The sequence below is a fragment of the Macaca mulatta genome, chromosome 8 (genome assembly GCF_049350105.2).
Source record: "Macaca mulatta isolate MMU2019108-1 chromosome 8, T2T-MMU8v2.0, whole genome shotgun sequence".
In the NCBI taxonomy this organism is placed as follows: domain Eukaryota; kingdom Metazoa; phylum Chordata; class Mammalia; order Primates; family Cercopithecidae; genus Macaca; species Macaca mulatta.
The window spans coordinates 24,656,223-24,780,650 of NC_133413.1; the positions used below are offsets into that span (position 1 = coordinate 24,656,223).

A 124,428-nucleotide genomic window follows, 5' to 3' on the forward strand; every position below is an offset into this window, starting at 1 on the left:
AAAGGAGGAGCTATCAAACCTATAGGACTCACAAAAAGGTAAACTAAGGTCCAGAAATCCACTCCAAGAAGCATAATGGCCAGTCTAGATTTTACACTAGATCACTCCTGCTTCGTGTGTTTCCTGGCTGGCCAGCCCTGGATGTCTGGCCACTGTGAGCCGATAGCTTTTCTGCTATTTGCTTTCTACCTGTGTGCAGGTGAGCAGAAGCAGGAACAAAGCCTCCTCCCATCAACCAGCAACCACCTGTACCTTACTTCTTCATGGCCTTCCCTCTCCCCAGTTCCACAGCCTCTAGCTCAGGTAGCCGGAATTAATTACCGGTGGGGTTGAAGCCATAGCTTGTTCCCTGGCTGTAGGCCAGGCTCTCAAGATATGCGTCAGAAAGGCCAGTGAGTGAAATTCCAAAGCAGTGTGAGTCACCAGGGGCTGAGAAGGATAGGTCAGGACAAAAAGAGCAGGAGGTGGACCAAAACAGTGCCCTGAGGGCCAGGGGCTGGGCCAGGCAACAAGAATGCTCAACTGGCCAAAGATGGGGAACAGGGCCTCCGGTCTAGGTGGTTTGTCTCTGGGCTCTGCACAGCCCTGGAGGGGAGAAAAAGCCTCTGGCCCAGGGTTTATCTCTGGGCTCTGCACAGCCCTGGAGGACGAGGGAACTAGCCAGCAGGTCGGTCCCCTGGTCACACCCCTGGATGCAGGAATCATCTCCCTCATCTGCCTTCCCATAAGCTGGCCTTTGGATCCCAGCCCTTAAAACCCTTGTGTTGTTTCTTCCTGCAGACCTGGTCCAGAACACTGCTTCAGGACAGGGAGTAGTGACAGGCCAGCGGAGCCCCAGAGGCAAGGCGGCAGGTAAGTCTATAATCCTTCAGCCCTTGCTCTGTGCCCAGGGTAAAGAGAGGAATCTCCAAGCCCTGGCTTCTCTAACCTGGCTTCACCTGGTCACTCACAGCACTGCACAATTTCCAGTTCTCAGGATCAGATTTCTTCTAAAGGAGGGGTGTGTGAAGGGAGCATGAGGGGTAGGTGCGATCAGCAGTCAAGCATCTTCCCCATCAAGGTGCGGCGGCCCCTGGACTGTGGCCCAGCAGCAACCTGTGGCAGCCAGATCTGGGGCAGGAGGTGGAGGGCAGGAGGCAGAGGGCATGACCGTCATGAGGGTGTCCAGGGGAAGTGTCCACAGTCGCCATGTGCCAGCAGCAGGCCTGGATGCCACTCTCTCCTTGTGACCCTGGCCAGGACCGAAGGGAAGGCCCCTGAGATCAAGTAGATGACACTGCACCCCACCCCCCAACAACCCATTGAATCCGATCCATCTAGACGGGCCACTGGCCAAGAGGAGCACAGGAACAGCTTGTGATAAAGGGCCACCTCGGCCTTCTTGCCCACTCTAGCTCCTGCCCCTCCCCAACTGAAGGCTGCTTTCCAGCACCTCTGTTGTCCTGTTGCTCCTTCCTCTCCTTTTTTTTTTTTTTTTTTTTTTTGAGATGGAGTCTCACTCTGTCACCCAGGCTGGAGAGCAATGGCATGATCTCGGCTCACTGCAACCTCCGCCTCCCGGGTTCAAGCGATTCTCCTGCCTCAGCCTCCCAAGTAGCTGGGATTATAGAGGCCCGCCACCATGCCCGGCTAATTTTTTTGTATTTTTAGTAGAGACAGGGTTTCACCATGTTGGCCAGGCTGGTTTCGAACTCCTGACCTCAAGTGACCTGCCCACATCAGCCTCCCAAAGTACTGGGATTATAGGCATGAGCCACCACACCTGACCCCCTTCCCTCTTTTCTTACTACTCACCACCATGTCCTGGGTAGCCCATTCACGGCTCCACCCCACTCTGGGAGCTCCCCATCTTTTAGGCAGCAGGATCCGTTTATCAAGAGAAACTGAGCAGCATCCCTAATCCTCGCCCTCTCTTGCCCTCAGCCCCCCAAATTTTGTTCCTTTCTGTAGCCACACTTGGCCAAGAGATCTCAAGATCTCTTACTGTAGAAATTCCTTCCAGGGCAACAGAGACCCCCAACCACTCCCCCACCCACAACCCAACCAGACTGCTGTCACTTCCTCGCAAAGCAGTAGCTGAATGTGTCACCCTAGCTTTTGGAAGGGTTAGGGCTGAGACAGATGCTAGCTAGGCTATGATAACTCAGACAAGGGGCTGAGGCTGAGAGATGGGCATCCCAGGCACCAACACAGGTGGAGAAGGGCACAGGCTCTGCAGAAGTGGCAGCTCGGCTGATTTGGGCCCTCTCACCTCACCATGTAAGGATCTTCTTGGCCTGGCTGTAAGTTAAAGAACTTTGTATCTTCTCCCTCTTCCCTGACCTCTAGGGCATATTTCTTCATCTGCAACGGCTAAGACCTGTCAGTTCCTCTGATGGCCATCTCTATCAATACATGCATACTTTCCTTCAATTGAGTTAAAAGTCACATGCCTTGAAGCAAGAAAACATTTCTACTTTCTCTTTTTTGAGACTGAGTCTTGTTGTGTCGCCCAGGCTGGAATGCAGTGGCACTATCTTGGCTCACTGCAGCCTCTGCCTCCTGAGTTCAAGCAGTTCTCCTGCCTCAGCCTCCCAAGTAGCTGGGATTACAGGTGCGTGCCACCATGCCCGGGTAATTGTTGTGTTTTTAGTAGAGACAGGCTTCATCATGTTGGCCAGGTTGGTCTTGAGTTCCTGACCTCAAGCAATCCACCAGCCTTGGTCTCCCAAGTGTTGAGATTAGAGGCATGAGCCATGCATCCGGCCACATTTCCACATTCTTAACTCCCTACTGGGCAAGGATTGTCCCCTGGGGTGCTTGTGGGTGGGGTAGGGCTCCAGGTCTAGTGTCAGCTGAGCCATTCCTGCCTCTCTGTTCTGTCTCCCTAATATGTCTTAGGCTAACATCACACAAGCAGAATTTCAGAATTTGAGGATCATTTAAGGAAACTGCCTAGGTTCAGGCAAGCAAAAGGAAACTGAAAGCCACAGGTAAAATCTGGCATCAGAACCATAGCACTGGGGCCTGACGCAACTGCCAACTAGCCGTGACTTTGCGTAGGCCTCGGTTTGCTCATCTGTAAGATAAAGAGGGTGATTTTGACATAAATTAAGAATAATGTGCTAGGGCACGAGGCCTCAGGGCTGTGCTGTGCGTCTGTCTCCCCGAGAGAATCTGAGCCAGCTGCCTGGTGAGAACCCCCACCCTGCCTGCTTGCTTTGCAGCCCTGGCAAGTCACATGCCCTCTCGGAGCTCCATTTCCTTCTCTGCCAAATGGGGATAAGAATAGTTCCTCCATCTCATAGGATTGTTTTGAAATTTAAATGAAGTAATACATGCAGCACAATCCCGGGCATGTAATAAACACTCAGTAAGTTATTATTAGTATTATTATTATTAAACGTAGGCTCATTGACGACATGATAGCATATCATCATTTTATCATCCTCACCATCTCTTGCACAGGGTGTGGCACTAGCAAGAGCTTAACATGCATTTGATAAATGAAAAAAAAGAAAGGATAAATGAAGGAAGGACAAAACAAGTCTCATATTTTTCAGAGAAAAGGGGGACCCAGGTTAAGCAAAGGGACTTGGGGTGCTGCACAGGTAGTTCAGGTGTATTCTGTTCCGGAAGGGCTGCTGGTGCCCCTGTGCCACCTTTGCCCTCCACACCCCCACCACCCCACCTTGCAGGCCCGCAGCTGGGAGGCAGCCTGCAGGCAGGACATCTTGGTTGGACCTTGGACTTGACACCTCCTAGCCCCCGGCTCCCTGGGCCTCAGTTCTGCATCTGTGAAGGGGTGGCCACTGTGAGGCTTTGCAGAGGTGGCAGTGCGTCAGTCCACTTAGGGAGACTCTCTTCTCCAGCCAGGCCTCCACCAGCAGCTCAGGCTCCGGGGCTCTCTGTTGGTGCCTCCCAGAAGGAGAAGGAAGAGAGGGTGGGTTGGGAGGAAGATTATGTGACCCAGAGTGAATGTTTCCAGGCATGTGGTAAGCCACAGACAACCAGAAGGTTGAGGCGTATATTTAGTGGCCTTTGAGGCACCCTGAACCGTGTGTCCAATGGGTGGTACCGCCCTGCTGCTCAGCCCAGGCCCCGCATCCCAGGCCATCTGGGGTCCAGCCTGTTCCACCGAAAGCTTCCAACTCAGCGCCGGCTTCTTGCCTCTCCAGTCCCTGCGTCGTCTGCCTATGGTCTGGCCTGCTTGCCTGCCTCCCCCGACCTCAATTCATCCCTTGCGGAGAGGTCAGAGACTGTGTGTGGGGGGGAATAGCCATGTCCTGTGGAGCAATGCTTTGGCTGTGACAAGTCAGAGTGGACTCTCGGTTTTCTCCACTCAAGCCCTTTCCTTCTTCTTAGCTTAAAAATTGTCACTCTGGGAGGGGGTGGGATTCCCCTGGGTGAGCTCAAAGGTAGCTGCTAAAACTTGGGCTGATGGGAGCCTGAGAGAGGGTTGTGGGTCCGGAGAAGGCCAAAGCAAAGCAGCTGCCCTGTGGGCTTCTCGTCACTGTCACCACCTCCGGAAACTTCTGGCCAGCTTTCCCTGCCCTCGTCCATCCAGGGCCCATCCAGGCTTGAATACTTCCCACCAGGGCCCCTGGGATCCTGGCCGTCCCAGCCTGCTAATTTGTAAGCCGTCCAAGCCAGGGCCACGTGCATTTATTTTTATAGAAATCTCTGCTCAGGAAGTGGGGAAAGGATAGGACAGATAAACAAAAGGGAGGAGAAGTGAGGAGGAAAGGAGGAGAAAAGAGGGACCTGTGGAGATGGGCTGGAGGGTCTTTGATGGTTGAATGAGTCTGGTGGAAAACACAGAGTCCTGGACAGTTGAGGGCATTCACTTCTCTCAGCTAGAAAAAGTCAGGGCCAGAGACTCCTCAGGTATCATCCAGGTCAATGACCCGTTTTCCTGAAGACCCTGTGGGGACAGGGACTCAGCTCCTGACTCCACTCCACGGCTTTTACACCATTCTCTGACTTGCATTGTCATTTGGGGGTCCATGTACCAAGAAGGCAGAGGGTAAGGGGGATGGCTGGGCAGGGTCCAGCCTGGAACTCTGCAAGAGGAGCTCAGAGAACCACAGCCCTTCCCAGATGGCCCCTGGCAATCCTCTAACCTGGGTCAAAAGCAGCTACAACCCTAAATTCCTGCCTAGTTACTGACATCCAGCAATGCCCAAGGGAAGGGTCAAAGTTCAGGATTAGTTGACCTTGATAAGAACGCTGACTTCCAAGTGTTTACTACACAGATTCCGCACCCCCAGTCAGACAGCCTAATTGCAACCAGCCTCATTGCAATGTGATCATGTTTTTAAGCAGCCTGTTCTGTTCCACGCACTCCTTTATCTGGAAGCAGTAAACAAGAATACACACGCTCAGTGGACCACCTCTGCAGGTCAACAAATAACTTTCTCATCCCTGACATCAACTGTTATCCCTGTGAGCAGAACCAACTATCAAAGGAGAGAGATGGGTCAGAGGAGAAGAGACAGGGGGCTCCTGGACACATACGTCCCCTGCCCCCTCTAAATACTGCAGCCACATGGAAACCCGTGGCGAACAGTTGGGGCTTTTTATAATCTTTATTTGTTAACAGTTCAGGCTATTTTTTTTTCCATGCTGCAAGAGATGCTAATGCCTCATGAAAAAGTTGTGAAAAAAAAAAAAAACAAGTTTATTTTGGGGTGATCAGCCTCCTCAGAGCTTCTCACTCGCAGCTCTGCAGGGCTTAAGGAATGAGGCCTGCCCTCTCTCCGGAGGTCTGCAGCTTGGCCAAGCAGAAGGATTCTTAGACCCGGAAGCCCTGGCTGTAGTTTGCATTTTTGTCTCCCTCTTGTACCTTCTCTGCCAAGAAAACAGGGTAGAAATCACAGGATCTAGCTTCTTTCTGTTGCAGGCCTGCCTGATGGTGGCTTCCAGGCCCTGCCCTGCGATATCACCATCCCAGGGGACTTGGAGTGGATCAACAATCATTGATATATATCATGCATTTCCTTTGTGTGCAGTGTTTCATGGTATTAAGGGTGGTACTTGGAGCTTTTGAAAGACAAAAACCAATGCCCCAATTTCTTTACTGAAGCCAGAGATGCTTCAGAGATGCAATAAATGTTTCATGGAGGCCTTGCACAGCCGTGACTTCCTGGGAGGCAGGGCCAGGGTAGGGAGGATTGGGGGAACGGGCACAGGGGTCTGTATGCCCACACTTCTGCCAGCAGGGACTAGGCATAGCCTGGCCAGACCGGACTGGAAGTGGATTCTTCAGGTCCTGCTTGGAGCAGCTCTGCCAGCTGCACGATGTGACTGTAGGATGGCTGCAAGAAGAGGCTGGCCAGCCGGGAGGACCCCACTGTCAGAACTCTGACTGGTGCTCCCTGTTCTGGGCTTCATTTTTCTGGGAGACCCACAGGCCACTAAAGCCATGGTGTGCATGGGATTTTTCCTCTTTTCTTTCTTTTTTTGAAGGGGGAATGGGTTCTTGCTCTGTCACCCAAGCTGCAGTATGGCGGTACGATCATAGTGCACTGCAGCCTTGAACTCCTGGGCTCAAGTGATCCTTCCGCCTCAGCCTCCAGAGTAGCTGGGACTACAGGTGTGCACCATGGCGTCCGGTTCTACATGGGAGTTTTTGACCTTGGGAGATTAGACCCTTACCCTCCATGCTGTCTGCCCTCCACACACGACCCAGATGGCAGAGACACAAATGGGAGGTGGCTCCCCCTTTACCCAGGGCATGGGGCTTAGGTCTGCGAGGGGGAGCAGGCAGAAGTGGAGAAGGAGTTAGAAGGGTCTCAGTGCTAGAAGGTACAGGAAGAAGGTCATGTAGCCACCCATGTCTTCAGGTAAGGGATAATGTGATCTCCCCAATGGGAGACCAGAGAGATTAAGGCTCCTGCCCAAAGTCACACAGACACTTCCAAGGTTGGCACCAAGTTCAATGGTTGCTCCTCCTCCTTGGTTTCTTTTCACTCCTGGGAGCTTCCTCTTCTCTTGGCTTCTCTGGCTTCCCTGCCCCTGAAGGGTCGTGGCAGAAGTGCCCCTCCATCCTCCCTGAACCATACAGTGCCAACAGCCTCCCGAGCTGTCTGCCTGGCATCTCTAATCTCTTCCTTGATCACTTCCAATCTCTCCTGAAATTCTAGACTTTTCTTTGGCTAAACTGGTCCCAAGACTGTGACTGACCATTTAAAGAAACTGAAGGTGGGGACGATTGCAGAATTAGATTCTCTTTCTGTCTCTTACCATGTGTTTAATCCTCACTCTCTCTCCAAAAAATACCTCCTCCTTCCATTCTCAGCCATGCTGGCCATCAGCTGGTCTTTTTCTGAGTCTCAATTTGGGTCAGGAGATGTTTCAATGAAAAGAATGACCAAGAAAATATAGACCTTCCATACTAGGCACCCACAGAGGATATCAGGGCCAGAATGAGTCTTGGAGGTCACCTGATCTGGCCCTCGTCCATGAGAAAGTGAGGCCCAGAGAGGGGAGGAAATTGTCCAGTGTCAAGCAGCTTCGTACAGGCAGAATCCAGGCCTCTGATGCACGACTGACTGCTCTTTTCCAAATCGCCAAACCAGCTCAGAATCCGCAAATGCCTGAGGCGCATGATGCACAAGGACCCCAGTTTTGGCCTCTCATCTAGTCCCTTGACTCCCTGGGATGACCTCGGTCTTGGCCCCCAGGCTGGGGTCTCACCCCCCGCTGGGCCCAGACAGCAGGGGCCGCTCTCTTGTCTTGAGCAGGGCCCTCTATCTGAGCTGAGCGACCTTGGAGTAATTCCCAGTGTGCTCATTCCCTTTCTCCCCTCTGTCTCCCCTGCCCCACCCCATCCACTCCTGTCCCTCACAACCAGGAGCCTGCAGGGAACATAGAGCAATGCAAGCCTGGAGAAAAGGCCCAGATGGCCCCCGGAAGACCCCTTCGGACAGCATGTGAGTAGATACTGTGTACTGTGCTCTCCCTTCCCAAACATTGATTCATCCATCGAGCATTTATTAAACATCTCCCAAATTGTTTATTGAAGCACTAGACTGCAGGCACTAGACTAGCATTAAAAAAATACCTTTTTTGGCCGGGCGCGGTGGCTCACGCCTGTAATCCCAGCACTTTGGGAGGCCGAGGCGGGCGGATCACAAGGTCAGGAGATCGAGACCATGGTGAAACCCCGTCTCTACTAAAAATACAAAAAATTAGCCGGGCGCGGTTGTGGGCGCCTGTAGTCCCAGCTACTCGGGAGGCTGAGGCAGGAGAATGGCGTGAACCGGGAGGCGGAGCTTGCAGTGAGCCGAGATCGCGCCACTGCACTCCAGCCTGGGCGACAGAGCGAGACTCCGTCTCAAAAAAAAAAAAAAAAAATACCTTTTTTTTTTTTTTTTTTTTGAGACAGAGTCTTACTCTTCACCCACTACACTGGAGTGCTGGAGTGCAGTGGCACGATCTCGGCTCACTACAACCTCTGCCTCCCAGGTTCAAGCGAGTCTCCTGCCTCAGCCTCCTGAGTAGCTGGGATTACAGGCACACGCCACCATGCCCAGCTAATTTTTGTATTTTTAGTAGAAAGAGGGTTTCATTTTGTTGGCCAGGCTGGTCTCAAACTCCTGACCTCAGGTGATCCACCTGCCTTGGCCTCCCAAAGTGCTGGAATTACAGCCGTGAGCCACCAGGCCAGGTTCAAAATACCTTTTTGAATAAGCATTATCCTTTTCAAAAAATTTTTAAAAAATTTAATAGAGACAGGATCTTATTATATTGCCCTGCTGGTCTCCAACTCCTGGGCTCAAGCTGTTCTCCCACCTCAGCCTCCCAAAGTGCTGAGATTACAGGCATGGGCCACCGCACTCGGCCTGAACAAGCATTATAGTGTTGCTTCCTGGCCTGTGAGCAGGAACCTTATCTGAGGAAAGAGAAACCTCCATCCTGGCTCTTAGGAAAGCTCCCCTGCCAGCCCCAGGGAGTTCTCAGTACGATCTAGGAGACAGAAAAACCCAATGATAGATTGGTGTGATTGATATTATTAGGGGAGCACAGGGGAAGAACAGGAAACTTACACTTTGTCAAGTGTAAGAAAGTATTCATGGAAGGCTTCCTGGAGGAAGTGATGTCTAGGCTGAGACTTGAAAGATGAGTACACATTTATCTGGTGAAAGGAGTAGAAACAGAAAGAGTGTTCAGGCTGAGGAAACTGCTTGTGCAAAGTCCCAGAAGCTTCCTGTATCTTTGTGGGGACCCGATGGTGTCCGTTAAGCCCCGGACAGGGAAGCCGAGAGACTCTAGGCTTTCCAGATTCAGTTCCTTCACCCTGCTAGGGCTCTGCATCTTGAAATGCCTCTACTTTTGCTCATGGCTGGTTCTGAACTTTGTCCCAGCTGCAGGGTAGAGACAACACATGCCCCAGCCTGCACATGGCAGGGGGTGGGGGGCGGAGCTCATGTCACAAGGCCCATGGGCTGGGCTCCGCAGAGGCTCTAGTGTTCCAAGACAGGGGTGCCATGAAAGCGTGGTTAGTACCCTGCAAAATGTTGAAGGGTAAAGCTGCCTGTGAAGCAAAGGGAAGGTGCAGGTTGGAGGAGGGGCTGAGCCAGGGGGTCTGCATTGGGCTGGCACTGGGGAGGGGCCTTCAGAGCCACAGGGAGAGCAACGCTGGTGGGACTGGCTGGGGAGCCTGCTGCGTGTGCGCTTTCCTAAGAGCCAGAATGGAGCTTTCTCTTTCCCCAAATAAGCCTCCTGTTCACAGGCAGGCATCTGCCCGGCTTCAGGAAAACAGCAGCCGCGTGACGGCCTGGAGGAGGGTGGTGTGGGGAGGCATGAAGGGGGTGCCTTCTGGGGACAGGTTCCAGGGGTTTATGTCACTGGGGAGGTGGGTCACAGAGGGATTTGGTGAGGGAAAAGATGCTGGGGTTGGGCAGGGGCAGGAGATTGTAGAATGGAACTTGACTCCATGCTGCCAGGAAGCCCTCGGGCTACAGCCACGTGGCTGGGCACGTGGCAGGACATTGCCAGACCCACCAGCAGAAGCAGGCTTGGGAAGCCAGGGATGGTGGGAATCAGTGCTCAGGCTCAACTGCTCCTTGGAATTACACCAGTGTTTCCAAGCTGCAGCAAATGGGCAGAGAGGGCTGGTGTGTGTGTGTGTGTGTGTGTGTGTGTGTGTGTGTGTGTGTGTCTGTGTATGTAACAGAATGGAGGAGGCAGAGAAAGAAAGGCCAGAAGCTTTTGTCTCCCACCCAGGCCTGCCTTGAGAAGTCACCTGAATCGAGGAAAATGGATTCCTCAGGGCCTTGGGTGGGAGGGCGCAGTGAGGAGAGTGGGAGGCTTCCTGTGCTGTGAGACGCTGCTGCCTGCTGGGTGCTAACAGCTGGGGACAGGGATGGGCATGAGAGGGCCCAACAGCTCCTTGCTTGCTGGTGGGGAAGCCTGGCCTCTGGGAATGGTCCTGTTTTCCAGGATTTGGCATTGGAGAGCTGGACAAAGATGAAGGGACATGGCAAATCCTTGGCTGGGGTGCCAGGGGCTGGAGGCTGTATTGAGTAGCAGGAGTGGAGGGCCCAGGGCAGTCCTGGCCAGGGCTGGCTGGGAAGAAGGCCTGGTTTTAGCCACAACTGGGGCACAGGCCGACGGCTGGAGCTTGCTGGTGGTCTGCCCCTTGCACAGCGGGGAAAACGCTGCCGTCTGTGAGTAGTGAACCGCGGGAGCTCCTCGCAGGCTGCTGGCCTGGAAGAGGTCTGCGGAGGTCACCAGACAGCCTAGGGTGGGACATGGATGGGGCGGCTTGACAGTGACAAGGGGCTGCAGAGGACGGGCTGGGGGGCACTGGTTGGAGGAGGTGGGGACTTGGAGGAACTCTGATGATAAGAGGGGACTGAGTGGGCCGCCAACCATGACAGCTGAGAGATGAAATGATGGGGAAGGACTTTGGTTTGAAGAAAGGCTGAAAGAGGGAACTGCGTGCAAAAAGCAGGGCTGGGAATTGAGGAAACCTCCCCAGCAAAGCTCCTGCCTCTGCCTGAAACAGTTCACTGAGTGTGAGCAGGGCGGGAGCTGTGGGGGTGCAATTTCATTTGACACCCACATTTTTGTCTAAGACCCTTCCCCCGCAATCAACACTACACCTTGGAATTCGCACAGTCCAGCCTGGTTGAGGCTTCCAGGCTGAGCAGGCTTTTTCTCCCAAGGCAGAAAGGGCATTGGCTCCAGCTTACAGGCTGAGCAGCCACCCTCTCCTGCTTCATGACTTTGGGTGGGAGGGAGTTCTGTCTTCCTACTCCTTGCTCCACCGGGGCTATGCCTCCTGCCAGGACAGGTGAAAGGTGATGTCAACTGACATCTGGCACTCAGCTGGTCTCTGGAGGTAGGTGGAGGGAAAAGGGTGTCTGTGAGAGAGACCCTGGCCTGCCGTGGGAACCATGCAGAGAGCTCATGTTACGATTTTCTCTGGCGCAGGGGCTCTCTTTGGCACACAGAAGATGCGGTAAGGCTCTTTAATGCCAAACATGTGGAGGAAGAACATATGTGAGCACGGTTTAGTTTCTCTCCTAAATATGTATTCAGATAAGTACTTTCTGGTTTATGGAGGGTGATTTCTAACCAGAAATGAGAAGCAAGTAGCCCTGTCAGTCGTTGTGAACCTCTTGGCTAGCTCTGGGTAGATGCAGAAAGGGGTGGAAGCAGCATCCTCCAACGATCGAGCACTTCCTGTACATTGACCAGGTAGGTAGGCACGTTGATCACAAACACCTTGATGGACAGCTTCCAAGTATATGTATTCACAGATGAGAAGCATGCTTCAGACAATACAAAATTCATTTTTAACCCGGCTTTCTTTTGGCAGTCAATTTCTCTTCCTAATCATATTTTGCATAAACTAATATTAGAGTGGATTTGCATTTTCAGAGCACAAGATGGAGGAGTGGTGGAGGCGGTTCAGGTAGGCGGCATGCCAGTCTGGGCTTCAAAAATTGTCCAGAGGTAACTGAGGAGTTGAATCAAACCAGACTGAGCTGACTACTGTAACACTAGCAGTCATGATCATCCTGGCTGGGTGCGGTGGCTCTCACCTGTAATCCCAGTACTTTGGGAGGTCAAGGCAGGCAGATCACCCGAGGTCAGAAGTTCGAGACCAGCCTGGCCAAGGTGGTGAAACCCCTTCTCTACTAAAAATACAAAAATTAGCCGGGCATGGTGGCATGCACCTGTAGTCCCAGCTACTTGGGAGGCTGAGGCAGAATTGTTTGAACCCAGGAGGTGGAGGTTGCAGTGAGCCGAGATTGCATCACTGCACTCCAGCCTGGGCAACAGGGGGAGACTCCAAAAAAAAAAAAAAAAAAAAAAAAAAAAAAAAAATTATCCTGATGAAACCAGCCTTGAATATGGAAAGTGTCTTCTAAGGACCACTCAGGTTATAGATGTTATACCTTAGAATCTCTCTATTTTACAGAGGGGTAAATTGAGGCAGAGAACCCAAAGAAGGCTTAGGGACGATTTTCTAGGCTACTGTCTTCATGGTGTTTCTTTCAGAGATCAGCAGCTATTACTGAACTCCAGGAGGCAACAGGAGGGAGGTGGGATGGAGGTGGGGACCCGCTGAAGAAGGCCTAGTTGGGAGACAGGTAAGGTGGTACAGGTACCCACCCCACAACTCATTAAGGGCCATGGAGGGAGGAAGGCTCTCAAATGCCACGAAAATTCCCAAGGCAGCAGAGGGCTCGTATGGAACGCCGGTTCTTCATTCCTACCCACCCCCTGACTGCCCCTACCGTCGCCTCCCCATGGGCAAGTGGTGAGGACCTGGGTTTACAACCACACGTTCTCTTCCAACTAGCATCCCTTCCAGGGCGCACTAGGATGCCTCTCAGAGGTTCTTCCCTGCCTCCCGAAGGAAAGGGGAAAACCCCGTGGGCGTCCGGGGAGATTTTGCGCCTAGCCAGGTGGAGGGACCTGCACCACCCAGACCAGCGAGCCGAGACCCTCCTCGCGGCGTCCCTGCAGGAGGGGCGGAGGAGCGCGGGCGGCGGGCGGGAGCGGTGCGGAGGGGCGGGGTGTGCGGAGCGGCGGGGTCTGCGGAGCGTCCAATCCCCTTCTTCTCCAGCCCGCCCCCTCCCCGCCCCCCGAACGCTTTCCACCAACCGCGCGCAGCAGTGGGCGGGGCCCGTCACGGCCGTCGTCTTGGGTACGATTTTTTCTCCCCCCTTTTTTACCCTCCCTTTTTTTTCTTTTTTTTTTCGCCTATCCTTTTTTTGTGAATGAAAAAAGGAGGTCGCGAACGGTCCCCGGGACTGCAGCGCCAGGCGTCTTCGCGGCAGCGCCTTCGCCGCGGGCCCGGGCGCGTAGCGGCGGCGGCCTCGCCCCTCTCCCGGCGCCCCTGCGCGCCGCCCGCAGCCTCCGCAGCCCGGCTCCGCGCGCCGCCGTGACATTGGGCGCCCGGGGCGCGGGGCGATGCTGATCCGGAAGGGGCAGCGGCTGCAGTGCAGCGCGCGCGTCCGCTCCTGGGCCCACGTCCGGCCTGGGCTGCCCTGCCGGAGTTTCTGAGCGGCCGCGAGCCGGCCGGGAGGCTGGAGCCCAGCAGCCCCGCGGCGGCGCCGGCGTCGTCCCAACTTGCAGGCGCGGAGGGACCCTCGACATTTCACTAAAATGAGCGTGCTCAGCAGGAAAAGATGTGTTCCTCACGCTAGAAGCCACCCCGTCACATGTAGTGGTGTAAGTAGATGGCTGCTCGCGGTTATGGCGGGGTGGCCAGCAGCCTTTGCAGACGCGCCGCGTCGCCCTCCCGGCCCTGCTGCGCCCCTCGCTATGTTTCCTGGGCCCCGCTCTTCCCTGGGCTCTGGCTCTGGCAACTGGGTTCAGAGAGGCTGAAGACTAATCCTTTCCGGTGTTTCTAGGGAAAGGAAGATGACTCGATTGCCTCGGCGTGTCGTGCCCCTCCCCCTTCTCGATGTTTAACAAATTTTAAATTTCTATTTTGTGTGTGTGCAGAGTAGCGTGTCAGAAAAAAAGAAACACGGTCCAGAGTGGTGGAAGTGATTCTGTTAAGAAAACAAAAACAAAACAACAGTGGAACTGGGGTGTTTTGCTGGCGGTTCTGGAGCTGGTTCTTTGAACTCAACTCCATTGCAGTCTATGTAACTGAGTTCTGTGAAACTACTGGGGAGATCCTTGGCGGTGTTTGGTGATGTGTCCACATTTCAGGTTTGAGGGGGCTTATCCTGTGTTTAGGCTTGTATTTCTTTAATATGACCATTCAGGGTCCCTTTGGGCCTTGCTTTCTGTTGGATCTGCACGGGGCTCCTTGCAATGCCAGCGACCCCCGTGGGAGCCTCCCCGAATTCGGAGTCCACTCTCTCTTTGTTCTTCTCCTTCCAATTTTCCCTTCCAATCCATCTCCCTTGATTTTACCTTCATTTTCAGGATTTTCCTCGCTTTCCCATTTTGCAAGATGATGTGGGATATTGGTTGCTAGGAGACAAGCCAGGCTCCCAGGGAGATTCTGTTGTTTCCTTGACAACCAGACTAGGGCAGCCACAGATGAACAAGCCTCCTATCAGCTGTGGGAGGGAAAGGGGCCCTTTCTGAGCTCTGCAAAGAGTGTGTGTAGGGGTGTGGGGGTGGGACTGGGAGTGCACGAGGTTTGTAGCTAATTTCAGCACACCTTGGGTTTTGGTTTGCACCAAGTACAAAGAGCTGGGAGAGCGGTGGGCAGGAGGCTGTTTTTGGAGAGGGGCACAGGCATCATGGAACAGGGATGGAAGGAACACATACCAGTGACTTTGCGATTGTCATGGAAGAGGAGTGAGTTGGGGGTTGTGATGCCCAGGGCCGGGTGGTGAGGAGGTCATAGTTTATGGAGGTTGATTGAGTGGGGATGAGGCAATTGAGGGAGAGTCTGGAGTCATGGAAGAAGAGAGAGCCGGAGGGAGAGGGGAAGTTGAGAAGCTCACTGAGTGGGCTGTATCACCATACATCAGCCATGATACAACATCAGCAACATCCTAGGGCAAAAATTGTATTACTCTTGGCACGCTCTCTCCAGGATAGGATCCTCATTTAAGACAGGCCTGATTAGACTAAGAGTTTTCCCAGCTGAATTGGGCTGGTCTGTATCTTAAAGAGAGATATAATTACACATATAGATATGCAATCTAGCATTATATAATACCACATTACATAAGAAGACAAACACCTCCTTTCAGCCCAGCCTCTCTTGGCACAAATTAACCACGGTTCAGGAGACTCTTCCAGTACCTTCATACCCATTTCCCAGAGTGGGAGACTGATATCCAGAAAAGTGAAGTGACTTGCCCCTTCCTAGATAGGACGGTGAACTTTGCCAGTCAGGCAGTTGGGACAGGGTAGACAGGGTGAGATGATACAAATGGAGAGGCAGCTGAAGGACAAGCTGGGGATGGCTGAAGGGGCTGGGGAATGGAGGGAAGGGGTGGCGCAGCTTGGGAAGCAACTCAGCAGGTCTGGTGTCTAAACTCATGGCACAGTATTTGTCAATTTCCACTTGTTGATTGGCTGACCCCTGCTTAACCCTAGAGGTGACATAGCACAAGGGGGGCACCAGTGTTTTCATCACAAAGTAGCTGAACTTGGCCCAGCACTGCTCTCCTGGTGTCTTGGCATTATTCTCATTGTCAAAGTGCTCCTGGATTTGAGAACTGACACCCCTCCATTATGCCTCCTCATTCTCCCGCTTCGGTCTACAGACCTATATGCTGCGAGAATCAAAACTTGAGAAAGAAGTTTTTTTGGCCCTTGGGTTTTAATCTTTATGCTCCAGCTGCACATATTTTATATTTGGGATTGTATCTGTTTTGGTATTCACTTGACAAAACAGAAACCACAGCCCAGGTGCCACCTCCTGGTGCCAGCACATCCCTCAACTTGAGACCAGGAACTGTGAAAGTGGGGTTCCCGGTCCTCAGCTCAGGAGAGAGAATTGGGAGGAGGAAGCCTGTGTTTAGAATAACAGTTCTCTGGGCCAGGTGTGGTGGCTCACGCCTGTAATCCCAGCACTTTGGGAGGCCAAGGCGGGCAGATCACTTATGGTCAGGAGTTCGAGACCAGCCTGGCTAACATAGTGAAACCCCATATCTACTAAAAATACAGAATTAGCCAGCATAGTGGCACACACCTGTAATCCCAGCTACTTGGGAAGCTGAGGCAGGAGAATCACTTGAACCCAGGAGGCGGAGGCTGCAGTGAGCCGAGATCGTGCCATTGCACTCCAGCCTGGGTGTCAAGAGCAAAACTCAGTCTCAAAACAAAAGCAAAAACAAAAGCAGTTCTCTGCTGAGGGAGGGTGAGGAGAGAGAGGGGATGATACAGTTTCCCTGGAGACCACGAGGGCACTGCATGGAGACCTCGTTGAAGGGTCCAGATCCTGTAACATTCCAAAAAGGAGGAGGAGGTTGTCTCATTGAGAAGTCCTTGCTGCACTTTTTGCTTAGGTTGCTGAGATGCATCCACTCGCGCGAATCCCAGTTGCTATCGTTACTTGGATATTTCGGTCTGCATCCCTGCATGCTGGCATCCAGTTACAGCCCGGCAGGAATGGAGCCTCCCTGTTGCTGTTGGTGGCCTGGCTCTGGGATGGATGGCTCAGCAGCCAGGGTGCCTGGGCAGCCTCCAGGACTCAGCTCAGCCTTCCTTGGCCTAGGAGGGATGCCTCCGGGCACTAAAGCCCCCCCAGACAACTTTCATACACACAGGGAATGTGAGTGGGGCGGGCAGATGATGCTGGCGAAACCAAGCTTCCTAGTAACGCCGGCCCTGCCCCTGCTCCCTGATCCCAGGAGGGTGGATGCCGAGGCCAGGGCCTCCTGGCGACAGATTTTTAAACACGAACATGACATTTGACTACAGAAGTGCTTTCTGTTTGTTCATTCAAGCCATCCCTCTCTGGGGGTGGAGAAGCCACTTCCTCTCTGCTCAACATCGAAGGCAACTGAAGCAAGAATTTGCCCAGAAATGTAGGCTCAAGTTTCTGATCCTTTGCTTCCTGGCAACCCCATCACCCATGGAGCCAGTTTAATGAATATCACCCAGGAGTGCCAGCTGCCTGGGATCGTCAGCCTGAGAATCGTCCTCCCTAGGAATGGGAAGGGTAGAAGAGGGTGGAGGTGGATCTCACTCTCTCTGAGGTTGGGGGCAGGGTGCCGGGAGGACAGCCCCACATCAGGGAAGTAGAGGCCCATTGGCCACTGACAGTACCATCACAGGCCTGTGGTTCCCCTCACCCCCATCTCAAAGCTGGACCCGTAGCTGAGCATGACACATGGGCAACAGGACAGACCCGTAGTAGAGAAAGGGAGGCCCCTGGGCTGGTCAGGCGCATCCAGGAACCTCCCCATCCCAGAGAGGCTGGGAGGAATTGCATCTCTATAAAGGGGGCTGGGGTCTGGGGTTGAAGGATGCACTTAGGCAGGCTAGGACTTGGAAATCCACCACCACCAGAGAGGGCGAGGCAAAGAGTGGAGGCCGGGAGAGCCGCTGCCCAGTTCTGACAAGTCCATTAAATTTTAAAGTGCTCTGCCCCCAGGCATGCTGGGAAGGGGTGGGGACCTGGCCGACTCTGCTTCTCTCAGCTGTTTGTTGTTCTGCTGCCACTGCCCTGCTGGGGAAGGAAAAGGAGAGCAGATGAGGAGTGAGCTGCCCTCTCTGGAGAGGGGACAGGGCAGGGCCTCGGCAGGCCCCACTGGTGATCTCGTGCAGGTCTCCTCCATCCAGACGCACAGCTGGAGGATGGCGGGAGCAGGAAGGGGACGGGTGGCCCATCTGGTGGCACTGCTCCTCTCAGCCTGAATGGGCTTCTGGCCTCTTGGACCCTCGCAGAGCTCTTGGCTCAGAACATTGCCTGCTCCTCCTTCCTCCTGTCAGCTCCGGGGCTTGCAGAGGGGCAGCCTGACTGAGGAGAGCTGCGGGTGCTGGCCCTGGCCCATGGCGAGCTGGCATGCCATGCCGTCCTGACTGCCTCCCTCCTCTCCCTCAGGTCCCGTTTAATGGATTCTGACATGGATTATGAAAGGCCAAACGTAGAGACCATCAAGTGCGTTGTGGTGGGGGACAACGCCGTGGGCAAGACTAGGCTCATCTGTGCCCGTGCTTGCAATGCCACCCTCACCCAGTACCAGCTGCTGGCCACGCATGTGCCCACAGTGTGGGCCATCGACCAATATCGTGTGTGCCAGGAGGTAAGGCTGCAGGGCTACCTGGCTGGGGATCCAAGCCATGAGTCTGGGCTTGGGGGCTTCCTGAGGCACAACTTGGTGTCTCCAGAGCTCACAGGAGCCCTGCAGGGGTGGGACAGGGTGGGGTAGGGGCAGCTGAAGAGGAAGGAGCCCCTGGAGAGAGGTTTGAGCCAAGCCTGCCCCAGGGGAGCGTCTCTGGCTGGTTGTGTTTTCAGGGACTGAACTGGTGCCTGGGACTCCAGCTTTGTGTGGGGTACTGCATTGTATGTAGTCACAGCCCTAAGTAATGGGGAGCACTGGGGGACTGGGGCTTGGAAGAGATACAAGCTGAGAGGAGCAAAGAAGCTGGCAGCTGATAGCGAAAGACCAGAGACTCACAAACATGCCATTTGCAGGGAAAATGAGGAACAAGGGTCAGCTCCCGAAGAGGCCCCTTCCACACCCATAGCCATCCCTTAGGGTCTCTTCCATCTGCTTAGGGTCTCTTCCACCCCCTTAGGGTCTCTTCCACCCCCTTAGGGTCTCTTCCACCCTCTTAGTGTCTCTTCTACCTGCTTAGGGTCTCTGCCACTCCTGGTCGGCTTGGAGGCCACCCTTGTCATTGATTCTATATAGATTTCATGTGGATGAAGGTTGTGCAGGATGCACAGTGGGTAATGCCAGCCCTGTCCCTCCCTCCCCGGTGCTGTCTGGAGCCTCCAGGTGTCAGCCGGCACCTATCCTGAGCTGGCACACGGAGGGCCCCAAAACTGCTGCCTTCGAGTCCCACTCTTCCTCCCCTGTCCCAGGTGCTGGAACGCTCCCGAGACGTGGTAGATGATGTCAGCGTCTCTCTGCGCCTCTGGGACACCTTTGGAGACCACCACAAAGACCGTCGCTTTGCTTATGGGAGGTAGGGAAGGCCTCTGGCCGCCTGCAGAGAACCAACGGGGTGGGTTTTTTCCTGCTTTTCCCAGGAACCAAGCACCTCTGAAATTTCAGCTGGCAAGAAGGAGTGGAGAAAACAGCTCTGGCAGAGCCTCGTGGGGGCTGGGGCAGCCTGGGGCAGGGAAGGGAGCCTGGGCCCGGGATCAGGAAGCCTGGATTGACTTCCAGCTCTGTGCCTAGTGGCTCTGAGATGATGTTTCTCAGTTGTGAAGTGGTAAAAATGGCCATTTCTAACTCACAAGATAGCTGTGAGGCCAAAACAAGTCTTGAGCTCTAAAATGCCACATCAATTGGAGGTATTGTTATTCTATGTTTTGTGTAAGAACACGTGAGCAGATACCTAAACCAGGTGTGGGAGTGTATGGGGCTGGGGTGGGGCAGATGTTCCAGGACCAGGTCAGCTACTGCTTGCTTCTCTGCTCGTAACCTTACTCTCCCACCCGCAGATCGGACGTGGTGGTTCTGTGCTTCTCCATTGCCAACCCCAATTCCCTCCACCATGTCAAGACCATGTGGTACCCAGAAATCAAGCACTTCTGCCCCCGAGCACCTGTCATCTTGGTGGGCTGCCAGTTGGACCTGCGCTACGCTGACCTGGAGGCTGTCAACAGGGCTAGGCGACCCTTGGCTAGGTAGGAGGTGCTGGTACCAACGAGACAAACAGGGATGGATACCTCACCATGGCTCCCTGCTCAGCCCCGGGGGAATTCCACTGAGCCTCATGTCTCTCCCTCCATTTGGAGCAAGCTTGCATCGGGAGTCAACAAGCATGCTCATTCATTCATTCATTCGTATACCTGTCGCACACCTCTGGTGTGGGCAGTGCTGTGTAAAACACCATGAAGAAAGACAAAGAGGAAGAGGTGATATTTGCATGAAAAAGTCCTATAATTTTGCTGAGGGATCCACTAAATATGTGAGCATGTTAAATATCCCTGTGAAGCATTGCCTGCTAATTGCCAGAGAGGCAGTGCTGTCACGGCTTTGCACTGGAGCGGTCACTGGGGCCTGGCATAGTAGGGAAAGCTTTCTGGAAGAAGGAGGGCTTGGGGTGGACCTTGAAGGAGCTTGATGGGATTTGGCCAGACAGAGCAGGGCAGGAGTGGGTGGGGACTGGCACCCAGACCCTGAGCAGAGTCCCTCCAGCCTGTGGAAGAACAGGCAGCTCCCTCCACCACCAACACAAGCTTGGTTTCCTTCTTGAACCCACCAGGCCCATCAAACCTAACGAAATCCTGCCCCCAGAGAAGGGTCGGGAGGTGGCCAAGGAGCTGGGCATCCCCTACTATGAGACTAGCGTGGTGGCCCAGTTCGGCATCAAGGACGTCTTTGACAACGCCATCCGAGCTGCACTCATCTCCCGCCGCCACCTGCAGTTCTGGAAGTCCCACCTCCGCAACGTGCAGCGGCCTTTGCTGCAGGCACCCTTCCTACCCCCCAAGCCACCGCCCCCCATCATCGTGGTGCCCGAGCCCCCCTCCAGCAGCGAGGAGTGCCCCGCCCACCTCCTGGAGGACCCGCTCTGCGCGGACGTCATCCTGGTGCTGCAGGAGCGGGTGCGCATCTTTGCCCACAAGATCTACCTCTCCACCTCTTCCTCCAAGTTCTATGACCTGTTCCTCATGGACCTGAGTGAGGGGGAGCTGGGGGGCCCCTCGGGGCCAGGGGGCGCCTGCCCAGAGGACCACCAGGGCCACCCTGATCAACACCACCACCATCACCACCACCACCATGGGCGAGACTTCCTGCTCCGAGCAGCCAGCTTTGACGTATGCGAGAGCGTGGATGAGGCTGGGGGCTCCGGTCCTGCTGGCCTCCGTGCTTCCACCAGCGACGGGATCTTACGGGGCAACGGAACAGGGTACCTGCCGGGCAGGGGTCGTGTGCTCTCTTCCTGGAGCCGAGCTTTTGTGAGCATCCAGGAAGAGATGGCAGAAGATCCTCTCACCTACAAATCCCGGCTAATGGTGGTGGTGAAGATGGACAACTCCATCCAGCCGGGGCCCTTCCGGGCGGTCCTCAAGTACCTGTACACGGGGGAGCTGGACGAGAACGAGCGTGACCTCATGCACATTGCCCACATTGCTGAGCTGCTCGAGGTCTTTGATCTCCGCATGATGGTGGCCAATATTCTCAACAATGAGGCCTTCATGAACCAGGAGATCACCAAGGCCTTCCATGTCCGTCGGACCAACCGGGTTAAGGAGTGTTTGGCAAAAGGCACCTTCTCAGGTATGAAACATGCTTGGAAGGCGAGGGGTTCTGCATTGGTGCTATTAGCATTGCCTGTCGGTCTTAGCTCCTGGTGTCCTGGAGCTGCGGCTGCCATGCTCTTGAAGCCTGGTTTTCCCCAGCTGGGAGCGGGGTTGTTACATGCCCCGAATCTTCTGGGTTCAGGAGGAGGCTCCGTGGCTCCCCTTGGGGCTCGTTCTCCCACCTTCTTTCATCGGTCCTCCTGTGATGCTTCTTCTGGACAGATGTGACCTTCATCCTGGATGATGGCACCATCAGCGCCCACAAGCCCCTATTGATTTCCAGCTGTGACTGGATGGCTGCCATGTTCGGGGGGCCATTTGTGGAGAGCTCCACCCGGGAGGTAAGGCTGAGGACACAAAGCCGGGAAGGAGGGAGTGAGACATTGGCACCCTTTACATCTGAGGCACTGCCATTCAGGGTACTTTCTTCATCACTGACTTTGTGCTAACCACAGGGTGATGGGCCCAAGAGAGGTTTATGAGGTGGTTCCTGGAGCTAAGGATTATGCAATACACCAGGAGAGGGAATTACACTAACACCTCAACGTGAGAGTTTAGAAAGCACTTTCAGTTCATCATCTCATTGAATTCACACGCAACTTACACATGTGCCACTCCTACCGTATACTTAGGAAAGGGAGCCCCTGAGAAGTTAAGTGACTTGTATGAAGTTGGAAGTAGAGTTAGGACTTGAACTCAGGACTTCCATTCCTTGGCTCTTTACGTTGTACCTTACTGCCTCCCTGACCCACCTGAAACAACTGGATCCATCACTGTTTTAAAAGGTAGGTTTTTTTATTATTGAGGTGTAGAGAGGCCCACAGATTGCGAGATGGCTGTCATTGATAAGACAACTTGTTACAGATCCCAAGAAGACGGGGCATGCCACACCACCATGGCTGGGGGTCACATGGGGAAGCTCTGGGGTCAATCAGGAGGCAGAGGGTTTCCATGGGAGGGAATGGGCGAGGCAGGTTGAGCAGGTTTAGGATTAGCTGGTTTGAATAATGTTAGCAGGCTCTGGGGCCTGGGGACTGTCTCTAGTTGTCTGTCACCTGGCTCTAGGGGGATTCGGGCAGGGGAATAGTGGCCTGGAGTGTGAGAGCCCATAGGGGAGGTGGTGGACTGTGGGCTCTGGATTGGTTGGTTTGCATATGAAAGGCATGCTTGCAGGCAACTCCTTCACTATCTCTAGGACCTGGCCAGCCCTGGGGAAGGCAGTCCCTACAGGGCCAGCAAGGCTTTAGTTGTCAAAGCATCAAAATTCAGAAAATAGGCCTAGGTGGTGGCTCACACCTGTAATCCCAGCACTTTGAGGGGCTGAGGTGGGAGGATTGCCTGAGCCCAGGAGTTTGAGACCTGCTTGGGAAACACAGATACCATCTCCACAAAAAAAAAAAAAAAAGAAAGAGAGAGAGAAAGAAAAGAAGGGAGGGAGGGAGGGAGGAAGGAAGGGAAGGAAAAGCATACTTAGCAGAACCACCTGCCCCTCTAATCAGTGCCCCTCCAGCTCTCATGATGCCACCACTTTCTCATGCACCTAGACTGGAAACTTAGGGTTAGAAGAAGCGTATCAATGTGTCCTTAGAAATATCTCTTAGGGCCGGGCGCGGTGGCTCAAGCCTGTAATCCCAGCACTTTGGGAGGCCGAGACGGGCGGATCACGAGGTCAGGAGATCGAGACCATCCTGGCTAACACCGTGAAACCCCGTCTCTACTAAAAATACAAAAAACTAGCCGGGCGAGGTGGCGGGCGCCTGTAGTCCCAGCTACTCCGGAGGCTGAGGCAGGAGAATGGCGTAAACCCGGGAGGCGGAGCTTGCAGTGAGCTGAGATCCGGCCACTGCACTCCAGCCCGGGCTACAGAGCAAGACTCCGTCTCAAAAAAAAAAAAAAAAAAAAAAAAAAGAAATATTCTCTTAGGTTTGGTCTCTTTTCCATTCCAAGCAGAGTAGCCTGGGCAGTAGCCCTTGGTGTGCTCTGAACTCCTGGACCTCAGTTGCCCATCACTGAGTGTTGAACCTTGTACTTAACGAGGTTCTACTTCTTGCAGGCGCGTGGAGTTCTGAACATCCACACAGTTTTCCCTGCTGCTCTGTAACTGCTTCTGAGCGCAGGGACTGGGTCTTTTTCCTTCTGCCAAAAACCCTGTCAGCGCCAGTCTCTTAGGAAGTGCTCACCAAATGCTTGAATGAAAAACAGAACCAAGCACGAGGCTGCATCACATCCTGTGATGTGGAATGTGCATTTTCTAAGATTTCTGGGAAGGAATTACTTAAGGAAGGCTAAGTGGAAGCGTTGGGAGTTGGTCTCTGAAGTGGGAGTAGGATTTGGATATACAAAATGTGAGACTAGGAGCTCTCACGGGCCCCAGGGGCCTGCCAGCCCCAGGCACTTCTCGGTACTATAGACGCCAGCTTTAAAGCTCTAGCCAGTTCCCAGCACAGCCTGGAGGGCCTGATGAGAAAGCAGTTTGTGTTGCAGCGCTGCTCTCAAGAGATCCTGGAGGCCCAAAGCAGCAGCTTTGCGCAGACAGAAAGAAGTCAGCTGCCATGGGCCTTACTTATTCTGTATCCCACTTCTGTTCCCTACAGGGATGGGAGGGGCTGGGGTGTAGGTTGAGGTGACCAGAAGGCCTCCTTCAAGCATCCCGCGATCGAGAGCGGCTTCCAGAGGGTGCCAGTGAGTAGTATCCAGGTCCCTTTGGAAGAATTTAGAAGCTGGACGCCATGGCTTGTGCCTATAGTCCCAGCCACTGAGGAGGCTGAAGCTGGAGGAATGCTTAAGACCAGGAAATAAAGACCAGCCTGGATGGCATAACAAGACCCTGTTGCTAAAAATAAACACATAAATGATAGTAGAGTCCTGTACTCTGGTGCTGTAAGCAAACTGGGGCTCGGCACAGGTTGTCGCTCTAGGGGCCAGGTGTTGGGGTGGTCTTAGCAGATACACACGCAGCACAGGGAAGGCCGCCTGTCTCAGGGAGCCCGGGTATGAGGCCAGAGCTCTTCGGTTTCTCAGGGCTGAGTTCCTCTTCTCCTAAGCAGGACCTCACTGCTATCCGCTCACTACTTCCTGCCCCAGGTGGTGTTTCCCTACACAAGCAAGAGCTGCATGCGGGCCGTGCTGGAATACCTCTACACGGGCATGTTCACCTCCAGCCCCGACCTGGATGACATGAAGCTCATCATCCTAGCCAACCGTCTCTGCCTGCCACACCTGGTTGCCCTCACAGGTAACTAAGCGGCGCGCTTGGGGACCTCCCCGCGGGAGAGGCCAGGGAAACCCCAAGGTGCGATGTTCTCCTCTTACCTCTCTCTTCCTGGGGGACAAGCCGATGTCCAAGGGACTAAGCATACATGAAACGGAATCTGTTGACGGGTACAGAGTTCTGGATGAGGACATAGAGTGAAGAAGGGTGTGTGCGGGGCCTGTTTGACGGGGTCACCTGAGAGGCTCTCTCCAAAGGCGATTTCAGCCCAACAAAATGGAACATAAGGCTGGGCACAGTGGCCCATGCCTGTAATCCCAGCGCTTTGGGAGGCCAAGGCGGTGGATCACTTGAGGCCAGGAGTTCAAGACCAGCCTAGCCAACATGGTGAAACCCCGTCTCTACTAAAAATATAAAAATTAGCCATGTTTGGTCGTGGGCACCTGTAATCCCAGCTACTTGGGAGGCTGAGGCAGGAGAATTGCTTGAACGTGGGAGGTGGAGGTTGCAGTGAGCCGAATTTGCGCCACTGCACTCCAGCCTGGGCGACAGAGCGAAACTGCATCTCAAAAACAAAAAGTGGACCATGACAGTGCTTTATGATCTTTGCTTGACTTCACTTGGACAAGCTTAAGAAGTCAAAAAAGAATAGAACACAATTCCCACATTTCTATCCTGTGGTTCTCCTCCTCCTTCCTTTCCTTTTATTTTCCTTCTTCTTCTTTTGCCTTTTTGCTTCTTCCCCTAACTTTGACATCACCTTCTCTTCCTCCTTCCAAAAACAGCACACAAACATCCCTGCCGCTCCTTAGTCCCTGCACGGATTGTGCGAGCTGGAGCTCAGCTTTTAGTGTGGACCAATCCCAGGGGCTCTCTGAGGTGGAGCAAGAACTGAGTCATGGGGGAAAGCCGGCAGCAGGCAGTCAGGGTCCAAGGAGCCAGGGAAGAGAAGTGGTACTCATGGGGTGAAGGGAGCCTGGGGCCAGAGACCCAGGCAGGCAGACAGCTCTTGTTCATGTTGGAGTTGGCATTTGAATTGGTGGTGGTGGTGGCATGGGTACCAGTGCTGGTGTTGATGCCGAGGTTAATATTCTTGCATAGGTTGGGGGGCAGAGAGCAGATCCTCACATACTGAGTTAAGGTTCAGGGAAGGACCCAGTGTCAGAGCTGCTGGGATCCAGGTAGATGATCAAGATCGGGGTTCAGATAGGAGGGAAAACAGCAATCCTGTAAGGAAAAATGAATGATGAGGTGGGGCTGGGTTATGGAAAGAAGGCAGAAATCGTTGATCAGAACCAGAATATTAAGAGCAGAGGCTGCAGAGGGAATCCAGGGGCCCCAGAAGGGGATAAAGGGGACTTTGGGGCAGATAGTAAGAGGCTTCTGAAGATCCCAGCTACAACGGTGTATCTTTTTCTGCTCTCCATGAAACAATGGTGTGATCTTCCCAGAGCACATAAAACTTCAAATTCCTAGATGGAATAATTCCACTTTTAAAAGACTGTCTCCAGAGAAATGACCCAAAGGGGAAAAACGCATAAAGTTATTTCTAGAGGTTCATTTCGTCATGGCAGGCAATTGAAGCAAGTCAGAGAAAAACCGTTGGTTAAGCACACACGGGCAGTTTTCACGTGGTGGTCATTAAAAATGTGAAACTGGACTGCTGCATGGAAAGGCTTATTGAAAATAATGTTAAGTAACTTTTCTTGAAATTATCGATACACACTAGGGAACATATACAAAAATGTTTATATCTGCTTTATTAAGGATCAGTAGAAGATGCCAAGTTTGATATAATTGGCGATGGTTTAAGTTTTGTGAGATATGCTTCCTGTGAGGCCATTAATTCCAGCTGAAAACTTTTATTCAGTAGAACACAAATACATAAAAGCACATTAAACATATGTTCAGGTTACTGAATTATTGTTGTTGTTATTTTTTTTTAGAGACAGGATCTTGCTCTGTCACCTAGACTGGAGTGCAGCGGCCTGATCATAGTTCACTGCAGCCTCAAATTCCTGGGCTCAAGCGATCTTCCCAACTCAGCTTCCCAAGTGGCTTGGACTATGGGCCTGCCTCATCACACCCAGCTAATTTTTAAATTTATTTTTATTTTTTATTTTTGACAGTCTCACTCTGTCGCCCAGGCTGGAGTGCATTGGTGTGATCCTGGCTCACTGCACCCCCTGCCTCCTGGGTTCAAGCGATTCTCCTGCCTCAGCCTCCTGAGTAGCTGGGACTACAGGCACACGCCACCACACCCAGCTCATTTTTGTAATTTGAGATGGGGTTTTGCCATGTTGGCCAGGCTGGTCTTGAACTCGTGACCTCAAATGATCCACCCGCCTTAGCCTCCCAAAGTGCTGGGATTACAGGCGTGAACCATGGCACCCGGCCTAATTTTTATATTTTTTGCAGAGATGAGGTCTCGCTGTGTTGCCTGAACTGGTCTTAAACTCTAGCCTCAAGTGATCCTCCCATCTCAGCTTCCCAAAGTGCTGTGATTGCAGGCGTGTGCCACCAAGCCTGGCCTAGTTTAATGAATTATTATAAAGCAAAATGCCTTTCTAATCATGACCTATGTCAGGAACTAGAATCTTGCCGGCCACCAGAAGTCCTCTGCCTCTCCCTCCTCTCTCACAGACCCCTCTCTCCTCCCTAAGAGGAAGCCCTTTGCCTAGTACTCCTTCTTTTTATGGTACTTTTTATGGGCATATTTCCTTACTTTCCTTTATAGTTTTATCATCCAAGTGTGTGTCATTAAACACTACAGTATGGTTTTTTACATTATTTTTTACTTTTTAAAATTATTTTTGGAGATGGAATCTTAACTGTCACCTGGGCTGGAGCATAGTGGCATGATCTTGGCTCACTGAAACTTTCACCTCCCAGGTTCAGGAGATTCTCATGCCCCAGTCGCCCGAGTAGCTGGGATTACAGGCACCTATCAACTTGTCCAGCTAATTTTTGTATTTTTAGTAGAGACGGGGTTTCACCATGTTGGCCAGGCTGGTCTCAAACTCCTGGCCTCAAGTGATCCACCCACCCTGGCCTCCCAAAGTGCTGGGAGTATAGGCGTGAGCCACCGTGCCTGGCCGGTTGTTTGTTTTTGAAGTATTATTATGATCTCTTAGATCTGAACATTCTTGATTGGTTTCAGTTAATTGCAGTTATCCTCACTGAGGCTCAAATCCTGCACTCTTTGGCTTGGCTCGAGTCTTACGAGCTTCCTCTCTATCTGGAATGATGGGATGTTCTAGGTTTCTCTTGAACATTCTGTGCCCTAGACCTGGAATCAGCCATTTCTCCAGGAAGTCCTGGTTTCTTGTGTTGGAAGTGGAACTGGTATTTGTGTGCACTAGGAATGCTCATTGTACTGGGAAGACTGTTGTTTCTAGGTCGTTTTTGTGGGCAGAGCGGGAAAATATATTGATCTTTTTAAAGATAAGATACCTCATGAGTTTATACTGATGCTTCTAATTAAAATTCAGAACCAAGAGTGTTTACTTCTTCAATATAAATGTTTTAACTTAAAATGCAAGGTTAGTACACAATTTGTTACAAAATGTAAATTAAAGCAAACAACTAAACTTAACTCCTAGTTCTAACTCACAGTTCTCAGCCTTTTTCTGTGATCAGCAGACATGAGGTTTCACACACTCTCCCTTTTGTATCAGAGGCTGGTTCTATTGGGAACTTTGACCCTACCTATATCAGATTATGTCGCAGGACATACGTAGTTTGAAAAATCCTCTTAAGATAATTCTAATGTCCTCCTACTCTTCCTACCCCACCCCGTCGAGGTCTTGCTCTCCTCCCTGGGGTCCCCCTGGTGGCAGCAGACTTCATAGCCTGGGGCCTTTTCGGGCCTGTGAGGAGCTTCCCGGGCCCTGGTTTTCCTTGCCCTGCAGTGAGCTGGGGGACATGGGGGGGCAGGGTGAGCGCGGGTCATGTGCTTCTTCAGCTGATTGGTGGCCGTGTGTGTCACAGAGCAGTACACAGTGACCGGGCTGATGGAAGCGACCCAGATGATGGTGGACATCGATGGGGACGTCCTTGTGTTCCTGGAACTGGCTCAGGTATCATGGCAGGGGAGGGAATCTACAACAGTCTCAATTCTACACTCTGCCTGCCCATTGGCTGTGAGTGGGAAGGGGTGGAAGGCAGTCTATGCGGGAGAACCTATCATCGGACTGGGCTCTTTGACTGTGCAGAGCCCATCTCCTCCTCCATGCCAGGAAGCAGCTGGGGAACTCCTGATGTACCCGGAGGGGAGCTGGCCAAGCGGGAAAGGAATGAGACTTTAGGCATCAGTAGGGCTGGAGAGGGAACCCCAGGCTCAGGCTTACACATGGTTGCTGCCTGCCTGAGGTCATTTAAGGGGCAGTGAGGACTCTCCATCTGAAATTAACTGCTCACTCCCTTAATCCCAAACAGACAAGCCAAATCTCCCACACTGGCCTTCACAGTGCCAGAAATTCAGCCACCAAAGATTAGCGTGTGGAGTGGAAGCATGGCTCACGCAGGGCTTGCAGACACCCCTGGGAAGGCAGCTCCCTCAGCTCATTGTCAGTGCCTTGGTACAGGCTGCCTTGGTCCTGGATGCGGAGGAGAGGGAAGTCACGTGGGGTGAGATCTGAGGAGGGCAGATGCAGTATGAAGCCACTACATAGGGCTCTGGAGTCTGCAGCGAGGATGCCGGGAGTGGGCAGAACAGAGGTGAGACGATGGTGGTGCTGGTGGTGGTGCCAAGGAGCCTGAGGCAGCATCATCCTTCTCAGTTTTGTGTGGCCTTGCCTCTGGCGCAGGCTCTCTAGGACTGCAGGGCCGCTGCCCGCCCTGCACCAGAGCTTCAGCTCTGAAGGCAGCTGGAGGTGTCTATGCAGACCCTCTCCCCTGGGGATTTCAGTACAGATGCTCTTCCCTTCTGTCCCCAGTTCCACTGTGCGTACCAGCTGGCCGACTGGTGTCTCCACCACATCTGCACCAACTACAACAACGTATGCCGCAAGTTCCCCCGAGACATGAAGGCCATGTCCCCAGGTGAGCATCGGGGCCAGCCCTGGCAGTACCTGCTGCCCTCCCCTTAGGGGTCCACAGCTCCCACGTAATCCCAGGGACCTGGAGGCTGCCAGTGATCCTTGACCTTGGGGCTGGGAGCAGCCTGCGAAGGAGCCTCCAGCCAAGCCAAGGGGCCCCAGGAAAAGCGCTGGCCTGGAGGCTCCGCACCCTGCCTCTCTGGCGTCTCATTCTCAGAGGTATGAAGAGGATACTGGACTAGAGTTGGTCGATTTCAGACTTTTCTGGACAGAATACCATAATAAGAAATACATTTCATCTTGTGACCCAGGCACATATAGGAAAACATATACATCTTTTTAATCATGCTCATGGCCCACTAAATTGATTGTACAACCCAGGAATGGGCACAGGCCACAGCTTGGACCACCCAGGTCTGGGCATCCTCCGAGGCCTCCTGTCTCTTCTTGATTAATTTCTTAGGCCCTAGAGCTCAACAGGAACTGCAGAGCCTCCAGAGAGAGGCATCCCTGGCCTCCCTGAGGGGCCTGCCACTCTTTCCATGGGGTCCTCTCTGGGCTCCCTCCGCACTGCCGTGACCCTCCTCCCTGTTCCATGTTTTTGCTGCATGCTGCCGAGTCTTCACCCCGATCTCTCCTTTTCACTACTACAACCCTTCAAAAAAAATTATTTATTGTTTTGAGACAGTCTAGCTCTGTTACTCAGGCTGGAGTACAGTGGCATAATCTCAGCTCACTGCAACCTCTGCCTCCTGGGTTCAGGCTATTCTCATGGCTCAGCCTCCCGAGTAGCTGGGATTACAGGCACCCACCACCACGCCCGGCTAATTTTTTGTATTTTAGTAGAGACGGGGTTTCACCATGGTGCCCAGGGTGGTCTCAAACTCCTGACCTCAGGCAATCCACCTGCCTCAGCTTCCCAAAGTGCTAGGATTATAGGCGTGAGCCACCACGCCCAGCCTAGCATTTTCTTTCTAGAGCAAAGGTCCAATAGCATCACTGCCTGGTTCCAGACCTTCCATTGAAACAGTAGTCTTCCACGGCCCCCCGTACCCGGCAGAATAAGGCGAGCCGTTCCTCTGATCTGCTGCTGTGTCCTGCTGTGCCCTGACTCCATATTCCCCCCCGAACCTCAGCTCTGGCCAGAAACTTCCACTCATCCCCTAACCATGCTGAGTATCTCCTGGCCGACATTCGCTTACCCCTTCTCCCTTATCCTTCACCTCTGTCCGTTTCATTCCCAATGCACAGGCAGCCCTTGTCTAGATCGCTCCCATCTTTGTAAAGGGACTCAGCTTCCCCAGTGCTGACTTTCAGACCTGCTTTTTGGGCACTTTGCTTGCCTCAGAGGCTCATGTGCCGTGGGCCATGGGAATGTGTTGGGGGCTGGGCTGGGGGCCTGCTGCAGGCCTTGTGGTGGGGTGGGACTGGTGTCCCACGCTCCTCTTGTCCCTCTGCCTCCTTTCTAACCAAGCTGCACTGTTCTTTGTTCCAGAAAACCAGGAGTATTTCGAGAAGCATCGGTGGCCACCTGTGTGGTACCTGAAGGAGGAAGATCATTACCAGCGGGCACGGAAGGAGCGTGAGAAGGAGGACTACCTCCACCTCAAGCGGCAGCCCAAGCGGCGTTGGCTCTTCTGGAACAGTCCGTCCTCCCCATCCTCCTCGGCAGCCTCCTCCTCGTCCCCGTCTTCCTCCTCGGCTGTGGTCTGAGATGCTGCCACCCTCTTCTGACCCTGCTGCTGTTGTCCCCATCCGCCCTCGCCCCTCTGCTCTTCCGCATCACCCCATCCACCTTACAGGGACCGGGGGCCCACGTGACCAGGACCCACAGGGTGCAGCTCTTCTTACCAGCCACCGTGGCTCAGCCAGAGAGGAGCCGGGCCCTGTGGAGCAGAACGGGAACCACCTGCAGAGGTTCCCAGACCCAAAGCAGGACAGGAGACAACTGCTTGGAGGAGCAAAGCGCTCTGGCATTTTATCTCTGGGTTTGAGAGCCCTAGAGTCAAAGGGAAAGCCTCCCAGCCTCGAGGGCTTCTCTGTGTGTCTTGGTTGCTGCTCTGGCCAGGGAGGCAGCCCCACCTCCCAGCAAGCAGAAGTGATCCTCGAGGCTCCTGGCCCTGTTGGCCATGTCTTTCCACCGATGGACTTGAGTGTTGCATTTGTTTTGTGGACATTTCCACACGAAGTCTACTCACATCCTTACTGGAGAAGTCAGGGTAGAAATTGAGCCTTCAGAGCCCAACTCAAGGCTTCTACATCCCGGGGTCCAGCTGCAAAAGGCCAGACATGGAAAGGCCTTCATCCTGCCAGCGTCCCTCTGTCCTGGGGGGCTGTGCTGGCACAGGCCTGAGAATGGGGACAGAGGTCATTCGGAGCTCCAGGCCTAGAAGCAGTGCCTCTTGGTGCAACAAGAAACTTCTCCCTCACCCCTCCTTTACCCTCAGATTTGGAGATGGGAACCAAGGAAAGCAGCTGGGACAGGTGGAGAAGGAAGTAGGAATGAGTGCACAGCGACCCCGTGTTCCTCAGGGCCCTCCCCTGCCTCTGGGTGGCACTGCTTTTTATAGGGTGGGGCAAAATTAGCAAAAAACAAAACCCAACAACAACTAAACTGAAACCGAAACAAAAAGTCACCAACAAACACTCTGTCCTCTATCCCTCCAAAGAATGAAAACCAGAAAAAGCCCCTGCCTAGCTCACATTTCTAGAAACAGAGGCCCCCATGATGAGGAGGTAAAGATTTAGGTTGCAGAATCGACTTCAATGCCTTTCAGGAAAGGACTCGGTACTTCTTTGACTGCGGAGGCCCTGACCCTGCCAGCTGGCTCCGAGGGCAGCACAGGGGCCTGGCCTCCAGAGGGCTGGTGATTGAGGGGCCGGGGCTGGCAGCAAAGAGGGGTTTGGTCTCCAGGCTCAAATGGCACCGGACTCTTGCTTTTGCCCATCTGGAGACTGCAGGCTCCCTTCCTTGCCTTCAGAGGATCACCCTACAGGGTGCTTATGGTGGGTATTTTTGGGGGGGCTGCAATAGGGGCCAAAGGTCAGGGGAAGGGGCACAGGCCTGTAGTGAAAGGACACCACCTTATTACTGCTGGGGTGGGATAACGGGAAGGAGAAGAGGGAGAATGGAGCAGGAGGAAAAGCAGGGTTGGTCTAGAGAGGAGGAGGGCGGGGCTGGAGGAATGTGGGGGATTGAAACTAGCTCCCAGCCCCCATGGGGCAAAAGCTGGGCCACAGTTGCCCCTTTCCGTTTTCTAAACCTGACTTAAATTTCACTACCCACACCCTTTTTAGGTGTAAAAGATGGAGTCCCACGGAGGAGGGGCAGAGCCAGGAGGCAGTGGGGCTGTGGGCTCGGAGCTCAGGAGTCGCCTCGCCTGAGAAAAATGTTCTAGCTGAGAGGGCCTGGCCCAGGGGTGGGCTCCAGCAAAACGCTGGTTAGGCCTGGTATAGAGCCGAAACAAAGGCAGCCAGCAGGACCTAGTGACCAGAGGTTAAATCCCCATCAAGAGAGAGCAGGCGGCTGGAGGACAAGCGGCTCTAACCCCATGGGGAGCCATGTTGTCCAGGCCCAGGCTCCTCCAGGACTGTGGCTGCCTCCCCTCCACGGGCCTCCAGGGCGGCTGGCTGGAAAGCCATGGGTGTGCTGCCCTCTACAGGCTGCTCGGCTTCCCTGCGGCTCAGCGCAGCCCAGGGCTCCAAGTGAGGCCCAAAAGCCCACGGGCAGGGCAGCGGGGACGGAAGTGGGAGCCTGGAGCACCTCCACCTCCCCTCTAAGGAAGGCGGACAGCGTTGGGGAACGCCTGGGCCTCCCAGAAGCTGTGGATGAGAGAGAGAATGGGTCCTCCAGGGCAAGGGGAACGGGAAATAGGTCTAGGTGCCTGCAGGGCTGAGCAACCTGGGTACCCTGGTGGGGGTGCAGGGAAGGCCGGGGCAGAGAAAATGAAGGTCGGCCCAGGGCTGTAGGAAGCCGTAGGAGAGTGACCACTGGACTCCCTGAGAAACAGGGCCGGCTCCCCAACTTAAGGGACCCACTGCCCCTTCCCCGAGAGCTGTCGGAACCAGATACAACCCGGCAGCCCAGAGAACCCTCCTGGGAGGCTGTGGGTAAACCAGGCCAGCACTGGTGTCCCTGTCCCCAGAGGGAGGAGCAGACAAGAGAGAGAGGGGAAGGAAGTATGAATCCCAGTCCCCAGGAACCTAGCTCTTTGAACTCCAGAGAATTCCTGGATGCAGGAAAACACCCCCAGCAGGCCAATCCTGAAAAGAGAGGGGAGGGAGGGAGGAAGGAGTCCCAGCAGGAGCACAGCCCTGGCCTCCTGTCACTCAAGAGCTGATTCACAGGAGGAGGGGAGGTTGGGGGCGGGAGACAAAAACCACACCTCTTTTTATATAAGGTTTCATATTTAATTTGGTCATGAATTCATAAATACATAAATATTTTGTACACAATGTGCTTCCTTGTATTGTTTGTACTGTAACACATTTCAGATAGGGACCTTTGACAGGGCAGAAGCATGAAAGGACACCAACCATGAGTGACACACTGTAAGTGGCTGTCCTGTATCACATGCTGTTTGGCCTGGGAATATAGCAAAACCTAACGTAACTAAACAACAAAAAACCCCAATTATTTCATGTTGTCAGGAAGCTTACTTTAAAAGAATAGCTTGGCCTGGTGTGGTGGCTCACGCCTATAATCCCAGCACTTTGGGAGGAAGAGGTGGATCACCTGAGGTCGGGAGTTCAAGACCAGCCTGACCAACGTGGTGTAACCCCGTCTCTACTAAAAATACAAAAATTAGCCAGGCGTGATGGCAGGTGCCTGTAATCCCAGCTACTCTGGAGGCTGAGGCACGAGAATCGCTTGAACCCAGGAGGTGGAGGTTGCGGTGAGCCCAGATCACGCCGTTGCACTCCAGCCTGGGTGAGAGAGTGTGATTCTGTCTCAAAAAATAAAAAATAAAAAAAGAATAATCTTAAACACTGATAAGGCTGACACTTCAGATACATCTTCAAGGAAGGCCTCTGTGGAAGGGACAAGGGAGCTGGGACCAGACTGGCTCCCTCTGAGCCCTGAGGCTGAGCGTCCTGCACAGAAGGCGCAGCAAAGGCAAAGACCAGGAGGTAGCAGCAACTGGTGCATTCCAGAAGTGCAGGGGACGATGTGTGGGACGCCAGATGGAAGTGGGAGAGGATGGAAGTGCAAAGACCAGAAAGGCCACCCCCTCCTAAAACTCCACGGACACAACAGTCTGAATGTGTGATCTTCAGGCAATTCCAACTTTGTCCCCACCAAACCAGTCCCGGAACAAAACTACACACAATGCCTTGAGACAGAAAAGACCAAAAACTCCTGGAATGACTACCTGCTTAAATGATCCTGCCATGACTGAAATACTGTGGAGAAGGATTTGTTAGAAAGAGGCTGAAATGGTTAGTGAGGTCTTAAAACAATAATAGAACGGGACACAAGAACAAAATCTTAATGCGTCAGCCATTCTAGGTCCTGTTGCCACAGTGTTTAAGAACTGATATTTCTGAGATGAGTCAGATGCTTACAGACGGGCCAAGCTCCTCAAGTAGGGAATCTGTACCCTAAAATGCAACTCAGTGGCTCAGGGTGACAGATCACCAGAAGTGATCTGTCCTTCTGATCACTGTCCTTCTGATCACATCTACTCCTGATATGGCAACCATTTCATACAACTCCCAAGCACCATCTATTCTTCCCCCTTGATGCCATGGCAGATGTGGGAGACAGATTTTGTCCTCTCTCTCTTGAACCTAAACAGGGCTCAAGTTCACTACATTCACTGGAAATGGGATATGACATAGACCCTATTTGCTGTATGTGATCTAACCCATCTGCCTCAGTCCCAGCCTGTTCATAGATAGGGGCTACAGGTGCAAATGAGACTGCCCAGGTAGGGACCAGTCACACACAGGACTTCACATGGATCCAGTTCTCTTTGGTCCCAACTCACATGTAAACAACTACCTATAAATAATACTCATATACTTGTAAGGTTGTCCAGTTCAAAAGGCTGGCCCCTTTAGAAGTTGCCAGTCATTGAAACCAAAGTACAGCTGAGGGAGAACTGGAACCCAGACAGTGACATCTTACAGAGGACTTTTTCTTCTTCCCCCATTGTACGTCTCCTCATTTTGTTTACCTAATCCATTCACATAACTGTGTAAACAAGTACATTTACTAAAGTTTCTTCATATTCATAAAATAATCACATACAGAATTATAAAAGTAGAAAGGTAAGGCCAGGTGCTGGGGCTCATGCCTCTAATTCCAGCACTTTGGGAGTCTGAGGTGGGCGGACTGCTTGAGTCCAGGAGTTCGAGACCACCCTGAGCAACATAGAGAGCCCCCCATATCTAGACAAAATACAAAAAATTAGCCGGGCGTGGTGGGGCACGCCTGTGGTCCCAGCTATTTGGATGGCTGAGGTGGGAGAATTGCTTGAGCCTGAGAGGTCAAGGCTATAGTGAGCCAAGATTGCACCATTGCACTCCAGCCTGGGAGACAGAGTGAACCACTCCCCCTCCCCCCGAAAAAAATTCACATCATATAGTGTCAAGTGAAGTTGGACATCAACTGCATAAATGCTAAGCCAGATAGATCTTGCAATGTAGCCCACATAAATAAATAAAGCGTTTATATTAGGATAAAGTGCTGTAAAGACAATAGGACATCCCAAACCAAATCTCAAAATACACACAAACATAGAATGATCTAGATATTTACATAGTGTTCACATTCCGCTTACAAAAATAATTCCACGTGCAGTGAAAAAGTCCCAGGATGTTCCGTCCACTGGGTGATGTTGGATGGGAGAGTGTCTTCCAGTACTGGTCATGTGACAATTGTGGCAGTTTCCTACTGGCTGGAGTCCAGTTGGGCTTTTTCCAGAAAAAAGGTAACCAGGGAAGGTCTGATTTCCTCAAGAGATTCACACTCAGGACGTGGCAGAGTCTGCATTATCTTCTAGATACATGAACTTTCCGGAGCTCAACAAGCGGTCCTGAATCTTCTGCTTGGCAAGTCTCTCTTCCAGCGTCTCCAAGGCATCCAGCAGGGTGTTGACAGAGGCGGCCCGCCCGGTTTTGTTGACCCACTTTATCAGCATCACGTACAAGGTGTCCCTGGAGCTTGCTGCCTCAGCTTTGGCCACCTTTATCTCGTTGTTCGTGAGGCCCAGCTGCCTCACGAGAGGCTCCCAGGCGTCAAAGGGCACGATGGCTGCAAAGTCATCGAAGCACTGTCTCAGAGCTGGTGGAGAAAGCCACAGAGAAAGCCAGGTGAGTTGGGACTCAGAAAGGGCAGAGGATCCCACATCAGGCCCAGAACCCAAGGCGGGGAACCTGGGCAGCCCTGTGTGTCGGCAAACCTGCCGCTCCAGCGCCCACCCACTTCCCATCCACAGAAAGCGCTCCCACACTGCTTGGCCTCCCCCGCACCCAAGGTGCTTCGGGGAGTCAAAGTCATCAGAGAATCAGCCCTCACGCAGAGCTGAGAACCCACCAGGGGAGGATGGATGAACCCTACAGAGGCAGAAAGCAAAATGGGTGAGAGCCCGAGGGAGGGAGAGAGAGTGGCTGCAGCGGGAGCTCAGAGGAAGGAGGCTGCCTGGGCTGCGCTTGCCACGGGAGCAGGTCCCAGGGCGGCCATGTCTGCATCTGTGCAAAGCACAGGGCCTGGGACAGGGGACCTCTGTTTTCACCCAGCTCGGCCTCACTTCCTGGTGCTAGGGCAGAGCTAGGTGGAGGCAAACAGACTCTGAGCAAGAAGCGAACCCAAAGACTGAGCAACGCTGCCCAGATCCTGGGACAATGAGGGATTAAATGAGATGTGTGTGCAACATGATGCACCCCGCCGTCCTTAGAGATAGACGGGGCCAGGAACACGAAGCTATGTTTTCCAACAGCCTCATTTTAAAAAGTCAGAAACAAGCGACATTCATTTCAATGTATGGTACTGAATATATTTAAAATATAATTTAATATACAATCAATATACAAAAATTATGAGTGAAATATTTTCCACTCTTTTCTGCATTAAGTCTTTGGAATTCATATGTCGTTTACACAATAGCTCTGCAAATTGGGCTTAGGCACAGGTCAAGAGCTCCTTAGCCCACTGGGGTTAGTGGTGCTGTGCAGGACAGGCCAGCCCCTCAGGAGGTCCCTGGGGCGGGGGCTACATCAGACCCTGAACAAAGGAGGAGAGAGGACAAGGGGACGGACAGAGTCATTAGGGTCATTGATAGGGCGCAGAGAGGATGAGGTAGAGTGGGGAGAAGAGATGGGAGAAGACAGTTTAGGGTCCAGATGGTCTATACCACAGGACCCCCTGCTTCCTCCATGGAATATTCTGGAAGAGCCCTCTCACCTATGGGGACAGAAATTAGGACACTGTCCCTATTCCCTCCATTCCTGCTGCATCTCCAGGAGCAAAACACTTACTCTCAGTGGGGTCGTTTTCATTCACTGGAACCAGCTGCCCCCTCCTCTGAGGCCCTTCAGCTTTTGCCGGTTCCTGTAACACATAGTGCAGAACGTCCCGGTCAGAGCCAGGAGTCCTGCAGTCCAGTACTGAACCAGACCACCAGCCAGCCCTGAGACCTGCAGCACGTTACTTCCAGAACATTGTTCTGAAAGTTCCGGCAACAAGACAGGAAACAAAGAGGCAAGACTCTCGGAAGGAGGCCAATACAGCAGTCAATATTTAAATTAGGAGTGTATATTTTTAAAACCCCAAGGTTTAAATTGTAATACTTAAAAATGAATATGTCCTGATGATTTTTTTTTTTTTTTTTTTTTTTGAGACAGAGTCTTACTCTGTCTCCCAGGCTAGAGTGCAATGATGCCATCTTGGCTCACTGCAACCTCCACCTCTGGGTTCAAGAGATTCTCTTGCCTCAGCCTCCCAAGTAACTGGGATTACAGGTGTGTGCCACCATGCCCAGCTAATTTTTGTATTTTATTTTTGTATTTTTAGTAGAGACAGGGTTTCACCATGTTGGCCAGGCTAGTCTCAAGCTCCTGACCTCAAGTGATCTGCCCGGCTCAGTCTCCCAAATTGTTGGGATTACAGGCATGAGCCACTGCACCCAGCCCTGATGAATGTTAAAACACATAGCAGAGGCTGGGCATGGTGGCTCACACCTGTAATCCCAGCACTCTGGGAGGCTGAGGTGTGAGGATTGCTTGAGTCCAGGAGTTGGAGACCAGCCTGGGCAACATAGCGAGATCCTGTCTCTAAAATAAAATAAAAATAAAAATAAAAATAAAAATAAAATAAAATAATAAAATAAAATATAAAATAAAATAAAAGCTGGGTGTGGTGGCACGAAACTGTCGTCCTAGCTACTCAGGAGGCTGAGGCAGGAGGATCACTTGGCCTTAGGAGGTCAAGGCTGCAGTGAGCCATGATTGTACCACTGCACTCCAGCCTAGGTGACAGAGTGAGACCCATCTCAGAAAAGAAAGAAAAGAAAAGTAGCAGCAGACATAATAAATTAGAAAATGGACTTACAAGAAGACCCGAAATGCAAAGAAACAGCTTTGATGAGGAATAGGAATAATTTATCTGAAATAAACCCCCAAATCTTGACTGAGTCATAATAAAAGACTTGAAATACTATCTTCTTTGATAATAAAATTGAATGTTGAAAGGATCTCAATCATTCCTAGAACCATTTATTAATTTAAATTAACATTTTTTAACATCCAGTGATTATGTGGTGGTGGCGGGGTGGGTGCTGGAGAAAATCTTATAATTCTGAATTTTATCTAATTCTAAATTTTAAGATGTGTGAAAATAATTTTGAAAACATATTTGCTGTCTAAGATATTAAAACATATTAGACAGTTTTGTTTGGTGTTGTACGTGATATAATCCTTTTCATGTCAATACCACATATATACATATGCATGTATGTACATAGATGGCATATGCATAAAGAGCTTAGCAAAGAATTGCAAGAAATTATCCACTGTAGTTACCTGAAATATAAGGGCCAGAAGCCTGGGGAAAGAGTGAAGAAGGCTCTTGATATGATCAAGTTTTTTCATACTCTGGTGGATGTGTGGCTATGGGTGACCTCCTTTTTAAAAAGGTGCCTCACGCCTGTAATCCCAGCACTTTGGGAGGCTGAGGCGGGCAGATCACAAGGTCAGGAGATCGAGACCATCCTGGCTAACTCGGTGAAACCCCGTTTCTACTAAAAATACAAAAAAAAAAAAAAAAAAATTAGCCGGGCGTGGTGGCGGGTGCCTGTAGTCCCAGCTACTCAGGAGGCTGAGGCAGGAGAATGGCGTGAACCCGGGAGGCAGAGCTTGCAGTGAGCCAAGATCGCACCACTGCACTCCAGCCTGGGCGACAGAGCGAGACTCTGTCTCAAAAAAACAAAACAAAAAACAAAAACAACAACAACAAAAAAATGATGAGGCCAGGCATGGTGGCTCATGCTTGTGATCCCAGCATTTTGGGAGGCCAAGGAGGGTAAATTGCCTGAGCTCAGGAGTTCGAGACCAGCCTAGGCAACATGACCAAACCAGTCTCTCTAAAAAAATACAAAACTTAGCTGGGCACGGTGGCACATGCCTATAGTCCCAGCTACTCAGGAAGCTGAGGTGAGAGGATGACTTGAGCCCAGGAGGCAGGGGTTGCAATGAGCCAAGATCGCGCCACTGCACTCCAGCCTGGGTGATAGAGTAAGATCCTGTCTCAAAAAAAAAAAAAAAAAAAAAATGTTCGAAGTGATTAATAAGCATGGGGGAAGTATTGGCATTATTCATTTGTTTCCTTTTAAAATCTCTTCTCTTTATTAAAAAGAAAGTGGTATAGATGCAAGGAAGAAACAGAAACAGTCTAGGTGGAAGAGATCACTGCCCACATAAACATTTGATATTTTCAAGGACAAGATCTAGTTTAAAAAAATAAAAAAAGAGTGAAGAGGAAGAGAGAAAAAAATAAACATTTGACATGTAGCAAAGGAGGTGGCAAAAGGGCAAAGGCAGAGAGAAAAGGAAGAATTGGTCGCTAAGTGGGCTTGGAAGAAGGAAACAGAGACTCAGAACAATTCAGGGAGTTCCTCAGCTTATATGGAATCAAAAATTCAATTCTGTTTAGATTATATTGCGATATGTTAAAAATCAAATCATTAGCCGGGCGCGGTGGCTCACGCCTGTAATCCCAGCACTTTGGGAGGCCGAGGGGGCCGGATCACAAGGTCAGGAGATCGAGACCACGGTGAAACCCCGTCTCTACTAAAAATACAAAAAATTAGCCGGGCGCGGTTGTAGGCGCCTGTAGTCCCAGCTACTCGGGAGGCTGAGGCAGGAGAATGGCGGGAACCCGGGAGGTGGAGCTTGCAGTGAGCCGAGATCGCGCCACTGCACTCCAGCCTGGGCGACAGAGCGAGACTCCGTCTCAAAAAAAAAAAAAAAATTCAATTCTGTTTAGATTATATTGCGGTATGTTAAAAATCAAATCATTAGCCGGGCGCGGTGGCTCACGCCTGTAATCCCAGCACTTTGGGAGGCCGAGGCAGGCGGATCACGAGGTCAGGAAATCGAGACCATCCTGGTTAACACGGTGAAACCCCGTCTCTACTAAAAATACAAAAAATTAGCCGGGCGTGGTGGTGGGCGCCTGTAGTCCCAGCTACTCGGGAGGCTGAGGCAGGAGAATGACATGAACCCGGGAGGCAGAGCTTGCAGTGAGCCGAATCGCGCCACTGCACTGCAGCCTGGGGACAGAGGGAGACTCCTTCTCACAAAAAAAAAAAAAAAAAAAAATCAAATCATTAAAAATAAAACACTGCAAGAAAATGGATAATCTCATCCTATGTTCGAGGGAAGGACTTTCAGTGCTTATGAGCAATGAACAATAAATGTATATACAGATTTCCCACCTACTCAGTATAATATCAAAACTGATGGATTGATATGAACTGATTGTGTGCGAGTGTCCAATACAAAAGCCCTCTGTGCATCGACTCGGAATCCTACTTTTTAGAAGCTGCCATACAAACTTTGAAATATGTTCAATGTAATAACAATTTCAGAGTAAATTTAAAACTCCTACGGTTATAAGCAAGGGCTCCTTGAGTTCTGTTAGGAGCACACGATGGAGACGGTGCAGCCTTATTCAGTCACCAATGAACCCTGTGACCCCCACTCTGTGCCTGTGGAACTCCAGGCTCTGGGGACACAGCAAGGACAGGACAGGGAGTAAGAAGCAGGTGTCCTGCAGACTGGCACAGTCACCACCTCAGTGCAGCCGCTTTGTCCTCTGCAGTCCCCCGTCTCTTTCAGGTTCCATTTCCCCTGGGCCAGGAGAGCTAAGGCACTGCCCTCTTGCACTGTCTGTGAAATCCCAGGTAAGCAGCGGGCCAGGAAACAAAATGACCTGTCCCCCACTCACCAGCAGATGCTCTGACTCCCCTGGGGACAAAGTGTTGACGTCTGTCTGCTCTGCTGGCTCCTGGACTTCCATTTCCTGTTCAGGGACCTGGCTGGGCTGCACGATACTCACGATCTCATTGAGGGCATTGTCCTCAGCCCCAGGCCGTTGTGGGGAATGTGAGCTCTGGAAAAAACATTGGGAAGGCAAAGAGTCCACTCAGGAATCCACACCTAGGGCTCGCTGCAGGGTCCCCAGTATGCAGCTGGACCTGCCATCCCCACCCCCTCTGTCACCGCAGGCAGCCCAGCCTCAGCACATCTAGGACCTGCTGCTGGGGCCAGGGCCCCAGTGCTGTGCTCTGGCAGACACCCCATCCCCAGGGTGCAGGCTGTGGGGTAAGGGTGTCACCTGGGCTGCAGCAGGGCTCACCAGCATATGCGGTGCTCAAAACAGCCATGTGTCCCCCACAGTCAGCCCAGAGCCCCCAGGCCACTTCAGAGAGTCAGGGCAGCCATGAGGACAATGGGGACCCACCCACCCAGGTTCTGCTGTCCCAGGAAGCAGTTCCTGAGCCCCTGAGCCCCCAGCTCCTGGAGAAACCAACTCACACTGTCCACACGCTCAGGGTCCCCGCCACCACCTAAAAGAGAAGGAGTCTCCTTAGCAGGAGGGGAGGGGCCCACACAGCATCTCCCTCCCAGAGGACAGTGGGGCGCAGGGGTGGGCTGGGGGCAGGGACACTGGACAAGGAGCCCCGGGCCTGGGGACAGGAATGGGGTCTTACAACTCAGAGACACCCTGAGGAAGGGGGATGAGAAGGGGAACTAGAGTAAAACCAACACATGGAAAATCTCTGTGTTCTGCTCTGACCAAGGCTGAATAAATCCCGCGACCACTTCTCATCCTCACCCTTGTCACCCAGTTGAGGAGCCGACTGCCCCCTGCCTGGCTGGGCCTGAAGGTGGGAGGAACTGGCCCTGCCCTCCTGGACTTGGCTGGGAGATGAGGGGACCCCCAGCTCCGGAAGAGGGAGTGATGAGACCAGGGTTCTGGGGGGTGCCTGGGATGTGGGGATGGGGGTGACCACAAGGAGGAGGATACAGCCAGGCTGGAGACACTAAGACTTGGGGGAGGGGCAGCCGTTTCTGTCTGTGGGAATAGAGTGGGGGGGGCAGGGCAGAGAGTGCCCAGTGCCTCCGCCCTCAGCCAGCACCTACCTGAGCAGACGCCTTTCAGGTAAGGAAGGACTTTCTTCCACAGTGAAGTCTTCCAAACAATCACAGCCACAACCACGATTACGACGAGAACTATGACCCCTATGATGATGCCTGAGAGGGAACAGGGAGAAGCAGGAGTCCCAGGGCTGGTAGTCACTGTCTTCTCCACAGCTGGGACTTCCCCAGTGTGCTTTGTACCTGATTCTTTGTGGACACACTCGATGTCACTCCAGGGCGTACAATCCTTGACCTTGACCATCCCTCTGGGGCACCTGGGTACACACAGGGAGGGAGAGGGGGGACTCTTGATGGAAAGCTGGCCAGGTGGGATGAAAGAGGAGCCACCCTCCCTCCCCAGTGTCCCTGAGAAGGTGTCAGGGAAAGGGCAGGTTCCTCGTGTCTGCAGGGGGTCCCCCTATGCTCCCTTGTTGAGGCTGGGGAAGAGTCTGAGCATGCGCACTTCAGGCCCCTCGGCCTCCCTGCTCTGGGGTCAGAGCTGCAGCTCCAGGAGCCTTCCGTGCTGGGCACACACGGATCTTCCCTGGGCTGCAGGGGAGGCTGCGTTAGGAGGAGCCACACTCCAGGGGAAGGTCACAAGCCCCTATGGCCACAAGCTGAGTCTGGTCTTCCAGTCAACCACAAAAGTGAGCTCTTGTCCCCACCTGTCTGCCCATTCCTCCCAATCACAGCAAATACTACGGGGACCAGAGAAGAGCAAATTACCCTTGGCCCCTAAAACCCAAATAGAGAAAAGACAGGTCTTATTGAGGGATCAGGGGCCAGGGGCGAGGCCAGCTGGGTGGGCTCAGGTCCTCATGGGAACTTGAAGGAGCTCCACCCACGGCCTTATTATGCCTCTTGTGGGCTGTGGGCACTTTTGTCTTTATGGACCCCTGCCTGCATAAAAAATATTAAAAATTACATTTTATTGCTGAATTGGTATAAAGATGAATATATCCCTGGCTGCATTCTACTCATTCTTCTCATTTCAAAAGAAATTAAATCGTTTCATGGGCCCCTAAAAGTATCATGGGCCCTACATCATGGCCTTCTGTGGTCAGTGAACAAGTCAGCCTGGCCAAGGGGACTCGTGCTGGGGAGGGGTGGGAAGGGGCTGCTACAGGGGGCAGGGGTGGGGACAGGCAGAGGGATCAGGAGGGGCAGCCACAGGCTGAAGGATGCCCCATGGGGGTGCTCTCAGAGGATAGACAGGGGTACAAGGAGGCTTGGGTCTTCTTGGGGTTCTGTGGAGCTGCTGGGAGCCCCCGGCTGCTGTCTCACCCTGTGCGGCACTTCCGGCAAATCTCGGGGGAATCTTCTTCCCGGAAGGTGCCTTCTTCGCACTGACACACCGTGTTTCTGGTCGTGGTGCAGGAATTCACCTCCACTTCACCTGACGACAGAGCACAAGGTTTTGGGATATGTTTTCCTGATGTGTCCCTTGACCCTTCCTCCCCACCCCAAGACCCTCCTACTCAGCTTAATTCAGTTCGCCAAGGAGTTCTGAGGGCCAGTTTCTGCACCAGCACACTGGTGGCTCATACAGGACGCCCACCCTTCAGCTGTCGCCAACACTCAAGAGTCATACAAAAGGACCACAATTCATTATTTATTACATTAGATTAGGGGAAAGCATCGTTTAGGGAACAAGCATTGTTTAGATCACATGGTCAGTAGCAAGGGAAGTGTGAGGCATCACCTGAGAGACTGCAAGGAGAGGAGCCCTTGGGTGATTTCCCCAAGGCCCGGCCTGCTGGGGAGGAGGGAGAGGCCTGAGAACTGGAAGGATGAGTGAGGCCGAGCACCTGCCAAGAGCACAGAGCCCGGGGGAGAGAGCCTGGTCCAGAAGCAGACCCGTGCCACCGCTGAGACCCAGCCCTGTGCACTCGGCCAGGCTCATAGCCCCACCCCTTTGCAGCTGATAGTCTAAAAGATTTCCTTACCATGTAGCATACATTGTACAAATAATTTCTGTATTATTATTATTATTATTATTAAGACAGGGTTTTGCTCTGTTGCCTGGGCTGGAATGCAGTGACGCAATCTCGGCTCCCTGCAACCTCCACTTCCTGGGCTCAAGAGAGCCTCCTGCCTCAGCTTCCTAAGTAGCTGGGAATACAGGCACACACCACCCTGCCTGGCTAATGTTTATATTTTTGTAGAGATGGGGTTTCTCATTTTGCCCAGGATGGTTTCAAACTCCTGGGCTCAAGCGATGCCTCCCAAAGTGTTGAGATTACAGGCATGAGCCACTATGCCTGGCCTGTTTTATTTACTAAAAAACTCGAAGACAAAATCACGGAACAAAGTATGACGAAGACCAAGGTGGACCAGTATCTAGGTCTCCTGATCCCATTTTAGCTACAACTTTTATGTCATCACCCTGCGTTCCACCTTGAGGCATGGGGTCCTTATGTTCTGTACCTGAGTCACACTTGGTGCAGCGCAAGCAGAAAAGGAAGTCATTCCAGTGAGTGCTGTAGTCCTGTCCATATTTGCAGGAGATACAATCTCTACTGTCTTCGGAGATGTGGTGTCCTGGGAGGGGAGAGAAAAGCTGGTGAATGAAATGTCACAGGATTCCCAGCAGCTGGCAGTGGTGACTGGGGGACTGCTTTTTCAGGGATGCGTGGAACCCAAACAGGGAAATCTCTAGCTTGGTCAGTTTGTCAATTCTGCATTCACACACCTTAAACCAGCACTGCCAAAAGAAATATAAGCCACACATTTATTTATTTATTTTATTTTATTTTATTTTATGTTATGTTTTACTTTTGAGACATAGTCTCATTCTGTTGACCAGGCTGGAGTGCAATGGCACGATCTTGGCTCACTGCAACCTCCGCCTCCAGGGTTCAAGCGATTCTCCTGCCTCAGCCTCCTGAGTAGCTGGGACTACAGGCACGCACCACTACACCTGGCTAATTTTTGCATTTTTTTAGTAGAGACAGGGTTTCACCACATTGGCCAGGCTAGTCTCGATCTCCTGACCTTGTGATCCACCTGCCTCAGCCTCCCAAAGTACTGGGATTACAGGTGTGAGCCACTGCGCCCAGCCTATTTATTTATTTATTTAGACAGGGTCTTGCTCTGTAGCCCAAGCTGGAGTACAGTGGTGTGATCTCAGCTCACTGCACCCTCGACCTCCCAGACCCCCCCTCTCGCCCACCCACAAATAGCTGGGACTACAGGTGCACACCACCACACCGGGTTAATTTTTTGTGTACTTTTTCTTTTGTAGAGACGAGATTTCACCATGTTGCCTAGGCTGGTCTCAAACTCCTGGGCTCAAGCGATTCACTCTCCTTGGACTCCCAAGGTGCTGGGAATACAGGTGTAAGCCACGTACGTGCCCAGCCCACATATGAAATTTAAATTCACACTCAGCACATTAAAAAAAGTGAGAAGGGGTAAAATTAATTTTAGTAATGCATTTAAATTTAATGTACCCCAGATAATATCACTTAAATATGTAATCCACGTAAAACGTTGAGATATTTTACAGCATTTTTTTTCATAGTATGTCTTCAAATCCTGCGTATATTTCAACTCATGGCACATCTCAATTTGCAGTAGCATATTTATTTCTTTTTTATTTTTGAGATGGAATCTTGCTCTGTTGCCCAGGCTAGAGTACAGTGATCTCGGCTCACTGCAACCTCCGCCTCCTGGGTTCAAGCGATTCTCCTGCCTCAGCCTCCCAAGTAACTGGGATTACAGGCACCCGCCATCGCACCTGGCTAATTTTTGTATTTTTAGTAGAGACGGAGTTTCACCATCTTGGCCAGGCTGGTCTTGAACTCCTGACCTTGTGATCCGCCTGCCTCGCATATTTCAAGTGATTGGCAATCACATGGGCCTAGGGACTACTATATTAGACAGTGCCATTTAGACCTTTAAAATGCACAGAATAATGTCCTAATACCTGTTCTGAATGAGCTCCTAGCCAGTGGAAGATACACCAGGAGCAGAAGTCATAGAACAATGGGAAAAGCCTTCAAAATTAAAGCTCACACCATCAGCCATGGGAAGAAAATGGGAGGAATCTCTATAGAGTCAAAGAATGATCCAAAGAAAGAGGGACTAAAGCTGCCCTGGAATGAAGATGTGTTTCAAAATTGGAAAGTGTGAGTCCCGCCAACTCTGCTTTTCTTTTACCAGATTGTTTTTGGTCAGTAAGTCCTTTTTAATTCCATACGACTTTGAATATAAATTCTTCCATTTTTAAAATAACACCACTGAGATCTTGATAGGGATTGCATTGAATCTGTATATTGCTTTGGGTAATTTAACACCATTTTGATCTATGAACATGGAATATCTTCCTGTTTATTTTGGTTTTCTTTAATTTCTTACAGCAATGTTTGATAGTTTTCAGTGTAAAAGTTTCGCAGTAGCAAAGAACAATCCAAAAGGGAAATTAAGAAAAACACTTTCATTGACAATGACATAAAAACAAATAAAACATTTAGGAATAATATTTAACAAGGAGGTGCAAGACTTTTGAAAAACATTTGTCTACATATCCAAGAAGCTCAACGATCTCCAAGCAGGATAAGTTAAAAGAGAACTACACTGAGACACATTATAGTCAAATGGACAAAAGCCCAACACAAACAGAAAATCCTGAAAGCAGCAAGTGGCCCACTCAGTATGTACAAGGGAACCCCAATAAGGTTATTAGCTAATTTCTCACCAGGAACCACAGAGGCCAGAAGGGAGTGGGTAACATATTTAAAGTGCCAAAAACCAAAAACACACACAAAATCCTGCAACCAAGAATCTGATATCCAGCAATACTGTCATTCAAGAAGGAAGAAGAAATTAAGACATTCTTAGGTAAGTGAAAGGTAATAGAGCACATTACTAGTAGATCTGCCCTGTGAAATGCTAAAAGGAGTCCTTTAGGAGGTAATGTAATGACATTAGGTAATAGCTCAAAGGCATATGAAGAGATAAAGAATACTGGAAAAGGTAATGATACAGGTAAATATAAATGTTGGTACACAGCTACTCAGGCTGCTATAATAAAATCCCATAGACCAAGTGGCTTAAACAATAGACATTTACTTCTCATAGTTCTAGAGATGGCCACCATCTTGCTGTGCATTCACATAACCTCTTCCTTGTGCACACGAGAAGAGAGAGAGAGAGACAGCTCAAGTTGTCTGGTGTCTTTTCTTAAAAAGGCACCAATTCCATTATGATGGCCCCACCCTCACGATCTGATCTAAACCCAATCACTTCCCAAAGACACCATCTCCAAATACCATCACATTGGATAGTAAGGCTTCAACATATGATTTCGGGAGACACAATTCAGTCTATAGCACAGTATTGTGGTACATTCGGCTTGTAAATCCTCTTGTTTACTTATATGATTTAAAGAGCAAATGCAGAAAACAATAATTACAAATTGATATTAATAGGCACACAATGTACAAGGATGTGATCTATGACAACAAGAAGATGGAGGAGGAAAGATGGAGAAGTACAGGAGCGCAGTGTTTGCATACCATTGAAATTATGTTGACATTATTAAAACTAAGCTCAAGCCCATCTCAGAAAGGGGCCAGTGGGTCCCCAAACCCATCCTGTCTGATTTCCCCATTTTAGTATGCATAATTGGAATAGACATACTCAGCAGCTGGCACAATCCCCACCTTCATTCCCTGACATGTGAAGTGAAGACTAAAGACCAGGTGGAAGCCACCAGATTTGCATTTACTTAAAAAAAAAAAAAAAAGTAAATCAAAAGCAATATCAGATGGGCATGGTGGCTCATGTCTGTAATTCCAGCACACTGGGAGGTCAAGGCAGGAGGATTGCTTGAGGCCAGGGGTTTAAGACCAGCCTGGGCAACATAGTGAGACTCCATCTGTACATACACATACAAAATTATCCAGGTATGATGGTACATGCCTGTAGTCTTAGCTGCTCAAGAAACTGAGGCAGGATGATTGCTTGAGCCCAGGAGTTCAAGCTGCAGTGGGTGCTGATTATACCACTGCACTCCAGCCTGCGTGACAAAGTGATACCCCACCAGTAAAGCACAAAAAAACAAAAGCAATGCCACATTCCTGGAGGGATTGCAGAGATCATTACCACCATCCAGGATGCATCTGTGGCGATTCCCACCACATGCCCACTGAACTTGCCTATTTGGCTTGTGCCAAAGACAGTGGATCTTGGTGAATGACAGTGGATTATCATAAGCTTAACCAGGTCGTGATTCCAGTTGTAACTGCTGTACCAGATATGGTTTCATTGTTTGAGCAAATCGCCACATCCCTGTCACCCTGGTACCTGGTATGCAGGTATTGAACTGGCAAATGCTTTGTTGTTTATACCTGTCAATAAGGACTCCCAGAGAAGCAGTTTGCTTTCAGTTGGCAAGGCCAGCAATATACCTTCACTATCCTATCTCCGGGATGCATCAACTTGCAGCCCTAAGTCATAATTTAGTTTGCATTGCTTTTTTCTTTTTTCTTTTTTTTTTTGACAGAGTCTTGCTCTGTCGCTCAGGCTAGAGTACAGTGGCATGATCTCAGCTCACTGCAACTTCCACCTCCTGGGTTCAAGCGATTCTCATTCCTTAGCCTCCCAAGTAGCTGGGATTACCCATGTGCGCCACCACATCCAGCTAATTTTTGTATTTTTAGTAGAGATGAGGTTTCACCATGTTGGCCAGGCTGGTCTAGAACTCCTGGCCTCAAGTGACCCATCCACCTTGGCCTCCCAAAGTGCTGGGATTACAGGCATGAGCCACCACATCTGGCCTGCAGGGTTATTGATGGTCTTTCCCTTCAACAAGACATCACACAAGATGATCCATTACATTGATGACATTATACTGATTGAACCTCATGAGCAAGAAGTAGCAACTACTCTTGACTTACTGGTAACACATTTGCATGTCAGAGAATGGGAAATAAATCTGACAAAATTTTAAGGGCCTTCTACCTCAGTAGAAGGACAACAACTAGGAAGCAAATTCCTAGTTGTTGAATGGTGTGGGGCATAAAATATTCCTTCTCAGCCAGATGCAGTGGCTCACGCCTGTAATCCCAACACTTTGGGAGGCTGAGGCAGGCAGATCACGAGGTCAGGAGATCGAGACCATCCTGGCAAACACGATGAAACCCCATCTCTACTAAAAATACAAAAAATTAGCCAGGCAAGGTGGCGGGCGCCTGTAGTCCCAGCTACTAGGGAGGCTGAGGGAGGAGAATAGCATGAACCCGGGAGGCGGAGCTTGCAGTAAGCCAAGGTCATACCACTGCACTCCAACCTGGGCAACAGAGCAAGACTCCACCTCAAAAAAAAAACAAAAAAAAAAAAACCAAAAAACATATTCCTTCTCTTCTAAGATAGTCTAAGATAAAAGATAAATTGTTGTATCTGCCACCCCCCACCCCCAACAACCAAGAAAATGACACAATGCCTAGTGTGCTTATTTTGATTTTGGTGGTAACATAATTCTCATTTGGGTGTATTGCTTTGGCCTATTTATCAAGTGACCTGAAAATGTGCTAGTTTTGAGTGGTGCTCAGAACAAGAGAAGGCTCTGCCACAGGTCCAGGCTGCCGTAGACATTTTTCTGTCACTTGGGCCATACGACCCAGCAGACCCAATGGTGCTTAAAGTATTGGTGGCAGACAGCAATACTGTTTTGAACCTTTGGTAGCCCACTCTAGGTCAACCACAGCACAGGCCCTTAGGTTTTGGAGCAAAGACTTGCCATCCTCTGCAGATAACTACTCTCCTTTTGAGAAACAGCTCTTGGCTTGTTTCTAGGCCGTAGGGCAGACTGAATGTTAACCATAGGCCACCAAATTACTCTACGACCTGACTGCTTATCGTGAACTGAGTGTTATTTTGCCTACCAAGCCATAAGTTTGGGCACATACAGTCTGAAATTTCCATTTCCATTTTCAAATGTAATTAGTATATATACAAAATTGGGCTTAAGCAGGCCCTGAAGGCACAAGAAAGTTACATGAAGAAGTGGCCCAAGTGCCCATGATCTCCACTCCTGTGATATTACTTTCTTTTGCCCGACCTGCACTTATGGCCTCATGAGAGATTCGCTATGGTCAGTTACCAGAAGAAGGTTTACAGATGGTTCTGCACCACATACAGGTAATACTCAGAAGCGGACATTTGCAGCATCACATCCACTGTTTGGAACATCCCTGAAGGATAGTGGTGAAAAGAAATCCTCTAGATGGGGTGCAGTGGCTCACGCCTGTAATCCCAGCACTTTGGGAGGCCAAGGTGGGCGGATGACCTGAGGTCAGGAGTTCGAGACCAGCCTGGCCAACATGGTAAAACCCCGTCTCTACTAAAAATACGAAATTAGCCAAGCATGGGGGCACATGCCTGTAATCTCAGCTACTTGGGAAGATGAGGCAGGGGAATAGCTTGAACCCGGGAGGCAGAGGTTGCAGTGAGCCAAGATCATGCCATTGCACTCTAGCCTGGGCAACAAGAGCGAAACTACATCTGAAATATAAAAAATAAAAAAAAAGAAGATCACTCCACTGGGCAGAACTCTGAGCAGTGCACCTGGTTGTTCATTTTGCTCAGAGGGAAGAATGGCTAGACATGCAGTTATATACTGATTCATGAGCTCTGGTCAATGATTTGGCTGGACAGTCAGAGACTCAGAAGGAAAACTGATAACAAGGAAGTCTGGGGAAGAGGTGTGTGGATAGACCTCTCTGAACGGATAAAAAAGTGATCTTAGCAGGGAAGGATTTTAATAATCAGGTGGATAGGATGACCTGTTCTGTGGATACCAGTCGGCTTCTTTCCCAGCCACCCCTGTCATCACTCAATGGGCTCATGAACAAAGTGTGCGTGGTGGCAGGGATGGAGATTATGTATGGGCTTAACAATACAGAATTCCCTCACCAAGGCCAACCTGGCTGCAGCTGCTACTGAGCGCCCAATCTACAGGTAGGAGAGGCCAACACTGAGTCTCTGAGATAGCACCATTCAGAGGGTCAATCTGCCAGTTACCTGGTGGCAGGTTGATTATTACACTGAACCATGTATATCATGGAGGGGGCAGCATTTTTACTGGAAGAGAAGCTTATTTTGCACATAGACTTGCTTTCCCTGCACGCAATGCTTCTGTCAAAACTATCCTCTGTGGACTCACAGAATGCCTTATCCAGAGTCATGGTATTCACACAGCATTGCTTCTGATTGAGAGACTCACTTGATGGCACATGCATTGCCCACTGTAACAGGCCTGTGCTCATGGAAGTACTGGTCTTACCATGTTTCCCACCATCTCAAAGCTGCTGTCTTGATAAGATGGTGGGATACGGCCTTTTGAAGACTCACTTATAATGTCAGCTGGATAGCAGTACCTTGAAGGGCTGCAACAAGGTTCTCCAGGAGGCTGTCTATGCTCTGAATTATCCTCCAATACAGGGGGTTGGTTCTTCCATTGCTAGGATTCATGTGTCCAGGAATCTAGGGGAGGAAGTAGGAGTGGCCCCACTACACATTACCTTTCGTGGCCCGTTAGCAAATTTTTTGCTGCCTGGTTCCTCGACTTTATGCTTTGCTAGAGCTCTGAGTTTCAGAGGGAGGAATGATTCCATGAGGAGACACAACAATGCTTCCATGTAACTTGAAGTTAAGACTGCTACTTGGCCACTTTGGGTTCCTCATGCCTCTGAATCAACAGGCAAAAACCAGTTACACAAACCCTCCTCGCTGGATTGACTGATTCTGACCACAAAGGGGAAATCAAAGGGGAAATTGGACTGTTATTCCACAATGGACGTAAGGAAGAGGATGTCTAGAATACAGGAGACTCCTTAGGGCATATCTTAGTATTAGCATGCCCTGTGATTAAAGTCAATGGAAAACTACCACAACCCAATTAAGGCAGGACCACTAATAGCTCGGAGGCTTCAGGAATGAAGGTTGGTTCACTCTACCAGGCATAGAGCCATGACCAGCTGAGGTGCTTAGTGAGGGCACAGGGAATACAGAATGCACAGCAAAAGAAGCTTCTTATAAATACCAGCTACAATGACATGACCAGCTATGGAAACAAGGACTGTAATCATTATAAGTACTTCTTCCTTATTGTGTTATATGTGTGTGCTTATGTGTAAATATATGTTAAGCAAATATCTATGTTTTCTTCCTTCTCTTATCCCCTTGTTATGTGACATAAGATATTTTGAATTTATATCGTAGTATTTAAGTATTGTTCATTCTATAGTATTTATGTTCCAGGGTATCAAGGAGAGGAGTAAACACCACTCAAGGACTTTGCATCCTCTTCTGGAGAAAGGGTTAGTGCGTTTTCAGTTGTATACAGGATAGCCGTATTATGCTAGGTGGAAATACAATCTTATTATTTCCGTTACTTGGAAATTAAGTATGGTTTAAAAGAATTTCAAATCTTTAAAAATTCTGTATTAGTCAGGGCTCTCTAGAGCAGGAGTCTCCAACGTTTTTGCCACCAGGGACTGGTTTCCTGAAAGACAATTTTTCCACGGACTGGAGTTGGGGGAATGGGGATGGTTTCAGGATGATTCAGGCATGTTACATTATTGTGCAGTTTATTTCTATTACTATTACGTTGTAACATATAATGAAATAATTATACAACTCGCCATAATGTAGAATCAGTGGGAGCCCTGAGTTTGTTTTCCTGGAACTAGATGGTCCCATCTGGGGGTGATGGGAGACAGTGACAGATCATCAGGCATTAGATTCTCATAAGGAGTGCGCAACCTAGATCTTTCGAATGCGGAGTTCACAATAGGGTTCGCGTTCCTATGACATCTAATGCTGCGGCTGATTTGACAGCATGCAGAGCTCGGGCGGTAATCCTCACTCATCTACAGTTCACCTCCTGCTGTGTGGCCTGGTTCCTAACAGGCCACAGACCCCTGCTCTAGAGAGATAGAGATTTATCCTAAGGAATTGGTTCACATAACTGTGGAGGCTGGCAAATTCAAAAGGTACAGGATAGGCCAGCAGAGAAGAGTCACAGCTCAGCTCTGAAGGCTGCCTGCTGGCAGAACAGCCTCTTTCTTGGTGGAGGTCAGTCTTTTTTCTATTGAGGCTTTCAACTGATTAGATGGGACCTGCCAACATTATGGGGGTAATCTGCTTGACTCAAAGTCCACTGATTTAAACGTTAATCCCATCTAAAAACAACAACAACAAAAAACACCTTCACAGAAACATCTAGGATAATATTTGGCCAAGTATCTGGGTAACCAAGTTGACATGTAAAATCAGCCATCACAAGTCAGCCTTGCTCCATACATATGCATGTCCTTAAGATCGACGTCAGTGGTCACACAGTGTGCAAGGATGTGATCTATGACAGCAACAACAGGAAGCTGGAGAGATGGAGCTGTGCAGGAGCACAGTATTCGGATTGCAATGAAATTATGCCGGGATTATAAAACTACCTTTTTAGATACTTAAGAAGGTAATTGTAATCTTCAAGAAACCAGTAAGAAAATACATTTTTGGCTGGGTGCATGGTTCACGCCTGTAATCCCAACACTTTGGGAGGCCAAGGCAGGTGGATCACTTGAGGTCAGGAGTTTGAGACAGCCTGGCCAACATGGTGAAACCTCATCTCTACTAAAAATACAAAAATTATCCAGGCGTAGTGTCTACTCCTTGTCCTCAGGAGGCTGAGGCAGGAAAACGCTTAAACCCAGCAGCCACAGGCTGCAGTGAGCCGAGATCGTGACACTGCACTCCAGCCTGAGTGACAGAGCAGACCCTCTCTCTCTCTATATATATATATATATATAAAAGATATGTATGTTTAAGATAAATACACACATACATATCTTTAAGATATATATTAAAATAAGTATATATTTAAATGTATATTTATTAAAGATATACATATAGAAAATATATGTTTAAGAAAAAAAGAAAATCAATTTTAAAATATGCAGAAAAGAAAAGAAGTAAGTCAAAATGGTACATGCCAAGAAATAAACTGAAGTTTTTTTAAAAGGTGGTAAGGGAGGAACAAAATATATATAAGACATAAAGAAAACAAATAGCTGAAGAGCAGAAACAAATCCTTTCTTGTCAATAACTATGTTAACTGAAAATAGTTTAAACTCTGCAATTAAAAGGCAGAGATTGGCAGAGTGAGTAAAACAAAAGCAAAAAATAGACCATAATCATCTATATGCTATCCACAAGATTCCTGAATTATTTTTATTAATATTGAAAGACATTCTAAAAAAACCAAATTACACAAACCTTACTTAACAATGTACCATAATGATACATTATTATCATACATAATGTAAGTATCATACATAATGATAGTGATTCATGTCACTGATAAAAATGTGATTATTTAATAATAGTGTTGGGGCAACTAAAAAGGTGGCTGGAAAATAATAAAGTGTCTTCCTTATTTGCCTCTTACAACAAAATAAAGTCCAGGTGGCTCAATGACTTAATTATAAAATAGAAAACCACAAAATGACTGCAAATATATATGAGAATTTTTTTTTTTTTTTTTTTTTTTGAGACAGAGTCTTACTCTGTCACACAAGCTGAAGTGAAATGATGCGATCTCAGCTCACTGCAACCTCTGCTATCCTGGTTCAAGCAATTCTCCTGCCTCAGCCTACCAAGCAGCTGGGACTACAGGCACGCCACTACACCCAGCTAATGTTTGTATTTTTAGTAGAAACAGGGTTTCGCCTTGTTGGTCAGGCTGGTATAGAACTCCTGGCCTCAAGTGTTCTTGAACTCCTTGCCCACCTTGGTCTCTCAAAGTGCTGGGATTACAGGTGTAAGTCACCGCGCCTGGCATTATATGGGAATTTTTGTTAGAAGTTTAGACCCGGCGCAGTGGCTCACGCCTGTAATCCCAACACTTTGGAAGGCCGAGGTGAGAGGATCGCTTGAGCCCAAGCGGTTAAGGCTACAGTGAGCTATGATCCTGCCACTGCATTCCAGCCTGGTCAACAGAGTGAAATCCTATCTCAATCAATCAATCAATCAATCAATGCATAATTTCCCTAATCTGTAAGAATTCATGTGACTCAATGATTAAAACAAACAAACAAACAAACAAAAAAAACCTAACCTCTTACAAGGAGTGAAGAAAACCTAGCAGAACCCGTGTACAAATGGTGTCTGTGTCATCAGCAGATTCTTGACCTCGTTCACAGGAAGAGAAATGCACATTTCGAGGAGTTTCCACGTCTCAGTCCTTTATGCTTGCTATGGCCTGCTCCCTGTGGTTGGAAGGACCATCTCCCCTCTAGGATGGAAGTTCTCCAACTGCTCCTGCTCAGCCCATTGCAGTCCTGTCTCCCAGGTCTATCGCCTCCAACTGCAAATCCTAATGGGCTCAGTTGTGCCCCTCCTTCTCAGTATTTACAGCTTCTTCCAGGAGGACACCCTCAAGACAGAGGCTTCAAGCATCACCTATGTGCTATGGTCCCCAAATGTGCACTGCTAACCCTGCCACACACTGTCCCCTCAGAGGCCAAGTTACCCTGAGCGGTTGAATTTGGTGCCTTGATTGTCCTCATTCCCCACATGTCATCCATCCACACCCCAAATACTTCTTGAATTCTTCCCATTCCTGTCCTGCTCCCTGGTCTTGACTCTGGACCACAGCAATAGGAGCATTTACAGATGAGTTTGTGTCTGCTTCACACTGGGTTCTTCCTTCTCCATGCTCTGCTCCTGACAAGCCCACGCGTGCAATGTGAGAGTTTGCCCTCAGGCAAGCCTTTCCTGTGGCCCTTAGTCATGGAAAAGAAATGCAAATTTGTAAATGGATTTTACAAGCCACTGCTTGCCACACTTGCCAGCCCTGGAAACCTTCATGCAGCAATCAATTCTTACCTCATACGCGCGGGGGAAAGAGGGAAAGAAGTGCGAGGTGAACACAGCAGTCAAGCACATTTCAGGCCAGGTTCCTGCTGCATCTGTCAGGGCTCAAATGACCTTACAGGGCACCATATAACATCCCAGGGGAGCGCCTCACACTCAAGGCCCTCCACCTGCTTCCTGTCTTGCTCCGCTTCAATCCAGGAGTGGGCACTCAGGATGCACATCCAATGCTGGTGGCCCTCTGCTGAAAACTTCGCAGGGACATCCATCACTCGTGAAATAAAATCCAGCTTCCTCTCTGTAGGATTTGAACCCACCTGTCTCTCTAACTTCGTAACCCTCCACTCCCCACAGTAGTCCCCTGCCGTTGCTCCATCTTCCCCAACCCCTGACCCCCGGCAATTGTTCCAGTGGAACCCTCCTAGGAGCACTCTTCCTGGTTCTCTGCACCTCTGGCCCTGCCCACCTCCGGATGTCAACCCAAAGTCACCATTGCCTGGAGGCCTCACCAGCCCCATCTCTGTTCCACTCAATTCTCCCTCAAGGTGCCTATCAGTCTCTTTGGCGGTCTCATTCATTTGTGTGTCTTGATACCATCCTAGCAGGAAGGCTCCAGAAGGACAGAGCCTTGAGCTGGAGGCACCCAATGCCTCTCTGTGGCATAAAGAACCAGGAAGTGCAAAGGAAACAGACTGGAAGCTCATGGAGACAAGGGGAGGAGGGGTAAGGATCAGAGACCCATCTTAAACATACCAGGCGGACACAATCCCTCTATGGGGCTGGATCTCTTTTGTTGTGGAGCCGCTCTTCGCTGGGGATCTAGGGATTGTCGGGTGATTGGAGCACAGTCAGCTGAGACCTGTGGGGACAAAGCAGGGATGGGTGTGAGTGGCTTCCAGAGCTCACCCCTCCCAGGATCCACTCACATTCCCTTGACCCCAGGCACGCAGGCTAAACAGAACCCTCATCTTTCTTGCAGCTCTCACCTCTCAAACATCCTTTCGTGTTTGTTCGTCCCTTCATATTTCAGGGAAGGCCAAGTAACATTCACTTGAAAAACTCTTCTAAACATGTTTATTCCAGAAAATGTGGGCAAGGAAAGTTTTTAGAAGAATACACAAACCACACATGATAATCTCAGCTAAAGATAGCATCCATTAATATTTTGTTTCATTTAGTTCCACTATTTTTCCATAGGTATGCCTATTCTCTCTCTCTTTCTCTCATTCTCTCTCTCTTACACAGACACACACACAAACAGACACACAGGCACACATACACATTTTTATAAATGGGGGTTATAATACAGCAAACTTAAAAAATTGGGATACAGGATCAAACATTAAATAGTGAACTTCTGATTTTAAAAGGTGCCTGACATATAGACCAATGGACTAGATCAGAGAGCCCAGAAATGAACTTGCACGTACAGCCATGCATTGATCAACATTGTTCTGAGCAAAGGGTTGTTAGGTGATTGTGTTGTGTGAACATCAGAGAGCATGCTTACACAAACCTAGATGGTGTAGCCTATGACACACCTGGCCTATATGGTATAGCCTCTTGCTCCTAGGCTACAAACCTGGGTAGTATGTTACATAATTGCTGGAGCCACCATCATATATCCAGTCTGTTGTTGGCAGAAATGTTGTTATGTGGTGCATGACTACATATATCAAGTAATTTTTGGAAAAGGTACCAAGACCATTTAATTGAGAGAGGACAATCTTTTTTAAAATGGTCTTGGGAAATCTAGATATTGACTTATCACAAAACAATGACCTCAGACCTTTAACTTACATATATACAAAAATTAACTCAAAATGGATCCAAAATCTAACATAAAAGTGAAAACCCTAAAACTTAGGAGAAAACATAGGAACGATTCTTCATGACCTTGGATTTGGCAATGATTTCTTGAATGTGATCCCCAAAACACAAGCAATATAGGAAAAAAATAGATAAATTGCACTATGTAAAAATTAAAAACTTTTGTGCATCAAATGATAATCAACGGTGAAGGGGCAACCCACAGGAAGAGGAAAACATTTACTAGCTATATATCCGATAAAAGGTTAATATCTAAAATATATAAAAACTCCAACTCAACAACAACCACCACAAGCCAACAATGTGGTTAAGAAATGAACAAAGAACTTGAATGGTAACAAGCTCTTGAGCAGCCAATGTGTCAAAGAAGAAATCAAAAGGAAAATTTAAAAATATATTAAGAAAATGAAATGGAAAGATAACATAACCAAATTTATGGGATGCAGCAAAAGCAGTGTTAAGAGGAAATGGCAATAAATGCCTACATCAAAAAAGAAGAAAGATCTTGAATACAAGACTTAATGTTATACCTCAAGGAAACAGAAAAAAAGATACACTAAGCCCACAGTTAGCAGAACAAAAGAAATAATAAAAATCAGAGCAAAAATAAATAAAATAGAGACTAGAAAAAAATACAAAAGACTATCAAAATTCTGTTAGTTATTTGAAAAAAAGAAATGAAATCAACAAACCTTTAACTAGACTAAGACAAAAGAAAGAAGACAAATCAAATAAAAAATGAATGAGGAGGTCAGGTGAGGTGGCTCACGCCTATAATCCCAGCACTTTGGGAGGCCAAGACAGATGGATCACTTGAGGCCAGGAGTTGGAGACCGGACTGGCCAACATGGCAAACCCTCACCTCTACTAAAATACAAAAAAAAAAAAAAAAAAAAGCCAGGCATGGTGGAGCACACCTGTAATCCCAGTTACTTGGATGGCTGGGTCATGAGGATCGCTTGAACCTGGGAGGCGAAAGTTGCAGTAAGCTGAGATCATCCCACTGCACTCCAGCCTGGGCAACAGAGGGAGACTCTGTCTCAAAGAAAACAAAAAACAAACAAACAAAAAAAACAACAAGGAGACACATTACAATGGACAGAAATGCAAAGGATCATATGAAAATATTATGAACAGGCCGGGCGCGGTGGCTCAAGCCTGTTATCCCAGCACTTTGGGAGGCCGAGACGGGCAGATCACGAGGTCAGGAGATCGAGACCATCCTGGCTAACACCGTGAAACCCCGTCTCTACTAAAAAAAAATACAAAAAACTAGCCGGGCGAGGTGGCGGGCGCCTGTGGTCCCAGCTACCCGGGAGGCTGAGGCAGGAGAATGGCGTAAACCTGGGAGGCGGAGCTTGCAGTGAGCTGAGATCCGGCCACTGCACTCCAACCTGGGCGACAGAGCGAGACTCCGTCTCAAAAAAAAAATAAAAAAAATAAAAAAAAAAAGAAAATATTATGAACAATTATATGCCAAAGGATTGAACCACCTGGGAGAAATGGACAAATTTCTAGACACATACAACCTACCAATACTGAATCATGAAGAAATAGAAAATCTGAACAGACTAGTAATGATTAAGGATATTGAACCAGTAATGAAAAGTCTCCCAACAAAGAAACACCCAGGACCTAGATGGCTTCACTGCTGAATTCAGCAAAACATTTAAACAAGAACTAAAACCAGTCCTTTCTAAACTTTCCCAAATAAATTATAGAGGAGGGAATACTTCCAAACTTATTTTACAAGGCTTGCATTACGTTGATACCAAAGCCAGAATAGAACACTGTAAGAAAAGAAAATTATAGGCCAATATCTCTAATAAACACAGATGCAAAAATCTTCAACAAAATACTAGTAGACAAAATTCAATAGCTCATTAAAAGAATCATTCACCATGATAAAATGGAATTTATTCTGGGATGCAAAGATGGTTCAACATATGAAAATCAATAAATGTGATATACCATATTAACAAAATGAAGGACAAAAACCATATGATCACCTCAATAGATGTAGAAAAAGCACTTGACAAAACACAACATTCTTTCATGATAAAAACTCTCACTCAACAAATTAGGTGTAAAAGGAATGTATCAACACAAAAAAGCCTTATACAACAAGCTTACAGCTAATATCATACTCAGTAGTGAAAAGTTGAAAGCTTTTCCTTTAATATCAGGAACGACACAAGGATGCTCACTGTCACCACCTCTTTTCAACATCGTACTGGAAGTCATAGCCAGAGCAATTAGGCAAGAAAAAGAAAAGAATTATTAGATATTCAAATAGAAAAGGAAGAAGTAAAATTGTCTATTTGCTGATGACATGATCTTATATATAGAAAACCCTGAAGACTCCACCAAAAAACTGTTAGAAATGGTAAACAAATTCAGTGAAGTTGTGGGATACAAAATCAACATATGAAAATCAGTAGCATTTCCATATATTAATAATGAACTATATGAAACAGACATTAAGAAAACAAACCTATTAAGAGCAATGACCAAAAAAAAAAAAAAAAAAAAAACAAACTTAGGAGTAAATGTAATGAAGTGAAAGACCTGTACATTGAAAACCATAAAACACTGATGAACAAAATAGAAGAGACGAATAAGTGAAAAGAGACACAAATGCATGAAAATAAATGTTCATGACATGGAAGAACTAATATTATTAAAATGTCCATACTATCCAAAGCAATCTATAGACTCAATGTAATCACTATCAAAATTCCAATATCATTTTTCACAGAAATAGAGAAAACAATCCTAAAATTCATATGCAACCATAAAAAAAAATAGCCAAGGCAATCATGAGCAAAAAGTACAAAGCAGGAGGCATCACACTACCTAATTTCAAAGTATACTAGAAAGCAATAATAATTAAAACAGCATGGCACAGGTATGAAAATATACACAGTGACCAATGGAACAAAATACACAGCCTAGAAATGAATCCACATCACTATGGTCAATTGATTTTTGCCAAAAGTTACAAGAATACACAATGGGAAAAAAAGTCTCCACAATAAATGGTGTTAGGAAAGCTGGATATCCATATGCAGAAGAATGAAATTGGATGCTTATCTTACACCATATACAAAAATCAACTCAAAATGGATTAAAGACTTAAATATATGACCTGAAACCATTAAACTACTAGAAGAAAACACAGGGGCTAAGACTACACAACATTGATCTGGGCAACACTTTTTTAGATTTGAAAAGTGCAAACAACAAAAGCAAAAATAGACAAATGGAATTATATCAACATAAAAAGTTTCTGCACAATCTGAGGTCAGGAGTTCAAGATCAGCCTGATCAACATGGAGAAACCCCATCTCTACTAAAAATACAAAATTAGCTGGGCATGGTGGCGTGTGCCTGTAATCCCAGCTACTCGGGAGGCTGAGGCAGGAGAATAGCTTGAATCTGGGAGGTGGAGGTTGTGGTGAGCCAAGATCATGCCATTGCACTCCCGCCTAGGCAACAAGAGTGAAATTCTGTCTCAAAAAAAAAAAAAGGTTTCTGCACAACAAATGAAACAACAGAGTGAAGCAATAAGCTACAGATTGGGAGAAAATATTTGCATACCATACATCTGATAAGGGGTTAATATCTAAAATATATAAAGAACTCAAATAATTCTATTCAAAGAGAATAAATAATCTGTTTACAAAATGGACAAGGGACCTGAGTAGACATTTCTCAGTAGAAGACACACAAATGGTCAATAGATATATTTTAAAAAATTCAACATAACGAATCATTAGGGAAGTGCAAATTAAAACCACAATGAGATATCATTCCATACCCATCAGAATGGCTACTATGGAAAAGATGAACAATAACTAGTGTTGGTGAGGATACGAAGAAAAGGGAGCCCTTGCTCACTGTTGGTGGGAATGTAAATTAGTACAGCCATTATGGAAGGCAGTATGGAGGTGCCTCAAAAAACTAAAAATAGAATTATTATATGATCCAGCAATCCCACTTCTGAGTATTTACCAAAAAGATTTGAAATTAGTATGTCAAGGAGATATCTGCACTTCCATGTTCATTGCAGCTCTATTTACAACAGCCAAGTTATGGAATCAACTGTGTCCATCAACAGATGAATGGATAAAGAAAATGTGGTATGTAGACAACACAGAATACTATTCGGCCTTTAAAAAGATAGAAATTTTGTCACTTGCAACAACATGTATGGAATTGGAATACATCATGCTAAGTGAAATAAGTTAGGCACAAAAAAAGAAATACTGTATGTTTTCATATGTGAAATTGAAAACAACTAGGCTGGATGCAGTGGCTCATGCCTGTAATCCCAGCACTTTGGGAGGCTGAGGTGGGGTGGATCACCTGCGGTCAGGATTTCGAGACCAGCCTGGCCAACATGGTGAAATCCTGTCTCTATTAAAAATACAAAAATTAGCTGGGCGTGGTGGTGGGCACCTGTAATCCCAGCTACTCAGGAGGCTAAGGCAAGAGAATCACTTGAATTCAGGAAGCAGAGGTTGCAGTGAGCTGAGATTGCACCATTGCACCCTGGCCCGGGCAACAAAAGCAAAACTCTTATCTCAAAAAAAAAAAAAAAAAAAAAAAGGAAGAAAGAAAGAAATCAACTGAATTCAGAAGCAGAGAGTAGAATGGTTACCAGAGTCTGGGGGGTGGGGCAATGGGGAGATGATAGTCAAAGGTACAAAGCATCAGTTAGGAGGAATAAGGTTTTTGAGATCTGTTGCACAGTGCAATGAATATAGTTAATAACAGCATATTGTACATTTCAAAATTGCTAAAAGAATAAATTTCAAATGTTCTCACCATAAAAATGGTAAGTATTTGAAGTGATGGACATGTCAATTAGCTGATTTAATTATTCCATATTGTATGCACAAATTGTAACATAACTTTGTAACCTATAAATCCCCATAAATACATACAATTTATTGGGACTTGCCATGTTGCCCAGGCTGGTCTTGAATGCCTGGGCTCAAGCAGTCCTCCTGTCTCGGCCTTTCACAGTGCTGGGATTACAGGCATGAGCCACTGTGCCTGGCCATAATTTATTAATTTACAATAAAAATTAAAAAAAAACTTTTTAAAGGGCAAAAGACTCGAAAGACAGTTCTCCAAAGAAGATAAGTAAATGGCCCATAAGCACATGAAAAGATGCTCAACACCACTAACATCTGCTGTATTAAAAACAACAGCATGGAAAGTAACAAGTGCTGGTGAGGTGTGAAGAAACTGGAACCCTTGTGCCCTGTTGGTGGGAATGTAAAACACACACTGTGAAAAACAGTATTGTGGCAGGCCAGGTTTCACTAACTCAGCCCTCCATCACAATTGTGTCGGTACTGACTGAGTGGTTAAGTTAAATATTAAAAGCTAAAAAAAACCAGTGCCCTTATACAAAGGCTGGGATGTAACAAAAGCCCATCAAGAGTTTTGCCTAGGCCTTTCCTGGGCCTTAAAGCATGACAAAATAACGAAGGAATTCTTAACAGGACCCATTTAGGATTAAACAAGTTTTATAGGGGGTCCGAAGAAACTCTGCAGGCCTCCACAAACAAGTGTATGGGAGGTCTGAAGGAACTCCCCAAACCACCATGATTTAGCAGGAGACAAGAAAAGGGTAACCACCCCAGCACCTGGACCCATTTAGATTAAGTAAATTTACTGAGGCTCCAGGGGAAGGCCTTCAGGACTCAGACCTTAGTTATAGATTAAAAGAAGTTAATCATTTATGTCTTTAGGTGAATGCACTCTTACACGTAGGCATATAGCTTAGAAGGGATACAAACTCTGAAAAGCTTTGTAATTTTGAGTTGGTCTGGCGATAATTTCCAGGACTTCTCCCCGTAACCAGTTTCAGAAATAAAAACTCTCTTCTTCCCCAGTTCATCTACATCTCATTATTGGGTGAAAAGAAGTAGCAGCCCCACCCTCAGTTTGGTCTGGGAACAAAAAACTCTCCTGCCAGGAGATAAGAACAGTGCTGTGTTCAGCAGCTGGCAGCTTGCAATGAGACAGTCTTCAGGAGGATCCCAAAAGCTGTCGGGTGATGTTTCCCCTGGGAACCTCCAGAGGGCTGTTTATGTGCAAATCTGCACGTCCCTTTCTCTACTGGGGAGGAACGGAGATAAAGAGCGGACACGCTCAAAGGGTAAGTCAATGGGATCCTATGCCAGGAGCCTATTGTTTTCCCATTTGGGCTTGGTAAGCCATTTGTCCGGTACTGCCAAGGGAAGCAATAGGGCTGGCTCATACACCCACTTTCCCTTTGGTTGATATCAGGTTTTGCATTAGTTTTGAGAGTCTGTTTTGCCGTAGTGCACTTCCCCTTGTGTTTTTCTGAAATGTTTCCATGTGTTTGTGTGTCTGTCTTGTTCTTTTTGATACCATGTAAACTTGAAAATGGGAAGTATTGGGTCCATCTCTGCTGAAAGGCCTCTGAGAAGGAGAAAGGTTTTTTTGAAACTCAGTGATTGAGAGTCAGCTTAATTAAAAGCTAACATTCAAAATGTGTATGTACGTGTGTGTGTGTGTGTGTGCACGCGTGAAGGCCTTTAAAAGGCCTTCATGTTTTTGGTTTTATTTCTCTCTCTCCTAGGGCCTTACCTTATGGTCAAACATTAACATCAGGTAAATGTGTCTATAAGGTTTTATTAAAAATTGGATTTAACATTAATAGTACACTAATGTAAAGGTGAAATGTGGCTTATTTAATATAAAAATTATACAGGAAGCATTGTTGAACATGAAATGGTGTTTGGCTTTCTTTGGGCTATATGTGCATAAATATGTTATTGGTATGTGTTCCAAGGTTATGGAAGACTCCTATAATTCTGATATATCTTAGTGTTTGTTATCAGTAGTAATTATAATTGTTATGTTAAAATTATTGTGTGCCAAGGCCGGGCGTGGTGGCTCAAGCCTGTAATCCCAGCACTTTGGGAGGCCGAGGCGGGCGGATCACAAGGTCAGGAGATCGAGACCACAGTGAAACCCCGTCTCTACTAAAAATACAAAAAATTAGCCGGGCGCGGTGGCAGACGCCTGTAGTCCTAGCTACTCAGGAGGCTGAGGCAGGAGAATGGCGTGAACCGAGGAGGCGGAACTTGCAGTGAGCCAAGATCGCGCCACTGCACTCCAGCCTGGGCAACAGCGTGAGACTCCGTCTCAAAAAAAAAAAAAAAAAAAAAAATTATTGTGTGCCACAGAGGTAACAGACAACCTTGTCGTCAATTGTGTCTTTAACTATGGCTACCCTAAAACTTTTTGTCATCCATAAATTTGTTGTCTTGTTTTTGTCCTCTTTAGAAGGTAGTTTTATAATTAGCTGTAAAGCTCTGACAGGTGCTCTTGAATGCAGGTTTCTGATAACTTTGGAGATTGTGACATCAGAATAGAGGAAAAATGTTCACAACTCTTGAAGAGTTAAAATGTTCATTAATATCAAACAGGACAAGAATTAACTGCATGAACTGAACTAATAGGAGACTGAAGTGATCTTTTTGACTTTTGGCTTAAAATGTTGCTAATCCTTTGTTTTGCTTTTCAGAGTCAAGGAAAACTTTTCTTTTGAGCTATTAACACCTTTTAACAATTAAGTACAGTATACTTCTATGAACAAAATTTGGAGCATATTTGTTTCTCTCTACCTGATTTTCTCCAGAATTTGGAAACTATTTGTGAGTATTCTTAAGTTATGGCAATATAGTTATTTGCATAAGTGCAGTAAGAATCTGTTTTCTTTTGTTACAAGACACAATTGGAAAAACTGGTTATTTTACCAAGGCTTTGACTTTGCTCTCCTTTAAGGAATCAAACTTGACTTACGAAGCCAAGAAAGCCCTTGGAAACTGGCCTCATATTTTGTGTACGTAGACCCTGTACAGGGTTTCTGACCTGTGGTAAGTAAAGATTGTCACTTTCTGACAGGCCGGGAACCCCAAGTTATCTTGGAACCTCAAAAAGAGAGGAATTTGCCCAACTCATAGGTATTTGATGGTACAAATCCATGGTTGGGCTCGGCTTTAAAAGGGTCTTATCTCAGATTCCTTCTATGGAACAAAGTTCTATCAAAGCCAATTTAAAAGGCGTATGTAAAAAATAATTATTCTTGCTGCACGGTATATAAATAATTAGGACAAGTACAATAAAGCAAACCAGTCCTACCATGATTTGTCTTTTAGTAAAAATGGGAAACTAGAGAGAGAAAAAATATGTTTCAAAAACTATAGTTACACCTGTTGTTAAATTCTAGTCTTCCTCAATGTTTTTCAGTTTTTATTATTTTCTACAGTTTGGATTAAATTCTAATTGTTCTGGCTGCAAATCTCAAAAATGTTTTCAATTTTTTCCTTTTTCTTTTCCTTTTTCCCCATTTCCCCTAACTGGAAATCACTGAAACCTAAGCTGTGCTTTCTTAAAGCCCTGTGAACTGAAAACTAGGTGTTTCAGCAGGCACTGCCTCTAAGCCCCTAAAACAGAGTGCTACCAGGAACAAATCAACCTCCTCCACTCCAGCAGTGTATCTGGTGACCCATAACGACGACCCTCTCTCAGCACGAAGTAGCCAGAAAGATTATGACGCCCCATCTCCCTACGATTCTCATGATAAATAAATATACAAGCATGATAGAAATCATGCACAAATTGACAGTGGGGATTGTGGCAGTCCAGTTTTCACTAATGCAGCCCTCCATCACAACTGTTTCAGTACTAATCAAGTGCTTAAGTTAACTATTAAATGCTTAAAAAAAAAAAAAAAAAAACAAGGCCAGTGCCCTTATACAAAGGCTGGAATGTAACAAAAGCCCATCAAGAGTTTTGCCTAGGCCTTAAAGCATGACAAAATAATAGAGGAATTCTTAACAGGACCCATTTAGGATTAAACCAGTTTTATTGGGGGTTTTGAAGAAACTCCCCAGGCCTCCACAAACAAGTGTATTGGAGGTCTGAAGGAACTCCCCAAACCTCCGTGGTTTAGCAGGAGACAAGAAAAGGGTAACAACCCCAGCACCTGGACCCATTTAGATTAAGTAAATTTACTGAGGCTCCAGAGGAAGATCTTCAGGACTCAGACCTTAGTTATAGATTAAAAGAAGTTAATCACATGTCTTTAGATGAATGCACTCTTACATGTAGACATATAGATTAGAAGGCATATAAACTCTGAAAAGCTTTGTAATTTTGAGTTGGTCTGGCAATAATTTCCAGGTCTTCTCCCTGTAACCAGTTACAGAAATAAAAACTCTCTTTATTCCCAGTTCATTGGCATCTCACGATTGGGCGGCAAGAAATAGCAGCCTGACCCTCAGTTTGGTCCAGGAACAGTATGGTGGTTCCTCAAAAAATTAAAAGTAGAATTACCAGATGATCCAGCAATCCCACTTCTGGGTATATATCCAAAAGAACTGAAAGCAGGGTTTTCATATTTATAATTTCATTGAAGCATATATATACTGTCCTTAGAGCCGTCAGTTTTAAAACTACAAATACAATATTACCTTAATGCCCTACTATAATAAGTAGATTTACTTTGTTTTTTCAGGACTTGTTTTTGCCTGATAAGACTCAGGAATTCCGAAATGTGAAGGTAAGTGTCTCAATTCTTTTTCTTGTAGCATGAATTAAGTGTATTTATCAATAACACTTATGACTATAGAATATAATAATTTGGCATATTATTCATATTACATATATATTATTCATGTATTACTTTTATTTTTAAAATAATTTAATTATGGCCGGATGCAGTGGTTCACGCCTGTAGTCCCAACACTTTGAGAGGCCGAGGCAGGTGGATCATGAGACCAGGACATCGGGACCATCCTGGTCAACATAGTGAAACTCCGTCTCTACTAAAATACAAAAATTAGCCAGGCGTGGTGGTCCATGCTTATAATTCCAGCTCTGTAATCCCAGCTACTTAGGAGGTTGAGGCAAGAGAATCACTTGAACCAGGGAGTGGGAGGTTGCAGTGAGCAGAGATTGTGCCACAGCACTCCAGCCTGGCGACAGAGCAAGACTCTGTCTCAAAAAAAAAAAAAAAAAAAAAAAAAAAGTTTAATTTGAGCTTTTTTTTTTTTTTTAAACTAATGAGATTATGGACATTAATGTACATTTTCTGGTAGGTATCTCTCTTTTTTCTTTTTTTTTTTTTTTGCTATGACAATTCCAACTTCCCAGAGACCTCCCATTTGCCTTTTCATTAGGGTAAAAGCTTTGCTCTCATTAAAGTACAAAGGAATTCTTTGGAAGCAGATTGTTTTAGTTTTATAGTAGAGATGCATTTGATCATTTTAATGTGTAATCTTTTTGCACTATTCAGGTATAATTGTTTTCCTTTCTTTTATAATGCATAAGTTTTTGTGTTGTTGTTTTTTGAGACAGTCTTGCTCTGTCCCCTAGGCCGATGTGCAGTGGTATGATCTCTGCTCACTGCAACCTCTACCTATTGGGTTCAAGCAATTATCCTGCCTCAGCCTCCCGAGTAGCTGGGATTACAGGTGTGTGCCACCACGGCTGGCTAGTTTTTGTATTTTTTGTAGAGACGTGGTTTTGCCGTGTTGGCCAGGCTGGTCATGAACTGCTGGCCTCAAGTGATCCACCTGCCTCGGCCTCCCAAAGTGCTGGGATTACAGGAGTGAGCCGCCGCGCCCAGCTATAATGCATACATTTTCTCACCTTTGAGTAACAGTAAAGTTCATTTATATGTCCATCCCAAGATGACTTCAGTGCAAATGCTTTGACAGTACCTGGGTCTACAGATCATACTTGGCCTCTAAATCTTTCTTTTATATTTATTTATTTATTTGTTTGTTTATTTATTTAGAGACTGAGTTTCCCTCTTGTCGCCCAGGCTGGAGTGCAGTGGCGTGATCTCAGCTCACTGCAACCTCCGCCTCCCAGGTTTAAGCAATTCTCCTGCCTCAGCCTCCCGAGTAGTTGGGATTACAGGCATGCACCACCATGCCCAGCTAATTATTGTATTTTTAGTAGATACAGGGCTTTACCATGTTGGCCAGGTTGGTCTCAAACTCCCGACCTCAAGTGATCAGCCCACCTCGGCCTCCCAAAGTGCTGGGATTACAGGCATGAGCCACCGTGCCCAGCCCAAATCCTTCTTTCTGTTATTAGTAGAAAAACAATATAGAGTATTGGAATATCCTTATTCTGTTTTGAGTCCTAATTACTCATTTAGGTTTTTTTTTTCTTTTTGGAATCCTAGTTGCCTAGATGTTGGTTTTTGTTCAATCCCACCCAACAATATATTTGATTTGTTCTTTTCTGCCTAACCTGACAAACTTTCTTGTGCTTCTTCTTTGTTGGTTAGTTTTGTGAAGGGAATCATCATTTAAGACCACTGTTTACCTTTTTTTTTTTTGAGGAGTCTTGCTCTGTGGCCCAAGCTGGAGTGTAGTGGCATGATCGGGGCTCACTGCAACCTCCGCCTCCCAGGTTCAAGCAATTCTCTTGCTTCAGCCTCTCAAGTAGCTGAGATTACAGGCGCCCACCACCATGCCTGACTAATTTTTGTATTTTAGTAGAGGTGGGGTTTCGCCATGTTGGCCAGGCTGGTCTCAAACTCCTGACCTCAAGTGATCCACCCACCTCTGCCTCCAGAAGTGCTGGGATTACAGGCTTGAGTTACCTCGCCTGGCCGAGATCACTGTTTCTATGCTTGTTTTACACTTCATGTATTTTGAAGTGCATTAATTTACTTAGCATTCATGACTTGAATAATTTCACCAAATAAATACTTTTTGGTAATTTGTAATGAGTTCTTCCAGTTCTTATACTTTGCTTGGTACTTGTCATAAATATGTAAAGGTAAAAGAAATAATTTTTCTGTATTCTGGCAAGCATAATTTTATGTAATGAATCGTTCATTTTTTTCTTTAAAAAAGTAGAGTTTCAAACAGATATTGGTACACTCATGTTTATAGCAGTATTATTCACAACAGCCGAAAGAGGGAAGCAATCTGTCTCCGTCATATGAATGGATAAATAAAACGTGGTACATGCATACAATGGAATCTTATTCACCTTAGAAAAAGGAAATGCTGACAAATGCTGCAACATGGGTGAACCTTAAGGATATTACGCTACATGAAATAAACCAGTCAGAAATGATGAATACTGCCTGGGCGCGGTGGCTCACACCTGTAATCCCAGCACTTTGGGAAGCCGAGGCAGGTGGATTACCCGAGATCAGGAGTTCAGGACCATCCTGGCCAACATGGTGAAACACTGTCTCTACTTAAAATACAAAAATTAGCCAGGTGTGGTGGTGGGCGCCTGTAATCCCAGCTACTCGGGAGGCTGAGGCAGGAGAATCATCTGAACCCAGGAGGTAGAGGTTGCAGTGAGTGGCAATCACACCACTGCACTCTAGTATGTGTGACAGAGCAAGACTGTCTAAAAAAAAAAAAAAAAATGCAAATACTGTATGATTCCAATTATATGAGGTACTTAGAGTAGTTAAATTCATAAAAACAGAAAGCACGGTAGTTGTCAGAGGCTGGGTAAAGGGGAGAACTAGAAGCTGTTTAATGGGTACAGGATTTCACTTCTGCAAGACAAAAAGTGTTCTGGAGATTGGTTACACAACAATGTGAATGTTAACACAGCTGAACTGTACATTTAAAATAGTTATGATGGTAAATTTTACTAAATATGTGTAGTAATTTTATCACAAATAAATAGCTTTTAAAAACAGGTACCTGATAAGCTGTCTCCAAAATATCCTGTCAATGCCCCACTAAATACCAAAGAGTCACAGACAAGAGAAAACAACAGTACAGCTATTCAGGAGAGGATCTCTGTGCTATAAATGACATAAGAGCTATTGGAGAAATTTGGTGGTGGTGGTGGTGGTGTGTTTTTTCTGTTTTTTGTTTTTTGTTTTTTATTTTTTTAGATGGCATCTCGCTCTGTCACCCAGACTGGAGTGCAATGGCATGATCTTGGCTCACTGCAACCTCCGCCTCCTGGGTTCAAGCGATTCTCCTGCCTCAGCCTCCCGAGTAGCTGGGATTACAGCTATGTGCCACTGCACCTGGCTAATGTTTCACATTTTTGGTAAAGATGGGGTTTCACCATGTTGTCTAGGCTCGTCTTGAACTCCTGACCTCAAGTGATCCTCCCACCTCGACTTCCCAAAGTGCTGGGATTACAGGCATGAGCCACTGTGCCCACTATATTGGAGAAATTTGAATAAGGTCTGAGGATTAGTTGTAGTAATGTGTTGATGTTAATGCTCTCATTTTGAATGCTATGTCATGGTTATGGGGGAGAATGTTCTTATTTGTACAAAGTATGCACCAAAGTGTTGAGGAATGATGTGCATGAAGTCAACACCGAGTTTTCAGATGGTTCAGCGAAAAGTATTTGTGTAGTTTTTGCAAATTTCCTGTAATTTTGAGAGTGTTTTAAGATAAAAAGTGAAATTTAGACTATAAAAGTCAAAATGAAAACATTTTGTTGAGCTCAGTTCAACTGCCTGAATTTAAGCAAGACAAAATGCAGCCCTCTTCCATAAAAGCCTGTCCAGTATTTAGTGACAGCAAAGCTAACATGTGTCCCTCAAATTGTCCCTTCCTCTGGCTGGGCCCCCCCGGCTTCAGACATCTATGTCCCCTTTCTCTGCCGTCACATTCCTATTCTCTCTTGTCTTCCCTGGCTCTCCTTCTGATAGGTTCTCTCCTTTGACATTTTATTATGAAAATTTTCAAGCACTCAATAAAGTTTACAGATTTGTGCAATGAATACCCACAACAGCAAAATGCGTATATATTATATACACATATAAAATATATAATTTAGACTGTTTATATATATATATTTAGACAATTTAGACAGAGTCTCACTCTGTAACCCAGACCGGAGTACAGTGGCATGATCTCAGCTCACTGCAGCCTCCGCCTCCCAGGTTCAAGTTATCCTCCTGCCTCAGCCTCCCAAGTAACTGGGATTACAGGCACACACCACTATGCCTGGCTAATTTTTTTGTATCTTTAGTAGAGATGGGGTTTCACCATGTTGGCCAGACTGGTCTTGAACTCCTAACCTCAAGTGATTGAGGCCTTCCAAAGTGCTTACAGGCGTGAGCCACCACGCACGGCCAAAATGCATAATTCTCAAGTGTACCATTCAGTAAGTTTTGATAAATTCATACACATGTATAACCCAAATCCTTCATTTAAAATCATACAACATGAGGATAACCACAGAAAATCCCTATAGCCCCTTCTCAGGTAATCCTAATTGGCAACACCGCTCGAAGAAGTGATTAGTTTTTCCACGATCAATCAGTATTGCCAGTTCCAAAATCTTGAATACATATACTCATCTTCATGAGCCTTTTTTTTTTTTTTTTGACCGAATCTTGCTGTGTCACCCAGGCTGGAGTGCAGTGCCGCGATCTCACCTCACTGCAAGCTCCGCCTCCTGGGTTCATGCCATTCTCCTGCCTCAGCCTCCCGAGTAGCTGGGACTACAGGCGCCCACCACCACGCCCGGTTAATTTTTTGTATTTTTAGTAGAGACGTGGTTTCACCGTGTTAGCCAGGATGGTCTCGATCTTCTGACCTCGTGATCCACCCGCCTTGGCCTCCCAAAGTGCTGGGATTACAGGTGTGAGCCACCGAGCCCTGCCTTTGTGAGCCTTTTTAAACTCAGCTTAATGTTTTCAGATTCATCTGTCATTCTATGTATGAGTAGTGTTGCTTTTTTTGTTGATAAACAAATTTCATTGTATACGTATGCCCCGATTATGCCATGTGCTTATCTATTTTTCTGCTGATAGATCTCTGAGCCATTTTCAGCTTTTGGCTATCAAAATTAAGACTGCCATAGAATATTCTTTTACAAGTTTTTTTTGTGGACATATGTTTTCAATCATCTTCCATTTCGGCTGGGCGCAGTGGCTCAGGCCTGTAATCTCAGCACTTTGGGAGGCCAAGGCGGGTGGATCATTTGAAGTCAGGAGTTCAAGACCAGCCTGACCAACATGGACAAACCGTGTCTCTACTAAAAATACAAAAAAATTAGCTGGGCATAGTGGCACATGCCTGTAGTCCCAGCTACTTAGGAGGTTGAGACAGGAGAATTGCTTGAACTCAGGAGGCAGAGGTTGTAGTGAGTCGAGATCGTGCCACTGCACTCCAGTCTGGAAGATAGAGTGAGATCCCGTTACAAAAAAAAAAGAAAGATTTTGTCCATTTCACCCACGTTATCAAATGTATTTATTAGCCTAAAGTTATTGATAAGATCTCTTTATTATCCTTTTAATGGTGCATAGTTTTTAATAATAAACCATTAACTCCTGATTAACACTGGTACTTTGTGTTCTCTTTTTTCCTGTTAGTCTAGTTAGAAGGTTATTAATTTTGTTGATAGTCTTAGAGAACAAACTTTTGATTCAGTTTGATTCTTTTTATTGTTTATATTCAATTACATTGATTTTTAACGCTCCTTGTTATTTCCCTTGGTTTTAATTTACACTTACATTTTATAATTTATTAATGGGGTTCTTCAGGTCATGGATTTTATTCAGTGCTTTTTTTCTTAATAGCTTTGGTGAGGTCTAATTCACATAATTAACAATTATATTCACATAATTCACTCATTTAAAGTGCATAGCTTAATGGTTTTTAATATACTCATAGAGTTATGCCACCATCACTATAATCAATTTTAGGACATTTTCATCACCCCCAAAAGAAACTCTATATCATTAAGGGCCATTCTCCATTTCCCTTAACTCCTATTCTTTTAACAGAACCATTGAAAGCTACACATTTTACTCTAAGAACCATATTAGTGGCCGGGCGTGGTGACACACACCTGTAATCCCAGCACTTTGGGAGGCCAAGGCGGGCGGGTGATGAGGTCAGAAGTTCAAGACCAGCCTGACCAACATGGTGAAACCCCGTCTCTACTAAAAATATCAAAATTAGCTGGGTGTGCTGGTGCGTGCCTGTAATCCCAGCTACTCAGGAGGCTGAGGCAGGAGGATCCCTTGAACCTGGGAGGCAGAGGTTATAATGAGCCGAGATCACACCACTGCACTCTAGCCTGGGCAACAGAACGAGACTCCATCTCAAAAAAAAAAAAAAAAAGAGAAACATATTAATAGCTTCCCCACAAGTTTTGATAAGTTAAGTTTTCATTATCATTTATTTTGAAATATTTTTGAATTACTTTTTAATTTCTCCTTTGAACCATGGATTATTTATAAGTGTGTTGCTTAGCATCCAAATTTGGAGGTCTTTATAGACATTCTTATCTATTTCCAATTGAATTTCATTGAGATCAGAGAACATACATTATATGAGTTCTCTTTTTTAAAAGAGACTTTACTTAGACTTATTTTATAGCCCATATTTATAGCATATCTTTCCATTTATTTTTGTATTCTTTAATTACTTTCAGTAATGTTTTATAGTTTTCATTGCACAAGTCTTCCACCTCCTTGGTGAGTTTACTCCTATTTTATTATTTTTGATACTATTGTAAATGGATTTTTTCCTAATTTCTTTTTTTTAATTGTTCATTGGTAGTGTATAGAAATGCAATTGACTTTTCCAGTTGATTTTGTATTCCGCTTCTTTGATGAACTCATTTTAGTATCATTAAAGAAAAATTAAAAACACAGTTTAGATATACCCCATGGCAATCACCCATAACCATGTAGCCAAAACTTAAGACATCCTGATATCCCTGAAACATTAACTGTAATCATGAAAAAAACCCACAAAATGTAAGTTTTACACCTTCGTCATGATGTAATGTGGTTCAGTGAAATTAAATCAAGCAGTGATAGAAAAATCAGCTTAAACAGCTCTGATTGCCTTTTAAAAGAATGTAAATTCATAATAGTCAATCATGAAATTGTCAAAATACATCCTCCTTTATACAGTGTCCTATACCTACTGTAAGGCAAGTTTCTTACCACTTGGTTTGAAATCTCCCAGATTGCAATCTGTCCTGTCTCTGACTGAACAACAATAAATTTCAAAACTTTAAAAATTTGATATGATTTTATTTTTGGCAGTTTAATTTTTGTGAACTTTTGTGATTTTCTACCAGTAAGATCATATTATTTGAAAACGCAGATTTTACTTTTTCCTTTATAGTTCAGATGCTTTTATTTCTTTTTCTTGCCTAATTGTTTTGGCTAGAACTTCCAGTACTATGCTGAATGGCAAAGGTGGGTGGGTATCCTTGTGTTGTTTTTAATCTTAAAGGAAAAGCTTTCCGTCTTTCACACTGAGTATGATGTTAGCTGTGAGGTTTTCTTACATGGCTTTTATGATGTAGTGGGAGTTTTCTTCTATTCTTAGTTTGCTGAGTGTTTTCATCATGAGAGGGCTTTGAATTTTATCAAAGGTTTTCCCTGTATCAATTGAGATGATCATGTGTCTTTTTCCCCCTTCATTCTATTAATGCAACGTATTACATTGTTCAATTTTCATTTCTTGAAACATTCCTGCATTCCGGAAATAAATCCAACTTGGTCATGGTGTATAATCCATTTAAGGTACTGTCGAATTATCTCTGATAGTATTTTGTTAAAGATTTTTGCATCCATTAGGGATATTGGGATGTAGCTTTATTTTCTTGTAGTATCTTTATCTGCTTGGGTATCAGAGCAATGCTGGCCTCACAGAAAGAGTCAAGAAAGGTTCCCGACCGGGCGCGGTGGCTCAAGCCTGTAATCCCAGCACTTTGGGAGGCCGAGACGGGCGGATCACGAGGTCAGGAGATCGAGACCATCCTGGCTAACACGGTGAAACCCCGTCTCTACTAAAAAATACAAAAAACTAGCCAGGCGAGGTGGCGGGCGCCTGTAGTCCCAGCTACTCGGGAGGCTGAGGCAGGAGAACAGCGTGAACCCGGGAGGCGGAGCTTGCAGTGAGCTGAGATCCGGCCACTGCACTCCAGCCTGGGCAACAGAGCGAGACTCCGTACCAAAAAAAAAAAAAAAAAGAAAGGTTCCCTTCTCTTCAAGTTTTTGAAAGAGTTTGAGAAGTAGTGGTATTAGCTCTTCATTAAAATTAATTAAGCTGGTTAGAATTCACTAGTGAATTCTGTCAGCTTAATTAATAGTTTTGAAGAATCAATGTTTGTTTTGTGGATTCTCTCTATGGTTTTTCTTTTTTTCTTTTTCTTTCTTTCTTTGAGACAGTGTCTCACTCTGTCACCCAGGCTAGAGTGCAGTGATGTGATCTTGACTCACTGCAACCTACGTCTCTGGGGCTCAAGTGATCCTCCCACCTCAGCTTCCCTAGTAACTGGGATCACAAGTGTGCTCCACCAGGCCAGGCTGGTTTTTGTATTTTTTGTAGAGACAGAGTTTGGTCTCAAACTCCTGGCTTCGAGCGATCCTCCTGTCTTGGCCTCGCAAAGTGCTGGGATTATAGGCACGAGCCACCACGTCCGGCCTCTACTGTTTTTCTATTATCTGTTTTATTTATTTTTCTTCTAATAATTATTTCCTTTATAATGCTAACTCTGGGTTTGGTTCATTCTTTTTCTAATTCCTATATTTGTAAACTTTGCTTGTAGATTTAAGGTCCTTCTTCTTTTTTAATTAAACCATTTCTGGCTATAAATATCATAGGTAGAATCAGATACTATATATGCTTTTCTGTCTGGTTTCTTTCAGCATAATTATTTTGAAATTCAGTCATATTTTCATGTGCATCAGTACTCTGTTCCTTTTTATTACTGAGTTGTATCACAGAATTAATATGATAATATCATAAAATGTAGGAGACTTGAAATAATACAGATTCATTCACCTCCACTACTGATTCTTTCTGCTATAGTTGTCTCAGGCATGTACATATGTTACAAACCCTACAAAGTGTTACATTATTTGATATTTTCAAGAAAGTAACAGGAAATAATCATTCTTTATAGGTGCATTTATATTTCTATTGCTGATGATCTTCTTTCTTTCCTTAAGATCCATGTTTCTAGCTGGGCGAGGTGGCTCATACCTGTAATCCCAGCACTCTGGGAGGCCAAGGTGGTGGATCACCTGCGGTCAGGAGTTTGAGACGGGCCTGGCCAATATGGTGAAACCCCGTCTCTACTAAAAATACAAAAATTAGCTGGGTGTGGTGGCAAGTGCCTGTAATCCCAGCTGCTCAGGAGGCTGAGGCAGGGGAATCGCTTGAACTCAGGAGGCAGAGGTTGCAGTGAGCCAAGATTGCGCCATTGCACTCCAGCCTGGGCAACAACAGTGAAACTGTCTCAGAAATAAATAAATAAATAAATAAATAAATAATCCATGTTTCCATTTCATTTCCTCTATTCAGATTGAAATCTTTTAGCATTTTGTGTACTGCAGGTCTGTGAGCAGTGATGTGTCCATACGGTCTCCAATAGCACATTCAGGTTCCTAATTCTTTTTTTTTTTTTTTTTTTTTTTTGAGACGGAGTCTCGCTCTGTCGCCCAGGCTGGAGCGCAGTGGCCGGATCTCAGCTCACTGCAAGCTCCGCCTCCCGGGTTTACGCCATTCTCCTGCCTCAGCCTCCCGAGTAGCTGGGACTACAGGAGCCCACCACCTTGCCCGGCTAGTTTTTTGTATTTTTTAGTAGAGACGGGGTTTCACCATGTTAGCCAGGATGGTCTCGATCTCCTGACCTCGTGATCCACCCGTCTCGGCCTCCCAAAGTGCTGGGATTACAGGCTTGAGCCATCGCGCCTGGCCTCAGGTTCCTAATTCTTAAAGCCATTTATGCCCATTTACTCCTTATTTGGTAATGACCTCACCCAAGTATCAGATTAGAAGCACTAGAATCCGCCACGAACCTCTTTCCTCTTCTTACCAAACCCATTGCATCACTGGCCTGCATTATCATCATTTCTCTGAGATCCGCCTCAGCTGCCACTTGCCTTCTTCACGATAATGCAACCTGACCCTCACCCTAACCACTAGGACCCATCCCAAATGCTGCCCAGGCCACACTTGAGGTCACCCACCTAATCCACTCTCCACTGGGTGAACAATGATCTCTAAAGGGTGGATCTGATGGGGAACGTCCCCAGTGAAAACTTGACAATGGCCTTGGTGACTCTGGATGTGCGTGATCCTCCACACTCTATTCAGATCCTGTGTTCTGTCCTTGGCCTGCCTGCCACACTCCCCACCTCTCACGTTTAACGCTCTCTATGAGCAGGTTGAGGACACAACATCTGCATTAGTGCAGCTTCCTAGAATCCACATTACCCATTCATTCACTCATGGAAGACATGTAGGCGCCTGGTGACCACATATGCAAGGAGCCATGGCATATCGGGAACACGACATGGCCCTTCCTTTCCTTAGCACAGTTTCCATTCACAAGAGCTGAGGCACAGCCATCATTAACCCCAAAGTCCACGAACTTGTGAAGAGTCTGGAGGGGCTGCTCAGGCAGAAGCGACAAATGCCATCGGTGGTAGGGACAGTAGTGGACATAAAGGAAAGAGTTCATGCAGACAGAATCCCAGACAGACAGGAAGCCAGTGTAATGAGGGAGGGGAGTAAAAACAAGAGAGGTACTGCTGAATTAATGTTGTAATATGATTACAAAAGGTAGGAGAGTTGAAATAATATAGATCCATTCATCACCATTCACTCTTTCTGCTGTGCAGGACAAGGCTGTGCCATCCGTGGGCCTCTCTGATTGAGGGAGAATGGGCATGTGGCCAGAGATGTGTGATTGTGTTGGGCCACAGAAATGGGCTCATGGGGGTGTCCATGGGCATAGTTAAGAGAGAGAAGGAAAACAAGAAGAAGGGAGGCCAGCGGTTTGGCTTATTCAGTTCTTGACCCATTGAATTCTAGGAACCCTGCCTCCTCCCGGACATGAGTCATTGGCGGGGCTTCCCTGTCTTGTGACTCACCCACCTGTGACAGAGGCTCCTTGCTTTATACCAAGTTTGAGCCTAATGCCTGCTAATATTTCTCATCAAAAATTAACCCGAGTAACCTCCTCTTTCTTCTCTGAGTCACCCACATCCTTAAAACTGCCCTGGATAATCACAGTTCCTACATAGGTTGTTGTGTGAACTGAAAGTGTTAATATGTGTGGAAAGTGCTTAGAACACAGAACTTAAACACATGCTCTGATTACTATGATCATTACCCGCAATGTTGATTTTAAGCAAACCATATTATCCCGGCCACACTACCATGACCTGCAGCCTTGGGACTGCACAGCCTCCTTCTGTCAGTCAAATATGGAGGGATGACATCTCTGGAGCCAGCACAGCCAATCTGGAGGTAGGGGAGGTGACAGTGGTGGGACCTCATGCTTCCTGATAGTTATTGAGGTCCCTGCTGTCATCTGCTCCACCGGACTGTGGGCTCCAGGGAGCAGTATTCACACAGGGCTCATTTGTCCTTCCCCAACTCAGGCACAGATTTTCCCAGAGTAAAGGGCTCCTCGTCTACCTGATAAATGAACCACTCCTACCCCCGCCGCCAAGCACAGACAGTGAGACTAGCTGTGGCCTTAGCTCACTGCATAAGGACAGCCTCCAGCTGCAGCAGGGGCAGAGGACCCTGTAGAGCTCTGTAGACTCTGTTGAGAACCACAGGCAGGAGCTTCCAGGGGCCAAGTGCAGGGCAGAGATTGGGAGAAGCAGCTGCTCCTTGCAGAGGACATGTCCAGTGTCTGCTGAGACGGACTGTGGGTGCCTGAGAAGAAGCCACCCAGGGAAGGGAAGATTAGATTGCGGCCCATGCAGGGCTAAGAGATCTGCATGTTCCTGTTCCCCTTCCCACAGTGGACAGACCACATGCCAGGGGTGCTGGCTAGTTACCATCAGAAGTTGACCACTATACCCTTAGTAGTTAACTAAATGAGCCTCTGAATAAGGAAACTGAACACAAGGTTAACTACATATGGTTATATGTAGTTAAAAGCTAGTATCAGAGGAGCAAACTGATCCTCAGTTTTCTAATTGTGACCAGAGTAATACTCAATAGACTTTGAAAGAACGCAATGATGTTCAGTACCTAAGAAAGCAAAATTCACAATGCCATGCAATAAAAAATTACTATGCATGGAAAAAAACCAAAAATGTCCCCACAGGCAGGAAAAAAAAAAATGCAGTCAACAGAAACAGTGGCATGATAACAGATATAATGGTGTTGATACATTAAAGACCTTAAAACAGGTCATCTAAAGCTTACAAATATACTCAAGGATATTTAAAAAAGAGAAAAACAAAACACACATACCCAAACTCACAGGCTGGGCATGGTGGCCCAGGCCCATAATCCCAACACTTTGGGAGGACAACGTGGGAGGATTCCTTGAGCGCAGGAGTTTGAGACCAGCCTGGGCAACATGGTGAAACCCGGTCTCTACTAAAAATACAAAAATTAGCCAGGCATGGTGGCAAGCGCCTGTGGTCCCAGGTACTTGGGAGGCCGAGGTGGGAGGATCACTTGAGCTCAAGAGGTTGAGGCTGCAGTGAGCTCTGACTGTGCCACTGCACTCCAGCCTGGGTGACAGAGTAAGACCCTGTCTCAAAAAAGAAAAACACATAGAAGATCAGGAAATAAATGAAAGATACTAAAAAAGCCAAAAGAGAACTTCTAAAGTTCAAAAAAAAAAAAAAAATCTGATATACAGTAGATGAGATTAACAGCAGGTTACATTCTGCAGAATCAGATCAATGAACTTGAAGAGCCCTCACTGGGAACTACTCAAAGTGAAGCACAGAAAATGATGGGGCAAAAAAAAGAATAGATACTAAGTTAACTCTGATACAAAATCTAACATTCTAACGTAAATGTATTAAGACCACGGTCACCAGAAGAGACAGACAGAGTATTTGAAGAAATAATGGCTGAAAATCTTCCAAGCAGAACATAAACTCGGCCGGGCACGGTGGCTCACGCCTGTAATCTCAGCGCTTTGGGAGGCCGAGGCGGGCGGATCACGAGGTCAGGAGATCGAGACCATCCTGGCTAACACGGTGAAACCCCGTCTCTACTAAAAATACAAAAAATTAGCCGGGCATGGTGGCGGGCTCCTGTAGTCCCAGCTACTCGGGAGGCTGAGCCAGGAGAATGGCGTGAACTCGGGAGGCAGAGATTGCAGTGAGCCAAGATCGCGCCACTGCACTCCAGCCTGGGCGACAAAGACGACACTCCATCTCAAAACCAAACAAACAAACAAAAAAACATTAACTCTAAAACCCCAAATCCAAGAAATTCAACATAACTCTGTTGTGGCTTCCTTCCTTCGTTCCTTCCTTCCTTCCTTCCTTCCTTGTTCAACACAACTCTGTTGTGGCTTCCTTCCCTCTTTTTTTTTTTTTTTTTGGAGTCTTGCTCTTGTCTCCCAGGCTAGAGTGCAATGGCACCATCTCTGCTCACTGCAACCTCTGCCTCCCGGGTTCAAGTGATTCTCCTGCCTCAGCCTCCCAAGTAGCTGGGATTACAGGCGCCCACCTGGCTAATTTTGTATTTTTAGTAGAGACAGGGTTTCACCATGTTGGTCAGGCTGGTCTTGAACACCTGACCTCATGTGATCTGCCCGCCTCCGCCTCCCAAAATGCTGAGATTACAGGCATGAGCTACCGGACCCGGCTGTCGTGGCTTTCTTTACAGAAAAATCTCCAAGGAGAACATAAACTCTAAAACCACAAATAAGAGAAATTCAACACAACCCAGTTGTGGCTTTCTTTACAGAAAAAATCTTCCAAGTAGAAAGAACATAAAAGTCGAAAGCCAAAAATCCAAGAAATTCTTTATAGAAAAAAAAAACACAACAGGGCAAACAAACCAAATCACTGCAAACCAGTGCTAAGAAAAATCATAAAAGCAGCCAGAGACCAAAGATCCACCACCCACAGAGAAGCAAGATGCCGTGGGAGCCTAGGCCCACAGAAACCACAGCAGGAGGGGGAGGCCGAGGCCCCTGTACACCTTCCTCACCAAGAGGATTCCGCCCTCCCTCCACTCAGAGGTGATACCCAGGACACACAGTGGTGTGGGGTGGAAACACTGAACTCAGCATGAGGTGTGTAACAATATCCCATAAAACTCCAGTGCTTCACACTGGTATTCTTTAGGCCAACACCAGCATTCTCTTGACCTTACTTTCACGCTTCCTCCTCTCCCTTCCTGCCCCTCTGTACAGTCTTGAGTTAGGTCTCGGCCCACAGACTTCCCCTCGCTGAGCTACGGTCTCCTCCTCTGTAAAGTGTGACGATTCACAATCTCTCCCGTCGCTGAGCACACCGTGCTGTTCCCTACAAAGCCGACCCTTTGTCCCTTCCCCATTATCACAGATCCTTGCCGAGAGGTGGCAAGAAAGGCTCTTGCCAGACCAAAATGCAGCTGCTGTTATCAAGCAGGTCAGGCCCCAAGTGCCACAGACTCCCTTCTCCTAAATCTCATTTTCCCAAGGAACCCCAAACACCGGCATTGGCTATGAGCGGCCCCGCGCGCGTAGGGGCGCAGCCGCTAAGGAGAGGAAGGGTCCTCTCCAGCTGCGCCCGCAACCGCTCCCGCGCGCGGAACGGAACCACTGGGACGCAGCGACCACAGGGGAGTTCTTCACTGGTCGCGGGTTCAAAGCGATCTGCAATGAGCACCTTTAGGAATTCATTCGAAGGCGCAAAAGGAAAAGAAATTAAGGCAGGAACTGATCGAGGAAGGAAGGGAGGGAAAGAAAGAAAGGAAGAAAGAGAAAAAGGGAAAGAAAGAAAAAGAAAGTAAGGAAAGAAAACAAAATCAAAGTCCGAGGACGTCTCTGTGGCTTCACGTGGCTTACTCGGGAATTCCCACCTTGTCGCGCACCCTCACTGGATTCGGGAATTTACACCAAGTGGAACGCGCGCTCTGCTCCTTCGCGGCCCGGGTCGCTCCTGCCCAGCCCGGGGACCCTGCTCTTCCCCCGACTCCGGCGACTGGTGCGTCTTGCCCGGACATGCCCGGCCGCAGGCGACCCGGGCCACGCACCCCCATAGTGTCCCCCTCTCTCCCTGCCCGCTCCCGGCGCCAGGAGCGCTCTTCCCCAGCCAGGGACCGCGGCGGGGACTCACCGACAGCAGGACTCTGGCGGCTGCAACGACGAGCACAAGGGTCTTGAGGACACGGAGCCCAGGCCTGGCTCCCCGCGCCTCCCTGGGTCCTGGGCCGCGCCCTTTCCGGGCCCCCGAAGCGGCCGGGGCGCTCTGTCTCAGTTGTCCCATGGCAGGAGGGAACGCTCTTCGCCCCCCAGGCCCGTAGGTTTCAACTCTTAAAGTAGATCGGACGTCAGTCCGTGTATTTTGTGGGCACAGAGATTGCGGGGTTCGCGGGACACGTGCTGATTTCTGTGTCCAGGATGAGTTGGGGCGGCGCGGCTGTACTTTCACAGCCCCCAGGCAGGCGTCATTCGGGGCGGGGCGAATCAGAGCCAATACGCAACTGCAAATTCCGCCACAGGTTGGTGACAAAAAATAAATAAATAATAAGCCTTGTCAACGTAACGCTCTGCAAGCCCGTCCAAGTGGGGCGGGGAGGGGAAGGTATCGGAAAGTAACCTTCGCCCTGGCGGCTGCGCCCCGGGCTGTGGTTTGTTTCTGGGTCCTGTCTGCGCCAGGACAGGCACCGAAACGGGGAGAATGAGTTGAGGGAGGCGCCTGGGGAGTTGATGCCTCCCAGGGTCGCGCGCTTGGCTGTGAACAGACAGGGTCTTGAGGTTCAGAGTCCGCTTTCCAGGCGCGTCCTGATCCTCTCCCCTTCCCAGGGGCACCTGTCCTTCCTGTTCTCTTGTTTTCTCTCTTTCTTTCTTCTTTCCTTCTTTCTCATTTCTTTCCTTCCTTCTTTCTTCCTTCTCTTTCTTTCTTTCATTCTTTCTTTTCTTTCTTTCTTCTTTTTCTTTCTCTTTTTCTTTTCCTTCCTTCCTTCCTGCTTTCTCTTTCCTTCCTTCCTTTCTTTCTTTTTTTTCTTTCTTTCCTTTCCTTTTCTTTCCTCTCTTTTCTTTCCTCTCTTTCTTTCTTTTTCTTTTCTTTCTTTTGTGTGGTTTATTTTTTGAGACAGTCTCTCTGTGGCTCAGGTTGGTGTGCCGTGGTGTGATCCCGGCTCACTGCAACCTCCGTCTCCCAGGTTCAAGCAATGCTCCCATCTCAGCCTTCTGTGTAGCTGGTACTACAGGCCTGCACCACCACACCTGGCTAATTTTTGTAGTTTTAGTAGGCATGGTGGTTCACTATGTTGGCCAAAAGACCATTGAACTAAGGCAGGAGACCACCCCTCATATTGTCTTATGCCCAACTTCTGCCTCCAAAGAAAGAAGAAGTAAAAACTAAAAGGCAGAAATGAAATCCATAGGCAGACAGCCCAGCACCATGCCCTGGTCCTGGTAGTTAAAGATGGACCCCTGACCTAAGTGGTTACGTTATCTATAGATTCCAGACATTGTATGGAAAAGCATTGTAAAAAATCCCTGTCCTGTTCTGTTCCGTTCTGATTACCGGTGCGTGCAGCCCCCTAGTCACGTACCCTCTGCTTGCTCAATCAATCACAACCTTCTCACATGGACCCCCGTTAGAGTTGTGAGCCCTTAAAAGGGACAGGAATTGCCCACTTGAGGAGGTTGGCTCTTGAGACAGGAGTCTTGCCAATGCTCCCGGCCAAATAAACCCCTTCCTTCTGTAACTCGGTGTCTGATGGGTTTTGTCTGCAGCTCTTCCTGCTACAGAACCCAACTTACGCTCACACCTAGTCCACAGATGTGTCTGTGTCCCTGCACCCTTGCTACACTTAGCTTTCATTTGTCACTAGTCTAGGAAATAAAACATGATACATCACATTGTTAGGTATTTTCATTCCTTCATGGTACTAGGGATTTTCAAGGATACAGGAGTTTTTGGTACTGGGAATAGATGACCAAGGGATCCAGACAAGACAGCAGTGGAGGGCGGCAGGGAAGACTGAATTCTCAGCTGTGCACTTGGAAAACCGTGGTCAGCTGGGGCCAGTCCCTGCCACCCACCATGCCTGTGAATGGAGATAAGGTCTCTGTCCTCAGGCTGTCAGGAGGACATCAGATGAGCCTGGAGCTGAGCTCAGTTCCTGACCCCAGGTCCTGGCTCTGTCAATGCTGGGCTGGTCCAATCTCTATGCCAGGTCCTTCCACCCCATCCCTCTCTTTATCAAAACAGGAATCAAGAAGATCCGAAGGCTCAGCTTTCAGGTTGTCAGAGTACTGAAACTGGAGGCTGTGGATGGCTGGGCCCTGCCATGCTCCCAGTCCAGCTTTGTGACTCTGGTGTGGCCCCAGCTCCTTCCTGTAAAATGAGGAGATAAAAATCTTCAGCAGCTCTGTGTAAACTTCTGCAGGCTCTGTTAACAGGTCTGGGAGGACAAATTGCATCCTCAGGGCTGGTGTCAGTCACTCTGGACTCTGGATCCCCAGGGCACATGTCCTCCACCCAGCAGAGGCTGCACCTTCTCCTACCTGCACCTCAGTACCGGCTCCCTGAGCTTGGGGCAGAAGCTTCTGAAGACTGGGGTGGAGCACCATGTGGAGAGGCCATGGAGGAACAGAGGAGCCAGAATTCAAATGAGGACAGCAATGGCACTGCAGGGTCACAGCCTGGTTTACCTGCCACGCTTCCAGTTGTCCTTCTGGTGGGCGCCCAGCCCATGCCCCAGTTTGAAGAGTGAGCAGGAAAGGTCTCAATCCACGTGGCCACAGATGGCTGTTCTCCCAGCCTCTACTGAGAGACCACGGTCCCGGTTCCGGTCCTCTGTCCTGTATCCAGGAGTGGCAGGGCAGTCAGGCTCTAGCTTCCAGGTTGGGGGTGGGGAGAGTGGGGACAGTGGGGACAGTGCCATGCCCTGAGCCTGTGCTGTTGGGCAGCTGGTGTCCTGCTCCCAGCCAAAGACTGCACATCTTCATGTAGTGGATTTTCCTAACAACCCGGGGAGATGAGGGTAGATCGTTTTCCATGTTTTACAAGGGGCAAAATGAGATTCAGGTGCAATGTCTCCAGCAGTTTTGGCCTCACCTTCTGTATAATAGCAGCCATATTTGGGCCTCTGCAGGGCTAGAGTTCTCTGAGCAGCTGCTTCTCTGATCTCTGTCCTGCACTTGGCCTCTGGGAGCTCCTGTGGGTCCTCAGCAGAGTCCACAGGGCCCTCCCTTTGCTGCAGCCTGGAGCCTGTCCTTAGGCAGTGAGCTGAAGCCACCACTGCACTCACCTCATGGGCTTTTGGGGAAAATGATTCACCCAGGAAGTAGACAGTGAGCCCTTTACTCTGGGAACACCTGTGCCTGGGGTCTGCTGGCGGCAGGGAGGACAAACAAACCCCATGTGAATCCTGCTCCCCGGAGCCCACAGTGTGGAGGGAGAGGTGACACTAGGGGACATATAACTAATAGGAGGTAGCATGAGGGAGGCCTGAGAGCTCACCACCCTGGCCTCCCCCTCCTCCAGAGAGGCCGTGCTGGAGGGAGGCCGTGCAGCTGTAAGGCCATAGGATGTGGTATTGTTGGCCTGGAAGATGTGGTTTGATTACAGCCACCAATGAGGGTCATGGAGGGAAGCTAAGTTCCCCTTTAAGTGTTGGTTGGTTTGTTTGTTTGTTTGTTTGTTTGTTTGGCTGGGCCTGAGAATTAAATTGACATAAGACAGATCCACAGGAGAAAAGCACACAAATTAATATGAAAATTTTACATGGCACAGAAGATATAGTGAGAGTCAGTTACTTATATACTGAATTAGACCAAGTAACTTGTGAAGAAGCAAGTAAATATGTGGAGGCTAAAAAGATGAGTGATTCTATTCTTTTTTTTTTTTTTAAATATCTGCTCCTTTAAGGAATAAAAAAGACAAGCTTACCTTTTAAAATGTATTTTATATATGTATACAATCTAAATTTATTTTTCTCTCCTTATCCCTGAATACTTTATTATTTTATTTTACTTTAAGTTCTGAAATACATGTGCAGAACATGCAAGTTTGTTACACAAGTATATATTTGCCATGGTTGTTTGCTGCACCTAACAACCCATTATCTAGGTTTTAAGCCCTGCATGCATTAGGTATTTATCCTAATGCTCTCCCTCCCTTTGCCCCTCACCCCCTGACAGGCCCCAGTGTGTGATGTTCCCCTCCCCATGTCCAAGTGTTCTTATTGTTCAACTTCTACTTATGAATGAGAACATGCAGTGTTTGGTTTTCTGTTCCTGTTTTAGTTTGCTGAGAATGATGGCTTCCAGCTTCATCCATGTCCCTGCAAAGGACATGAACTCATTCTTTTTTATTGATGCATAGTATTCCATGGTGTATATGTGCCACATTTTTTTATCCAGTCTATTATTGAAGGGCATTTGGGTTGGTTCCAAGTCTTTGCTATTGTGAATAGTGCCACAGTAAACATACGTGTCCATGTCTCTTTATAGTAGAATGATTTATAAATCCTTTGGGCATATACCCAGTAATGGGATTGCTGGGTCAAATGGTGTTTCTGGTTCTAGATCTTTGAGGAATCGTCACACTGTCTTCCACAATGGTTGAACTAATTTACACTCCCACCAGCAATGTAAAAGTGTTCCTATTTCTCCATAGCCTCACCAGCATCTGTTGTTTCCTGACTTTTAAAATAATCATCATTTTAACTGGCGTGAAATAGTATCTCATTGTGGTTTTGATTTGCATTTCTCTAATGACCAGTGATGATGAGCTTTTTTTCATATGTTGGTTGGCCGTATAAATGTCTTCTTTTGAGAAGTGTCTGTTCATATCCTTCACCCACTTTCTGATGGTTTTATTTTTGTTGTTGTTGTAAATTTATTTAAGTTCCTTATAGATTCTGGATATTAGACTTTTGTCAGACAGGTAGCTTGCAAAAACTTTCTCCCATTCTGTACATTGCCTGTTCACTCTGATGATAGTTTCTTTTGCTGTGCAGAAGCTCTTCAGTTTGATAAGATCCCATTTGTCAGTTTTGGCTTTTGTTGCCATTGCTTTTGGTGTTTTAGTCATGAAGTCTTTGCCCATGCCTATGTCCTGAATGGTATTGCCTAGGTTTTCTTCTAGGATTTTTATGGTTTTGGGTTTTACATTTAAGTCTTTAATCCATCTTGAGTTAATTTTTGTACAAGGTGTAAGGAAGGGGGTCCAGTTTCTGTTTTCTGCATATGGCTAGCCAGTTTTCCCAGCACCATTTATTAAATAGGGAATCCTTTTAATAGATTGTTTGTTTTTGTCAGGTTTGTCGAAGATCAGATGGTTGTAGATGTGTGGTGTTATTTCTGAGGTCTCTGTTCTGTTTCATTTGACTGTATATCTGTTTTGGTACCAGTACCATGCTGTTTTGGTTACTGTAGCCTTGTAGTATAGTTTGAAGTCAGGTGGCGTGATGCCTCCAGTTTTGTTCTTTTTGCTTAGGATTATCTTGGCTATATGGACTCCTTTTTGGTTCCATATGAAACTTAAAGTAGCTTTTTCTAACTCTGTGAAGAAAGTCACTGGCAGCTTGATGGGAATAGCATTGAATCTATAAATTACTTTGGGCAGTATGGCCATTTTCATGAAATTAATTCTTTTTATCCATAAGCATGGAATGTTTTTCCATTTGTTTGTGTCCTCTTGTATTTCCTTGGGCAGTGATTTGTAGTTATCCTTGAAGAGGTCCTTCATGTCCCTTGTAAGCTGTATTCCTAGGTATTTTATTTATTTGTAGCAGTTGTGAATAGGAGTTCACTCATGATTGGGCTCTCTGCTTGTCTATTGTTGATGTATAGGAATGCTTGTGATTTTTGCACACTGATTTTGTATCCTGAGACTTTGCTGATGTTGCTTATCAGCTGAAGGAGGTTTTGGGCTGAGACGATGTGGTTTTCTAATACACAATCATGTCGTCCGCAAACAGAGACAATTTGACTTCCTCTCTTCCTATTTGATTACCCTTTTTTTCTTTCTCTTGCCTGATTGCCCTGGCCAGAACTTCCAATACTATGTTGAATATGAGTGGTGAGAGAGGGCATCCTTGTCTTGTCTTGTGCTGGCTTTCAAAGGGAATGCTTCTAGCTTTTGCCCATTTAGTATGATATTGGCTATGGGTTTGTCATAAATAGCTCTTATTATTTTGAGAGATGTTCCATCAGTACCTAGTTTATTGAGAGTTTTTAGCATGAAGGGATGTTGAATTTTATTGAAGGCCTTTTCTGCATCTATTGAGATAATCATGAGGTTTTATCATTGGTTCTGTTTATGTGATGGATTATGTTTACTGATTTGCGTTTGTTGGATCAGCCTTGCATCCCAGGGATGAAGTCAGCTTGATCTTGGTGGATAAGCTTTTCGATGTGCTTGCTGGATTCAGTTTGTCAGTATTTTATTGAGGATTTTTGCAACGATGTTCATCAGGGATATTGGCCTGAATTTTCTTTTTTTGTTGTGTCTCTGCCAGGCTTTGGTATCAGGATGATGCTGGCCTCATAAAATGAGTTAGGGAGGAGTCCCTCTTTTTCTATTGTTTGGAATAGTTTCAGAAGGAATGGTACCAGCTCCTCTTTGTACCTCTGGTAGAATTCGGCTGTGAATCCATCTGGTCCTGGGCTTTTTTTTTGGTTGGTAGGCTATTAATTGCTGCCTCAATTTCAGAACTTGTTATTGGTGTATTCAGAGATTCGACTTCTTCCTGGTTTAGATTTGGGAGGATGTAGAGGTGTTTATAGTATTCTCTGATGGTAGTTTGTATTTCTGTGGGATCAGTGGTGATATCCCTTTATCATTTTTTATTGTGTCTATTTGATTCTTCTCTCTTTTCTTATTAGTCTAGCTAGTGGTCCATTTATTTTGTTAATCTTTTCAAAAAACCAGCTCCTGGATTCATTGATTTTTTTTAAAGGGGTTTTCATGTCTCTATCTCCTTCAGTTCTGCTCTGATCTTAGTTATTTCTTGTCTTCTGCTAGCTTTTGAATTTGTTTGCTCTTGCTTCTCTAGTTCTTTTAATTGTGATGTTAGGGTGTTGATTTTAGATCTTTCTGGCTTTCTGTTGTGGGCATATAGTGCTATAAATTTCCCTCTTAACACTGATTTAGCTATGTCCCACAGATTCTGGTACATTGTGTCTTTCTTCTCATTGGTTTCAAAGAACTTCTTTATTTTTGGCTTAATTTCATTATTTACCCAGTAGTCATTCAGGAGCAGGTTGTTAAAATTCCATGTAGTTGTGCGATTTTGAGTGAGTTTCTTAATCCTGAGTTCTAATTTGATTGCACTGTGGTCTGAGAGACTGTTATGATTTCCGTTCTTTTGCATTTGCTGAGGAGTGTTTTACTTCCAATTATGTGGTCAATTTTATAACACGTGCTTTATGGTGCTGAGAAGAATGTATACTCTGTTGATTTGGGGTGGAGAGTTCTATAGATGTCTGTTAGGTCCACTTGGTCCAGAGCTGAGTTCAAGTCCTGAATAGCCTTGTTAATTTTCTGTCTCGTTGATCTAATATTGACAGTGGGGTGTTAAAGTCTCCCACTATTATTGTGTGGGAGTCTAAGTCTTTTTGTAGGTCTCTAAGAACTTGTTTTATGAATCTGGGTTCTCCTATGTCAGGTGCATATATATTTAGGATAGTTAACTCTTCTTGTTGCACTGATCCTTTTACCATTATGTAACGGCCTTCTTTGTCTTTTTTGATCTTCGTTTAAAGCCTGTTTTATCAGACACTAGGATTGCAGTCCCTGTTTTTGTTTATTATTATTATTGCTTTCCATTTGCTTGGCAAATATTCCTCCATCCCTTTATTTTGAGCCTATGTGTGTCTTTGCATGTGAGATGGGTCTCCTGAATACAGCACACGAATGGGTCTTGACTTTTTATCAAATTTGCCAGTCTGTGTCTTCTAATTGGGGCATTTAGCCCATTTACGTTTAAGGTTATTACTATGTGTGAATTTGATCCTGTCATCATGATGCTAGCTGGTTATTTTGCACAGTAGTTGATGCAGTTTCTTCATAGTGTCATTGGTCTTTATATTTTGGTGTGTTTTTGCAGTGGCTGCTACCAGTTTTTCCTTTCCATATTTAGTGCTTCATTAGGGGCTCTTGTAAAAAAAAAAAAAAAGCCTGGTGGTGACAAAATCCCTCAGCATTTGCTTGTCTAGAAAGGATTTTATTTCTCCTTTACTTATGAAGCTTAGTTTGGCTGGATATGAAATTCTGGGTTGAAAATTATTTTCTTTAAGAATGTTAAATATTGGCCCTCACTGTCTTCTGGCTTATAGGGTTTCTGCCGAGAGATCCGCTGTTAATCTGATGGGCTTCCCTTTGTAGGTAACCTGACCTTTCTCTCTGGCTGCCCTTAATATTTTTTCCTTTGTTTCAGCCTTGGAGAATCTGACAATTATGTGTCTTGGCGTTGCTCTTCTTAAGGAATATCTTAGTGGTGTTCTCTGTATTTCCTGAATTTGAATGTTGGCCTGTCTTGCTAGGTTAGGGAGGTTCTCGTGGATTATATCCTGAAGTGTGTTTTCCAACTTCGTTCCATTCTCCCTGTCACTTTCAGGTACACCAATCAATTGTAGGTTTGATATTTTCACATAGTCCCATATTTCTTGGAGGCTTTGTTCGTTCATTTTCATTCTTTTTTCTCTAATCTTGTCTTCATGCCTTGTTTCATTAAGTTGATCTTCAATCTCTGATATCCTTTCTTCCACTTGATCGATTCAGCTATTGATACCTGGGTATGCTTCACAAAGTTCTTGTGCTGTGTTTTTCAGCTCCATCAGTTGATTTATGTTCCTCTCTAAACTGGTTATTCTAGTTAGCAGTTCCTGTAACCTTTAATCAAGGTTCTTAGTTTCCTTGCATTGGATTAGAACATGCTTCTTTAACTCAGAGGAGTTTTTTATTACACACCTTCTGAAGCCTACTTCTGTCAATTTATCAATCTCATTCTCCATCCAGTTTTGTGCCCTTGCTAGAGGGGGGTTGTGATCATTTGGGGAAGGAGAGGGATTCTGGTTTTTGGAATTTTCAGCATTTTTGCACTGGTTTTTCCTCATCTTCATGGATTTATCTACCTTTGATCTTTGAGGCTGATGACCTTTCGATGGGGTTTTAGTGTGGGGGTCTTTTATGTTGGTGTTGATGTTGTTGCTTTCTATTAGTTTTTCTTCTAACAGTCAGGCCCCTCTTCTGTATGTCTGCTGCAGTCTGCTGGAGGTCCGCTTCAGCCTGTGTTCACCTGGATATCATTAGTGGTGGCTGCAGAACAGCAAAGATTGCTGCCTACTCTTTACTCTGGAAGCTTTGTCCCAGAGGGGCACTGGCCTGATGCCAGCAGGCGCTCTCCTGTTTGAGGTTGACCCGTGGTGCCTGGAACCCCTGTTGGGGGATTTCTCCCAGTCAGGAGGCACAGGGGTCAGGGACCCACTTGAGGAGGTAGTCTGTCCCTTAGCAGAGCTGGTGTGCTGTGCTGGGAGAAACCCTCTTGTCAGGATCACTTGCTCTCTTCAGAGCCGGCAGGCAGGAAGGATTAAATTCGATGAAGCTGCGCCCACAGCCGCCCCTTCCCCCAGGTGCTCTGTCCCAGGAAGACAGGAGTTTTGTCTGTAAACTCCTGACTAGGGCTGTTGCATTTCCTTCAGAGATGCCCTGCCTAGTGAGGAGGAATCTAAAGAAGCAGTCTGGCCACAGCTGCTTTGCCATGCCCACCCCAGACCTCCCAGACTCCTTAGCACTGTCATGGGAAAACTGCCTACTAAAACCTCAGTAATGGCAGACGTCCCTCCCCCAGCCAAGCTCGATCGTCCCAGGTCGACTTCAGACTGCCATACTGGGAGCGAAAATTTCAAGCCAGTGGGATCTTAGCTTGCTGGGCTCTATGGGAGGGGGACCTGATGAGCGAGACCACTTGGCTCCCTGGCTTCAGCTCCCTTTCCAGGGGGAGTAAACAGATTCTGTCTCCCTTGGGTTCCAGGCACCACGGGTAAGAAAAAATACTCCTGCAGCTAGTTCAGTGTCTGCCCAAACAGTTTTGTGCTTGAAACCCAGGGCCCTGGTGGTGTAGACACAAGAGAATCTCCTCATCTGCAGGTTGCAAAAACCGTGAAAAACGTAGTAACCTGGCCGGGTAGCACAGTCCCTCGGGGCTTCCCTTGGCTCGGGGAGGGAGGTCCCTGGCTCCTTGCACTTCCCGGGTGAAGTGACACCCCACCCTGCTTCTGCTTACCCTCCGTGGGTTGGACCCACTGCCTAACCAGTCCCAATAAGATGAACTGGGTACCTCAGTTGGAAATGCAGAAATCACCTGCCTTCTGCGTCGGTCTCGCTGGGAGCTGCAAACGGGAGCTGTTCCTATTGGGCTATTTTGGCCCCTCCCTCCAAGCCGATACTCTCAAGAGTGGTTCTATTCTAACAAGGTCTGTGCAGTACTCTCTTGGCCTCTACTTCTCATCCTTAAAAACAAAGAGTTTGTCTGATGTATCCCAGGGGACTTTCATGTCCTGCTTTTAGAAAACACAAAAAAGGTCAAAAGGATCTTCTTGCACATGCTGTTTTTCACTTGATCTTAGCCAAAAGGCCAAGAAGCGATGCCCCTGCTGTTTTTCAATAGCCTTTAATTCATAATAGTCAATTGGCCACGGTGGGCAGGGTGCAATGGCTCACACCTGTAGTCCTGCCAAGGCGGGCAGCTCACTTGAGCCCAGGAGTTCAAGACCAGCCTGGGAAACATAGCAAAACCCATCTCTACAAACAACAACAAAACTCACAGAAAATTAGCCTGGTGTGTTGGCATGCGCCTGTAGTCCCAGCTCTTTGGGAGGCTGATGTGGGAGGATCACCTGAGCCTGGGAAGTCGAGGCTGTAGTAAACCGTGTTCACACCACTGCACTCCAGCCTGGGAGACAGAGTGAGATCCTGGCTCAAAAAAAATTCTTTTAGTAATGATTATGCTATTCAGAGTGTGCACTGAAATACAGCACATCCCATAAGTCAGGCTCTATTCAGACCCCTTCATACAAATTCACACATCTAATTCTGACAGCAACCTGACTGTGCCAGAACTATGATTAAGTTGGTTCTCTTGTGTGAGACACGGATCAACTCAGTAACTTGCTGAAGGTCACACAGCTATTCTCGGGGCGGGGGATGGCTGGCAGGAGGGGGGTCACTGGGGGATGGGTGAGCCAATCTCAGGGGAGCAGCACCCACTGCCTGACTGGCTTCTGCTGCCTTTCCCAGGGGAAAATTTGGTGCTCAGCTCTTTCTGGGTCACTGCTGGGAGGTCTCCAAGAGCTCATTTAATGACACTTGCTGTTTTCAGAAGAGAGAAACATGAAGTTTCTCTCTTCACGTTTAGAAAGGAAGGGAAGTGACTTCCCCGGACTCCTGCATCTCTTTAATGGCTGGCCCTGGTCTTATACAGGGACAAAAAGAAATCTATAAACCTCAGAAGTAGATCCCAGGCCACAGAAAGACTGAGAGAACAAGTCTGAGTTGATGTCTGGTCTTCTGAATGACTGCTCAGGTCAGGGTCAACTAGCAGCTTTAAGGGTGTGTGTGCCCTGCAGAGGAAAGAGGAGCCTGTTTGGCTTGAGGGAGGGTGAGGGCCACACTGGGCTGTGGAACCACCTACCTATTGCATCATCAGTGGGGGATGTGCATAACCAGGAAACCCCCGGCTGATGACTCATCTGGAGAGGAGCCTGGAACTGCAGAGCCTTGCAGGAGAGGACCTAAGGAAGTCTCCACCCTCCTCCCTTCTCATTGTCCTTCTCTCCCCACCATGCCTCTGGCATGCTGCTCTCTCTCTCTCTCTCTCTCTCTCACACACACACACACACACCAGGAAAAAGTTCAAGTCTGACACAATTCTATGGACGGACAAAGTCACACATCTCTGGCCACACACCCGTTCTCTCTCAATCAGAGGCCGCATCCTGCACAGCCTTGTCCCCACCTCACTTGTTTTTACTCCCCTGCCCCATTACTTTGACTTCCTATTTGTCTGGGATTCTGTCTGTGTGGACTTTCCCCACTATGTCCATTACTGTCCCTGCCACCGATGGCATTTGTCACCTCTGCCTGAGCAGCCCCTCCAGACTCTTCACAAGTTCATGGACTTTGGGGTTGGTGATGACTGTGCCTCAGCTCCCGTGAATGGAAACTGTGCTAAGGAAAGGAAGGGCTGTGCTGTGTTCCTGATACTCCGTGGCTCCTTGCATATGTGGTCACCAGGTGCCTACATGCCTTCCATGAGTGAATGAATGGGTAATGTGGATTCTAGGAAGCTGCACTAATGCAAATGTTGTGTCCTCAGCCTGCTCATAGAGTGTGTTAAACGTGAGAGGTGGGGAGTGTGGCAGGCAGGCCGAGGACAGAACACAGGATCTGAATAGAGTGCAGAGGATCCAGAGGATCCAGAGTCACCAGGACCATTGTCAAGTTTTCACCTGAGACATCACCCACCAGATCAACACTTCAGAGATCATTGTTTGCCCAGTGCAGAGTGGATTAGGTGGGTGACCTCAGACGTGGCCTGGGCAGCATTTAGGATGGGTCCTAGTGGTTAGGGTGAGGGTCAGGTTGCATTATCATGAAGAAGGCAAGTGGTAGCTGAGGCGGATCTGAGGGAAATGATGATGATGATACAGGCCGGTGATGCAATGGGTTTGGTAAGAAGAGGAAGGAGGTTCAGGGTGGAATTCTGGTTTTTCTGATCTGAGATTTGGCTGAGGTCATTACCAAATAAGGAGTAAAAGGGCATAAAGTGGCTTTAAGAATTAGGAATGTGAATATGATTTTGGAGACGCTATGGACACTTCATTGCTAGTAGACCCGCAGGACACAAAATGCTTCAGGCCGAAAAGACCTGACACCAAATGGAAACCTGGATCTGAAGGAAGAAAGGAAGGTCACCAGAAATATAAAGTGGGGGAAAACGTAAAGGATTATTACTTCTTCTTAGTTTCTTGAAAAATATATACTATCAATGATGATGATATTGCTGTGAGGTTCATAAAGTATGCAGTTAAGGCTTAGGAATAGTGGGTGGTGATGAATGGACCTATCTTGTTGCAAGTCTCTTAAGCTTTCCATTAATATCACACAATTAATTCAGCAACACAACTCAGCCATGAAAAGGAATGCAGTACTGCTGCGCATGACCACAGGGATGGATTTCAAAATGATCATGTCATGTGAAGGAATCCAAGCAGAATGCATACCATCTGATTCTACTTCTTATTAAAATGTAGCTAATCTCTTGTGACAAAAAGCAGATGAATTGTTGCTGGGGACATAGGAGCAAAGCAGAAGAGAGGATTACATTGAAGAATGAAGACATTCTGGGGGTGGCAGACATGTCATTATCTTATTGTGGTGATAGTTTCATAGTGTATACTTACATCTCTACCAAACTACACATTTTAAAAATGTGCACTTTGTTTTATATCCATTATACCTCAATAAATTCATTTTTAAAAAAAACTTTAAATAGAATATAAACACTTGAGTGTATACTGCATTCCCTATAGCACTTGCACATAGATCAGGAAATATGTACACACTAAAAGTCAGTATCTGGTCAGGTGCAGTAGCTCATGCCTGTAATCCCAGCACTTTGGAAGGCTGAGGTGGGTGGATCACGAGGTCAAGAGATGGAGACTATCCTGGCCAACATGGTAAAACCCCGTCTCTACTAAAAAATACAAAAAATTAGCTGGGTGTGGTGGCACAAGCCTGTAGTCCCAGATACTCGGGAGGCTGAGGCAGAAGAATCGCTTGAACCCTGGAGGTGGAGGTTGCAGTAAGCCAAGATCGCGCCACTGCACTCCAGCCTGGTAATGGAGCAAGACTTCGTCTCAAAAACAAAAAAAAAAAAAAGAAAAAAAAAAGGCAGTATCCAATTAAAATGGAATCCTAAAAGGTAATTAACATTAAAATGTACAGGGGAAAAAGGAGCAAAAAAATTAGACTAGACAATCATTGCTTAAATGGTAAACTTATACATCTATTTCAACTGTATCAATTATTGCACTAACTGTAAGTCCACTGACCACTACAGTTCAAAGGTAGAAATGGTTGGAAGGGCTGAGAAAGCAACCAGATCTTGTCTATAAGAGATGGGACTTAAAAAGGAAGACACAGATGCTGTCTGTTGAAAGTAAATGGATGGGAAAAGATATGTCATGCAAATCCTAAGGCCAAGAAAACTGTTATGGCTATCTCAGTATCAGCCATAGCTGATTTTGTTAGCAGTGGACGAGATCCGAGTTAACCTATGCTGATGATGGCGAATTCGGACGGGTACACAGCAACTTCAGCTCTTCGCCTCCTGGTAAGAAAGAATTTGAGTAAGGGTTATAAGGCAGAAGGAGAGATGGAGGCAAGTTTTAGAGCAGTCGTGAGTTTATTAAAAAGCTTTAGAACAGAAAGGAAAGGGAAGGGAAGGGAAGGAAAAAGGGAAGGAAAAAGGGAAGGAAAAAGGAAAGCAAAGGAAAATACAACTTGGAAGATGGCCAAGCAGGTGACTTGAGAAGCCAAATGAGCAGCCTGACCTTGTGACTTGGGGATTTATACGTTGGCATACTTCCAGGATCTTGCCTTGCTTCTCCCCTGTCCTGAAATCTTGTTGGGAAGCTGCTGATCAGTTTCAGGTGCTTTCTATCTATTAGGAGCCTGCCTTTCCCTGGCATCGGCTGTAACCAGTTACTTCTTTAGAGAAACAGTTAAAAACCACCTAACCATCACCTGATGTTCGCTCAACCCTCCTAGTGTAAGAAGCAGGGGGAGCCCTGTCCTGCCCTGCTCATTCCTCACTAGCTATGTAGGGTAACAATTGTAGGACGTAGAATATTATGGGAGATCAAAAACAACCTTTGCAGTTAAAAAGGTTAATTCATCAGGGAGTATAATAATAATCACAAATTGTATATGCCTAGTAATATAGCTTCAAAACACTTGAAGCAAAAATGGAATGAAAATGAGATTAAATCAGCTCTTTCTCTGCAATTGATAGAACAATGAGATGAAAACACTAGCAAAGTGGCAAGCGACCTGCACACTGTCAACCACCTTGATTTAATTGACATTTATTTATTTATTTATTTATTAGTAGAGACGGGGTTTCACTGTGTTAGCCAGGATGGTCTCGATCTCCTGACTTCGTGATCCACCCGCCTCAGCCTCCCAAAGTGCTGGGATTACAGGCATGAGCCACCGCGCCCGGCCACCAATTTAATTGACATTTAACGAGCAGGAATGGAACATCCACTGAAGACTCATTCTTTTCAACTGTGGTTCTTTTGCCAAGATGGACCACATTCTGAGCTATAAAACATGTCTAAAGAAATTTAAAAGGAGTGAAATCATATACGATATGATTTTTAAGCTTAATGAAACTAAACTGGAAATTAGTAACAATATCCATAGAGAAATCCAAAATTTGGATATTGAACAACACAATTCTAAAATATCTGTGGTTCAACAAAGAAATCAAAAGGGAAGGTTAAATATTTCAAAATAAATAATGACTATAACACATCACAACTGGTGGGAAGTGGCTAACAGTGCTCAGGGTGAAACGTGCGTCTTTCAATATTTCTATTAAGGAATTGTAGGTTGGGAGATGGGGAGTTACTACTGAAGGGTAAGAAATTACTTTTTGGGGTGATGAAAATATTCTAAAATTGATTATAGTGATGATTGCATAGTTACGAGTGTATTTAAAAAATATGGAAATGTAGCTTTAAATGGGTGAATTATATGAATAATTATAACTATTAATTATGTGAATTGTTCCTCACTAAAGCTGTCAAAAAAAGAAAAAACATGAAATGTATGACCCGAATATCCACATTAATGAATCATAAAATATAAAGTGAATTTAAACCAATCAAAGTAACAAGCAGGAATGTAAGTTAAGGAAATAGAATACAAACCACAAAAATAATTGACAATGTGGACTTGGTGTGGTAGCTTACCCCTGTAATCCCAGCACTTTGAGAGGCCCAGGCAGGCAGAACACTTGAGCTTAGGAGGTAGATCAGTCTGGCAACATGGCGAAACACCATCTCTATAAAACGTACAAAAATTAGCCGGGCGTTGTAACACACATCTCTCTGTGGTCCCTACCACTTGCGGGACTGAGGTGGGAGGATCGCTAGAGCCCTGGAGGCAGAGGTGGTAGTGAGCAGAGATCATGTCACTGCACTCCAACCTGGATTACAGAAGGAGACCCTGTCTCGAAAGAGAGAGAGAGAGAGAGAGAGAGAGAGAGAGAGAGAGAGAGAGAGAGAAAGAAAGAGAGAAAGAAAGAAAGAAATTGACAAAATGAAAAACTGTTCTGAAAGGATCAAAAAACCTAATAAACCCCTCGTTAGATGAGAGGGAGTAAGAGCGTGAGAGCAGAGAAAGAAGACGCAGACATTGCCTGAACCTAGAGGGACCCCAGCCGGGAAAAAGGAGGGTTTAAGGGCCACACAGTAGCTTCACTGCCACCAACTACTGGACAGGCTTTGATGTGGAAGAAGGCTATATTTTGTCTTATTTAGATCTAGGCAGTTGAACTGGGCCCAACATAAGCCGCTTTCATTGTAACCATTTTGGTTTTGCTTAAATTAATTTGCTACTTTAAAACACTCCCAACTTAAAGAAAAGTTACAAAAAGTATACAAGACAACCAGCCGAAAAATAGCTGTTGAAATGATGGACTCTATTACTGAATTCTTCAGTGTGTACTTTCTACAAACAAGGAAATTAACATCAACACTTTACCACTATCTAATATGCAGACTCTATTCCGATTCTCCAGTTGCCTTCCAGTTGTCATTTACAACATGGAGATCATAGCCAGGATCCCTGAATTGCTGTTTCATCTTTTTCTGTCACTCTTTGATATTTAGTGGGACATGAACACTTTGATATTTAGTGGGAACAGCTTGTCAAGGTCGTTTGAAAAGCAGAAATTAATTACTTAATGTTTGATGCACATCCTAACTTTCTTTGAGGTTATATATATTATAACCCTCATTTGTAAAAATGTGTATGTTTATATGTGTGTCTCTGTGTGTTTGTGTGTGTGAGAGAGACAGAATTCACACATTGGTCAAACACTTGGTCAAACTAAATATATTAGATAGTATTTCTGCCTGAAAGGCTCATATGTGTTTTTTTTAGTTATTCTTATAAAATATTTTCTTGCCAACCACAGTGGCATGTACCTGTTATCCAAGTTATTTGGGAGACTGAGGCAGGAGGATCACTTCAGGCCAGGAATTCGAGCCTATAGCGGGATATGATCACACCTGTAAATAGCCACTGCATTCCAGCCAGGGCAACATAGCAAGACTCTGTATCAAAAAACCAAAATAACTTCTTGTTCACATTTTCTGGGGTAAAGCTATTTTATGTTATAATATGAGAAAAGGATACAGAGGTATTTTTCTTTATAGAAAATAGCTGCTATAACAGGCCAAGGGACAAACATGGATGCAAAAGAATGAAAGTTTGGAGCTGGAAAAAAGTCCAAGCTCTGATGGGTTTTCTTGCCTGGGGTGAAGGGAACGGAGCCTGGGAGAGGTGAGATCTGGAAGCCACTCATGCCCATCTCTGCCTTGTCCTCACAGGTCCAAGTTGACTCTGCCACCTTCCCCTGGCAGGACGAAGTTCTCTAGCAGACAGTGGCCCCACAGCAACAGAGGCGCAGCTTCGAGGAGGATGAGTGTCCAACAGGTGCACTCTTATTTTTAAAAATCAATTTATTTTTAATTGACAGATAAACATAATTGACAGATAAACATTATATATATTCATAGTGTACACCATGATGTGTTTACATTTTTATACATTGTAGAATGCCTAAATCAAGCTAATTCACATATTTATCATGTATTTGTGGTAAGAACACTTAAAATCTGCTCAGCAATTTTCAGCTGTACGGATACACAGCCCTGGGATAAGCCTTCTTCGCCCTCCTCATCCATGGGTTCTGCATCCATAGTTGCAACCAACACTGATCAAAAATATGTGGATACTTTCCACCTTTTTCTTCCTTTCCTGTACCTGTACCACGTGTTTTTTAAATCACAAGAAGTTAAAAGAAATGAAACAAACAAAAAATGTCAACAATTACTACACAGTGCTGAATCACTTTGCACGTTTGTTTTTTAATTTGCAGAGATCCCGTCTTGCTATGCTGCCCAGGCTGGTCTCAAACTCCTGGCCTCAAGTGATCCTCCCACCTTGGCCTCTCAAAGTGGTGGAATTACAGGCATAAGCCACTGCACTCATCCAAATTGCATGTTTTTTGAAGGTGGTAAATGCAGAGTCACACATCTACTATACTATAGAAAGGCACTCAGTCATCGTGGGAGTTCCCTAACACTTTCTCCAGTCCCCAGCCCTTTTAAATTCAGGTAAATATAACAGATAATTTCTTGTGAATCTTTGCAGAAATTTTTATGCATATGCCATCTATATTCATACATGAATATGTACTTTTTATTGACATTACAGGGATTATATTATATATAATACACAGCCAAAGGAAACTTTTTTTTTCATGTTTGTTTTTTCCTTTTTCAACTTTTCTTTTAGATTAGAGGGCATATGTGCAGGTTTGTTACCTGGGCATATAATTTGGGATATGAATGATTCCATCACCCAGGTAGTGAGCATAGTACCCAACAATTAGCTTTTCAACCCTTCCTCCACTCCCTTCCTACCCCTTGTAGTAGTTTCTAGTGTCTATTGTTGCCATCTTTATGTTCATGAGTACACAGTCTTTAGTTCCTTCTTATAAGTGAGAACATACAGTATTTGGTTTTGCATTCTTGCATTAATTGGCTTATGATAATGGCCTCCAACTCCATCCATGTAGCTGTCAATGATATGATTTCATTTTTTATGGCTGCATAGTATTCCATGGTGCGTGTGTGTGTGTGTGTGTGTGTGTGTGTGTGATATATATATATATATATATATCTCACATTTTCTTTATCCAGTCCACTGTTGATGGACACTTAGATTGATCCCACGTCATTGTTGTTGTGAATAGTGGTGTCTTTTTGGCAGAATTATTTGTTTTATTCTCTATATATACCCAGTAGTGGGTTTGCTCAGTTAAATAGTAGTTGTATTTAAATTCTTTGAGTAATCTCCAAATTCCTTTCCACAGTGGCTGAACTAATTTACATTCCCACCAAAAATATAGGCCAGGCACGGTGGCTCACGCCTATAATCCCAACACTTTGAGAAGCTGAGATGGGTGGATCACAAGGTCAGGAGTTTGAGACCAGCCTGGCCAATATGGTGAAACCCTGTCTGTACTAAAAATACAAAGAAAAATTAGCTGGGCGTGGTGGCGCACACCTGTAATCCTAGATACTAGGGGGGGCTGAGGCAGGATAACTGCTTGAACCTGGGAGGCAGAGGTTGCAGTGAGCCGAGATCATGCCACTGCACTCCAGCCTGGGTGACAGAACAAGACACTGTCTCAAAAAAAAAAAAAAAAAAGTATATAAATTTTCCCTTTTCTCCATAGCCTGGCTAACATCTGTTGTTTACTGGTTTTCTAATAATCACCATTTTGACTAATGTGAGATACATTTCTCTGATCCATGCTGATGAGCATTTTTTCACATGTTTCCTGGCCACTTGTATGTCTTCTTTTGAGATGTGTCTGTTCATGTCTTTTGCCCATTTTTAATGGGGTTATTTGTTTTTTGCTTATTCAATTAAGTTGCATATAGCTCCTGAATATTAGACCTTTCTCAGATGCATAGCTTACAAATATTTTCTCTCATTGTTGTCTGTTTACTCTGTTGATAGTTTCTTTTGACTGATAGTTTCTTTTGCTGTGCAGAAGCTCTCTAGTTTAATTAGGTTCTGCTTGTCAATTTTTGTTTTTGTTGCATTGCTTTTGGGGACTTAGTCATAAATTCCTTGCCATGGATGATGTCCAGAAGGGTATTTCCTAGGTTTTCTTCGAGGGTTCTTATAGTTTGAGGTCTTACATCTAAATCTTTAATCCACCTTGAGTTAATTTGTGTATATGGTGAAAGTTGGGGGTCTAGTTTTCATTCTTCTGCATATGGCTAGCCAGTTATCTTAGCACCATTTATTGAATAAGGAGTCCTTTCCTCATTGATTATTTTAGTCCACATTGTCAAAAATTAGATGGCTGTAGTTGTGTTACTTTAATTCAGGGTTCTCTATTCTGTTCCATTGTACCAGTATCATGTTGTTTTGGTTACGGTAGCCTTAGAGTATAGCTTGAAGTCAGATAACATGATGCCTCTAGCTTTGTTCATTTTGCCTAGGATTACTTTGGCGATTCAAGCTCTTTTGTGGTCACATATGAATTTAAGAATAATTTTTCCAATTCTGCGAAAAATGACATTGGTAGTTTGATAGGAATAGTGTTGAATCTGTAGATTGCTTTGAGCAGTATGCCCATTTTAATGATATTATTTTTTCCAATCCATGGGTGTGGAATGTTGTTCCATTTGTTCATATTATCTATGATATTTATTTATTTATTTATTTATTTAAGATGGAGTCTTGCTCTGTCGCCCAGGCTGGAGTGCACTGGCACAATCTTAGCTCACTGCAATCTCCTCCTGCCAGGTTCAAGCGATTCTCCTGCCTCAGCCTCCCGAGTAGCTGGGACTTCAGGCATGCCCCTCTGTGCCCGACTAATTTCTTTTCGTATTTTTAGTAGAGATGGGGTTTTACCATGTTAGCCAGCATGGTCTCAATCTCCTGACCTAGTGATCTGCCCACCTCGGCCTTCCAAAGTGCTGGGATTACAGGTGTAAGCCATTGACACCCGGCCCCATCTATGATTTTTTTTTTTAGCAGTGTTTTGTAATTCTGCTTGTAGAGATCTTTCACCTCCTTGGTTAGAGGTATTCCTGGGGCGGGGGGGAGGGGGGAGTGTGTGTGTGTGTCTATTGTAAATGGGATTGTGTTCTTGACTTGTTTCTCAGGCTGAATGTTATTGGTGTATAGATATGCTAACGATTTTTACACATTGATTTTGTATCCTGAAATTTTGCTGAAGTTGTTGTCAGTTCCAGAAGCCTTTTTGTGGAGTCTTTAGGGTTTTCAAGGTATAGAATTATATTGTCCATTAAGATAGATCTTTGACTTCTTCGTTTCATATCTGGATGCCTTTTATTTCTTTCTCTTGCCTAGGTGCTCTGGCTAGGACTTCCAGAACTATGTTGAATGGCAGTGGTTAGAGTGAGCATCCTTGTCTTGTTCCAGTTCTCAAGGGGAATGCTTCCAACTTTTGCCCATTCAGTATGATTTTGGCTATGGATCTGTCATAGATGGCTCTTATTATTTTAAGGCATGTTCCAATGGGAACTTTCTAATGTGTTTTAATATCCAAGAGAGCAAACACCTCTTCTGTACTTTCTCAAACTTTATCATTTTACCCAGATAAAGCTTATAATTATAAGATTTCTTCCATTCTCCCCTTCTAAAGAAAATCAGTGGCATTTTTATCAATTTATCTTAAAATTAAAAATTAATCTAGAAATACTTAATATCTTATCAATATTCAGTATTTCCTTATCCAGTTTGAAGTCAAGTATTTTATTATAACTGAGTTGTGATATGTGCTCCTCTTCAGATAAATTTATTCCTATTTCTTCTCATGGCTGTTTGGTATTTTTGTGATCGTTATGAGTTGCATAGCCTTGTAATTCTATTTGCTAATTTATTGCATCTCCTATGTTTTTAACATTCCTTCAGATATACTTTTATATTTCAATATCATAGTTTCATTCTTAGGGTTGTTTGTTTGTTTGTTTGTTTTTGACAGAGTTTGGCTCTGTCGCCCAGGCTGGAGTGCGGTGGTGCGATCTTGGCTCACTGCAACCTCCGCCTCCCGAGTTCAAGTGATTCTCCTGCCTCAGCCTCCCGAGTAGCTGGGACTAATTTTAGTAGAGACGGGGTTTCACCATGTTAGCCAGGATGGTCTCAATCTCCTGATCTTGTGATCCACCTGCCTCGGCCTCCCAAAGTGCTGGGATTACAGGCATGAGCCACTGCGCCCAGCCAGTCCCATTCTTAGGGTTTTTAAGTGACATTAAATATAATGATTATTGTGTCTGCCCCCTTCCAAGAATCTTGCCTCATTTTTGTTTTCCATCTTGTTGCACGGGCCAGAAATTTCAGAACCATGTTCAGCTGTGCTTAGGGAAGGCAGGTGTTTGGGTCCTGATCTGATTTCCGGGGAAGGCCTCTAACGTGCCACCCTTAGGAATGATGCTCACTTTTGGTTTCATATAGAAAGAAATTCACATCATCAAGAATGCAGCCTCCTATTCTAAAGGGGTTTCAAAAATTCAGAATTGGTGTTTAATTTTACTAAATATCTTTTCAGCCTCCATAGAGACTGATGTTTTATTTCCTTATTTAGACTATTGATATGGTATAGTATTGATGATCAAAGAACTTTTGCAATCTTGGAATAAATCCTTTTGTTAGATTTTTTCTGGGTGCTCTCATACATAGTCCTCTGTTGAGACTTCTGTTGGTAAAAGTTCTGTAATGAAGTGATCCTCTTCTGTGAGGGTGGGTGGAAATTGATGAGATGGGGAAGAAGGGGACTTTCTGGGGTGTGGCAACGTGCTATGTCTTGATCATAGGATGATTACACAGGTGTATACAGTAGTCAAAGCTGGACAGAACACTTATGAAGTGAGCATTTACTACCTGTCATGTATGTCTCAATGAGTCACCAGCACACAGAGCCCAAGAGCTATGCAGGACCAGAGGTTTGTCTCCATCTCCATGGAGACCCGAGAGGGGAAGCGCTGCAGGTCTCTTGCTGGCTGGTGGTCAGGGTCAGTACTGGACCACAGGACTCCTGACTCTGACCAGAGCATTCCTCACTGTGTGTTACAGGAACAGGAAGAAGCTGAAGGGTGTCAGAGGAGGAGGCTGCTGGTTCCAGTGAATGGTGCTGACCCCACTGAGAGTAAGTGTTTTGTGCCTAGAGATGCAGAAGGAATGGAGGCAATAGGGATGATGTCCTAACTGCTGCCCCCATAGCTGAGAGGGCTCTTCTGGAGCATTCCCTGCTGGAAGTAGGGGGTCCTATGCCGATCCTGTGCTGATTGTCTCTGGAGCATCAAGACCCTGAATTCCTCTCTTCTTCTTCAGTCAACACCTTGCTGGAGGCCTCACACACTGAAAGACATGCAAAGGAAATAATTCAGGACCAACTGGTGGTCTCCAAAAAGTTCTTCTATGAAGAAGGTGATGCAGGCTCTGCTGCATCCTACGTGTGAAAGAATCTCTTCAGGAAACTAGAGCTTCCTTCGTTTACCTTTTCTCCTACAAAGAGAAGCAGCCTGGAAGAAACAGTCTACTACTGGACCCATGCCTCAATTAACTCTACCATCCAATATGGTGCAGCTTACCAAAGGTCCTAGAACTTTGTCAATGCACTTGGAGTAATTTTTACGAAATATTCTGTGTGATAATCAAACTGTGGAAATTTATATAAGATGTTGGTGGCATAGAGTTATATGATTGTGTATTAAGGGTGGTTTTAGGATGTCATTTTTTTCAGTTCATCATGAGAGAAGTCCTTTTTATGAGAGAAGTCATCATGAGAAAAAAGCTTTCTTATATTGTAAGTCCCATCTATACTGGTATGTGCATTTAATGACATTTAACTACAGATGGTGTAATACCACAGGGGTTTGACTTAGAGTTTTTTAACTTTATAACTGGTTTATCTGGGTATTACATGCGTTTTAAATGTGGCTCTTTCAACTTACGATGAGATTATCAAGACATAGCCCCATGCTAAGTCATGAGCATGTGGACTTACGATGGTTCAATTTAGATTTTTCGGCTTTAAGACAGGATTATTGGGGCTTACCTCCATCTTAAGTAGAGAAACATCTGTATTGCCTAAAACTATATGATGTACATCTTTCTGTTTTCCTATTTTTGTGCACGTTGATGTAAGCATGGAAAAATTTTAGGAAATGCATTTGTTAGGCTGTTTACATGGGCTGCCTGTGAAAATCAGCAGTCAAAAATGACTAGCGATGAGGGGAGAAATCCTCCCTCTGTGGGAGGCACTGACTGTGTTCCAGTTCTCCCTCCTACTCCCTCAGAGTGGACCAGGGTTTGATGGCTGGCAACTTTTCAAGGGGCCGGTCTGTCTTAGTTGATGATTTTAGAGGTATATAGAGGTATTTATTTACAAATAAACAATATTTAGAAATAAATAAATATTTATATTTATTTATAAGTAAATACTTATTTATAAGTAGACGTTTACATATGCCCAGGATTTTGAAGAGCATGGTATCTTTGGGAAGCCATGTCTCTGGTTTGTCCTGCTGGGACCGTCATGGAACTGCATCTTCCTACGTGTCCACAGCAGATGAGGACAGTGAGAATTATGCTAGATCTGAGACTGTGAAGAGCTTCTCTTTCAAGCGCCATTACCGTTGAACATTAGTGAACCTTGGGCCTCCTTTGGGCTCAGGGCACAGCGAGTCTTTATCTGCCCCGGGATCTGCCATGGCATCAGGAGGGAGGAGTGGACAGTGCTTGGGAATGGTGTGAAATGGTTGCCGACTCCGGAGTGGATGGGCCCCTCTCCCTTCTGGTGGTCTGTGACCCTGAGTCCCTGGGCTGCATTTTATGGTAGAGATTCCTGAGCTGCATTTTAGGGTACAGATTCCCTATTTGAGTCGCTTGGCTTCTCTGTAAGCATCTGGCTCATCTCAGAAATTTCAATTCTTAAACATTACGACAACAGGACCTAGAATGGCCGACACATTAAGGCTTTGCCCTTGTGTCACGTTCTATTATTTTATTTAAAAACTTCAGTAATCATTTGGCTGGGCGCGGTGGCTCACGCTTGTAATCCCAGCACTTTGGGATGCCGAGGCGGGCGGATCACAAGGTCAGGAGATCGAGACCATCCTGGCTAACACAGTGAAACCCCGTCTCTACTAAAAATACAAAAAAAAAAAAAAAAAAAAAAAAAAGTAGCTAGACATGGTGGCGGGCGCCTGTAGTCCCAGCTACTCGGGAGGCTGAGGCAGGAGACTGGTGTGAACCCAGGAGGCGGAGCTTGCAGTGAGCCGAGATCACGCCACTGCACGCCAGCCTGGGCGACAGAGCCAGACTCTGTCTCAAAACAAAACAAAACAAAACAAACCTTCAGTAATCATTTTAGCCTCTTTCCAACAAACTCTTCTCCATAGTAGTCCAGTTGTGGTAGGATAAATTATGGATGTAGTCATTCAAGGAATTTTGGTCTTTTCCATCTAAAGGCATTGTGTGTAGTTTTGTTCTGGGACTGGTTTGGCTGAGACAAAGTTAGAATTGCCTGAAGATTTAGGCACATTCAGAGTGTTGTGTCCGTGGAGTTTGAGGAGTGGGTGGCCTTTCTGGTCTTCGCACTTCCGTCCTCTCCCACTTCCATCTGGCGTCCCACGTGTTGTCCCCTGCACATCTGGAAGGCACAGGGTGCTGCTGCCTCCTGGTTTTTGCTTTTGCAGGGCCTTCTGTGCAGGACGCTCGGCCTCAAAGCCCAGAGGGAGCCAGCCCAGCCCCAGCTCCCTTGTCCCTTCCGCAGAGGCCTTCCTTGAAGATGCATCTCGAGTGTCAGCCGTATCAGTGTTTGTTAAGCTTATTCTTTTAAAGTAAGCTTCCTGACAACATGAAATTGTTGGGGTTTTCTGGAGTTGTTTGGTTTGTATGGGATTTGCTTTATCCCCAGGCCAAACAGCACATGACACACGACAGCCACTTAACAGTGTGTCCCTGGTGATTAATGTCCTTTGATGCTTCTGCCCCATGGAACCTATTTGAAGACCATGTTGTAATATCAAACAATACAAGGAAGCACGTCATGCAGAAAATGCTCATATGTTTATGAATTTTGACCAAAATAAACATGAAATCTTATATTAAAAGAGGTGTGTTTTTTGTTTTCTCCCTGTTCTCCCCTCCTCCTGTGAATCGGATCTGAGTGACAGGAGGCCAGGGCTGTGCTCCTGCTGAACTCCTTCCTTTCTTCCTTCCTCCCCTCTCTGCCTTCGCGCTTGGCCTACTGGGGATGTTTCCTGCAACTGATTCCCCGGAGTTTAAAGTGCCAGGTTCCTGGGGACCGGAATTCATACTTCCTTCCCCCACTCTCTCTTCTGCCTGCCCCTCCCTCTGGGGACAGGGACACCAGTGCTCGCCTGGCTCACCCACAGCCTCTCAGGAGGGTTCTCTGGGCAGCCGGGTTCCTGCATCCAGCTCTGATAGCTGTCCGGGAAGAGTCAGTGGGTCCCTGAGAGGCGGCCCGCCCTTGTCGCTGGGGGAGTCCCGTGGACACTTTCCTGCGGCTTCCTCCAGCCCTGGGCTAACCTTCACTTTCTCTGCCCCGGCCTTCCCTGCATCCCCATAAGTGTATCCAGATTGCTCAGCCCTGCAGGAACCTGACAGACACATATCCCGCTCCCCTTGCCCTGGAGAACCCGATCTCCCTCTTGCCCACAGCTCTCAAGAGGCCTAGGCGTGCCCGGACGTTGTCAGCCTTCCCCAGAGCGGGGGAGGGGCTGCTCCGGGGTTTCCCCCTGCCCTGCCCGTGGGCTTCTGGGCCTCACTTGGAGCCCTGGGCTGGGCTGAGCTGCAGGGAGGCTGAGCAGCCTGTAGAGGGCAGCACACGCGCGGCTTCCCAGCCAGCCGCCCTGGAGGACGTCGAGGGGAGGCAGCCAAGGTCCTAGAAGGGCCTGGGCTTGGACAACATGGCTTCCCCCAGGGTTAGAGCCACTTGTCTTCCCACGGCCTGCTCTCTCCTGATGACCAGGAGTTATCAAAGAACAGCCTCTGAGCTGCGTGGGAGAAAGCCATGGAGACAGCCAGGTGAGTTGGGAGTCAGTTCAGAAAGTGCAGAGGGTCCCACAACAGGCCCAGAACCCAATGGGGGAACCCGGAGAGCCCCCTGCGTGGGCGAACCTACTGCTCCATCGCCCACCCACCTCCAGTCCACAGAGAGCCTAGGTCACCAGAGAATCTACCTCAAAGAGGGATTGAAAACCCACCGGGGAGTATGGATGGACATACAGAGGCAGAAAGCAAAATGGGTGAGAGCCCCAGGGAGGGAGAGAGAGTGGCTACAGCGGGTGCTCAGAGGAGGAAGGAGGCTGCCTAGGCTGCGCTTGTCATGGGAGCAGGTCCCAGGGCGGCCACTTCTGCATCTGTGGAAAGCACAGGGCCTGGGGTAGGGAACCTCTGTTTACACCCAGCTTAGCCTCATTCCCTGAGGCTGGAACAGAGGTAGGTAGGGGCAAACAGACCCTGAGCAAGAAGCGAACCCCAAGACAGAGCAACCCTGCCCAGAACTGGGGCCTGTGAGGGTATGAACCCAAAATATCTGAGACAGGTCTCAATCAAGTTAGAAAGTTTATTTTGCCAAGGTTAAGCAAGCGGCCATGACACAGCCTTAAGCTGTCCTGACGACATGTGCCCAAGGTGGTTGGTGTCAGCTTCCTTTTGTATATTTTAGGGAGACATGAGACATTAATCAATATGTGTAATGTACATTGACTTGGTCCAGAAGGGCGGGACAACTGGAAGTGGAGGCTTCCAGATCATAGGTAGATAAGAGACACAAGGTTGCATTCTTTTGGTCTTCGATCAGCCTTTCACTGAATACACAACATATATGTAGGCTATATGGGTAGAGGTAGAGGAATAGTCACTTATGCCTTTGGCTCAGTGAACTTGCATTTTTTTTTTCTTTTTTTTTTTTGAGGGGGAGTCTCGCTCTGTCGCCCAGGCTGGAGTGCAGTGGCGCGATCTCGGTTGACTACAAGCTCCGCCTCCCGGGTTCACGCCATTCTCCTGCCTCAGCCTCCCAAGTGAACTTGCATTTTTACATAAACAATAGAGCAGAGGAGGCAGTCAGATATGCAATCTCAGGTGAGCAGAGGGATGACTTTCTGTCCCACACCTGTGAAGATCGGCTGTCAATGTACATTACCAGGGTGAAACTCAGCAGAACTGTTTTAGGGTAAGGATCTTGAAGCCCATAAAGAATTTCTTTGTGGGCAAATTGGGAGGGAGCTTTGTAGCTTTTCTATCCTTGTAGCTATCTTATTTAGGAGTAAAGTGGGAGGCAGGTTTGCCTGACACAGTTCCCAGCTTGACTTTTCCCTTTGGCTTAGTGGTTTTGGAGTCCTGGTCTTATTTTCTTTTTAGAAGAGATTAAATGAGATTTTGTGCAATGCACTGCACACCACCTTCCCTATAGACAGAGAGAGCCTGGAATTTGAGTCTGTGTTTTGTACAGCCTTACTTAAAAAACATGAAAAGAAACAGATGACTTTCACTGATATTCATTCATCTATTTCACCTGAGACCCTTCAGCTTTTAGGTGTCTGTGAAAGACAATGGAGAATCTCCTTAGAATTGGGAGTTCTGGATTCCAACCTTGACCCTGAGAAGCAGTCAGCTGTGGGACCTGGCACAGGTCACCTCCCCTCCATGGAAATGAAGATAAACCTCCCATCCTGTAGAGTTCACCGATTCTCTGTGCCTGTTTGCTCACTGAGGCATAAGTTACATGCAGTAAACTGTTCAGTTTAAAAGAAAAAAAAAAACAGGGTCTCACTGTGTCACTTAGGATGGAGTACAGTGGTGCGATCTCAACTTATTGCAACCTTGGTCTCCTGAGCTCAAGCGATCCTCCAACCTCAGCCTCCTGAGTAGCTGGGACTAGGTGCACACCACCACACCTGACTAATTTTTGGTGGATATGGGGTTTCCTCATGTTGCCCAGACTGGTCTTGAACTCCTGAGCTCAAGCGATCTGCTCACCTTAGCCTCCCAAAGTACTGGGATTACAGACGTGAACCACCGCACCTGGCCTCAACTGTTCACTTCTTGTTTCATTTCATCTATGACAACTGTATACTCACATGTAACCATTATGCAATCAAGACACAGGAAATTTCCACCACCCCCAGAAAGTCCTTTTCTGCCCCTTTTAGGCAATTTCCACCACGTAGACAAGAGACAGCTACTTCCTCACTGGCTTTTAGGAGACTAACGACTTTCATATATCTGAGGGTACTTAGGAAAATCTCAAGTAAAAACTTATTCCAAGAATGTAAATGTGTTCAAAAATAAGGTACCATAACAATAGTATCAATAAGCAAACATACAGTCTCAATGGAGGCTGAAAAGGCATTTTGGATAATCAGATACCTATTCTGGCTTTTAGAACGGAACAGGAGGACACTTCACAATGATGAGAATTTCTGTAAGAAAACAAGAGCCAATTAATGGTGAAAGGCCTAAGTTTTCCCAATGAAATCAAATCAAGATCAAAATGCCTGCCTTCGCTAAACACCCTTCAACTTTGTCCTGAGAGTTCCGACCTATGCAACATGATATAGAACAAAAACAGAGGCAGGTCTCCTGAAAGGGAGAAGAAAAAAAAATCATGATATTAGGTATGATTGCATACTTAAAAATTGTAAGTTATAACAATAGTAATTTAACACATGTATATGTGGATGAATGTGCACAAAATATAGCAGATAACCCTTTAGAAAATGTATTTACAAGAGCATTCATTTCATAAGGGTTACAGAACACATAATATACAAAGAAACAGCCTTAGTAAGAAATAGAAATAATCGGGGTGGAGTGGGGGGGAGAGAGCATTATGAAAAACAGCACATTGTATAACAATTGTTCTACTATTTCCCTACTAATGTGGGAAGTCCCTTAGAGCAGGTACTGCATATTTTAATCTTGGCATACATTTTGCCTGGTACATAATCAATTCTCACTAAGTACTTGTAAAATCATTGTATGCAGGAGGTAATAAACATTTTCTGTTATTGTTACTCCTCGTTAGATAACTCATTCCTGGCTGGGCACGGTAGTTCATGCCTATAATCCCAGCACTTTGGGAGGCTGAGGCAAGTGGATTGCTTAAGTTCAGGAGTTCAAGACCAGCCTGGGCAATACAACAAAATATTGTTCCTACAAAAAATGCAAAAATTAGCTAGGTGTGGTGGCCTGTGCCTGTAATTCTAGCTACTCAGGAGGGTGAGGTGGGAGGATCTCTTGAGCCCAGGAGGTTGAGGCTGCAATGAACCATGATTGTACCACTACACTCCAGCCTGGGCAACACAGTGAGATCCTGTCTCAAAAAAACAAAAACAAAAAAACCTCATTCTTCTAGGTAGAGTTTCTGCCTTCACAGCGGTTTTTAATGCTGATTCATAATAGAATCTCTTTTAGGGAGCTGTGAAATATATGCTGGGTCTACAGAAAAGATTGTTGACATGAGTGGAAGATAAGGCATTTCGGCATACATATGATAACTATAAAAGAAGAACCAAATGGAAATTTTAGAACTGAAAATTCCACTCTCTGAAATGAAAAATATATTTGGATTTTCTTAAGAGAGATTGAACAGGGCTGGGTGCAGTGGCTCACGCCTGTAATCCCAGCACTTTGAGAGGCTGAGGACGGGTGGATCACCTGAGGTCAGGAGTTCAAGACCAGCCTGGCCAACATGGCAAAACCCCGTCTCTACTAAAAATACAAAAAATTAGCCAGGTGTGGTGGCAGATGCCTGTAATCACAGCTACTCGGGAGCCTGAGGCAGGAGAATCGCCTGAACCCAGGAGGTGGAGGTTGCAGTGAGCCGAGATCATGCCACTGCACTCCAGCCTGGGCAACAAGAGCAAACACTCCGTTTCAAAAAAAAAAAAAAAAAGAGAGAGAGAGAGAGCAATTGAACATTACAGAAGAATGAGTGAACTTGAAAAGAGATCAGTGGAAACTATTCCATCTGAAGTACAAGGGAAAATGGGACTGAAAGAAAACAAGGAAGTGAGTCTCAGTGACCTGTAGTAGAATATCATGCACTACACATGGAACCAGGGACCGAGAAGAAATGGCTGGAAAAGATGAGGAAAAAAGTGGTTGATCTATTCTCAAATGTAGTGAAAAAAACATCAACTTACACATTCAAAAAGCTCATAAACCCCTCAGAAAAATAAATGTAAAGAAAACCCTACCTGGATACATCATAGTCAATCATATAGAGTAAATTTTATGCATTCACAGGGAACAGAGATATGAATGACAGCTGACTCAAAACAACGGAAGCTCAGGATGTGTGAAGTGGTGAAAGAAAGCTGTTGACTTGTTATTCACACCCAGTGAAAATATCCTTTAAAAACAAAGGAGAAAGGAATAAGTTGTGAGAGATTGTATTTTCCAAATTTGGCCACAACAATAAATGTAACCAGAATAAACAAACCAATTAAAAGGAAGTTTCCCCAACTGGAAAAAAGCAAGTTGAAATTATAAACTACCTAAAATATACGCACCTTAAATATAAAGCTTCAGATAGATTGAAAGTAAAAGATGGGGAAATATATAAAACACAACTATTAAGCGTGAGAAAGCTAGTGTGGCTTTCTTAATGTCAAAGAAGGTAGATTCAAGATAGGGCATATTAGCAAAGATAAGGAGGGATGTATAATGACAAGAGGGTCAATTCATCAGAGTGACGTAACACTAAAAAAATATATGCACCTAACATGGATGCAAAGAGGGGAACAACAGACACTGGAGCCTACTTAAGGGTAGAAAGTGGGAGGAGGGAGAGTATCAGAAAAAATAACTATTAGGTACTTAGGCTTAGTACCTGGGTGATGAAATAATCTGTACAACAAACCCCCATGACACAAGTTTACCTGTATGATAAACTTGCACAGGTACCCCTGAACCTAAACTAAAAGTTTAAAAACATATTAAAAATATACGTGTACCTAATAATAGAGCTTCAAAGATTTGCGGCAGAAATGGACAGAATTAGTGAGAGAAATAAATGCATGATCATAGCTAGAGATTTTTAACATCCCTTGCTGAACAACTGATAGAATTAGTAAAAAAAAAAAATCAACGAAGTCATAATCTGAAACAATTATCAACCACCTTGAGCTAATAAACATTTATAGAGTACTATACTCAACAACTGTAGAATGTTGATTCGTTTTGAGTGCATATGTTCACTAAGGTAGACCCTATTCTGGACCTTAAAAACATTCCTGATAAATTTAAAAGAATTGAAATTGTACAGAATATATTATTTAGGTTGCAGAAGAATTGAATTAGAGCAACAAGAATAAGATATATAGAAAAGACTTCCATATTTGCAATTTAAACAACCATGGGCCAGAGAAGAAACTATGTGGAAATCAGAAATATTTCAAACTAAATGATAATGCAAAATATCAAAATTTATAAGATGTAACTACAGAACAGAGATTATGAGTGCTTATATTAGTAAAGAAAAAAAAAAAAAAAGAAAACAATGATCCAGGTTTCCACTTAAAAGCTGGAGAAAGAAGAACAATATAAACCCAGAATAAGTATAAGAAAGGCATGGCCGGGCGCGGTGACTCATGCTTGTAATCCCAGCACTTTGGGAGGCCGAGGCGGGTGGATCACAAGGTCAGGAGATTGAGACCATCCTGGCTAAGGCGGTGAAACCCCGTCTCTACTAAAAATACAAAAAAAAAAATTAGCTGGGTGTGGTGGTGGGTGCCTGTAGTCTCAGCTACTCAGGAGGCTGAGGCAGGAGAATGGCCTGAACCCGGGAGGCGGAGCTTGCAGTGAGGTGAGATGCACCACTGTACTCCAGCCTGGATAACAGAGCAAGACTCTGTCTCAAAAAAAAAAAAAAAAAAAAAAAAAAAAAAAAAAAAAAAAAAAGGCAATAATCAGGAGAGGAAATCTATAGGAAACAGGAAAACTCTGAAAACAATAAAGACAATTAACACAGCATAGCTATTTGAAAAGAATAGTAACATTTATAAATCTGTGTTTCAGAAGAAAACTGTAGGATTAGATTAACCTGTGATTCCTGGGTGGCCACGAGGTCACCCATGGCATGGAGCTGCCCACAACGCCCCTTCTCAGCATGATGCATCCTGGAAGATCCAGGGCCAGGTTCCTCAGGATTGGGGAGTTGATAAGTAGAAAGGAGGACTGAAAGCAGCCCAAATGTCCCATAGAGCTGATGTTTATGGTTTCTTTGAAAAAACATAGAAGTTTATCCTCCCGGTGTTAAAACTTGAAAAAGTTACGTTTGTCTTAACTGAGTTCCTTTATCAGGAAACCCACCATCAAGCTTCCCAGACAGTATCAAGGAGCTGAAACTTCCTGAGATCACTGCATCTAAACAGTGAGGTGCCAGGCCCCTCACCACCGTAATTGCCTAACCAACCACATGCTTCCTGTTGACCAGCCTCTCTTCCTTACCTGTTCTCTAATTCCTGTTTTCCTATGTATGGTTACATTCCTTACCCCTCTCTAGTTCCTGTTTTCTCACACATGTTTACTTTCCTTGCCCCTCTCTAATTCCTGTTTTCCCACACATGGTTACATTTCTTCCCTGCTGTATACACCTTTAATTTTCCCTGGGAATACTCGTCTCAGCGATTGGCCATCTGTGCATCAAGCAGCAGGACCTAGACGGAAACTCTGGTGTTTCAGTAAGAAGGACAGCTTACCTATGGACAGTTTTCATGCCTGTGGCCCTATGGGTTGCTCAGAAAGTTCACCACAACAACTAATATAAACTACATACCAGGAAATTCATCAAAATTGCTACTACTTTTTGTCATTCCTCCATCTAAAGATGCTTCAAGCCCAACATCTAGAAATCTCAACTGACTGTCCTCTGGACTCAAAAACTGGGCTTGTATAATTTGCTCCAACCACTAACCTTTACTTTTCTTTTGTTTCCATAAACATGCCTCTTATTAAATACCTGACTGACCACACCATATAGAGGCCTAACCTAGATGAAAGACCACCTATAACATCACCTCCTGAAATGAGATACAACTGCCTAACTGGATAAAAGTCTTCTCGTGACTAAGAGACTTACTCAATAAGATATGGGGCAATATATTTAGACTTACGTCCTGCCTGTTCCAATTTATGTTCCTGTTTTCCTTTATAAGTCTCTTGCCACTCAGTTACTAACCTGATTCTTCTCTCCACAGCCATCCACTCGACTTTTAATACATGAAACTTCTCGGGAAGTTCCAGACGAGGAAAATGAAGGGGTTAAAATATGCTATTTTAGCATATTGACTATTTAAGTTAAAGATACTTGAAAAACAGCAAGTGTGAAAGGATCATGCCCTGCGAGTGGGACAAGGAAACTTTTCCCATTTCATAAAGACACCAGCTACTGGGTTTAGGGCCCAAACTTATCCAATATGACCTCTTCTTAAGCAATTATATCTGCAAAGAACCCATTTCTGAATAAGATCACATTCACAGGTACCAGAGGGTAGTGCTTCAAAATATGCTTCGGGCGGACACATTCAACCCATAAAAGCATACCAAGAAAATATGGTCTACGTACAGGGAAAGAAGAAATTGACAGATACTTCGGGAAGCTCAGACATTGGACTTTTTGGGCAAATGCTTTAAATCAACAATTTTAAATATGCTCAAATATTTAAAGGAAGTGTGTGTGTGTGTGTGTGTGTGTGTGTGTGTGTGTGTGTATTCTAGAAGATTGCGGAGGATTAAAACAGTAGCTTGCAGCCCATGGCTTCCAGGGTGAGGCTGAGGAACCCATGGGCAAGGGCTGGAGGGAAATATTCTAGGGAAACCCAGAGGAGCACCTACACCTTTCCTTTGGGGAAACATTGATGCATCTATACATATGTATACTTACCTGTAGGAACATATAGAGAGTATCCATAAAGAGATAAGAGTTATTAAAAGGTCCCCAGTGGAAATCCTGGGGCAAAAAAATTAAAGTAGCTGAAGTAAACAATACAGCAGAGGAATTCCACAGCAGATTTGATCGGGCAGAAGAAAGAATCCGCTAATTTGAAGGCAGGAGAAAAGAACAGGCCAGACAGCCTCTGCGGTGTGCACGGAGGGCAGGAACTGCTTCACAAAAGCAGACCTTCCCTTGCTTGTCTTTTCTCACACTAGAGAAAGCAGTAGGTGATCCTGTCTTTGAAGAGTGTGTTGTTAACATCAAGCATAAGAAGAAGGCAATTAGGGGTGAAATCCTGAGGTATGTATGAGTTAATGACTAAATTAACTATGGAAACTTACATAAAAAAAGTATAGAGGCTTTGTTTGTTTTTGTTTTTGCCCCGTCCTCACATTCTCCTCCGAAACAGCTCTGAGTAAACACAGGCTGTGTTCTTGCTGTGACTCCCACCTCCCTGCCTTCTCTTCCTTCAGGCTTGCTGAAGTGGGTGGGGGGTTGTTTCCTGCCTCTGACTCCCTAGAATTTAAAGTGACAGAGTCTTGGGGACTGGAATCCAGCACCTCCTTCTGCCCCTCCCTGTGGGGACAGGGACACCAGCACTGGTCTGACTCACCCACAGCCTCCCACCGGGGTTCTCTGGTTGCACCTGGGGCTACTGAGTGCTGCAGCCCAACTCTGATGGAGCTGTCAGGGAAGGGGCAGTGGGTCCCTGAGTGGTGAACTGGCCCTGGTTGCTGGGGAGGTCCTGGTTCTGGGGAAGTCCCATGGTCCCTCTCCCGTGGCTTCCTCCAACCCTGAGCGGACCTCGACTTTTTCTCCTTCAACCCTTCCTGCATCCTCATCGGGGGCCCATGTGTGCTCAGCCCTGGAAGCACGTGGGAGACCCATTTCCCGCTCCCTTTGCCCTGGAGGACCTGCTCTCCCTCTCGCCCACAGCTCCTGGGAGGCCCAGGCGTGCCCCCCACTGTTCACCTTCCTCAGAGGAGAGGTGAGGCTGCTCTGTGCTCCCCACTGCTTCCCTCCTGCCCTGACCATGAGCTCCTCAGCCTCACTTGGAGCCCTGGGCTGTGAGCTATGGTTTGAATCCTCCACAATCCTCCAGTCACATCTTTCCTCCTCTTAGAGTTGACCATGCTTTTCGTCCTGGTCAATTCTCCCTTTTTTTTCTTCCCTTTTCCTCCAAGACAACACCAGGTAGGGCTCTACGTGTGACCCTTCATTATAGGCGACCTTTGTTCTTCATTTTTCCTGACATTTGGCCTCTACCCCAAGTCCCCCAAAACATACAGTTAATAAAATTCTGTGAGACCCCCTCCAAAGATGAAGAGGATGGTCTGTGTTCTTGAGATGGGCAAAAGTGAGAGTTCAGTGTCATGCTCCACCCAAATACTAGCCCCTCTCCCCAAAACCTCAATCACCATTATGCTGAGGGCAAAGAAGTTCTGAATATTTGTGAATACATCTTTGGCCAGATTTCTAATCACCTTCATTAGGTGGCTTCCTAGAAGAAGTAGAATATCTCACACACACACACACACATACATACACACACACACACACACACAGAGCTCTGATTCCTACCAACAGTGCATCACTTTAGATCTGACGTCACTGCTCTTTGGTTTTCACTTCTGCTAACTAGGAAATAATTAATTGACCTCGATATGCATTTCTCTGCTTATTGACTTGTGTTTCATGTATTGATGTGTTGTTTGAATTTCTTTGTTCAAGCTGATTTTTTTAGGATTTGTGTATTGTCTAGGAAGACAGACTCCATGCTTCCCAAATACTAATAACAAATTTCTAGTCTTTTTATTTTGCCTCTTCTTTTTGTCTTAGATTTTAATGTACAGAAGTTTTAAATTTTAAGTAGTTGAATCCATAGTTATACTTATTTTTTTCATGGTCATAAGCTTAGAAAGTCCTTTGCCGAACATAAAATAAGAGGACTTCTCTAATTTCTTAGGGAGATTTTTATTAAATGATTAGATTTGTAGCATATAGTGGTATAAAATAAGGTGAAATCTAATTTCTTAGGGAGGTTTTATTAAATGATTAGATTTGTAGCATATCATTGTGTAAAGTACATGGACATTATTTTTGATATAGAAAGTGTGGTGTTACCCTTCATTGTTCTGAGTTACTTTCATCTGTCCAACTCCAGTGAGTCACTGATTATTCCCTTTCTCTGAACCTTGTGGTTTATGGTGTTTATAGAAGCTTCATTCCATAGCACGAAGTCATCAATCATTAATCTCGGGTGATTAATCCTCAGGCATTTCCCTGCTCTGAGCGGAGGGGTGTGGTAGTGTTGAAAGTTGCAGTGCTCTGATCACGTGGTTGGTTCCACTGGCAACCGGCCACTCTCATCCAAGAGCTACCTCATCAGTATCAACTCAGGAATGCTGGAAGTCATTTTACGAATAAAAAATAAAGCCCCTCTCACCACAATTACTCGAGAAACTTCAATGCTTTAAAGCTTTGTTCCCAGAGCCAGGAGCAGAGAAAATACAGATGTTCCTTATTATATCCCAGCCATGAATACCACGAGAGAGGATCACTGGGGCTGTTTCAGAAGCTGCTTACCATGGGCTCCACGTGCACTCAGGGGAGAGGCCATGGTCAGAAGGAAAAAGAGAGGATGAGGAGTGTGATTGATGGCAAGTGTTTGCTAAGGTGGGAGTAGCTGGACCCTCTCTCTTCTGGTGGTTCCTGAATCAGTTCTAGCACTACATACTGGAGTCTGGATTGGTTGGTTGAGGAACCTGGTCTCTCTGCAATCGTTAGATTTCTGCATAAAGATTTAGCATAAATACCTTGTATAGAAGAAAAGAAAAATTAAAAAATTATATTTAATTATATTTTGAGGCGTTCATGAAATATTTGAAGAAATTACACCACCACCACCCATACTGACATCAGCTAACCCCTGGAAACTAATGGAGGAATGTGTTAGGAAAAAATATTTTGCCAGGGATCCATCTGACATTGGCCTGACCACCTGAGCTCAGACATTGGTCCCACTCATTAACAGATCTAAGAAACATGAGGTACCAGCCCTATACCGAAAACCCTGAGTGCTATGGGCTCAGACAAAAAGGCAAAGTTCTAGCTGAGAGAATATTAACAAATTCAGTGAGCAATATGTTCATAGCTCAAGACACTTCTGCGAACAGATGTGTGGATTTTCTTCACCCTGATCAATTCTCCCACACCAGATGAGTGCCCATAATTCAATTCACTTCTGACACTAATCAGAGGTAGTGCCAACCCCACAGGGTAAAGATTCAGTCCCACAAGACTCCCCCCACTTCAGGGGCAAATCACAAGTAGAGAGTCTGTGTCCCCATCCATATTTCATCTTGAATTGGCTCTGTGTCCCACCAAAATCTCCTTTCGAATTGTAATCCCCCTGGGTCAGGGGAGGGATCTGGTGGGAGATGTCTAGATCATGGGGGTGGTTCCCTCATGCTGTTCTCATGATAGTGAGTATGTTCTCTGATGGTTTTATAAGGGTTATGGCAGTTCCTCCTTCACTCTCTTCTCTCCCTCCTGCCACCTTGTGAAGAAGGTGCCTGCTTCCCCATCGCCTTCCACCATGATTGTGAGTTTCCTGAGGCCTCCCCAGCCATGGTGAACTATGAGTCAATTAAACCTCTTTCCTTTATAAATTACCCAGTCTCAGGCATCTCTTTATAGCAGAGTGAAAACGGACTACAACAGGGTCCCTAAGTCATCCACACCTTGTGTCTGACTTGGCTACTAATATACAATAGTGTTTGGTGACCCTAAATGTCTAAAAATAGAGTAACTTATGACAGGTGATCAGCCCACAGTGAAATTGCTGACCCCTCAGAGTGAGAAGCGTATGTGTGGTGGACTGAGGTGATGAGAGGACCTGCTGTGGACAGGCACCCCCTAGACCAGACAAGAAAGTGAAGCCAGAAGGCAGCTGAGATCTCGGCTACAGACAAGCCTGCAGAGAGCCATAAAAACCACAAAGACTCTGACCAAAGCCAAGCAGCTGCCGCAGCTCTGTCCGTGAGAACTCTGAGGCCTCTTTCCCGTGGGCCATGGAAGAAGAGCAGCGACCCCCACCCTGGTCCATGTTCTGAGGAGACCTGGACCTGCCAGTGTGTCAGTCAGTGTCCTGGTCTCCTGAGATGCTCACTGTGGTCCCTTCCCCACCGTCTCATCACTGCCTGTGTGTGTTGACTATATTCGCATGAGTGTTTATGTGCAAAAGCCACACAATAAAATGTGAATTTGCGGCAGGAAATTAAGGAACCGGAGAGACCGATCAAGGTATAGGAGAGTTTTTATTTTAGGTGTACACCGGCTCAGCAGACATGTGTCCTGAAAGTCTGAGCACCAGACAAAGAAAGCAGTCACCTTTTAAGCAGTTTGTGGCAGGAGTTATGTGATGCAGGAAGCAGACTTACAGAAGGGAGAATAAAGGCAGTTAATTATCATGTAACATTCTTTAGCTTACATTTTGGGAAAGCATGTCTTGTAACTTATGCTTATTTACCTTGTGACCTTGCAGCTGCACAGTAAGAGAAACAGAAACTACAAGGTATGTGGGAAAGAAATAAGGTTAATGTCTCACAGTCTTTACAGAAAGGCAGTTAATATTCTTTCTTAGCTCTTACTTTGGGGGGGTGGTCACTAATGCCCATAACAGCTTTACTTTTTCTATTTTCTTCATTTTATAAGAACAATTAATATCTTTTAATTTTTCCACTTCAAATTCATAAGAATTTCATTGGTCATTGAGTCATCGTGAAACCTTCTGGTCCCCCCACAACTAGGCTAACTGGAACCCAACATGAGAGCCACCAACTGGAAGTTGCCATGATCCCTTTCTCAGGTTTCATCATTCACTAGGCTGGCTCACAGAAGCCAGAACACACTTGTTATTTGCCAATTTATTACAGAGGATATTTTCAATGATATCAATCAACAGCCAGATGAAGAGATACACAGGGTCAGGGTTGTGAGGGTGCCCAGTGCAGGAGCTCTGTCCCCGTGGAATTAGGGCATGCCACCCTCCCGACATGTGGATGGGTACTTGTTCACAAACCCAGAGGCTCTCTGAACTTTGTCCTTTTAAGCTTCTTTGGAGGATTTATTGCTCAAGCTTGAGTGATTATATCATTGACCTTTGGTGATCACCTCAACATTCAGCCCCTCTTCTCTCACCAGCGGCTGGAACAGGGGGAGGGCATTTGCAGCTTCCACCAGGTAAGCAAAACCCAAGCAAAACTTCAGCAGGGGCTGAAGGTTCAACCCTCTAATCATAGGCCTGTTCCCGCTCCCAAGGCTGTCCAGGAACCCCTAGCCATCAGTTGCCTCACTGGTGTACAAAGAGACATTGATCACTTCAGAGATTCCAAAGATTTCAGGAGCTTTGTGTCAGGAAACAGGGGCTGAGATCAAATATGTATCTCTCATTATTTCACGGTTCACAACCAGGTCTCTGGACTCCCTTACAGCAAAACGATATGCAACTCAAAAGGTACTGGTAGGTTATTAGTCCTCCTCAGTCATTGATAATTAGTCCAGTCCATCATCATGTTATATGAAAATGTCTCCTAGGATGAGGCCACTCGGGTTTGCAGGCCTCCATTCCCTCTGTCAGTTCCTAAAAGCAGGACAGGTCTCAGCAAA

General features: G+C 46.4%; 2 protein-coding genes and 2 long non-coding RNA genes across 24 annotated transcripts; 3 read left to right on the forward strand and 1 right to left on the reverse strand.

Annotated features, from left to right (window-relative positions):
• Positions 1-484: 484 nt before the first annotated feature.
• RHOBTB2 (Rho related BTB domain containing 2) lies at positions 485-34,054 on the forward strand. Of its 10 annotated transcripts, XM_077943225.1 has the most exons (13): positions 485-667; positions 781-852; positions 2,329-2,593; positions 7,835-7,913; positions 17,969-18,170; positions 18,956-19,059; positions 19,541-19,726; positions 20,308-21,326; positions 21,572-21,690; positions 24,434-24,584; positions 28,551-28,639; positions 29,498-29,603; positions 31,095-34,054. In XM_077943225.1, the coding sequence occupies exons 4-13, from the start codon at positions 7,858-7,860 to the stop codon at positions 31,310-31,312; spliced, it is 2,250 nt and encodes a 749-aa protein (XP_077799351.1). In that variant the 5' UTR covers positions 485-667; positions 781-852; positions 2,329-2,593; positions 7,835-7,857; the 3' UTR covers positions 31,313-34,054. The 10 variants fall into 10 exon arrangements, with proteins under 10 accessions (XP_077799351.1, XP_015000454.3, XP_077799355.1 ...); XM_015144968.3 differs by lacking the exon at positions 2,329-2,593 and having other exon boundaries at positions 526-667; XM_077943229.1 differs by lacking the exons at positions 2,329-2,593; positions 7,835-7,913 and having other exon boundaries at positions 530-667.
• LOC144330747 (uncharacterized) lies at positions 10,332-11,793 on the forward strand. Its single transcript, XR_013397168.1, has 2 exons — positions 10,332-11,329; positions 11,422-11,793. It is a non-coding gene; the product is annotated as an uncharacterized LOC144330747 (long non-coding RNA).
• Positions 33,988-84,321, reverse strand: TNFRSF10B (TNF receptor superfamily member 10b). 12 transcript variants are annotated; one of them, XM_077943240.1, is made up of 11 exons: positions 84,036-84,321; positions 57,134-57,980; positions 56,778-57,030; positions 45,671-45,784; positions 44,528-44,639; positions 43,445-43,518; positions 43,247-43,357; positions 42,638-42,669; positions 42,048-42,212; positions 38,081-38,153; positions 33,988-36,887 (listed from the first exon to the last, which is right to left on the reverse strand). In XM_077943240.1, the coding sequence occupies exons 3-11, from the start codon at positions 56,863-56,865 to the stop codon at positions 36,574-36,576; spliced, it is 1,083 nt and encodes a 360-aa protein (XP_077799366.1). In that variant the 5' UTR covers positions 56,866-57,030; positions 57,134-57,980; positions 84,036-84,321; the 3' UTR covers positions 33,988-36,573. The 12 variants fall into 12 exon arrangements, with proteins under 12 accessions (XP_077799366.1, XP_015000459.3, XP_077799368.1 ...); XM_015144973.3 differs by lacking the exon at positions 56,778-57,030 and having other exon boundaries at positions 57,875-57,980; XM_077943242.1 differs by lacking the exon at positions 42,638-42,669 and having other exon boundaries at positions 43,224-43,357.
• Positions 64,991-102,253, forward strand: LOC144330748 (uncharacterized). Its single transcript, XR_013397169.1, has 4 exons — positions 64,991-65,126; positions 68,520-68,564; positions 101,567-101,672; positions 102,118-102,253. It is a non-coding gene; the product is annotated as an uncharacterized LOC144330748 (long non-coding RNA).
• The last annotated feature ends 22,175 nt before the right edge of the window (positions 102,254-124,428 follow it).

Coding starts and splice junctions, on each gene's coding strand:
- RHOBTB2 (XM_077943225.1), top strand. CDS start 7,858: ATGCAAGCCTGGAGAAAAGGCCCAGATGGCCCCCGGAAGACCCCTTCG. Junction 7,914..17,968: donor AAGACCCCTTCGGACAGCAT/GTGAGTAGATAC, acceptor CCTCTCCCTCAG/GTCCCGTTTAATGGATTCTG. Junction 21,327..21,571: donor GGCAAAAGGCACCTTCTCAG/GTATGAAACATG, acceptor TCTTCTGGACAG/ATGTGACCTTCATCCTGGAT.
- TNFRSF10B (XM_015144972.3), bottom strand. CDS start 84,185: ATGGGACAACTGAGACAGAGCGCCCCGGCCGCTTCGGGGGCCCGGAAA. Junction 57,981..84,035: donor CCGCCAGAGTCCTGCTGTCG/GTGAGTCCCCGC, acceptor TTGTCCCCACAG/GTCTCAGCTGACTGTGCTCC. Junction 45,785..57,874: donor AGAGGGATTGTGTCCGCCTG/GTATGTTTAAGA, acceptor CTCCCCTCCCAG/GACACCACATCTCCGAAGAC.